Genomic DNA, 141,577 nt, shown 5'->3' with positions numbered 1-141,577 from the left:
GATTTATATGTCGATAGTATACCTACCTATGAACATAAAGCGAACAAAATTAAAGGTGTATTGTATGCGCAGGTGGTATTCAAATAGTCAAATACGTAGAAGACGGAACTCAAGTTCCCCGCCCCCATCCCAATGTTTATTTACAATTTTCACCTTTACCCCACCGTTAACACCCTATTTGTATTAACCGACCAAAATGTATAGAACGTATTTGTAATGCTATTCACGTATAAAGAAGAGCTGTCCACTTTAGCCAAGTATAAAATCAATGACATCAACACATTTTCAAATGGACATGTGTAGTCTGATTGAACAGATAATTCCAGATTTTGCTATTTCTCTATTTGTTTTTATAATAAATAACTATATAGGTACATTGAGGTTTCATGACCAAATAAATGTGATGTGTTGAAGGCTCAGTTGAAGGTTACGAAAATGGTGTATAATAAATTCTTTAAAGGGGTAAGTTTGTTAAATAAATGGTTATTTTTGCATTAAGAATAGGAACGTCTTATTGTTATAGTTAATAAATAAAAATACTCTTTTATTATTAATGATAATACCGTCTGCCTTGTTAGACGATGGGAATTAATTTTTCATTTTCATTATGCATGGACGAGATTGCAGTTGATTTTATAAAATATTTATTGTAACTATTAAATTATCTATTATATCCACTTCCACCACATATTATTATAATATTATGTACATTATATTTCACTTTATTTTCTATTTAGCTATTAAATCCTTGCAATTGATGCAAGTTTATCAAAAATGTTGTTTAGGTTTGTTGAGTTAGGAATCAACCATCTCCAAACATGAACAGGAATTTTCTACCAAGTTTTCAATGTTTCAATTTTATTTTGTAAAATAACATCTTAATTACATACCTACATCTTTACCTAATAAATCTACGGTTATCCGTACCTACCTTAAAATACTATACATAAGTACCTACCTTGAATATAAAGAACGTCTTACAATAAAAAAAAAAAATAAACTTTACCTTCCTACCTGTATTGATTTGCTTTTTATTAGGTGATAAAGATGGAACAATAGGCCAATGCAATTACTTTAACTGTTTTATCTGCCATTAAAGTACGATTAAAATGAGATTTATCTTTTTAATTTCCGTACTGGTACATATCGTAACAGTCGTTCATTTTAAATTTAAAGGATAATAATGTTAAAATGTGTGTGTTTTTTTTTGTTAGAGTTTTTGAAGTGAAAACTTCTTTAGCGGCGTTGAGCACTTTTTCTGTAATGGGTATAAAATCTTAAACTCGCGTCAGGACACGTGACCTGATCGAAAAAGACGGATGGATATATGTATATCAAACATGCTCAACGTTAATAATCACAGACTTTAATAATATATTACGTATACAATAATTAATAATCAAGTTTTCACTTCTGCCGGCACTCCCGGAGTGCAACCCGTCTTTTTTTTTTAATGGTGAAGTTGGCAAAGGACCTTGGTGGTTGACCTGCTGGTAGGCGACCAGAATGCCCATGAACATTTGCATAGGCTTAACGCCGGCCGCTGGAAATTTATTGAAAACTTTGTAGGATTTGTAAAGAAAGGACCAAAGAGGGGAATAAAAGAATGTTTATTTATAGAAAAGGATACGAACTACCGCGACCCTAATCATCGTTAGAATCACAGTAGCATTTATATTATTGTATATCTTTTCACGCCGTTCTTCCGTGGGAGTGAGGTCCTTCCCGAATACTGAACACAATTTATAGTTTTTTTTTCTATATAAAATGTTGAATATGGTAGCTGTATAGGTTTATCCATAATTTTAATTTCCTGACAAGAAACTACGGTAACTACTTTTTAGGGTTCCGTAGCCAAAATGGCAAAAACGGAACCCTTATAGTTTCGTCATGTCCGTCTGTCCGTCTGTCCGTCTGTCCGTCTGTCACAGCCGATTTACTCGGAAACTATAAGTACTACAGTGATGAAATTTGATGGGAATATGTGTTGTATGAACCGCTACAAAAATATGACACTAAATAGTAAAAAAAAGAATTGGGGGTGGAGCCCCCCATACATGTAACTGAGGGATGAAATTTTTTTTTTCGATGTACATACCCGTGTGGGGTATCAATGGAAAGGTCTTTTAAAATGATATAAAGTTTTCTAAAAAACATTTTTCTTAAAGTGAACGGTTTTTGAGATATCAGCTCTCAAAGTCGTAAAAAGTATGTCCCCCCCCCTCTATTTTTATAACTACGGGGTATAAAATTCTAAAAAAAATAGAGGTGATGCATGCTAATTAACTCTTTCAACGATTTTTGGTTTGATCAAAGTATCTCTTATAGTTTTTGAGATAGGTTGATTTAACTGTAATTTATTATATTTGCTGCTACGGAACCCTTTGTGCGCGAGCCCGACTCGCACTTGGCCGGTTTTTATATTATAGATTCATTATTCCTTGTGAAAAAACTAAAAAGCCATCCAATGGTCCGAACTGGACATAATTTAAATGGGATAAACAGGAGGGCACTAGTTTGTAAAGCTTTAGCAAAACAAAAAGAAAACAGTCGAGTACTTTTTGATTTTTTTGGAATTGAGTGAAAAAGTACAAAGATTGTATTAAATATTTATGAATACGCGTACACACACGTTTTATATGTTACACGTAACGGAAATGTCTTTAACGTAACTCATAAGAAATTTAAAATTGAATTATAAGATTTTACCAACTTAGATCACGCGACTAATTTTTTGATACAACCTAGACATAACACGTATTTACACGTACGCGTCTTTAAATATAATATACATAACGGTTTTGTAAACACTCACGTGCGGGCTTTTTTTTTAATTTAAACAAGTGTCAATTTTTTATATTTAGCATTTGGCAGTGTTTAAAATCAATATCTCTCACGCATCGAAATAAATCCTAGGGAACAATTTTTATCGCTGAACTATTCGGGCATTCTAAGGTCAGCGGAAAGCATAGAGCACACTTGAGTTTTCTTTATCGAGCAGTCAACTTGTGGACACAGCCTGCGCGCCACACGCGCCACTGTTTACGCGCCTTCCGTTTTTTTCTTACTGGCTGGTTTTGAATCGAATTCAGTTACGTTCTATTTTTAAATTCAGTTAACTCGTTATTGTTATGAATGGAAATGGAAATAAAAGTAGACGTGGTTAGTATAAACAAATATTATTAAATTGATTTGGTACATAAATGTTTAAAATAAGTGTTTATTGTTAGTGTTTATTTAACTAAGTGTCATGTTTAGTTAATCATTATTTCTATAGATTTCAATTTGTTTTGTGTACAGTAAAGAAGCTTCGAAGAAAAACAAATTGGTACGTTCACTACTTTACTCGTAATATTCAAAGTTACCTATCTATATAAAATCCGAGTTGAAAAGTTGAATAGATGTAAACAAATAAATTATCTACCGACTTCTAAATGAAGGAACATAATTGTTAATTAGATTTTAAGTAGTACAATTAGAAGCTTTTAACTTAAGAGCTTTTAGCTCAATGGCTCCGAAACACGCTAAGTAGGTACTTATGTATTTAAATAAAGCACAAACACAGATGTTACAGAATGTTACTTGGATCTTTCTTTTCTTAAAATTTCAAAGCCTTTAATAAATCACTTGAAAATAGACTTTTGATGTTGGATGATAATCAGTATATTATAAAAAGTTATTATAATAGTTTTCATAATTACCTACAGTTATAATAGGTATCTAGGTATATTTTAAACATAGACATAGTGCATTCGAAGAATTCCGGATGTCGGGTAATTCGGAAAATTGTGAATCTTCAGAGCATCGTTTTATTGTGAGTATCGTATGGTATCGTGAAGGCATCGTATGAAAATAAACGTGTTTGATAACAATATTATTCATATTTGTTAAATCAATCACTAGTTACGTATTAATTTAACGTTATTGCATTTACCCCGACATCTGGAATTACCTTAATAACTTACCTACTTAATTTTAATCAATTGTGTAAAAAAAGTTCTATTAGTTACCTTCTTATTTAGTTTATATTAAGTACTTATTAAAAATGTACCTATATTTAAAAAAAAATCATGCACCACGGATGAAAAAGCCTACCTATAGTAATTAAACTTAAACCCATGTTGTTCTATCTACTATTAGCTGATAAGTAAGTAATTGGGAACGCCCACCATGTGCTACAATTTGTTAGTTATGTTTGTTTAGCACCTGAGAAATTAATATGATGATATTGGTTATCATTTCATTCATTTTATTACGATTAATTTTTTGTTGACACACCTTAGTAGGTATCGGAAATACATAATGGGTTATTACTTGGAAATAATTAATAAATATTAAACATAATCTATATTAATATTATAAAGCTGAAGAGTTTGTTTGTTCAAACGTTTGTTTGAACGCGCTAATCTCAGGAACTACTGGTCCGATTTGAAAAATTATTTCCTAGTTTTCCGCCAACGTTTTCCCGCATAGTTTCCGTTCCCGTGGGATTTCCGGGTTAAAACCTATCCTATGTGTTAATCCAAGTTAATAACCTCTATATTAGCTATGTGTGTGTTACAAATTCCCCAATGATAATTAGGACGATGATTTGAAAATATAAAAATAATAAAACTTTAAATATTCCAGAATACTTTTGAATATTTAAATTCATCTCAATCAGAATATTATATTGAGTAATTCGAACAAGGCCTTCCCATTAGCCTCCATCGCGATGTGATTTGAATATCAAGAGTGCTCTCCTATTGAGGAATGAAAACAATCCCAACACCAGCTATGAATAATATTGTGGGGAAATTAAATTGATAATGGCTTTCTATATACGGATGTAATAGGTTTTGTAAACGCGCTATCGACATCACATATTTTTATATCAATCAATGTAGGTATTTGCAAAACACAAAATTAAACATTTAATGCAAATCATGCTATTTTTGTTTTTGTTCATTTTTACGTATCTAACCGACAATCTGAAATGAGTGAAAGTGAAAAGAAAACTATAAGCATTTACCATTTGCAATTCTAGCGAATCTCCACTTTGCTCTATATTCACGCAATGTCCTGAGTAGGAATAAGATTTACATTTTATTTTTTATCTATATTTTATTTTTTAGTAATATGATTTGATCTAGAATATATTGAATGTTATGGATATAGAACAAAAAATGTTAGACTATATTTCAAGACTCGCCATTAAACACAGCCCAATTTCGCAAGGCGGAACGACCAAGCGTGGTTTATGTTCATTTTTATAGAAGTCATAAACTGACAAACGATGTCCACTCCTTGAATTTTCACGGTTGATACTTGTATTTTGTTTATCGTGTATAGCTTTATAGCATTTCTAGTGGACAAACACAAAGCTATAAAATTATTGAAAAAAAAAATAAAGCTGCAGACCTGCGTGAAAACTTTGTAAGGCATATAACAAAAACCCCTAAACAGTGTGTTGTTGTTTCTATGTGTTAAAAATAAATTTGCGTATTTCATGTTTAAATTTCCTTTCAGCACACAGTGTACCCGTCGTCATCTAAAGCTGAAACTGTCAGTGCCCCTGTAGCCAAAGTTTCTCGAGGATCATGGGGAACTCCAGAGTGCACACCTATACGCACAATGTAACAATTTAATTTAATGCCTAATAATTTATTTGTTTTCCTGCTTTTTTAACCAACTTCAAAAAAAGGTTATCAATTCGGCCGGTATATTTTTAGTGAATAAACATGTTATGTATTATTCCGCCTCCTTGGTACAGTGGTTGACGCGTGAGCGTAGAACCGAGGGGTCCTGGGTTCGATTCCCGGTGGAGACGAAGAAAAAAAAATGTCTCGGTCTGGCAGGACACAGAAGGCTGATCACCTACTTGTCCCTAAAGAAAATCGATCAGTGAAACAGATGTATGAATAATGCATCTGCCCCTTACCCCACTACGGGGACACGGGACTTTACTTTATGTATTATTCCAGATTAACGAAGACACCTTCTAACATTGATCCAAATGCTATTGTCCGTGATGAAGAAGCCGTGAAGAATAAAGGGTAGGTGTATAAATAAAACCATTATAATATTCCACCGTTTCATTTATTAAAAAATAACATAACAACAAACCTTTTATTCCAGATCGATATTTGTTATAGAAAAACGTGTGCGGTTATTTGAAAGTCCTAAAAATAAGTCTAAGGATGAAGAGAATGAAACATCGACAGAACTGTCGCACTTCGAACGACGTAAAGTTTCGAAAAGGTAATAAAGTAATTTATAAATACTTCTAATGACGCCTACCTATTGCTATTTAAAATCTTAGGTCTTTGAAGGACTACTCTTTTTAAATCATCATTGTAGTTCTATAAATGTCGGGAATAAAATAATCTTTAGAATAATATATTTCACAAATCTCTTGTTGTAGACATTCAGAAGATAAGATAGAAGCTATTGAATCACCACAAAGTCCAGTTCCATCTATTACATGGAAAGATAAAAAATGCAGAAGCTTCAAATTGCCACCATCATTTGACCCGTACATGCCGATTGATCCTCAAGGTAATTCCATAATTTATTTAATTTCATTTATAAGTGAGAATTTTTTAAAGACGACAGAATCCACATATTGTGTATAAAATATGGATCATTTAAAGTTTTATTGGCTATCTAATAACGATCTCAGTTGGATATCAATTAGACTTCCCTGTGCAATTAATGCTCAATAAGCTTGATATGTGTAACTTATTGTAACTTGACTTCGTATAGTTCTTACAATAAATATTAAAAATATAAATATTCCGTTTGTTCGTTATCACACATAGATACAAAACCTGTGTTAGAATTATAACGAACTAGTGGTTTCTAGATCTTAAATATGTCATCTCATTGAAAAGATTAACCCCATATTGAAAAATACTTAAATCATTTGTGTATTTACTAATCACATTTAGTTACGAAAACACCCAAAAGTTCTAGGTATATTTTGCTATGAATTTTCTATTCCCAGGTCGAGTGTACATAACCTGGCTATTCCTAGTAACATTCTGCTATAGCTACAACGCTTGGGCAGTCGCCCTCCGCGCTACTTTCCCATACCAAACCCCAGAAAACCTCCCCTTTTGGATGACCGCTGATTATTTCTCCGATATTATCTATATCCTTGATGTTGTTTTCGTGAAACCGAGACTAATGTTCTTGAGTGAAGGTTTCTGGGTCACTGATCAGACGGAAACTAGAAAGAATTATAAGAGGAAAACCCAGTATAAGGTAAACAATTGTCGGAAGATTATTTCATTCTTGAATATTGTGAAAAAAAATGATTAATCAAAATAATTGTTTACAGTTTGATGTAATTTCCCTTCTGCCCTTGGATATTTTCTACTTTTACTTCGGAACAAGTATGGTGATACTGCGATTCCCGAGGGTACTAAAGTTACAGACTTTTTGGGAATTTCACCAGGCAATGGACCGAGTGCTCTCTTCTCCTTACGTGGTTAGTATTGTATAAATGTACCAGATTTTTTTTTAATCTTAAATGTTTCATTAAGGTGCTAATCATCTTTTTCTTATATTCATTGACCCAGACATAATTATTATAAAGAACTTCAAATTCACACAATCTTTAATTAAAACTATAATGTAATGATCAATGTCTATTGTACACGCTCATAAGAAAACTCTGCTCAATAAACGCGTTGGCAGAGTTTTGTTTCGGATAAGTTTTCGACAAAGAGTAGACTTTTGGTCTAGAATCAACTAGAGTTGATTATCGGTCGTCAATGCAAACAAAGGTAATTTTATTATTTTTTCCCAATTATTGCAGGTGCGTATTGGCAAGACCCTATTCTACATATTTTATTTGATCCACCTCAACGCCTGTGCATATTACGCTATGAGCGATTACATAGGCCTCGGCTCCAATAGCTGGGTGTATGACAATGTTGGAAACGCGTATATACGATGCTTCTACTTCGCTACCAAAACTGCCACGTCTATTGGTGAGTTATCCTTAACGATTTTGTAATTAACTAGCTGTTCGCTGCGGTTTCGTTTGACAAAAGAAATTAACAGTTAACATACATGTAACATTTTTTATATAGCGCGTTCTATCGGAATTTATAAATTTATTAATGATTCAAATGCGTATCATAATGGATTTTCCAATGGGAATGAGATGTTTACTGCGGTAAATAGTAACCTATGTTACTCTCTAGCCAAATAACCTTCTACACTAAAATCTTATCATAAAATTGGTCCGTTGTGCCAGAAAAGAAAAATAAACATAGACACTTTCACATTTACATACAAGAAGAAGAAGTAGTATACTATTATATTGTCTGTAATAGCAAGCATTTGTTAACTTTTTAACTTTAACTTTTGAATTCTAGGTAAAAATCCAAAACCGGGGAATACTTTTGAATACTTATACATGACGGCCGCTTGGCTCATGGGCGTCTTCGTGTTCGCTTTGCTCATTGGGCAAATACGAGATATCATTGCTACGGCTACTCGACAGAGAGTAAGTTAAATGGTTTTTTTTTAACCTTGTCATTTTCTACCTGAATGACCTTACCTTTACAGTGATTTCAAATTGTAAATCTCATACATAATTTGAAAATTTTTCGTCTCTTGTCCTGGGGGAAGATACCATGATGACTTAAAGTACTAATTGTAATTCCAGTATAGGAAAACGACAAAGATCATCTAGCTTTCTAAATTTCCCACACTGGAATTATTAATGCTTTTTCAAGATGTTACGTTTACCCCGCCTTAGCAACTCACAATATTTTTAATATGGATGATTTTTTTGCTATCTCATACTATCTGGTCAACTAACCAGATAGTATGAGATCATGCATGCATGAGATAGTAGGTGAATTCACCCAGTAAAAAAATTAAGTACTTATTTGTATAACAGTATTATTAATTTTTCGTTATATTCTATTTATTAAAACAGGCAGAATACCGCAAGAAAGTGGACGGCTGTATCCGATACTTACGTCGATTAAATATGCCCATTAACCTCCAAAGACGAGTTACGTGCTGGTTCAACTACACTTGGAGCCAGCAACGCTGTTTTGGTAAGAACGTGTGAAGAAATCGTATAGTCTGTGACATATTTCTCTGAATATTTAGCTCGCTTGTTGTTTCACATTTCTTTCTCCATAGCCTTTATAAAAAAATATTTTTAGCTAGTAAAACAATCGGTTAAGTGCGAGTCAAAAGAAATTCAGTTTGGCTTTTGCTTTTTCACTAATAATTCATGTTCTAATAAATATTGTCTTGAATATCTAAATATAGGCATTATAACTTTTAGTTTATGATGATGATGACGATTTTTTTCAGATGAAGCAAGAATTCTTAATTCTTTGCCATATAATATGAAGCGCGATGTGGCTTTGGAAGTTCATATGTCAACGTTAAGTAAGGTAAGAAATACATAATTTAAATGGTGTGTACAATTTTTGTATATATAAATGGAAATCCTTATACACGTCAGATTATTTACCCTGACGAGTTTTTTTTAATGCGTCTTTAGCCATGCCGGGGCGACGCCAAGCCATACACTTATATATCCCTCCAGAGCAATCGAACTTATTCCTCGCCCACGCCATCTATTGAGATGTTTAAAAAATCATTATTTGAATGATTATTTTATATTATGTGGAATTTCACATTTTTATTTTACAGATTTCAATTATTTTAAATCTCGTATCTTTTCGCCATACCGGTGGCTAAGATGCTAGGTATTGCCCTGGTATTGCAAAGATGCGAGTTCGAATCCCGCCTGGTGATCGATATTTTTTTATTCTTTAAAAATGTGTCATCTATAAAACATTTGATTGAAAATATTTTTATTTTATCCTTTTTTGTTATAAAAAAAAACATAACTAAGTACAATTGTTAATTATTCGTCGGTCAAAAAATGCCTTATGATAAATATCCATCGAAAAAGACAAAAGAATTTGAATGGATAAAATACCGATTTGATAGATATCCATCGAGCAATCGCGTTAATACAGAGAAAATAATTTGGAAAATCCAAAAGTGCACGCCTCATAATTTTTTTTTAATAAATATTTATTAATTATTATTTTTGTTTATTTAATAACAATTAAACCACATCGAATCAGACCCTGAAAAATGAAAGGGTTCTATGCCTGAGCATACTCAAGCGTAAGAGAAAAAAAAAGACTCGATTAGTAAAGTATTTCGGTCGCTATCGTGTTAACAAGAAAAAGGATCCGCACATACAGACACACGGACGTCCAAGACAGAACTTTTTTAAACTGTTTTTTAACTAGTTTAAATAACAAAAATGACATCAAAAATATCATGAACGTTAAAAATAGTGTTTTTTCTTAATATGTGTGTGTATGTATTATCTTACAACTGCAATGTATGATACATAAAGACATTTTAAGTTTGAAAAATCAGATGTTTTGCGCGAAGTGACAGTAGTACCCACCTCAACGCTTCGCTTATGAGGCGTGCAATACCATTTCCTCTTCAAGAAATAGCAAAACTTTCCACCTAGGTCCAACTATTCCGCGACTGTTCGACCTCCCTCCTCCGTGACCTGGTGCTCCAACTGCGACCGGTATCCGTGTTACCGGGGGATCTGGTCGTGCGCCGCGGGGACGTGGGCCACGAGATGTACATCGTGAAGACTGGCGAGTGTCTGGTGAGGGGTGGTTAATAGGTTTCACAGCTTCTGGATGTGTTCTGCTTAGCTTGTCAATCAGTAACAATTTCATTACACCTTGCTGCTCCGCGTGCTGTTTTTTACTTAAAAGAATAATTAAATGTTTTGGATTCTATGCTTAGCAAAATTTTATGGTAAAAACTAATAAAATAGGCTTTAGACAAAAGCGTATGTTCATAATAATAATGTGTTATTTCTATAGCAATCACGATCAAATTGCAATAATTTGATCTGTATTCACTGCCTCGCCATCTCAAATAATTGTCAACATTAAAATAATAAATTGTTTTTTCATTCTTCTTTCTTTATTTCTATAACTTTTTTTAATAAGAACTTAACTAGCTAACTGAAATAACTTTTTTTACTTTTTTTAAGAACATCATATAATACAACTTTCAAATCACTCGCAGGTAATGTCCCCTGACGAAAAAGAGGTTTTAGTAACTCTTGGCGAAGGTTCCGTCTTTGGTGAAATCAGCCTACTCGGTATAGATGGTCTAAGGAGACGCACTGCTACCGTACGGTAAGATTTGGTAAATTATCCAGTCATATTAGTTTTTTAATATTTAAAGTCCAGTATAAATCATACGATAAAGCCATTTTAAATCTCTTCTCTGGTATTCTTCAACAGCATCACTATCACCAACGTAAAGTTGTGTACCGACATGTATTTTGGTACCAAAATACATGTCTTACTGTGAATAATCAAATCCCTTGCCTGAATGGCGAATGAAATTAAACATGTGTTTTCAAAATCAAAACTACAACTATTTTATGACATTTTCTCCTCGTTCTGAACCAGATCTCGCGGTTACTCCACGCTCTTTGCTCTATCCCGTAATGACCTAGACACAGCATTAGATTACCATAAAGAAGCGGCTAAAATCCTCCGTCGTAGAGCCGACCAAATAATTCGGGAAAATGCAGCAAGACAGGCTAAACAGAAAATGTCTAAACATAGAGATGAAGGAGCTAGGAGGAGAAGGAGTGGCAGTAGTAATGATAGCTTGACTGTGGATAAAAGGAATAGATCGGCTAGTGCACAGTCTAAGAGGAAGTTGTCTATGGTGTCAGAAGATAAGGTAAGAGTAAACTATTTTTCAGATTTTCACTATCTTAACTTATGTCGAAGTTCAAGAAATTAGTATTTTTATTTTTTAATAATAATTATTTTCTTGATTAGATATTATAACGTATTATTCAGGAATATTGCATTCCAAATAAGAAAGAAGATAGACTTTTTAGACATTCATTATTCAAATATTTTACAAAAAAAAAACAAAATATTACAACTCTTCTTTTTTAAACAGCCAGCTGAAATGCACCAGAATCCATCGCCCGTACCGCGCGCCGAGCTACGGACACCGATACCAACCATCGTTCTTTCCAGTGAAATTAATTAATTACAAAAAAAAGAGCATGTGTACCGAGCACACGTGTCAGAAGTGAAACTTCTTTGGCAAGATTTAGTGATACCAAAATCGTCGCCTTACTCCATGACGTGGCGGTATTGCCATGACGCGACCTTGAAATTTTACCCTCAACGCGCCTAAAGAAGTTACACTTCAAAAATACTTTTAATAAATAAATTATATTTCTAATAAAAAAGAAATCTGAAAGGTAAACCGGGGCGATTTCGACTATGGGGACTTAAATATCTCTCACTATTTTCGTTCAAACATATTTCGATCCTCTTCTGATCAGCTAATGTTGAATTATTTCCCACTACGACGATCCTTAGTTAAGACTTCATTTAATTTGCTCCATCATTTAAATTGCTCCTTCTCCAGAATTACCTATTGTCCACTGAATGGGCTTATTGATGATATCAATACATTCTTTCTTGGAAGCCCAGGTGATAACATACCAAATTAATCGGAAGTCAAATAATAACCTTCCTTAGGTTTCAACTTAGTTACTGTCCATCTTCTTATTTATTTTTTAAATTAAGTGGGCATTTGTGTTTGTTTACTCTGTCCCCCTCAAAGTTCGAAGAACAGCTTTTTAAACGAAACCTGGATCTGAGAATTTAAACGTTAATAAAACATATCAATATTATAATATGCAGTTATAAATGTTATCCAACAATATTGAATTATCGTGAGTTTCAAAAATGCTGGAATCCGCTTCAATTCATTTAACTTTGATAAAATCTTTTTTCTATCGTCCATTCTGAGTTCTATTTCAGTTACAGTCTCCATTGGGCATTTGGGCCATTGACTTGAATCCCTCGGCCTCGTGTGAAATAAAGTTTTTCCTGAAACATTCAACTCACAATTTTCTCTACATAATATATTAGTATGTTTTGTCCATAAAGTTTTTTGATGATTATATCGCATTTGGGGATATTTTTCAAAATTTCTTCCATAGGATATTTTATTGCTGCCATTTGACATTTTTCACTATTTATTGTATTCAATATTTCAGACTCAGAAGTGTCCTTCTGCAATATATTTCCTTTACAAATTAATTGATTTATTTCAATACATTCTTCAGCTTCATACATTTCTTCTTCATTGTAAGCCAAAGTTACCGTTCGCATAATAGGATAAGAACAGGATAAGTTATATTGGATAAGAGGTACAATTTCTCTTGTCTAAAATACAACATTCTTAACTGACTGTACTATCTGCAGTAATAAACTTTTCTAAATCATTAACATTTTTCAACGTAACAATTTCTTTTGCAATATTATTAATTGTATCTTCTAACAATTGAGATTGAAATATATGTACTACAATGATACATTTTATGTTCAGTAAAAGTAATCGCTGTTGTCAACCTTTCACTAATATTATCTTGTAAAGTTTATATTAATAGCAACTTTTTCTAAAAATTACCACATAGGTAACTATATGCCTTTTTCGTATTTCGCGGTTTCATAAGGAGTACTTTCAAAGACTGCACGTCTGAGACGTTTAGCTGGGTAACTGTCAATGATCATTGTTGACAAGAGTTTATTGTATTACATATAACGATCTACTGTCTTCCACAAAAAACTTTAGACAGGTTTTATCTTTAAGCGCGGGTTCTCTTTAATCTGGTTTCGTATTTCACATAGACAATCCCTGGTTTAAAGTTAGACTGTGTTTAAATTGTTTTGTGATAATACCACTATTGTCTGAGCAACCAGAATTCGATTTACTATTTACCGATGCTTAAAATTCTCGATGCGTATGCTACCGGATGATTCTCCTGACCTAACCCTACACCTAGGGCTATGTCCATGCTATGTCCCATGCGTTGTTAATACAAACTATAAAATCGGGGAATGCTAAGATAGGAGCATTTCTTAATGACTCATGTACTTCTTTATATTTATAATCATAATAGCGTTCTTTTTTGTCGCGTCTGTTATAGGCTTAACAATTTTACTTAACCTTGTTGTAAAGATTATACTTGGAATATTATAGTTAGATGTTGATGTGATGATCACGTTACTATCAAGACTGCTCTCACTTTCAGAAAGAGAGTGATTCTCTCCAGTATCCCTATAGCTATATTATATAAAAGTCGGGGGTTTTATGTGGAAAGGAATGGTGTTAGGATTATGCTACTAGGTACTTACAAATATCCAATGATAGCTTTCTTTATTATTTCTTCCCTCGAACTTATATTTACACTTATTTATTCCTGGGTAATGCCCAACTTTCAATCTTAAAAGATTTCACGAAATTTTTTCGCAAATTACTATGATTTCCTTTTTTATTCACTTGTTAGGCCCCTGAGTTGGGCGCTAGTAAACATATTATACTGTCGCGATTTTCGTAAAAAAAAATATTTAAAGAAACAAATTATAATTTTAACTTAATCTACGACCTTAACTGTAGAGAGCTGGTGAAAGAATGTTCGATCCTGTTGATCAGCTTATATTGAAATATCAACCACTACGACGATCCGGTACAAGACTACCGTTACATTAATAGATAGTTCCTTTGTTTTCCTGAATTACCCATTGTCCATTGAACAGCTTTATTGTCACCAGAATACAGATATATGATTAACTATGTGAGGTTATTAGAATGTTAATTGTTAACTGGACAGCTATGGCAAAAGGTAAAGTTTAAATTTCAAAATTGATAGTCACAATCGCCTCGGTGCACCTTAACTGAAAAAAATCTTACGACAAAACAATTTAGTTTTATAGTTCTCTATATTTAAGCTTATGTTATTGTGATAAAAACGCTTGAGATTATTATCGATGAATAAGTACAAATGTAAGTAAGTTTAATATGTTGCTTAGTTTAATTCTAATTATTATCTAGATATTGATAAAATATTTTTTTTATCATTCGATGTATATATTTTTTTTTAATTAAGCGAAGTTAAGTTATGAACAAAAAAAAATATTTTTAAGCCTTTCTCCATATTTTAGTCGTAATTCAATTCGTATGTGACAGTCACATACCGAGCGCGCCAGCGTGCAACGATAGCACCAAACAACATACTGCTGAATGTCCCACAAAGGAGACAGGTTGTAGTTGAAGAAAGCACAAAAAAGAAAATATTTATGAGTTATAATTAATTTATTATATTATATTAAAAACATACCTATATAATAATATATTTTAGGCTTTAGCGTATATATAATATCCCTAAAAACCAAACAAAACAACTACCTACCTAAACACTTTGGAATCCATGGGACCGATCAATTGCATATAGGTAAACGTGTTTTTTCACAAATCTAAATTTTTATACGTATAATATATTATATAAGTACCTAGTACCTAGTTTATAAGACTGTATAATGTATATGTTACAAGAAAATATATATTTCGATGTCAAATTGTTTTTTATTTCACCCTTGTACCTACTACGAAAAATGTAGGCTGCCCTTTAATTTTACTTATATCTTCATTTTCTCTACAGTTAGACTATAATTATTAAACTTAGTACAGTTTTAATTTTTACTGATAGTGTACCCTATAAGGTAGTTAAATAAAAATTAAACAAATATTTGACAGTATTTGCTAACTAAGGTAATAAAATAAGAAGAAGAATAAATATAAAATAAGAAGCTATAAAATATCATTTTCTTTGTCATAAAATAATAAGGTTAGCTACGGGAGCCATTAAATATTCTCCCTAATGGGCCAATCCTTGCTAATACATTAATTTTTGTAATGGGTTTGTCAACATAGCGTGCAAAACATCGAATATTTAGGGCCAATACTTGTCATTGATTTACGAATGTAAACTTTATTTTCTCCTCAATAAATACCATTCTACAGAAATAATGCACTTCAGGAAATAATGTCGCATGATTATACGTTACAAATTAAACTGTTTGTAATAGAGCAGCGGTACACTATGTAAATTCCAATTTTAAAATCATTTTAGGTACTATTACAAATACAATAAGTAATAAAAGCATGTAGACTACTGGCCAATAAAAATAAATTACGACTTTGTGGACCACCATTTTTGTACGGCATCTGTGTCATACTATTTCTAATTTCTATACTGCTTTTAATCCATTATTCCGCAACGCCGTACAAAAATCATGGAGACAAGGGGAAAAAATCTCTACCTGTACCTTCAAATTCTCATCTGCACTCAGGTGGACAGCTTACAAGTGACGGCATAGTGCTGAATCTTATTATTTTATGCTCTTAGGTGGTTCAAATGACCCATAATTTTTTCAACATGAGCCTGTGGTCTAATGCATTAATTCATTCGAATATCAAAACAAATGTTTTCAAACAAAAACAAACGATAATGTGTAAAATTTCGACGAAGTAACATTGCGTGTCGTCAATAATTTTATCTACCTACATTAAAGGCGAAAAAAGAAAGGTTAAAGAAGGAAAGTAAATAAAACAGTAATTTGCAGTGACATTTTCTGTTGCCCTCCCTTTAAATTATTTAGGACAGATGTAAACATGGGACATGAAAGCCTATATTAAAACGGATCTTCCTAATCCCTTATTTTTCGCATTCCTCAATATGTAGCTCCAAGCAGTATCTAATTCCTAGCTAGGTAGTATTTACTGATTAATTGCGTAATAGGCTGTAAAAAATTTACAATCGAGTACTTTCGTTATTCGAATACATGAACTGACAAAGAGACATATTTTCTGATAAATAACGAAGGGGGAAACATGTCTAAAAAATTGTTTGAAACATAAACATAATATTATGTAAGTAGGTAGGTATATTGTAGACCAAAAGATAGAATATAGAATACCTACTAGAGGTCCGCCCCGGCTTCGCCCGTGGTACATATTTCGCAATAAAAGGTAGCCTGTGTCCTTTCTCGGGTATCAAAATATCTCCATACCAAATTACATGCAAATTGGTTCAGTAGTTTAGGCGTGATTGAGTAACAGAGAGACAGACAGAGTTACTTTCGCATTTATAATATTAGTATGGATTTACTAACAGTATAATATAAATTTTATTTTCGAAAAGCATAATTAAATTTTTTTAAATTATTAGCAAAATATTATATAGAGTAAGTGCGCCAATTATGGACCACCATAAGGTTTTTTTGTAATAAAACTCAGAATTATACAGATTAATCAGCCCTATATATTTTAAAAGGTTCGGTAGTTATTTAGGAACAAAATCAAATATTAGAATTCTTAAGGAACATTAAAATCTTAGAAATAATCAACATTTTCTAAAATATGTCATTTTTGTTCATTAGAAAAAAGTGTACAAAATATGGACCACATGGTTTTAAATATGGACCATAGTGAATTTGGTACAAAATTATTGAAAAAAAGATGTCAAGATGGCTTGGTAGTTTTTCTTCCTCTGTTGCTGACAGTTTTTCTTAAATGCGGTATAGGCTGAAACACTTTTTGCGAAAAATATGATTTAGATGATGTAGAGGGACTAAGGGCGCTTGTGCACTACAAGGAATTTTACTGTCCGGCATTCCGATTTTTTACGGTCCGGTGTGGCATGAAAAAACCGATGAATTGCTTGTGCACCTGTCCGTCTTTACTCGGATCAGTGCGGTACAGTTCAAGGAAGTATGGCGGTATAATGCTATCATAAATGATTGTTTTCGCATTTTACAAGAAACGAGTAATAATATAGAAGGTGAAATATTATATTACTTCGTTATAATAAAAAGTCAAGTTCCGTAAGAGATTTAAAATGCGTGTTTCACTTATTTATTTTAATCGGTGACGAGGAGCTAAAGCTATTCCCACTTGAACTTTAACTTACCAACACTTACTTAGATAATAATTATAGGTCAATGCTTGGTCAATGTATATAAAATAACAATACCGACTTCTCAAATCTCATTGCCAGCTAAAAGAAAGTAAAACAAGAGCTTGCTTTCAATTGGCATATGCAATAAAAAGAGTAAAATCCAAGCAAGTGGGCACTCGAAAACAATTATACCTACAGCGACTCGTAAACTCAAAAAAGACAAACTTAGGGCGTTTGTCCACTACAAGGAATTTTACGGTCCGGCATTCCGATTTTTTACGGTCCGGTATGGCACGCCATTAATCTATATACTAGCTTGTGCACTATACGTAATTTTACTGTCCGACATTTTACTTTTCCCTATTCCGGATGGTTTTTTGAGTTTACGAGTCGCTGTAGGTATAATTGTTTTCGAGTGCCCACTTGCTTGGATTTTACTCTTTTTATTGCATATGCCAATTGAAAGCAAGCTCTTGTTTTACTTTCTTTTAGCTGGCAATGAGATTTGAGAAGTCGGTATTGTTATTTTATATACATTGACCAAGCATTGACCTATAATTATTATCTAAGTAAGTGTTGGTAAGTTAAAGTTCAAGTGGGAATAGATTTAGCTCCTCGTCACCGATTAAAATAAATAAGTGAAACACGCATTTTAAATCTCTTACGGAACTTTACTTTTTATTATAACGAAGTAATATACCTAATATTCACCTTCTATATTTTTACTCGTTTCTTGTAAAATGCGAAAACAATCATTTATGATAGCATTATACCGCCATACTTCCTTGAACTGTACCGCACTGATCCGAGTAAAGACGGACAGGTGCACAAGCAATTCATCGGTTTTTTCATGCCACACCGGACCGTAAAAAATCGGAATGCCGGACAGTAAAATTCCTTGTAGTGCACAAGCGCCCTAACTATTGAATCATTCATAGTCAGTGTTGACACTCCTGGTTGTGCATTTGCTTCATGATGTCCATCAACGGGTCTGGGGTGATGGTTCAATTACAGATTAAGGTGTGGGAGATGCAACAGCCTTTGTCTCAGGTAAGCAGTTATCGGGTTCAGGTACAACAGCCCTTTGCTGAGGTATCGGGTTATCAACTGGTGTCGTTATATCGCGCGCTGGGTTATTAGAAGGCCCCTCTACTGCTGGAAGGTCTTCGTCAATAAAGCCATGATCTTCGAAGACGTAACGGGATATATCCCTGTGGCACGAAAACCGCATAATGCAAACGCGCGCTTGCTTGCTTTTAAACACGTGCTTTAATTTCATTAGCCATTGCCTCTTTATCCCATGTTTGTCTGTGTGTTTGTCTGTATTTGTAGATGTTATCCTTAAACAATCAAATTAAAATAAATTAAAATAAAACAATTTGACTTTTACTAATATGGACCACTAGTCCATATTTAAAACATGCCGGTGGTCCATATTATAATACACATACATTTTTACGGTAATATTGTTGCTAAGAAAAATATTTAAACTATTAAATATATCAACTTATTATGAATGATTGTAAAGCAACTCACCTTTCCCCTGGTATAATTCACTTTTCCAAACAGTAATAGTTTATGAAGTTATGAGCTTACGAAGTTAGGTAAAAAATTACATCGCGCGATGACAAAAACGAAAAATGGCTGCCGTTAATGCGTGCGCGCTCTCTGCCCAACGGCAAACGACTGGCGAGCCGCGAGGCTCTGGTGGGGTGGAATTCAGTTTTCGGAGACCGATACCTACCTACGACTGATGGTTTTCGAGAAATGAAGGTAGTCCATATTACGGAACCAGTCCATAATTGGCGCACTTACTACATATATATCATATATTATAATACTAGCGGCCCGCCCCGGCTTCGCACGGGTGCAATGCTGATACTAAATACACTACAGAAAAACTGTGAACGTTGTATATAAAAACATAGCGGCCCGCTCCGACTTCGTATAGATAGCCTGGCGGCCGGCCGGTACCGCCGCGCCGCAAACGCTACGTCCCGCAATTTTTAAATCTGTAATATCTTCGAAAATATTCACTTAAATCATACGGTGTAAAGGGCCATATAGATCTATATTAAACGAACAATGTATTCAAGGTATTTAATTGGTTAAGGATTAATGCTGTATTGGTTAAAATCGCATCGAAAATTAGCCATTATTTTTCGTAAAAAGTAAATGACAAAAAAATGTTATTGTGGGTTATCCATAAGAGATAGACATATACCATCGCGGACTTTTCTATAGACCTTTTCAATGTGTATAATACTTAGTACATTATTTTGATAAAACTCGTAGGGTTCAGCCTGCGTTTGCAATGTAAGCGGAAAAAATGTAATTTTTTACGACATCACTTTAGAAACCTCAAAAATAACAGTACTTCTCCACTATTTAATGGATGTTATTATACATATAAACCTTCCTCTTGAATCACTCTATCTATTAAAAAAAACCGCATCAAAATCCGTTGCGTAGTTTCAAAGATTTAAGCGTACAAAGGGACATAGGGACATAAGGACATAGGGACATAGGGACAGGGAAATCGACTTTGTTTTATACTATGTAGTGATATCAATTAATGTGAATAAAAAGTTTCTTCGTTGACAACCGCCCTTAGAAAAGTAACCGACAGGCAAACCAACCCCTTAAGACGGGGTAAGTCAAGTTCCAACTGGTTACTTAGTCGCTAATCAAACTTTGAGCGCATCGGGCCCATTTAAATCAATTTGTTTGTTGTACTTTTATTAATTTCACAATAATTTGGGAATGCAGTGACTTATAAAACTTCGGTGTCGGTGAGTATAGGAATTACAATAATTATTCTTTTTTGATTGAAACGAAAAAAACGATGAAAATTGAAACGTAACATTGTTTAAAGATGCAATTCGTTAATTTAATTGATAACTTTGAAATCATTTTTCATATTATTTTTTCTTACATTTGGTGATAAAATATCTTCACGATGCGAATATTACCTAATGATATTTTTGTAATTAATCCACTTAGTTCACTTAATTCCAAAAATTATTAACTCTATAAATTCAAATTAATTTCTCATTAAATTATGTTACAAATTGCGACTTAGTTACTTAATTAAAATTGAAATTCTCATTTTTTGATTTTATTTTTTGTAATCTTCCTTTTAATAGAGGCGTATTTCCAAACTATACATAGCCAGAACGCAGCCATAGGAAACTGCTCGTGTATACTTTGTAATGCTGTTTTTAAGTTTGTTATTACAATATATACACGAATTTTGCGTACTGATCGTGTATACTTTGTAACGCGGATGCTTGCTTCTTCGTTCCAAACTATACACGATCAGTACGCAAAATATGTATAACTAAATATAGCTAACACCACTTACGCTTGAGCGAAATAATAAATATAAAGGCAATCAAAGACTTGTACTATCTACTTTTATTCTTCTTGATTGATTCAGTAAAATATGGAATAAAAATATTATTAGGTAAGCTTAGAAAAATAAATAGGTAACAGATATATGGGTTACCTATGGGTTAGGTTAGGTTCGTGTTTTTTTTAACTACACAAAAATAGAGGCCCCGCGAAGCGGGGCTCCGTCGCCTCGCAACCGTCTTCTTCTGGACTTATTAGATTCTTACATTTTAGCACTATTGTCATAAGCATCCTCGATACAAAAAATATACGATCAGTACGCAACATTATATACACAATACACATGCATTTTAATAATAGATTTCAAAACAGCAATACAATAATATAAACGCGAGCAATGGAAAGACGCCGCGCTTACTCCGAAACATACACGATTAGTCCGCATGCGTACTGGCGCTGTATGTTTTGGAGCGCTATTCTTACTTACTTCACTACAAAGTATACGCGAGTATTTGCAAGTATTTGCATACTGCTGTTGTATAGATTGGAAGAACTTTGTAAAAAAGTTATTTCCAAACTATACGTGATTAGTTTCACACCGTTGCGTACTGGCCTTGTATAGTTTGGAAAGACGCTTAATAGAGATGTAAATTTAAATATATAAAACAACTACAATGCGTACACAGTTACGCATACGTAATCTTTAACTTTACCTATTTCTTCTGTATTTAAGTATCCTGTTTTTGTATTTACTTATAAAACTTATTTAGAAAAAAATAAACTCAATAATAAACATTTATAATAAACTACCTAACAATTAAATCCACAACAGGAACAAATACTTCTGAAGCTTTAAAGTATGTACATATATTTACTTATTGATTCACTCAAAACGCACACATCAATTATATCGACTACTAAGTAATTCAATGTCAATACAAGATCAAATCACGTAATAAATAACGAATTGATACCGAAGCAACAACAACTGGAAATACGAACGGATATCGTAAAAGCCTTTACCGCTGAAATATCTAATTTCATTATTTTTGTGGTCGTAAGTCACGAACCTCGCGTGATTTAAGCTAAGCGCAATTTATTGCTCTATGGCAATATTATGCACTGAAAAATGAAAGTAGAAAGTTTAGATAAATAGAGAAATGAATGCAATTAGCTTTTTTGTACAGCCATGCAGTTGATAAAAATTTAAGATACACGTCTCGTCTCAGTAGGTACCTAATTTAAAAAATGTGTATATTATAGGTATAATTTTACATAATTTAGAAAGACTGTCAACAAAAACACTCTACAGCAAGCGTGGTCACGGAATGATGTCACGAGAACACGCGTTTTAAATTTCTGTAATTTTTCTGAAAAGTCTGAAAACATTTTACTCTAAACAAATACCTGGGTATAGATTCATTAAAAAAAATTGTTGCTGCAAACATGCAGTAAGTTACACTTTTCGTATGATGTTGTCAGGTAGGTACCTATAACCTACCTACAACTACTTGAACGTGAGCGTACAATTTCAGTTTAAATCTATTTCCTTCCAATGTTACCGAAAGCCGAAAGCGACATGCATACTACACATTCATGAAATTCTATTCCGCGGTAAACGTTTGTTTCGACTAATCTACATTATTTTATCGATAAGAATCAGCTATATTGCTGAGAGTAGGTTAACCATTGGGAATCCAATTATTCAGAAAAATGTTGTTATATTAACGAATTGGAAAGTAATAAGTAAAAATATAATTTTAAATCAAAACGATTTTCCTAATAGGTATTGACTGTATATTTTATTTTTATAAGATAAAGATAGTTATGTATATTGCATACCGCTTAATATAATACAAAATATACTTACTAATATTAATTCGCTTTAAAATCTACGTATCATTTAAAAATACTTTTCTAAATGAATGTGAAAAAGGAAGCGAATCAATGCAGTATAATTTCTGCATTATGATGAAAAATTGCAGCGATTTTTCATAAGGCAAATCGCAGTATTGCATGAACAATTTGGACAGTTAGTTACTCGAAGCCAATACCAAAGTTATCTGCAATTATTCCGAAACTTGCAGTGAACTTCTTAGACGTTATTAACCTCAATGCCAGTTCGTTAGGTGGAATTGTATGTACATTGTAGAGTATCCATACTAATATTATAAATGCGAAAGTAACTCTGTCTGTCTGTCTGTTACTCAATCATGCCTTAACTACTGAACCAATTTGCATGAAATTTGGTATAGAGATATTTTGAAACCCGAGAAAGGACATAGGCTACTTTTTACCCCGGGAAATAGGATAGGTTATATCCCGGAAATCACACGGGAACGGGAACTATGCGGGTTTTTCTTTGACTGCGCGGGCGAAGCTGCGGGTGGAAAGCTAGTATACATATATTTTTTTTAATTATTAAGTATTACTCAGTAGTTAAACTACCTGTAAATAGTAAGTTTTGTTTTTTCGTAAATTAGCAGTTGATATTACCTACTTCTTATTACGGACAGACTCTAGGCTCTACCTTCATAAAATTTCAGCTCTATCAGTCTAAAAATAAACTTATTTTATTCCAGGTACCTTTTAAAATTCAGTTCGTTGGTATGTATAACAAATCGTATGGCTATAAATGGTGTCCAAGTAGATATCAGTTCATTTATTAGGGAAACTTTTTACCAATCCTTAGTCGAGTATTGCGAGTGAGTATTTAGAAACAGAATGCAACTGGGTGTGGGGTCAAAAGAAGGTTCAATTTTTGTGATCATTTCTAAACAGAATAAAAAATATAGGTTGTTGTTAAACCTCTATAATAACAAGATCATGTATCAAATTTAATGGCTGTTTGTAAGGACCGCTGACAAATATTTACCCAATATTTTTCATGAACTAAGTGAATTTATATCAAAACAACCAAGGGTGGGTACAGCAATCAATCAACATAATGTTTAGGGGATTGCGTATAGTCATAGCTACAAATAAGTTATAGCTAATAAGAGTAATAGAAAATTTAAGTGCTTATAATGTTAGTATCGAATATTTTGTTAGATAAAACTATTTTTATAAACGCTTGTCAAAGTTAACATGAAAAAAAAACAGAGTTTGAGTTTAAATATATATCTATTGTGTGGCAACTAGCACAGCCGCATGAATATTGCATGCATAATATTATTTTTTTTCAAAATTCTATACTTAACTAAGTAGTATATTTTAGTTTACAATATAAAATAGTGTGATCAAGCGAGGCCGTTGATTATCGCGTAGCGAAATTTGAAAAGCTCGATTTCAAATCCCAGCTCATGATAAAGATGCTCTTCCCATTTTTGATTATTTTTTTGTAAATTCCATGAAATGCCTTATATAATATTACTAGTGGTCCGCCCCGGCTTCGCCCGTGGTACCTACATGTTTAAACTATCCTATCCCTATCTCTCAAGTTGGATCGAGCTACACATGGTGTGCGAATTTTATTATAATCGGTTAAGTGGTTTAGGAGTCCATTGAGGACAAACGTTGTGACACGAGATTTATATAATACTAGCGGTCCGCCCCGGCTTCGCCCGTGGTACATATTTACGTTTTCTCTACTTAAAAACCATCCTCGTACTTCAAGGAATATAATAAAAAAAGAATTATCGAAATCGGTTCAGCCGTTCTCGAGTTATGCGCTTACCAACACATTTTGCGATTCATTTTTATATATAAGATATTAAGATAAAATTGTATGCTATATGCAATAGTTCTCTACAAGTATATAGATTTACAATAAAATAATTTAAACACGCATTTCAAAAGCAGGTTTAAAAAATGGGTCGTACCAAGGAGCCTGAGCAACCAACAAGCAACCCTGTAGAAGCAAAGAAGTACCGCGACGAATCCACCGGACACACCAAGAACGGGAATCATGAACGAGCTCTTGCTTCTCTTGATAAGGTAATTATTATCAGCATGGGTTTATAGTATTTAGTTATTCACAGGTGCTAGTGAGTAACTGAGTAGTGACAGGTATAAGGATCGACCCTCGCTCATGTATTCTATAAAATTTAAAGTTGATCGATTAAAATACTTACCTATCATTATTTAATTTGTAGGTCTATTGAAACATGTTCTCAAACATATTTTATTATATTCATTTAATTTTTCTGATAAATAGACGGTTGAATATAGATCTTAATGGATATCCTCTACTATATTTATTAGGTACGCTAATAAAATGTGACTGTTGGATAATGGCGTTGTGGCCCATGTGATTATTTTTTTGAGCAGAGATGTGTTTACAAATACAGGCCCCAGGCCAATTGACTCCAAGTACCTAATGTACGACCCCCACAGCCCACTACTCAGACTGTCCATATCTTAATATATAGTAGGTATACCTACCAACTAAACTATAATTGTTTATGTATATAAGAAAGAAGCATTAGTTTTATTATTAAAATTTAAAGCATCATGCAGCAAATTCGTCAACAGACCCAGACGTTTACACACCAGGAAATTTGCTACATAACTGTCGAGTGGGAAGGCTATAAGAGAGTGCGAAAACACATTCAGTCACCATGGCGACCACAGCTCGGGCGTCGAAATCGATGCCTCTTCACACACCTACATGTTACATAACCACACAAGGAATTCCTAACTTACGCTATCGTCTAAAACTATGGAAAGCGAAGATAACGCCAAAGCCCAAGTACGATCCATACTTGGACCAACTAAGGACGCTGAATTTCTACAAAGTTTTGTACGAATCGGCGTAGGGGATGACGATGAAGAGATTCCCATACCGAAAGCGTCAATCAGCAAAAGAGCTCCACCGTCTGCTGTTCCTGAGAAGATTGATTCATTTGGCGAAGATGATAAACAATCTGCAGATAGAAAGGAATCTCTTAAGCCCCAGAAGAAAAAGTTCCGTCGTAAGCCAAAGCGGGAAAGACGTATTCGCCAGGAGGAACTTTATACCGACAAGGATCGTGCTGCGGCGGTGGTTATGGGTTCTAAAGACATAAAGTTGTCTCTCAACATCAAAGACAAAGCGGAGAGGAGTAGTGCATTGCATATTCCAGCTGAGGCTGACGCCGGCACACTCTTAGCTCTTGCACGCGCCGAAATGATGAGAGAGAGATATCGTACGGCTTTAATGTTTGTTGATAAGGTATTAATTTCAGCATAACATGCAATACGACAGATAATGAAAAACATAATTCAATACACACATAAACGGCAATCTGTAACCACAGATAACACAGAAACATATATTTACACAGCAACTCAGTTATATTAGAATAACTAGCGGTCCGCCCCGGCTTCGCCCGTGGTACATGTTTACGTTTTCTCTACATAAGAACCATCCTCGTACTTCAAGGAATATAATAAAAAAAGAATTATCGAAATCGGTTCAGCCGTTCTCGAGTTATGGAGTGTCGCGCTTACAACACATTTTGCGATTCATTTTTATATATTAGAATAACTATTAATTTATTTTTTCAGGCAATAGAGTTAGCTCCTGAAGAAAAAGCTGCATACGTATCCCGAAGTAAATGCTACTTACTTCTTGGCGAACCTCGACGTGCACTGGAAGATGCAGAAACGGCACTAAAACTCGACCCAAAGCACGCAAAGGCATTGCTTCAGAAAGCTGAAGCTCTGTACTATTGCGGGGAGTTTGAAATGAGTTTGGTGCATTATCACAGGGGACTGCGGGCGCGCCCTGATTTAAGCGAATTCAGGCTTGGAGTGCAAAAAGCTCAGGTATTACCTCAGAATATAGCAATCAACAGTTTAAAAAGCCTTATCGATAGAAAATCTTTTGAAAAGTGCTCGTAAAAATGTTGTATAAACATATTAATTATAATCCGCGCATGATCAGAACTGTTTTGCCATATTATTATTATGCATTATGCAAATTTTATCCCTAACTACAACTTTTTAAGGAATTTAATATCAATGATGGACAAAATATCTGAAATAATTTTATATTTATTTTGGTTTCAGGAAGCCATTGAAAATACAATAGGATCAGTGAAGCAAGTGAAAAAAGGAGGGAAGCGCACCAGTTCAAAATCCCGTCCAGTTTTGGGGCAATTAATGTCTGACAAAATATACTTAGAAAACCTTCTTAAAAACCCAGATTTGGCTATAGCAGACAAGAAAAATCAGGTTGTTATGAAACAAGCCGAAGAAGCAATACGCTTTTTGGAAAATAGAGAAGAGTTTTGGCGCCAACAGCAAACAGCGAAAAGACACTAAAAATATTTTTTAATTAATTTTAAGATCATAAATATGTACATCTAGTTTTTAGTGTATTATTTAGTGCAATATTAATTTAGATTCACATTGAAATTAATGTTATTATGATTCGCAATTACCTACACTTTTTTATAAATAGATTGGGTCAGTTCAATTCAATCAGTTATAATAATAAGTTTTAAGCATAGAAGCTTGATAATGTTTAAGAAAATAAAGTATTTGTTATAAATAATTTTTTTTTCTGTTCTCACAGTGCCAAAATCCGTACCTAGATCTTAATTTGATTAACCATGGTTAAGCTATCCGCAAATGAAAAATTTATAACATAAAACATAAAATTATACCTCATACAAGATCCCAGTTCCATTGAATGATTTTGCCGACCGAAAGTATCAGTTTTTTCTATGAAGGTGATTTTAAATGAATGTACAGGGAGTAACTACGTATGATAATGGATGTACAACATATTATGTACATACAATAATTAGGTACCTAGTATTACAATAATTTTCTGTCATACCTTGCAGGCGCAGCCATAATTTTTTTTTATTACGTCTTCGAGACACTCGAAGGACTCGTTGATATTAATAGATAAATATAAGCATTTTTTTCATGCTCAAGTGCAAAACTTCTAATGTTATTTTTTAATATCTATTTGAGAGTAGGATAGGTAGGTAGGGGTTCACCTAACTACAAAAATAAAGTGGTTTACGAGATGAGAAAGTTTGAGAACTTCTGATGATTGAACCTAGATGAAAAGAGGTCTTAGTAAAAAAAATATACCTAGATCGTTTAACAAATTTTCACATTTCCATCGTTGAAATAACCAGAAATCGTTTAGTGTTAATTCTTATCTTCTGCAATCTGATTTCACATAAAAGTGGAAGGTCGCAACATAATCGTAATGTGTCAATGAATTATCTTCACCAGAAGGATTATCGTAATTATGCGGCAATCTCATCATGATTATTTCCTCTTTTGTTGGATTTTATATAAAATGTCCAATGTAAACAAAGCCTTTGAATAACTGTCCTGTGCTAACGCGAAAATGGTCCATTATCTCAATTTATTTTTTGTTCTGACATTTGCTTTTAACATTCATTTACAGGTAAGTAAGGCAACAACAAGTGATTTTTAATAGCATTTAAAAAACAAAAGCCTGCCTATATTTTATTTCCTAGTACTAAGTATAGTTAGTTAACTGTTAATTAATTGTTTTTTTTCTGATTTTTTAGGTGTTTGCAAGTGATGTAAAACATCTTGATGAACTACAACCATGCGTAGACTTATTTAGTGATGAGGTAAGTAGTAATTTCTCAATATTTTTCTAAAAAGTTGAACTTACGTAAGTATAGTTAAGTATCAAAAACAAATCACAATTTTATACCTACCTGGCTACCTATCTAGAATGAGAGTAAACTTGAAGGCGAATTGAAAACCTCTTTTATTTAAATCGGTTCACAAAATATGTAGGTAGGTAACTACCTAACTATGTTCTTAAATACTGTTATAGTGCGTTTGGATATTTTTTTATGATTTTGTTAATTCATTAATGCTATTTCAGAATGAAGACGATTGTTGTGAATCGTTCGAAGTATTCAAATCAATTGACGAAGCTTTAGAAGACTGTGTAAAAAAGGATTCTGTGGACCTTACTGTAAGGAATATCAAATTTTATTTATTCACCATTGACTAAACTACAAAAATATAATAATTATATGTACCTACCTGTGTTATTCCAATAATAAAAGAGGAATTAGACTAGAAATAAAAATAATGAACTGATTTATATTTTCGTTTTCAGTGCGACGATTACAGCTGCGTTTTAAACAGGATTGGCATCATGAAAGAAGGTATAATAGACGAGGATGCTAGCAAGAACTATTTGAAAAGTCTAGCTGATGAATACCCAGAGCAGATAAGGCTTATACATAGAGTGGGTTCGTTATGTTTGAATGGGAAATATAATGATTACGACAACAGCGAGGAGAGTTGCCCTGCGAGTAACTTCTACATTTGTATTTATACAAACACTGTTTTAGTGAGTTCTTTATTTAATACCAACTTAATAAACATATTTTCTAGATTCCATCTGTGTGAGACCTACTTTTAACTCTTTAATCAGGGCATAAGCTTAGGGCATAAGTCATCAAAGTACTAGATTTCTAATAAAACAATTCGACCGTATTATATTACGGAATTAAAGATAATTATTCGAATAAAACGTATTCAATATTCCTTGCGCTGTATTTAAAGTTTTGTGAATATCTTTTCAGTAGTTACGAGTCAAATATGAACAAATCTCAACTGATTTTCTAAATAATTTTTCTCTTGTTTATTTCAGGGATGCGAAAAATGGAAGCAGACAGATGAATGTAAAAAAATGTCTGAAAGCGCCAAAGCCTGTCAATCCATGCTCCAATCAAGTTCCAACAATCAGCCTAAATAAACCACCTTGTTTATACTGCACTTGTGTAAAATAAAACAAAGATTTATTAAAAGAAATAACTTTTTATTGTTCATACGGCTTTTCAGTTCCACATTACGCCGAGCATCGCCTAAACTTACAAGAAAAATAGTCACTTTATAAACAAACCGACAATCACATCTTTATATACAGTATTTACATGGCTCACTTAAATAGTACTATTTTATACAAAACTGCTCTTGAATAAGCGATCAGAATTCACATCAGAGCGACACAATACATACATTCCTTGATGACTTAAAAAGTAGGGTACAGTTCGATTCAAACTTAATGGCGGTTCGGAAGTTAGGTGCAGGTGCGAGTGCGGGTGCGCACAGGTCCCTTAACGTCCCGCTAATATCTGAAATTGTTTTCTGCGCATCGGATCGTAAGATGTTCCGAGCCGCCATTAAGTTTGAATTGTACTGTACTATGATGTACTTAAGTAGTAATAATTCCGATCTATACAGCTCTGCCATTTTTCCACACTGAAATAATCCTGCTTTAAGATATCATGGTAACCCAGGATATCGACATAATGATTGCAAGATATACCTAAAAACGAATTAAATAATACACCATAAAGTCGATGTGCTTTTTAAAATTCGAAATCTAGCGAATGTGTACTTCAATACAATAATATATACAATTGACTCTTGATTTTTTTACTAAAACCCAATTAATGTGTAAAAACTTTTTCAATGCTTTCGAACTCATGCCAGGCACAGACACATATCATAATTTTTCTTAAATATGCGATAAAGTTTTGTATTAACACATACATAGTATAATTACATTGGTTTTCTTCATTTTAAATAAAAAAAATCTGTAATAAATGTTTTCATATTATTATGTTTCAAAATGAGAACAAAAGGACCAATAAGCGATGCCCAAATTATTGGATCGCCGATTGGTCAATATATATGGAGGTATACATATTATTCTAGAGAAATACAATATTTTATAAAATATTTACGTAGGTAGTGAATATGTTTGTTGAATGAACGAGCATTAGATTTATCTAAGACACACAATGCACTATAGAATCCATAGAGAAATCTTTGGACAATCGTTTTCCTACATAATACTGTACTTAAAACTTATATTCATCTCATATTCGAGTTAAAATATTTCAAAATCCCAGTTGCGGAGATCAACATAAAATAAATAGTTTATTTTTATATCGCAATCTAGAATATTGCTCGATTCTCTCACAGCTTCCAAAAAAATTATAAAAAATGAGGCTTGTTTTAATAACTTAATTCATATATTTACAAAACCATTGTCTTAGCTGAAACTAAAATCTACTTATACTTAATCGATTGTCAAAATCGATACATAATATTTGAATAAATATATCGATTCATAAAATATTTTAATCAGATTACAATTTCAAATGTTGGTCAATCTTATCTTGCCAATATTATTGAAACCAAACAGTGTCCAAGTTACATAAAATTTTGAAATAATTAAGCTCATAGTTTAGTAGTCAAATAGACCAATTGATTTCCAAAAAAAGCATTTGTCGCATTAGTTCTGTACATAAACACCACTATTGAAATGAGGAATGCTGAATTCTACCATTTACAATTCTCAATTATTTATTCTAATATCTGGTATAAAATATTTTAAAACATATCTAGTATCTATACTTAAAGTTAAACAAGATTTCATCCCCAAAATACGCTGAACCATAATCTCATATACATCATGCTTTTTCACTTACCTTCACAATTCATAATTTTAACTTAAAATAACTTATACCGATGCTTAATCGAAAAAGGAACACATTTCTATGCTACCACTTCACAATATATTCTAAAACAGTTTTTTAGTCTATTTCGTATGTAATTAATTTTTACAAATCTTAAACACCGAATAACATCTTATTTTACCGTCATAGTTTTAAAAGTCAATATCACTACACTAATTATCGTCACTTTAAAAGTCTTCAATCCGGGGGCTCTTTATGAGGAAGTTTTTTGGCACCAGAGCTAAAGGTATGAGAGGACAGAAACATAAAAAAACAGCAACCAAATTGTAAATTTCCTTACGAAAAACTGCTAGCACTTTGATGTATCAGAAATAAACGTTATAAGCTCGATATGATTATTTTAAGTAGCGGAAAAAAAAATCAAAAATTTCGCGTTATTTTAGACTCGTATATTTACACATTGCTAACAAGCTTAAAGCCACGTCCGTCCTGTACCACAGCTCAGCGCAGAATGTGAATCACGTTCGAAAAAATTCGAAATATGATTTAAACATTCTTAGCAGCGCCACCTAGCGCCAACTTCCTCAGTTCGCCCCCGCACTGTCACTTCAGAATGTTAAGCCTGTGCTAGTCGGCCTCTTCGGGCGGCCTCTTGTAAACCGGCCCGAACTTGGCCATGTACTTCTTGACGAACATTTTCGCCTTGGAACGTACAGAGTCCGTTACTACAAGTTCTTCGACAGTGCGACAGTGCTTTAACTCTTTTAACATCACGAAGTGTGTAAGCTGTAAGGAAATAAATTATTTTTAATGAAAATAATTTCTGATTCATTTCTATGTCATGTAATTCGTTGACAAAAATATAAAAAAAATGTTAAAATATGAAAAAATCAAGTTTCATTTCAGTTCACAAAACTATCTCTCGGCGCAACTATGCTCACAACGAGAGTGCGTCACCTGTAACTCACTAACTTAGTTTTGTGGTATCTTGCGTTCACTCTGCGTTAAAATTTCGGTTGAGTACTGCGTTTATCTTGACGAACATAATATTATAGAACTATGCGTTCACTATAACTTTCGACATGCCGATTGCTGCGTGTACTGCGTTTTACTCATATTATTATCCTTGTTATTTATATAGCGTTTAAGAGTGCATTTTGATATTGCTTTTTTTTCTGTGGTGGTGGTAATTTGGTGTGCCTTATAAATTGATATTATTCTTATCACCTTGCGCGCGAGGTGCTTGAAGTCCGCGGTGCAGGTGATGCGGCCGGCGGGCGCGGCCGAGTGCCGGTACGGGTTGAGGTGCTGCACCATGACGCGCGCCATGCTGCTGCGGAACTGCTCCTGGATGTGGGGAGCTCACCTTGCGCGCGAGGTGCTTGAAGTCCGCGGTGCAGGTGATGCGGCCGGCGGGCGCGGCCGAGTGCCGGTACGGGTTGAGGTGCTGCACCATGACGCGCGCCATGCTGCTGCGGAACTGCTCCTGGATGTGGGGAGCTCACCTTGCGCGCGAGGTGCTTGAAGTCCGCGGTGCAGGTGATGCGGCCGGCGGGCGCGGCCGAGTGCCGGTACGGGTTGAGGTGCTGCACCATGACGCGCGCCATGCTGCTGCGGAACTGCTCCTGGATGTGGGGAGCTCACCTTGCGCGCGAGGTGCTTGAAGTCCGCGGTGCAGGTGATGCGGCCGGCGGGCGCGGCCGAGTGCCGGTACGGGTTGAGGTGCTGCACCATGACGCGCGCCATGCTGCTGCGGAACTGCTCCTGGATGTGGGGAGCTCACCTTGCGCGCGAGGTGCTTGAAGTCCGCGGTGCAGGTGATGCGGCCGGCGGGCGCGGCCGAGTGCCGGTACGGGTTGAGGTGCTGCACCATGACGCGCGCCATGCTGCTGCGGAACTGCTCCTGGATGTGGGGAGCTCACCTTGCGCGCGAGGTGCTTGAAGTCCGCGGTGCAGGTGATGCGGCCGGCGGGCGCGGCCGAGTGCCGGTACGGGTTGAGGTGCTGCACCATGACGCGCGCCATGCTGCTGCGGAACTGCTCCTGGATGTGGGGAGCTCACCTTGCGCGCGAGGTGCTTGAAGTCCGCGGTGCAGGTGATGCGGCCGGCGGGCGCGGCCGAGTGCCGGTACGGGTTGAGGTGCTGCACCATGACGCGCGCCATGCTGCTGCGGAACTGCTCCTGGATGTGGGGAGCTCACCTTGCGCGCGAGGTGCTTGAAGTCCGCGGTGCAGGTGATGCGGCCGGCGGGCGCGGCCGAGTGCCGGTACGGGTTGAGGTGCTGCACCATGACGCGCGCCATGCTGCTGCGGAACTGCTCCTTGATGCGGCGCGCGCTCTCCTCCGGGTCCGCGGCGGCCGGCGGGGATAGCCGCTTGTCCTCCGCGTCCGAGTCCTCCGTGTCCGTGTCCGTGTCTTCTAGCTCCACGAACTGCGTGCACAATACATGTTATATGAGTTTCGTGGGTTCAACAAGTTTATGGCATGTTAAAACTTTTGGAAATCACGAATGAAAGACTAGACTCGCAAGTCGCAATAGAGCTCAAAAATTAACCGAATCTAAACTCTGCCTACGCGTGAATCAGGCAGAGTTTTCTACTCAACGTAATAAAGTGTTAATTTCAATTAATATTTTAAACAAAACCACTCGAATTTTTTTGACGACTTTTTAATACGCGATTGACTTCAACAAACAAACAATTTTATTTCCACCTACCTTCAACTCCTTCAAATCCTTATGCGTGAGCTCCTTGCCTTTCCTCTGCTTAGCAGCAGCTAGTAGCCGAACTTTCTGTAATAGTTTCTCACGTCGACGCCGTAGTTTTTCCTTCGTCTGTTTATACCTCTTCACCTCCATACGACCGGCTAGCTTGTCTTCTTCGGTGCGCGGCTGATGGTAGAATTATTTTGTTATTATTTTAGTTAAAATATATTATGGAATTGCTATTTGCTATTAACGTGTAGTTGAAATATTTGAAGACGATGAAAGTGTTTTTTTTTAATAGAATTTTTTTTAGTGTCCATGATTACCACTAAATCTGATTCTGGTAATCAACTAAAGAAGGAATGTAATTAAATCTAACTATCCAGTCATTGTATGATGCCTTATTAAATAAGTAGTATACACAACATACAAAAAAATGTGACTTTAGCAGATTTTACCAATAATTAAAAGAAATACTTACACTAATCGGCCTTTCAGTAACGAGTCCCGGCCGCCGCTTTCTCGGTTTCACCGTCAGTAACGCATGGTCAGGTATCAAACCGTTTTGTGTATCCGCTTTTATAACTGCAAAAAAAAAACAAAAAGGTTAATTAACTTCAGAATGTTAATATAGAGCTTTTGACAACATTAATAATAGATCACTGCAAACTGAATACTCTTATAAGCGTGCAAATAATTACTTTTTACTTAGAGCGTGAGCATTTATTCTCGGGCCCTGACAGTAATTTATGATAGCTTGTCTCTAAAAAAAATTCAACATCTGCCAGCTTATAAAGATACTAATGTAATGTTAAAATGAATGAATGGCGACTTATTCATAAGGTAAACAAATTTATTCAATTTAGGGCCGATTTTTCAATGCTTGGATATAACTTATTCGTCGAATAATGTTTAAAACTACAAATTTAAAAACGTATTCTAATTGCCCGTATTTGACAGTTTACGTGGCATTTTAATATTATCGTGTAATACTTTATTGGACGGATAAGTTTTATCCAACCATTGAAAAGTCGGCCCTTATAGTTATTCTACATAAATATTTTATGAACATACCTTCATATATCCCATTAACACCTTCCACCAGCTTGCCCTTGACAGCCCCTCGTCTCACCACGGCCGTTTCTATCGCACTCATTGGCTCTACTTCGTCCTCTGATGAACTCTCGTCTGTGAAATTATTATAATTGATTTAAAATTAACAATATACACGCCGTTTTACACTATTTATCAGACAGCGGCTTCAGATATTATATATAACTAGCGGTCCGCCCCGGCTTCGCCCGTGGTATAGTCTCTTAAGTTGGATCGAACTGCACATGGTGTGCGAATTTTATTATAATCGGTTAAGTGGTTTAGGAGTCCATTGAGGACAAACATTGTGACACGAGATTTATATATATTAAGATTTATTTTATTTTATCAGTATACACATACGCTATACCTACATAGTTTTAAACAAGGTCATTTATATAGATAGAGTGGTACAAGACGTAGGTGTATAATTTGTTGTTTTAACAACCAGGGCGAAGCTGCGGGCAGAAAGCTAACTTTTTAGCAATAATATTCGGGTTTGAAGCTACTTACTTAAAATAAAGAACAAGACTAATGTGAAGGGCCACCTTTTACAATGTCGTATTTGAATAATCGATTGACCGCAATGACCAAATTTTTAAAATCTCAAGAAATATATTTTTTTTTGTTCATGTAAACTTTTTTTTTCTAACATTATATAGGATGATGCAATCATAAACTTACAAGAATATGCTAATACAAATACTCCGTAAGTAGAATATTTTTTTTCAACTACCACCAAACTTCTGACGAGCAATATAAAGAAGTTTTAGAATTAAGCAATATTGAATTAATATATTTACTTTAGTTGTATAAACCATCCTCATTTACTACATTTATCTTTATTTTTCTTGTAATGCTGTGTACATCTATAATAGGATCAAGCATTAGAATATTCTTACTTTATATTTATTATTAAGGAATGTTGTATGCGCGATCTGTAGATGTACCTAAATAAATAAAATAAAATAAAATAAGTTGTACTTAAACCAATCTCACCAGGCGTGGGTGGTGGTGGGGTCGGTGGTAACCACTGCGGTTGACGTAATTTCACATGGTAGTAGTATCTTCGTCCACGATTATCTAGGGCACTTCGCCACATTGATGGTAGTACTACTTCCGCGTCTGGGTCCGTTCGGGTCGGCTGTGGGAGTGTTTGAATATATTAATAAATAAAGGGTATCATTTGAGCTATCACCAATTTAATTAGTTTTGTGTTTCTTAAATAATAGGGTTTGTCCTCAAAATAGTAGATCTGTCACCAAAATGTAGTCACCAAACAATGCAAAATCAGTTTCACAATAAATCACCTAAAATCCTGAGATATAACGTCTAGTACCAAATAAATGTTTTTATATGTATTATAATAGGTGTGTCCTAATAAGTATTTAAGCAAACTAATTTAAAGAGATCACCAATAAATCATATTATTATGTTACTAGAAAATTGCATTAAGTTCAAATAAAAAATTAGGGTTGTCATCATCGTTTCAACCAAAAGATTCTGCTACTTAACTAGACTCCCAAGGCTCTAAATTTCCACTGGTAGTATAAATTATATTTAAATAAAAATTTTAGCATAGTAGTAAATAAAACAATTAAAGTCAAAATAATCAATATTTATTGTTTAAAATAATTACCACTGAACAATCGGTGCTGGTTTAAAAAAAGCTGGCTTATGGCTAGCAAAATAGTAGATAAAACACTTAATTAAAGTTAAAATAATCAATATTTATTCTTAAAAATAATAACCACTGAATAATCAGCTTGTCGCGCCAATTTGTCTCCGCCCCTTTGGTCATTTTTTCATTAAAATTATAAATTGATGTATTAAATTGGTAACGAATACTATTAATTTAATATTTGAACGAAATAAAATGTTACTACTGTATTGGTGACAAAATATCAAATAAAAAGGAGTCGCAGTCAGGGATCGATAATCGATTTATTTGGTGACAGATCTACCATTCTGAGCACAGAGCTATTATTTAAGTAACAAAACTGTTATTATAAGAACGAAGTTTATATTCATGTAATGCAATATAATTTTATTGGTTATCGATCTCTTATTTTACACATATATTAACACTAGATTTCCGCCCGCGGCTTCGCCCGCGTTTTCAAAGGAAAACCCGCATAGTTCCCGTTCCCGTGGGATTTCCGGGATAAAACCTATCCTATGTGTTAATCCAAGTTACCCACTATATGTGTGCTAAATTTCATTGTAATCGGTTCAGTGGTTTTTACGTGAAAGAGTAACAAACATCCATACATCCATACATCTATACATCTATACATCCTTACAAACTTTCGCCTTTAAAATAGTATTAAGATTAATTTGATAATTCATACCTGGGAACAATTTTTGTTTATCTGAGAACGAAAATATTTCGTGGTGATAGATCTATTTATTAGGTGATACAACTTGATGACAAATATAAATTTTGGTGATAGAAAATATAGTTCCCATAAATAAATAATAAATAAATATTATAGGACATTATTACACAAATCGACCTAGTCCCACAGTAAGCTCAATTAAGGCTTGTGTTGTGGGTACTAGGCGACGATAAATATAATATAATATTTAATAAATACATATATAGATAAACACCCAGACCCAAGAACAAATAATTGAGTTCATCACACAAATATTTGCCCTGACAGGGGATCGAACCCGGGACCGTCAGCTCAGTAGGCAAATACTTACCACTGCGCCAACCGCGTCGTTAATGCGGATTGGTTGTGAAGATGAAGATTGATGTACTAGACAGGTTCATGAATTTGCCTTTATATTTTTTATTTATAAGAATATTTTGTTGTCGGAGGCCAAGACCCACTTTGGGATCACTGCGCCAGATAGTAAGTAAGTAAGTAAGTATATGATTAGTTAAGTTTTAGACAAACTTACTTCACTAGCGGTGGGCAGTCTAGGGGGTGGTGGTCGTGTATGTGCAGTGGGCGGCGGGAACGCGCCCTGACCGAACACGAAGCCGGGTACACCGAAACCCGTCATACCCATCATACTGGAGACAAGAAATACGGTTAGAAAGACGAAAATAAACAAAGAAATTGCTTTAAATACATAAAATAATAAACACTAAATTTTATTTGACAACAAAAAAACACACATGATTACATACAACTCAAAAAAAAAATCGTAGGTACAATTAATTGCGATATTTTGAACAATGTCTCCTATGCTAGGAAATGACCTGTGTTATAGGAGACAAAAAAAAGCAATGATGTGGACAGCCGATAGAAATCAACACTATTTTGTAACCTTAAACTAATTCTTAAGAGTGGATGTGATGAGCGAAAAGAGAACATTAGAATGTTGAATTTAGTTGAATATTTACAATACTACTTTGGTTTCACAAAAACTACTTACTTACTTTTTGAAATAAATGTATTTTTTCTTTCTTTCTTCTTTCAAATAAAATGTAGTAAACGAAAAGTACAATAAAAAAAAGAACTTACTTAGGCTGCGGCATACAAAAAGGCTGTCCAGGGAACGTAGGGCAGAATCCAGGAGGTCCTTGAAACTCGCCATTAGGTCCAATCCACTCTGGCGGCACATCCGCTGGCATCATGCCGGGCATCATAGCCGGCATCATTAAATTTGGACCTCCCATCATGTTCTGTGGTCCACCCATCATGTTCTGTGGTCGTGGTAACATATTCGGCGGACCACCCATCATGTTTGGCATGTTTGGCGCGTTTGGCAACATGTTTGGACCGTTTGGCATCATGTTTGGACCGTTTGGCATCATGTTTGGACCGTTTGGCATCATGTTTGGACCGTTTGGCATCATATTCGGTCCGTTTGGTAGCATATTAGGTCCGTTGGGCATCATATTCCGCTGGCCAGGTAAAATTCCTTGCGGGAACATCTGCCAGAATGAATTGTTTTAAGCAAATATTATAAAGAGAAAATAGAAATGATTTTATGTGTTTGCAATTATTACAAAACATTGTAAAGGATAAACTCAAAACCTGCTACACAATTTGTTTTGCTGTATTCCTTGTAAAACAAATAAAATTAAAAAAGAGCGTTGGTGCCGAGAACACGTGTCAGTAGTGAAACTTCTCTGGTTGTCATAAGTGAAACTTCTCTGGTCTGGCCTGGTCTGGTCTGGTCATCATACCAAAATCGTCGCTTTACTCCATAACGTGACGGTAATGCCATGAAGCGACCTTGTAATTTTACTCTAAAGAAGTTTCACTGCAAAAGTTAAACATACCTGTGCAAAAGAGTCCTGCGGCCAGAACGGCACAAACTGCTGCGTCTCTCTTTGCCTTCGACTTTCATCAGCAGCGGCCGCTGCTTCGGCGAACGCACGACGCCTTTCTTCTTTGCTCATTGGCGGAACTGCGGCTAGTACGCGGTCTGATAGCCTGTGCGATTTGTATGAAAAACTATTTAATATTTTGGTATTATAATAGCTATAGGATAATTTAGTTAACAAGTTGAGATAGTGATGCATCAGTTGTTTTGGCAAATAGCAAAATTTCTTAAAAATAGAGGATAGAATACATACAGGATAGAATTCAGAGGATAGAATTACAACCAATATAAAATTACTTTATCTTAATAATATTTACAGCTAAAAAAATGCCACTATCTTACTTATTGGTTGTTTGCTAGTCACAATAGTTTATAACAACTTTTTTGAAAATTGTTTGAGCAACTAAAACTGCATAATACATGCCTTATACTCCGCCTGCCCTCCGGACTGCTCCTCCTTTTCCTCCTATCCCTGTCATCTCTATCTCTATCCCTGTCACGGTCACGATCCCGCTCTCTATATCTATCTCTTTCCCGCTCCTTATCGCGCTCGCGTTCCCGCTCTCTGTCCCTTTCTCTTTCACGGTCACGGTCACGATCTCTATCACGGTCGCGGTCACGGTCACGATCCCGTTCACGGTCGCGGTCACGGTCACGAGACCCGCTGGAGTCAGCGGCGCGTCTCTCGACATTCGCTTGACGCTCGTGCTCTTTCATTTGTTGTATACGCTCTTTCTTGGGAATTTTGAACACTTCCTATAAATGAAAAAATAAAAAGTTTATTACAGACAAATTCAGTTTAGAACCGCAAAAAAATTATACTTCAATAATTATAAGAATCATTCAATCCTGTGTTTATGAAATAAGTTTTAGAAATATAAGTAATAAGAAAACTGTAATCATATAAATAATAATTAACTAATAGATACAAATGACTCACTTTTAAACTGGACCATCGTTCTAGCAGCTGTGTTGACAGATCCTTGACTTTCTCGAGTATTGCTGCATTTTCCTTAATTTTATCAGGATCCGAGGCAGGCCTATTCGCTAATTCTACTGGTAACCCTATAAAAAATAAAACGTATAATACACAAGTTTCATAATATACGGATTTAAAATGATCATAACAAAGACCAAGTGGCAATCACTACATTCAAGTAACAACTTGTACACGAAAATACAATGCTATTTTATGGAACAAAATCAAGTATAATATGTAGACATACTAACAAAATCAATGCTTAATAATAAGAATCAAAATTCCACTTTAAAAACACGGCAATAAGATGTATATTTAAATAAATCATTTACTATACATACCCAAGAGAAGGAAAGAGAAAGAGAGGGAGACCCCAAAAAAGATGGGATGTCGACATCAGACAGGTAGCGGGTACAACTTGGGGTAGAGTGGCCATAGTGAGACCCGAATGTAAGAGATTGGAGGCCTTTGCCAACTGGCAAACGGACACGCAAAAATTGATCAAACCGAGCATATATATAATTACATACATGTGTAAAGTCTGAACAAAGGCTAATAATTATAATAATACATACCTGTAGCCTCATCAATGAACACAGGCGGTTCCGGCGGTTCCGGCGGCACTTCCGAGGAGCTAAGCCACCTTTCTATGATGGTGAAGAAACGCGTCTCTTGCACCATTGTTTTGTTCGGTATCGGTAGTCTGTCGACTGTTTGCAGCATTTCTAGCCTGTAAGAGAATTTTGTGTTATTGATTGTATACTTATTTTAAGATTTCAATTGACACATAAGATTGATATAAAAAAATTGGTTATTTGTAAAGTACATAGGTTTACGATCGAGATGTTTACGTGATAACGTCTTATTGGAGGCAGCGCTCGAGATGAGACGGGAGATCGGTCCGTCTCTCTCTCGTTATATCTGCGATCGCGCTCGTGAGGTTTTGGTGTGACACAAGTTTCTGAACATGTCACCCGACTAAAACGATTTTAAAAACGTTATCACGTCAAAATCATCTACTCAGTTGAGCAGTAACGCTGTCTACGCACGGCACCACCGTACGCGGGAGCCGCAGCATGGCCTATCCACAGACCAACAACAAATCGTTCACTCAAACAGCTCATCACTCACTTGAAGTCGAGCGGCGCGTCCGCGCACCAGGGCGCCAGCAGCCGCAGCCCGCGGTAGTCGAGGAACAGCCGGCGGCACGGCAGGTCCGCGTCGCGCAGCAGCCGCAGCAGCGCCGCCTGCGCGCGCCGCGTCTTCGCGCGCACCACCGTGCGGGACAGGCGGAGCGTGTGGCACTGGTTCTTGACGCCCGTGCGGCTGAGCGCCTCGAGGTCCTCTTCGATCTGTAGATTGTTATGATAATTAAAATTTTCATTCGTTCATTCATTCATTCGATCTGTTTTTATTGATATCAATTTGCAAATTGGTTAGATATGCTAAATCAACATTTTAAAAAACAGCATGCTGCATGCAGCTATAATATGCAGCATGCAGCTATAACTAACCAAATGAATAAACATAATGTGAGAATTTTAAAGATTGTAAATATAATAAATTATGTATTTTCTAATTTAAATATGCTGCAAATATTTTTATTATAAATATTTAAACAGGCATATTGATACTATCTTCAAATAATAAAACGATAAATTGTTCTTCAATGTATCAAGCAAATAACAATTGCTTTAAATTTCAAAACTCACATCAGCATCTTGCACCAAGTCGGGAGCTTTGGGCTTGTATTTCCTCTCTCTTCGGGGTCTCCGCACACGCGCCCGCGGTGTCTCCGCGTTAGATTCCGTCGCTTGGGACTCTTCAGATTCGGCCGTGCCTGATTTGGAAGTCGATACATCTTCCTCCTATGAATGTTAAATTTATAATTATTGTTTACTATAATGTCAAATAAGGTTTCTGATTTTTTTTAAGAATATTTTCTGCATCATTATCAGTTTATCATTAATTAAATAGCAATAAATAATTTACATAACAGTATTTTCTAAAGGCAATCTAACTCCTTTCTAAAGTAAATATAAAAACTAAACCACATAAAAGATATGTTCATTGTTTAAAAAGTAATATATTAATGTTAACTTATTACTAAGCGATTTAAAATATTGTCTTTTTTCAAATATTTTTGTTCATCAAATACTGCATAATCACCCTACCCACATTGAAAACACAATTGAAAGCAGAACTACATTAATGAGAAAAATAAACGAACCTCCTCATAATCCTCGTCCTCCGAGTCGGGCTCCGCCCCGATCCAGCCGCGACAGTTATCCGCGCCGCAGTAGCAACGCTGCGCCACCTTGCTGCATGTAAACAATTTTACGTTATAAATTACGCCGTGTACCGTGTATTCAATTAAAACGATTTAGTGGTAAATCAATTAGTTTTAAACTGCATTTTAATACTGGCTGTTCCCATGAGTACAGAAAAACATATTTTTTTTAAATGGTGATACATACTTTTATATGTCTCCGAATTAATTTTTAATTCAATAACTTTACATGTAAAGATGAACATTTCACCTATAGATCAACTTTTTTTTAACATGAACATTATAAAAAAATATCAAAATCTGTGTATAACAAAAATGTACCAAAATCCATTATTGTTTTAGTAATTATTTCCACATGTAATTTTGAGCACTAAACAGTAAATATCACAAACAAAAACGAATAAAATAATTTCCAATCAAATACAAAATGCTTACCCAAATCTCTGAAACTGATAATCAAACGTAATTTCCTCGCCCACTGCAATATCTCTTTTACTGAAGAAACCTATCCTCAATTCACCATTAACCGTCCACTTTTGAGTTTCGGCATTTGGATCGCAGGAATGGTTGATGAATCTCGATATATTGCCTTTTAACGTCGCGTCGATAACTGTGTCTCCTTTCAACGACATGAAGTAGTGGTGTAGATTGTTCTCATCTGAGTAAGTTTGGGCGCGTTTGTAGAACTGCTCATAGTCAAGCACTTCTCCAACATATTCCATAAGAAATTCACCCCTAAAAACATTGAAAAATTATAATTATAAACAGGTTATAATCCTATTTAATGAAGCTGTTCCTTTAAGGCTGCAGTCTAGCAAAATTGCGTTTTCAACAAGTTATTTGACAATTTTTTCCCGGCTAATGAAATGATAAACTGAATTTTTTTTTCTTGTTTATCAATTAGTGTTATATACGCAATGCGCGTGAATTTTTTCACATTTATAAAGTTACTTTATGTTACCTTAATCAGGCCTTCAAGATAAGTCTCTTTCCCCCAAAGACATTTCGAGCTAAGTTTGTGCACTCACTACGTTGCAACCGATTACAATTTACACAATCTGATCAGCGCATTATTATCCTTATATAGTCGTTATTAAAAACTGCTGAATTCAATTGCCGAAAAACTTATGATTTTCTTAATTAGAACGTTATAAATTCATTAAATTTCCCATTTTTTGCCTTACAAAATCTATTGATAAATACTGCTAGAAGTTATTTTTTCCATTAATTTATTCGAGTTGGTTGAAGACCAATGAGTATTAATCCTTTAAATTTTTTTTTTTTTTAATTTTGATAATTCTTTAAATATTAAAAAAATATTTAAAATAATTAGGAAAAATCCTAGCGAATTTCTTTAGTCGCGCTCCTTGGGCCGGAGCGTTCTGACGTGTGCTCTACGCTCGATTTTCCTTCATACCGAAGTGAAAGTTGCTCTACTTCATTAAATTTAATATTTTTGTTAATTGATTATTTTTATCTTAGTTTTGTGCAAATATTCGTATTTTTAAACATTTGATTTCGATATGGAAAATAAACGAAAAAAATACGCGTGTAACTACTAGAAAAAAATTATCTTCGAACATAAAGTTAATGAAACCAAATAGATTGCAAAGGTGATTGGCAACAATTTCTTTATTTTACGGGGTGTCAGTAAAGGGATGTATATTTCTTTAAAACTAAAGTAAGCTCATAAATTTTCTTATAATATAATTTTTTTGAAGTTCCAAAAATGTTTATTTTTCGTTTGAGAAATACGAAATATAATATAAACTTGTATTGAGAACTTGAACTTCCCAAGTTCATCCGGGGAAATCCCCATACGGGGAAAATGATTTGTTTACTCCAAAATTGATCCGAGGTGTTTTAATTTTTTCTTCTAGTCATTTTCAACGTAGCGGCATGTTGTTTGATTATTAATTTTGTAACTTAAATACAGGATGTTGGTTTTATATTCTGATCTTACAGACGCGCTGACAAATTTAGTCCGCCATTTCTAGTTTAGTCTACCAACTCTAAGTACCAATATTAAAACGAATGGATTATCATCACATCATCAAAACTCAGATGTAATGGAAGATCACAATAACATAGAAAATTCAGTGGGTGTTGAGAACTAAACAAACAGAAGTAACAGAGACGCGAAGAATAAAAAAAGAGGACGAAAACGATAATTCGTTGATGCTTTCCCTTTTCGACGTATTGTTAGGGTACATCACCAATCTGCAAAAAACAAAACTGATGATTCCCAATTGCTGATTAAAAATGAAAAACAAATAATCGACAACAGTGGTGAAAATTTGCTGATCACAATGAAACATCCTTCAGTGGTAGCAGATTTACTCATTTCAAATGTATCGGTGAACAGCGTAAAGGAGAGGAGGACAGGAAAACATTATGAATGAGGATGGTGGATTGTATACAGGGTGTAATCGATAAGTATGTGCAGGCGATTATGACGTTATTATTGCAGGTATCAAAAAACTTAAAACTGATATCGAAATTACTTTACCTAATGAGCAAAATGACGATAATAACTTTTTAAAAGTATAACGAGAAATATCTAAAAAATTTACTTTATACACTCCCATATATCAAAAAGGGAAAATGGGACTAGTAGAAGTTAAATGTCTAATTCCGGCAAAAGACATGAATGCGGAAGATGCGGTTAAAAAAAAATTTAATATTTGAAATACAATGCAAAAAATAACACTTTTGTCATAGATAAGAATCATGACTATTTTTTCTAAATTCAGGGACAACTAAACGTTGCAGAAGCAGAAGTCTGCTTATTTGCTGTTTGGACTGGAGTGAATAATTCGTTAAAAATAGAATATACAGGGTTACTTGTAAAACACCAGCAACCTCGCAGGACAAGATAGCTAACATCATGAGTAACAACATTTGTTCTACGACTTTTGGCATAACGCAATAAATTATTTTTAAATGATTTTTTAAACTTTTATTGTACTCTCCTAACATTTGTAAGTCTATGTTCTATTCATTATCGAATGGACGAAGCGACGGCCCCTTCCCCCTCTCGTTCGCTTTTTGTTTACGTAATTTTTGGGAGGCGTAGAGTTTATAATATTCAAACGGAAAATTTTAATGAATATTTATTTTTGTATGAAAATAAAATCTAACAAATTATCAAAAGTCGTAGAACAAATGTTGTTACTTATGATGTTAGCTATCTTGTTCTGCGAGGTTGCTATAAAAAAGTATGTAACGTTTAGGCAAAATAAAATGATGGACCATTATCAAGATTTTACATAAATTGCCTACTGTCAGAATTGATTGATTCGAGACTTCAGCATTCGATGCCCATCAAGGACCCATCCTATATCATTCAAGCGATTGAAAAAAAAAGAGATAAATCCAGTGCAACCGATAAAGTATCAGAATGCTAGCAAAAGATTTATTAGGTTTATCAATATAAATCTATATATTACACATAATATAATAAATCTGTAGAAGACGCGAAGACTGACATCCGCGCGGACGGAGTCGCGGGCGGAAGCTAGTCAGAAATAATTATCTTTTGTTTTCATTATTTTTCTATTTTATAATTTTTTAACACAAACATTACATTTTTTTTATTATATACAAAATTTGTTTATCCGTTTTATTAGTTAAACTGAACAACTTTCACTAAGAAACTTAGGTCGAAAAAAATGTATAGTGCATTTTGTATGGAAAGCTCATTTTTTTTTATATTTCGTCCAAATTTCTTTGTAAAAGTTGATCAGTTATATAAACATGAAGTTGAAGATATCAATAGAAAGTATTTGCAAATTTTGTGTACTGATAAAAAAAAAATCACCCGGTGTAATTTTCACGAAAATTGTTTCAAATTGTCATTTTTGGTACTTATTACGAATATTAAATTATGCATACGAATGATTAAATTTTTAAAAATTAAGTGGAGCAACTTTCCCTTAGTACATTTGTATTATTTACATATAGGATGACAGGATGCATTTGTTTGCACTACTAGACCAAGCCCTTAAAGACAAAGTATATTAGTCCGGGATACATCGCCCATTTTTGCAAGTGATTACTATCAAGCTAATTTTTCGTGAGTAGCTTTATTTTGATGAGATGACCAATAATTTCATGTACGAAACTCTCGATTGTGGTAGCTTACAGAGGTAACAAGGATAAAAATTTTTGATTTGACGGTTCTCAAATATTTATTACGCAATTTGTAGGACAATATGTCTGTTGAATTACAAAAGTATTAAATAAGTGAAAATAAAAAAATCTGCTGGTTAGTAATCATTTATGATGACTTCGTTATCGATACACATTGGAAAGGGGGACTCTTTGATCAAACCATAGATTTTGTAGGACAAATATTTTTTCGAATAATTTAGATAATTATCTTGAGATTGAACAAAAAAAAACATTCAGTTAGTAATTAATATTTGAGAACCATTAAATCAAAATATTTTATCCTTGTTTCCTCTGGTAGCTACCACAATCGAGAGTTTCGTACATGAAATTATTGCGCATCTCATCAAAATAAAGCTACTCACGAAAAATTAGCTTGATAGTAATCACTTGCAAAAATGGGCGATGTATCCCGGACTATATGTGTTTTATATTATTTCAACACAGATTTTGTCTATATTAACTATTGAGAAAAAATCTGCTTCAAAACATATTATAAGCTATCTCTAAAAGTGAATATAACAAATTTAATGTTAATACATGATGCTATGCAAAATATAGCTGTACTAAAATGCGATATTTATTTTATAATTTAAAATTAGCTAAAATAGTTGTGTTAATTGCCATAGGAATAAAGCTTATTATAAAAAAAATATGCTGTGTGCTGTTTGTGTTTCTTATTATCAAATTAATTGGTATATGAAATATTACATGAGCTGACTATTACTCATAGCAAAAAATCCTAAAGCCTGTTATATTTTGAAGTTTTCTATGAAGTTAATGAAGAAATTAATAAATAATAACTCATGTTATTATTATAAAATACTTTGAATTTAATGTTTAAACATTCGCAATGCCATATTTTATCAAATGCATGGGCTTAATGAGAGTAATATAAGATTGAACATAAGTAGCATTAATTTTTCTAACATGTTAGTTTGGCAATTGCATTAATAAGCATAAACTATATTAGTTAATTGAAATGTAATTTAACAAGAACTTACGATGGAATGTCTGCACTGGCCTCAACACCACAGCCCTTTTTATCTGCATAAAATACTTTAAGTGGTCCATTTTGCCTCTTTTGGAACCTTCTATTTGTACATCTATCTCCTACTGGACATCTTGAATTACTGCAAAACAAAATAATTGAGTAAATAATAAGACAATTAATATTTTATTAATAATTAGAACTAGATATTTCATATAAAAAGGATATACCATTCAATCATAAGTAGTCTATTCAAACAGTCTTCTCCACAAGCAAGTTCACCGCGCTCGAGCTCCTCTTTGGTCATAAAACAGTCACAAATCATTTTCTTTGTATCCCTACTTATCATTCGCTCACACAAATACTCATTTTCCTCTAAATGCTGATATTGATTCATTCTTTCTTCAATAATTTTATCATATGCCTCTTTACTAAGTGTTACTGTACATTTTTCATCATCTAGTGGCTTTTGATTTTCGTCTACAGGGGGTAAACGTGGTAAGCTTGGGCTGGCTAGTGGAGATATTGCAGGGGAATTTGCTCCCATTTCTAATTCGCTCGATCTCCGCCACCTAGACTTCACCTTTACAGGCATTTCAGATGGTACTGGAAAAGTTGAAGGATTACTTGAATTTGTCTGATTATTAACATCTGATGACTTGTCTTGGCTTTCTGAACCCATTTCCTCTAGTTTCAACTTGGTCTGTGTGATCAAAGCTTTTTTGAGAGGTGTTTTCACTAAACCATAGCCTTTTGTCTTTTGTTTCAGTGTACTAATTGTTTTAATTCTACTTGACCTTCGCACACCGGACGGAGATGACTCTGAAGAATCATAAGAATTGGCCTGAACTTGATCTGTGGCTCTTGATGAATTACTATCATCAGATATAGTTGAACTTGGCGTCAAACTAGCATCTGGTCTCGGTAATACTTCTGTATTCTCCTTGGGAAACTGTAAATCAGGTGTGCTGCAAGGTGGAGTTTGATTCTCAGTACTATCTGAACAATCCATTGGTGAGTAGGGCTCTGATAATGGTTGAGCAAGGTTTAGATTTTCAAAATCCTTCTGAAATTGGGTGTCCTCTTTTTCATTTTTCTCTTCAGTACTCTGATCTTTTGGGCTTTCAATATTAATGTTGTAATATGCTTCTTGATTATCATCTTCCACAATTTGAACTATGGTAATAACTTCCTCATCATCTCCATAAAGATGTTCATTTAACGATTGCATCTGCTCAAGACTTGGTTGATCATTTTGGATATATTCAGTTACATTTTGTTCTTGTTCCTGGATATCTAGATTTTCAGTAACATTTTCATTGGGATTTTCCGTGTTGTCAGCTTTTGGGTTTGCATCTTTAGGATTATTATCATTTTCTGGATATTCCTCAACTGGCAATGGTATATCCAAACTCTCAATAGATGGTAGAGGCGAGACATCTCGAGAATTTAAGCTGTGTAATGCTCTATCTGGAATATTTAAGGGACTAGGACATGCACCACTATTAGTATCAGATTGTGTATCCACTGCAGCATTCGAATCAGATTCTGAACTTACACTAGGATCTACAACTCTTATTTCAACGCTGCTGTTTGTTTCGCTATCACTACCTAGGTCATACTTCTTTGTAAATGTATCATCGTTGTTAAATAAACAACGATATTTGCCAAATTTCTTGTGTAAAACTATTGTAGGTACTGTTTCAGTGGATGGTTTCACTGTTTTTTCTGAGGAGGATTGTGTTTGTATTTCTGATTCTGCAGAATCTGTATTACTACCCGTAGGAGGGGGCGGTTCTTCGGTTGCTGGTGCTGTAGAGACAGTTTCAGCCGTCGAGGATGATTCGCCTTCGGTCAAAGTGTTCTGTGCGGCCTGTTTCCCGCGTCGGGCAGATCGACGTGAGGCAACGTTTGTAGCTGGTCTCCTTTTCTTAGCCATTTTTGGCAATCAACCTATAAAATTAACAGATATATGAAAAGCGTGAAAGAAACATGTACACCAGATCACGTTAACAGTGACCTCCTTATTTAGATTTTGACAATGGCATTTTGTTGTTGCTATCTTAACAAAACAAAAAAAACTATTTAAAAATAGTGTAATTTGTTTGTTTGATAATATGCTCAAACACACGCCCAATGTTTTATTTGTTACAGCTATTACAGCGTAACCACCGGTCTAAATCGCCAATCGAGTCCCTTGACAAAATTGTGCTAATAAAGCATTAATACATACCATAACTCTATGTACCACAAAAGTATTCTAGTCTTATTTGGAACCTAAAAACGTGGTAAAATGTATAAAATTCTGTCACAATTGTGATAAATTTAATAATATTTTAATAAATACTTCATTTTTACAATCCATAACTTTTTTTAGTATCCATCATTTAATGTTACCCGTTGCAATTTACCACAGAATAAGTACAATTTACATTTTACAAATTACATGAATTATATTACAATAATTACTAAAATTATTGTTGTTCCAAATATTTATTTTCATTTGATAGATTTACTAAGCTCATTGATTGATAAAAAGTAATAAATATTTGTTTTCCAAAATACTTTGTTCATACCATGGGTTCATACATACAGTGCGACACAAAAGAGATGAAAATAAATGAGGGCGCCACCGTCGCTCATATAGCAACACTGATACTGCGACGCAAGCGATCTTGATACTATAGAATAAAAATCCAAAAATGTATATAATATAATCTAAAATAAATACCGCGATTTAAACCGTTATAATTGTTTCAGTGTAGCAATAGTGTAATTTAAGACAAAAATACATTAGTATTTTAATTGACCTACCTAGGTCAAATTTTACTTAAATGTATTTGGAATTAGTTATTTTATAAAAATCGGTCAAGTGTTTAGACTGCAGAGGCGCACATAGAATCAAACATACAAACAAACAAGCATACATGCAGCTCAAACACATTACCCTCTTTCTGGGTCCGTCGGGTAGAAAAAAACAAGGCGATTTGAAAACCACATATTTTTATTTTTTTTGTAGATAAATTTTGTACATTAATATAATTCATCAAAATCTAAATATTCTACTCCTTCAAAGGACTGATCATCACTCTGTTTCGAAGTACTGGCAAGAGGGTACGGGGCATCTTCAGTATCTGTAAATATGATGTACAGTAAATATGATTTTTTTTCTTATGGTTTGATTGATTAATAGATAGATAGCTGTATGAAAACAGTTATCACTATACTATGTAGTAAAATCTAAACTAGGTACTTTATTTGAGGCTGGTTGGATTGGATATAACTTCTTGACTCAAATTGTGCTGGTCGCACTATAAAAACTAGTTTTTGTTTACATACAAATAACCTCAAATTAATTTGCGAAAACGTAATAATCGCCATACATACATACATTAAACACTCGTTACTAATGGAATATTCTATTTTACGTAGTACTGAGCAAAAATAAATGGAATCTCACCGGTATATTCTGCTGTACGTTTGTAAACGTTTTCCAAATCAGTCAATAAATTTCCAGCTTGAAATTCGGACAAACACCGAATAAAAACTTTATACACCACATCACGGACACCGCTACGTTTAACCTTTTTCATGATGTCTCCTTTTTTATTTAAATTTCTTGTTCTAAATAACAATTTTATCTCAATAATTCTCCACTTCACGAAAAAAACAACAAATTTTTATTCAACTTGACAGCTACATTGCCAATTCAGGGTTACCAGGTAATGAAAAACGAATTAGTTCCAAAATAATTAATTTCATCTCTTTTATGTCGTACTATACTTCACATGTTGACATGACTGATGACATTGAAATGAAAAACCGAAAAACCCTTGAAAAACCCAGGAAAAACCCTTTTTAATATATAAGCTGTGATATTATATAATATGTAGATTAACATTTTTTTGCGTTAAATTAAATGAAATTTTCAATATTTATTCACTTAATAAACACAAACGCGATACATTTATATTCGTATTTATACTGCTACAAGACTGCTACAAACTAAATTTCCTAGTTTAATTTTAATACTGATCTATGTATACCTATATAAACAAAATTAAAATGCTCTTAGACTTATTATTTATCTTAACATTTGTAATTAAATATTAAAATTACACAAAAAAGATATGTGGCACTCGGAGGCTGCCGCTGTGGCTGCCGCGGTAAAGTGCATGGCGTGATGGCATAGCAAGGGCATAGCATAGCATTGTGTATAACCACAGTATTACAATATTATTTCCTACAGTAAGGAAACGCCTTTGATGTCGCGCGATGCCGCCGTAACCTTGTGTATAACATAAAAAGTATCACCGCTTTGCCGGTCAGAGTGGTGGGTGTAAGGTTATTTTGTTACGGAATTTTTACATTCGGTCGCCGCGCTCAAGGCCTGCGATAAGAAACTATGCAAAAAACTAGCAAATACAATAGCAACATTTCCCAGCGCGCAAGCGTGTGACAAGAGGTGTGACTTAGAGTTTAAATAGTATATAGAGTGCGAACAACCAAGTGGGAACAGTAGGCACAGGTGGGAACAACACGACGTTCCCGCCGCGCGCGCTCGTAGTCGTGGTTGAGTGCTGACGAAGTGCGTTGCTCTGGAATTTTATTCATATTTACGAATAAACATGGTAAAATATGCAGTTCTCTCTTGCAAAAATGATACTACAAAATTGAAATCCATTATCACATTTCATCAGTAAGTCGATTGTTATACTTATTTTTATGAAAATAAATCTAGCATCGCGGGGGTGAAGAGGAGGTGGGAGGCGGACACGCGCAGGCTCGCTCGCGCGCCTCACTGCCGCCACGTGATCGTAGTGATGTGACCTGACCAACGCTGTACTCGATATAAAGTTTACTAGAAGAACTATATTTTAACAAATTATTTATTTAACTTTAAAATTAAAACTCTTTTAAAAATGTATTATAAATAAATTTGTGGTGTGTTTTGTATGATACACTTTCTAATATTATGAATGCGAATGTATTACTTATAGTGTAAATGTAAAGTATGTAATGTTACGATATATTTTCTGAACCGCTAAATTGATTTTGAAGATTTTGATTGTAGAGTGGATAAAATTAAATAAAAAAATTATTAATAAAGTGAAACTTTTATTACATCGTCTCAAACTTTTTGGTCTGTGTAGCACATGTCGCGTGTATCGCGGCTGCCGAGTAGGTATACCTACTCGGCAGCCGACCGTCACGCGACATGCGCTACACAAAGCAGTGTTCGGAACCGTTCGAACAGTTTCACTTTTACCGTGGTTTCATAAAACCACACAACATTTTTTTATTATATTATCATTTTAAATTATTAATTATTTCTTGTTTTTATTTAACATTTTTAAAACATTATTATTTTTTTTTGATTTATTATTAAAGATTTATTTTATAGCACTAAACCCGATCTTTTATTTTATTAACTTTATTATTTAAAAAGTACTCACGTTTTTCTGATATTCATAAACATATTTTTGTAAGTACTTAAAATTAATACAAGAAATATTCAAATGGAATAAACAAACTAATTTATTCAGTTGGTAAACAAATTTAAAATTACATATTTATACTTTATTCATATATTTTTCCTTTAATAACTTATTGAACATAAAATTTACTTATGATACATATTTATTTACATAACTTATCGATAGTTCAACACGCAATTGATACCTACCCATCCCTATTTGTCACACACACATCTATATAGTATCTATAGCTCATCTGCCTACGATGCGCACCTCAGAGGAATATGCGCACTGAGCAATTTGTGCAATACACTCGCTCTATACTACTGTTAATGCGGCGATTACACCTAACGAGTACAGTGGCGAGTCAGTGTCCTCGGCCGAGTGCTCGGTTGGTATAAACACTTCAACGAGTGCTCGGCCGAGTACTCGGCCGAGAAGAGCGGCGAGACAGTCACTAGAATCCCAATTTGTTTACTCGGCCGAGTACCCACTCGCTATCCCGCTCGGCAGGTATAAACACGCACTCGTCGCGTCACTCGGCCACTCGCCACTCGTTCGTTTCGTCATTGTATTTTTTCAAAGAATTTTTATTTTTATTTATTATTTCTAATAAATCCCACAATTCGTTGATAATATCTGGTAACAGCCGATTTAAAACCCGTTTAAATTCTTTTTTTTTTCGATCCATTGCAGACGTCCGCGCCGTGTTCAAAACTGAACTGACTCGCCACTAGTGAAATACGTGTAAACACCCACTCGGTTCGGCAACTGTCTCGGCCGAGAGCGTATTTACTGACTCGCCACTGTACTCGTTAGGTGTAATCAGCGCATTATATATACTCTAAGAGCGTTTTCACATTATCCGATCCGATATCGGATATCGGAAGCCGATAGCCGATATCCGATATCGGAGGGAAGTAAAATGTATGAAATATGTGCCTGTCTTTCACATTGTCCGGTCCGATATCGGATATCGGAGCCGACACCGATATTCCCAGTGGCTATCGGACGATAATGTTCAGTGTTGCCAACTCAATTTTCGAAAAGGCAGTATACCAACAGCAAAAAAGCACTAGTTTATGTATTTTCAGTCTTATAGGGCGCTCAATCTTTAAAAAAATTCTTTGCTTTTAACCTAAAACCCTTTCTATTAAAAGAAACCTTTTTTTATTAAGAAAACATACGGCAGGTATTTTTATTTGCCGTATTAAAATATACGACAATAGGCATGACGAAAGATTTTGAAATTCTCTTCCATAATGTGTGTATACGTTTACTATACAAGAAAAACCCTATATTTCGGTAATATACTTAAATTTAACGAAGATTAAAGCCATTTTTCAAAAAATATTTAATATCTGTGCCAAAACAGCTCGCAGGTGTCATGGCGTAGGCGTGACGTCAAACTTTGGTAAATACGTAATTATTTGTACGCATTGCGAAGAAAATTAAAAAAGTCTTTATTTAATATGTGTTGTAGAAACGAATTACAAAGTTTATAAGTGGTGTGCAGTATTGCAGTGTGAATCCACATAAAAATAATGCTCAAAAATGTGTTAGTAATTATTTCAAGCGAAAAAATAATAAGAAATTATTGTATAAAGTTGGCGCGGAGAATCCCGAACCATGTATTCGTGAATTCGCAATTATATTTCTGTTCTGAGTCGATAAAGCATACGTGAAACAATAGAAAATAAATAAAAATGCGTATTCTCAACATATTCATAACAACAAAATACATCTGACGTGAGTTGTTTACTTATGCGTGACGTCACGCGTGTTTTAGTCAAAATGGCGAACTTCAGAATTTCAATGTTTTATTTTATTGATAATCTCATTAATCTTAATGTTTTTAAGATTTCTAAGTCGCTATATTTAATTTATTTATTATACATTTTCCCTTAAAAACACTAATACGATCATTTATGGATACTGTCGTCATGCCTATTGGCTGAACTAAAGTAAACAAAAATATATTGCGTTCTTAAATTCAAATATCTATCTTCGAAAACATTAGTGTCTATCATCTTTATTTTATCTCATTCTGCCTCGCTCCTCCTCCTACTTGGATGTTGGTTGTGCTGTTTATTGTATTGTTGTCATTGAGTGCTTTGTTTTTAACCGACTTCAAAAAAGGAGGAGATTTCACACCGATTTTATTTTTATTTTGAATTTACAACAAAGAATACAAAGTTTGAAAACTCTTAATTCTAAAATAATTGCTTATGACAATAAAATAATTTATGTATCTTTACTTACAGGAAATTACAACAATCATATTACAAATATATTTGAACGAGTGACAATATTATTTTAGGATATTACAGTGTAATAAGAAAAAGAAAAGAAAATGTGAACAAAGATTGTATCACTTAATAAATTTATCATAGGCACTACATGAACTTTTATAAATGTATGTAGTGAAAAAATGACTAAATGACTAGGTACGTCTTGCTAAAAATACATTTAATATATTTTGAAATGTATTTACATACTAATATCACAGACTAATAATAATATACTAGCTAATATGTATTACTAAAACTATTAACTAATACTAGGTTGTAGTAAGTATTGATATAAATTTATTTAATTTATAATGTGTTAACATAAGTATATTATGTTATACAAATGACCGATATCAAAACTATTTAGTAAATAGCACATCTAAATAATATGCAGTAATTTGTGATATCAAATCTTTTTTTACATTTTACTTTTCTTTTTTGAAGTTTTTTTCTTTATCGTAGTTATTTTTAATGTACATGTACAACTATGATATAACATTTGATTTTTTTTAATTATACCTTTTTTTATCAACTGGCAATTTAGTTTAGTTTTCTCTAAAAATTTCTGGCAACACTCATGATGATATCGGAACGATTTTATCGGACAATGTGAAAGGGCAAATTGTATCCGATATCGGATATCGGCTATCGGCGTCCGATATCCGATATCGGATCGGATAATGTGAAAACGCTCTCAGAGGTGTGACATTTTAGCACAGATTATAGATACAACTGAAACCCAGCACCCTTGTATGTATATAATCTATGGACTGAAAATCAATAATTCCATTCCCACGTCAAATGACGTCAAATGCGAATTGTCATTTGTCAAATTAAAGCGTGAAACTGGAAAGCGGCTCAAAATTGAATATACATTCAAAATAATATACCGTAGTTTTATTAGCTTATAATAGTTAAAATATAAGATCACACAAATATTCTTCTAAACTAAGGAAAAATGGTTGAATCTACAGAGGTAATATTTATTTGAAATTCTCCCGTTTAGTATGTGTACAACACGGCATTATATTTATGGAGTATGTACACGTCACTGTTTCTGTACTTGAATTAAATTTTGGAGTATATTTAATAAAATGCAATTACATTTATAAGGCTATTAGTGTATATTTCATGCATTCGTAGAAATCTATTATATTTATTTTACTTCGTATTTATACATCGGCATGTATCGGTGATTGTTGTGCTTGTCTTTCAGCCAGTAAAAATAAACAAATGGGATGGAGCAGCAGCAAAGAATGCCATTGATGATGCGATAAGAGAGGTAATATGGTCAAAATGATCTTTTATTTATTAACAGTATCAAAAAAAATTTACCATCATAATATTAACTATAATGTGAGTAATGAAAAAGTTATAGGGTCAATCCGGGTAAGTGTGCAGGGGTGATTGAAAACAACTCCACTTGCACTTTTAATACCTACTCTAAATAACTCTTCTTTTACAACTGTAAATAGTATTTCATTTTATAGATTCGATTCTGGTTTTTCAGACATAATATGGAAATTCATCTGACTGATTATAGAGAAAAATATTTTGTTATTTGTTTATTATGATCCCTGTTTACCATTACCTACCCTGACTATACTGCTTATCTTTTTGATTCTACTGTTTTCGTTATTTAGATTTTGGAATATTTAAATGATTATAATGCTTTTAATATATCTGTATTCTGAATGAGTAACCTAAATTAATTCTAGGTTCTAACTGGAGATCTGAAATGCAAGGAGAGCTTCGCCCTAATTGATGGAAGGCTATTTCTTTGTGCACTGGCTGTGGGTGTAGCCCTGTATGCTTTGCTATGGGATTATTTGTATCCTTTCCCACAATCAAGGTAAGATCAATACAGTTACTTGAATTATAGAAATCAAATACTTAATAAAATGCATGTAATACTCACAAATAAAAACAGTTAATCAAAACTAGTAAATCTTTATTAATAGTTGGTTTATCGGAAATGTGAAAAACATAATATTTGTATTAAGAATTACATAGAAACAGTTGAATGATTACCAGTTTTGTTTGTACTTAAAATTTAAAATATTCACTGATCAAATTTTAAATTGCAACTCTGCCTGTATAATTTAATTTGCTCTATATTTTTCTATTATACCAATAATTTAAAAGCTTTCAGTAAAAAAAAAATATATCAAATTCAAATTGTATCAAATTTTAATACTATTATTCAGATTTTTTTACATTTCAGGCTAGTTCTTATCATCTGTGTCTCTTCATACTTCATCCTGATGAGCATTTTAACTCTGTACACTACATTTAAGGAAAAGGGAATATTTGTTGTTGCCAAGGAAAAGGTTGGCAACAATATCCGAGTTTGGGAAGCAAGTTCCTATGTGAAGAAGTAAGTATTCTTTGTGATTCATAAATGAATAAAAAATATAACTGTACTATTTTGTATGTATGATGATAGAAGATGCGGACCCCACAATAAAAGTGGATAAATGAATACTAGGTATACTAGGTACATATCTAGAATGTGCTCCTCTGGGTTTTTTTTACAGTTAACTACTATTTATTCAAAACATTGGGACATTGTGCCTGTTTTGGTTTATGAAAATGTTGTATATAAACCTAACTTGCTATTTTAACATGTGGTGTTCAATGTTTAAACCTATGTATCTATATAACAATATAATCTTTGTAAATATATAAAGTTACTAGCGGTCTGCCCCGGCTTCGCCCGTGGTACATATTTCGCAATAAAAGGTAGCCTATGTTCTTTCTCAGGGTCTAAAGATTATCTATATTTTTATTTTATTATCTACTCTTTCATATAAACAAGAGCTTTTTGTATAACTTATTGCTCTATACTTGTTAATTATTTTCCACTTATTTTTTCTTAAAAAAAAAATTTTATTTACTCCATAGCATAAGTATGAGATTAAGTACTTCTAAATATGGATATAAATCAAGTATTATTTACATTTCTTGATGTTCAAGATTCAAAAGCATGAGATTGCATTATGTTTATTATTGTTAAATAACTCATAATAGTGTTTTTCGGAAAATTAAATTGCGCTTATTAATTTGTAGAGATGGTAAGTTATTGGATTTTAATTGACATGAACTACATATTCAAATCAATTCCTATTTCAATTAAGATATTTGTTCTGATTTTATTACACTCTGAACAGCTGCTAATTCTAGTTCATAATTAAAAAAAAACATAAAATTTCAATGTATACTTCTTTATCATTACCCATACTCTTTCTTTGTCAACAGGCACGATGACAAATACAACTTGGTGATTCTAATGCGCGACTCTACCGGCAAGAGTCGTGAGGCGTCTATCAACAAATCCTTCGCCAATTTCATAGACACAAACGGCACAGTGGTACAGAGTGTTGTCGCGAATGAAATCACCAAACTTTACAACTCTCTCTCCTCAGAGAAAAAGGAAAAGTGATCTCATTGGCTCTCTTGCACGCATTTACTGTTCATTGTAATGTTTAGGGAAACTTTCCAGCAAACTTTTACTTGTAATGAGACAAATAAAGTATAAAACAATATAGAGCTTTTATTTTGTTCCCCTATTTTGTATGTACATAAAATTAGATAAGAGTTCAGTATTTTACTCAGACTTTTTATAAAGGAAATGGTTCTTAAAAATTATAAATTGATAATAGATAACATATACAACAAAATATTCCTTGCTAAAGAGCCTTAAAGATTTAAGAAAAAATCTACAACGAAAAATAATTATTTTAGAGAACTCTACAAAAAATGTAGAGACGACATTTTGTCGAAGTTTCCTTCACGTACAACTAGATGGCGTTGGTAGCGAAGGACCGCTTTGTTCATGAGTCACAGCGCTGCGAAAGATCGAACGCGTTACGCGACCATAGATAATCACTGTAGCTACAACCTCGCCGTAGGTGGGTCGGCTCAATGGCATTGTAATGCCTCGCCGCGATTCCACGATTAGCTAACATGTTACTATAGTTAGAAAATCATCAATAGTGTTGACATAAAGTAACTTCGTAATTAGAACTAGTGATGTGTTAATTTGATCTGTGTACACCGTCGACAGTTTGGATCTGAATTAAACTAGACCCTTAGTGTCCTTGTATAAATATATTTATTTGTATATTTTAATGTTCTGCTGATCAGCTGTTTGGAATATAAATTTTAAGGTAATTGCATAATGTATTATATGATGTTCATGCAGTATTGGTTTATCATAGCAAAGGAAATACACAATTACGATTAGTTTTATTGGCATATTTAAACAGAAAATCAAATATTTTTTATATATTTTTTTTATTTTTTTTCCGGATTCCAATAAGAATTTTTCATATAGCGACTTAACATTTGTTTATTTTTTTAAAGAGCTCATAAATCTATGGAATTTAATATTAAAAAATTTATAGATTTTTTTACAACCATTTTATAATTTCCAATTATATAACAACATTTAAACTGTAGAAATAATTATGCACCTGATAAAAATAATTAAAATGGTTCATATAATATCCCCTTGTCCCGATGTTATGACATCATACCTGCGCTCTACGGTACTTGAAGGTCAGACCTACAGTTATAATGACTCTCTTTAGAAACTCAAAACTGTTCTATAACAATTATTACGGCATATTATACTTTATATCAGCATTAATAATGCATTTAGAATCAAATTTCGCGGTATCAAAAAACTTTGGTTTAAATCAAAACAGAGGTTTAATTCCAAACAGTGGTTTAACATGTCCTTGGTAAAGTTCACATTAATAGTCGATTGTATTTTATACATTGGTGGTTGTGTATAAAACGGCTTAAACTTATAAAAATCTCACACTCACCGGGGTTCTTATTTTAATAACTGTAGTATAGGTCTACCAGAATCTGATGGCATATTTATATTTAAGAAATAAAAGATTTTCATGTGGCAACTTATTTGACAACTATCAAAATGGTTGTCAATTTATTTGTCTTTTTTGCAGTTGATAAATAATTTTTAGGATTTTGTCTAAAAAATCTTCGAAAATGTCGAAAAAGCCGCTGTGATCACAAACAAGAGGTGTTGTTTATAATGTGTATAGAAAAATATTTGATGAAGAAGGGTCAAACACATCACAATTGTCAATTTAGAAGATTTCATTGGTAAATTGGACTTACCCGCTTTGATACTTTCAATTAAAAAATATTATATATAGGTAACTATAATATTGTTTGTTGATTGGAATATAATTTTATGAAAACTTATTACAGGAGTTTCCAATACGGCTATTCGTCAAGTCCAAGCTGTCCAAGTCAATTTTATAATGTGTGTATCTGTTAATACTTACGAAAATAAACATAGTTTTATTTTATTTTTATTTTATTTTATAAAAAATTATAAGCAGTCTAGTTTTCTATCGATATAACATCGATATTTTCACATGGCATAATGATAATGAACATACAAATATAGGTAAGTATGTGTAAATAATAATATGTATTACCTGTATAAAAGTAATATGTATATTATACATGTAAGTATGTACCTACATAATATTAAGTGGATATCTCATTATTAAGTACAGTATTGTCCACTTATGTAATGTGACTAATGATATTGAGAACAAACTAAAAAATAAGCAGTATCAAGATCGTTCAGTCCATTTTCCCTAGGGTTGCACACTCAAAATTTTGATTTCCCTAATTGCCATCAGATTCTGGTTTACCTATACCTATGACAAGCATTATCTGGCAAGCTGATTCTATTTCAGTTTTGGCCCCGATATAACATAATGTAGTTATAATATACATGGTAACAAGCTCTTTAGAATAGAATAAAATCTTATTGGAAGCAATGCCCATGCGTATGTTCCATTGTTATTTCGTGTAGATAGATATTTAGTTATATTTCCTCATAGTATTCTTTAGTATGTGTTGTGCCAACCCTTGTGGTTTTATTACAACAACATTAAAATGTTAAAATAAAATAAATAGTTAAAATGGTTTCCTTGCTTTAGAGTTTAGTTTAAGTATATAGAGTACCTATGCACAATGCACATCTCTACAATTATCTTAACTAGGGAAAACACAGCATTCCGATGCTGAGATAAATTATAATAAATTGATAATTAGTAATGTATACTAGGTATATTAATGACTGTCGATAATAATAATTTTATATTCTTGTCGTACACACTACCGCTCACGTTTACCCCAAACCAAGTTTATCAATGGTTTTATTCATGACATCCATAAAATTTTGACCGCTATTAATTATATAACATCCGTGTTAGATACGCATCAGATATTTCTTACGAGTTTTTTTTTATTGTTAGAAAAAAAGCGGCAAAAGCAGGTCTATCAATATCCCGGACGAACGTCCTTGACTTTGCATATTTTCGTCACATGCACGGATCGTCTGGACGCATTTTCTTGCACGCGTGTAGAGTAACTGTTGCGCGGCTTACACGAGACATGTATGAACGCAAATATAATTGAATGTAGAGAAGCCACGCGGCGTCTGAATGATGGCTTTCTTGATATTGTAATTTGTATAATTTAATATCAAGTTCAAGTTCGTATTATTTTAAATGTAGTAGTTAAATTTTTAAAATATCTCTAGGTGTGAAATAAAATTTGTCTCAAAGATAAACTCGGAAGTGATATTTGGGCGATTTAATTATCACGTTATCTTATCTATCGATAATGTTACTACATCACTATTATCAGTTATCACCTGCTTATCAATATTTGCAGACATGTCTGCGTAGTAACCACGTTGGAATGATCGAGATAATTATGTACGTAAATGTAACGAAAAAGAACTTTGTAGAATTGAATTGTAATGATGATAGAAAGTATTTTATGTAGTCATGTTCAAAATATAATAAACCTCCGGAAATACCTTGTACCTACATCCATATAAAACTGTATATAATGTCTTATATGTATTATCAAAATTTCAGTGCAAATTCATACTGTTTGAATAAAAAATTTATTTCAACATAAAATGGTGGCTCTTTTAATGGCAGTTTAATTTAAACTGTTAATGTATTTTTTATGTATACGTTTGCAGGGTTTTTCACCCAAAAACTACTGGACCGATTTCAAAAAATATTTCACCAGCAGAAAGCGTCATTTTTCCTGAGTCACATAGGCTACATTTTATTTCGTTTTTATTATAGGACGAGCGGCTAGTTATCTATAAAAGTTAATCCAGTTAAAGATGTCGCGCCAGAGTCTACAAAATTTGCAATACAATTTCTTGATAACATCTTGCACAGTCAGATAACGGGACATTCAAAAAAAATATGATTCTGATTTTATTGAAAAAATTGTCTTTATCAAAGATTACTCACGTTACACGGAAATAGTTATAAATAATTTGGAAAATCCAAAAGTGCACGCCTCATATTTTTTTTTAATAAATATTTATTAATTATTATTTTTGTTTATTTAATAACAATTAAACCACATCGAATCAGACCCTGAAAAATGAAAGGGTTCTATTCCTGAGCATACTCAAGCGTAAGAGAAAAAAAAAGACTCGATTAGTAAAGTATTTCGGTCGCTATCGTGTTAACAAGAAAAAGGATCCGCACATACAGACACACGGACGTCCAAGACAGAACTTTTTTAAACTGTTTTTTAACTAGTTTAAATAACAAAAATGACATCAAAAATATCATGAACGTTAAAAATAGTGTTTTTTCTTAATATGTGTGTGTATGTATTATCTTACAAGTGCAATGTATGATACATAAAGACATTTTAAGTTTGAAAAATCAGATGTTTTGCGCGAAGTGACAGTAGTACCCACCTCAACGCTTCGCTTATGAGGCGTGCAATAGAGTAGGTATCTTGTAATGAATACGTATACAATTTAATTTTCAATGAGGCTAAAAATTTTGTATAGCAAGTTTTGTAAAATTAGATGAATTGTAAAAAACTCCAATTTGAGTAAAAATTTTTTTTTTAATGTAACTAAGTACAAGTTCATTCCAAGTTGTGATTTGTGAGGTACAAATCACAACGGCTGTGTTAAAACTTTAACCATTTAGGGTGACAAATCAACATCGAGCTATGCTGCGCTGTACTGCGCTGTGCTGTGTTTGGTCAACTCGCTCGTCTAATATTTTAATGAGGATACAAACAACCCATGCTGTGCTGCGCTGTGTGAGGCTACGCTCTGTTTAAAAACGCAGCAGTCTCGAGCGAGGCGCGCTACCCGCCGTGCTGAGCCGCGCTGTGCCGAACTGTGCTATGTTTTTATGGAGCTCTGCCATGCTGCGCTGTGTCTTAATTCAATTCTTCAATTAAATTCTCCGTATTTTTCACGTATGGTGTGAGGTAACAAGCTACCGTGACTGGACTCTTTTAACGACAAAATAACACATAAAATATCCATATCCGCTTCTTCTTCACTTTCATCTTCATCGGATTCAACTATGTCATAATGTTACGTTTTTTTGAAAATAGGGTCATATTTGACGAGATAAACGACTACACGAGCTGCTGATTACTTTTAGTCCATTGAAAAGTTACATTTGGGGTTGCATTTTTTAGAGGACGCAATTTTATTTTCTTGATGTGTAGGGGGGGTCAGTGTGAAACTATCAGCAAGTTTGTGGGGTCGCCAGTCGCCACCCCTGTCCCATGGCCGCCATTTTGAAAATTGCGGTTGAAATGGTTTTTACGATATATATCTTAAACTATTTCTCTGATAAAAAAAATTGTTAGCATTATTTGTTGCAAATTAAATTCTCTACAACTTTAGTCCTGTAACTTTTTATCGTAGAACTATAAATAAAAAAGTTATAAGTGAAAATGTTCAGAAATTAGAGCTATTTATATTATTCAATAAAACTTGTTTTTATCATTTTACGAAGAAATGATATCAGACCATTTTTGTAGATTGTTTTTCGAGGAACAACTTTTATTTACAACATTTTTTCATTACGTCAATAGCTAAGATTTTACAGCGCTCCGAAGAGAGTACTATTTTTCAGTACTCTTAACTATACATTATACATATTGTATTATGTGTGTACTAATAATAATTTGTCATCAGTAATTGTTTTTTTTTGTTATTATAATATTTTTAATAATTACTTTTGCAATATTATTAATAATAATTAATTTTTGAATCTTTTCCCCGCCACGGGGAGGTAGAGTCTGAAAGCGCGTTTTTTTACGTCGAAAAGCAAGGCTGAAATGTTCTGCAGTGTGCTTCCATTGTTCTAGAGTCTGGGAATAGAGCCAATAGCCAATTTAATATGTATAGTTAGTACTGAAAATAGTACTCACTTCGGAGCGCTGTAAAACCTTAGCCATTGACGTAATGAAAAAATGTTGTATATATAAGTTCTTCCTCGAAAAACAATTTACAAAAATGGTCTAATATAATTTCTTCGTAAACTGATAAAAAAAAGTTTTATTGAATAATATAAATAGCTCTAATTTTGAACATTTTTGCTTATAACTTTTTTATTTATAGTTCTACGACAAAAAGTTACTGGACCAAAGTTGTAGAGAATTTAATTTGAAACAAAAAATGTTAACAATTTTTTTTTATCAGATAATAGTTTAAGAAATATATTGTAAAAACCATTTCAACCGCTATTTTCAACATGGCGGCCGTGGGAAAAGAGTGGCGACCCCACAAACTTGGTGATAGCTTCACACTGACCCCCCCAACACATCAAAAAAATAAAATTGCGTTCTCTAAAAAACGCGAGGTTAGGCATAAAAAATTTAACATTTCAATGGATTATTTATACTGAGCTAGATTGTTAAAAAACGTAGCTCAAGAAACATAGCACAGCACAGCGCAGTACAGCGCAGCATCGTTTAATTGTTAAAAAAACGTAGCTTAAGAAACAAAGCACAGCACAGCGCAGTACAGCGCAGCATAGCTCGATGTTGATTTGTCACCCTTAGTCTAATATGACTGTTACAAATACGTAGCACATAAGTAGAAAGACGGACGTCTTTCTACTCATGTGTACGTAGGTCACACTCTCCATTTCTTATCTCTCATTCGGGGTAATGATTCAGTTGTTAGTCATTTTTCCACTCAAAGACCTTAAAATTGACCCTTTCGATTTAAAAATTAAAATTAAAAAAAATAGCCATGAGGTGGTGCCTGGTAAGTGGTCATTACGTGATAATCATTGCAATCATTTACGAGCGAGCGGTTTAAACACAATGGAATAAAGAGAGCTTAAAGAGATAATATTTTATTGTTACACGTATATTTATAAACGATATTATTTTTAATAATAGCGAATTAGTGTTATAGGTACTTTGAAATGAAAAAAATATATATTCGTAGGAGAAAATAGACTGCATATAAATCTGCATGGACTGCATTGCATTAACATTAATTAAATAATTAATATAAATACAAAGATTACAAACACACTCTGGAGATAATATAAATTATAACATTAATAGAGCTCTACAAATGAAAGCTGTAAAGTAAAATACTTACTCATAAAACATATATAAATTTTGTAGGTTTGACCAATTAAACCTTACATTGTATCGAAATATTAAATAGGTGCTAATTCGGTAGTACTATTAAGTATTCTACCTATTCTAACTGTGGTGCTAATAGCCAATATCTACTAAACCTTAACGTTATTACGACATTAATATAATCAACTGATCAATGTTATCAAATTAATAATCCGCTTCATAATTTATCGACAAATAAATCGGATAGAACAATAGATAGGAAGATTTGGACTCGTTAAGAGAATGGTTTCGACATTCAAAAGGTAGAAAGTGTTTGGTATTTGGCAGCTATCCAAGAGCAAACAATACATCGTAATACCTTCGTAGGTATATACTTAGTCAAGAACATATTGTAAATATAGGCCTGAATATTTTCTACCTGCGCTGTAAACTCGAGTATTTAAAGCAGCTTTTATGTATTTTGCACTCTGGTAGTTCAAATAATGACTAAGTATTTCATATTCAAAGTAGTTCAGAATACCTCTTCAGTATAGTATTATATTATCTGTGCCTCTACTAGCATTTTACTATCATAATATTGTGTAGGTAATTATTTTCTTACAGTGCCCCCCAGATTAATTAATATACATAGTAATTTTCTGTATGGAAGAATAAATGCTCTACATATGCATAAAGTACACTTTATGTTTACATGAAAAAATAAATGAATTCTTGACAAAAAAAGAAATTAAAGATTACGTAGTTAGTAGAAAGAGAGATTAAATTTTGAAACAAAAGCTTTCATTGCATTCGGGTCTTTGTACCGATGCAGATGTCTGGCATGTGTAACTAACACCTCCTCCGCAGATGTAGTCTTTTGTAGAGCATGTTTTGTTTGTTTTTTGTCGATAGAGCTAGGCCATTTATTATAGTAGCTAGTACTACTAAAGAATATTTAATGGAACTTACTTTGAAACAGACTTTAATAAATTATTTTATGAATATCAAGATTTTGCTCTACATTACAATCGTACCTATAGAGCAAAATCTCTCTAAAAATTCAACTTATTGAAATCGGAGACTTGTATGAAATTGATATTATATTTGGACAGATATGCAAAAACATACAATGAAACAACTTTCAAAAATTGGCAAATATTATTTAAACGAATTTTATATTGATATTTTTTAATGTAGAGCTTAAATTCTGAAACTAATAATTTCCTTGCATAGCCAACATTCTATGTAAGAAACATTATATTACATGAAACATGAGATTGCGTTGTATCTACACTGGTAAGTATCATATTCAGCATACTTCATATTATAATAGTCGATGAGAATTGCGTCTAAGTACCTACCTATTATGAAAAAGGCACAAACCGATTTCCGAAGAAAAGTCCACATTTTGACTCTTAAAATTATCTTCATACTAAGTATTTAAATACTGTTGAGTATAAAAGTATTACATTTTTAAGACTCATCATTATTAATAAGAAACTAACCGTTTCCAGACAATGTCACGAAGAAGATTACTAGTTGGATGCACGGCGGGAGTGACGGGTGCAGTTCTTGCATCATGGGCACTGTCAGCTGACGATTCGCCCGCGGTATGTTTGAATAGTGAATTTTTATGTGACGCAATCGTACATAAGATATCAGAAGATATTTCATAATATTTGGCTTGATTTCGGTTGAGTCATAGTCTCGGAGATATTTTATCTACAAATGTGCTTGTAAATAGTGAAGACTTAACTTAGATATACAATTATCATGAGCTTTTGTCTCGATATTAATAAGAATGACTTCTCTTTTAGCACTGGTACAAGCCAGCAACGGTATCAGCTAAAACAGAACGCAAGAAGCGCCCTCTGCCGTCGCGGACGGATCAAATCAAGAACCTTCAAGCGGGACACACTTATGATATTCTTATTATTGGAGGTGGAGCTACTGGGGCGGGATGTGCCTTGGATGCTACAACACGAGGTATACGGTATTTCATACAAAAATTTATTTCAAATGCAGTATGTATTTCGTAATTCACTATCGTTTGATATCCTTCCCTAATTACCGAATAGAATATCTCCAGAGTTACATCATCAACTGTCTTTTTTATAGTCATATAGTTAAGCACCCGTAGAGTTTGGAGACTTTATTTTGGATCCCAGATAATTCTAACAACGAAAATGAGTGTAGTCAAGAATAATCGTATTCTCATATTGTCCTTCCTTTTCAGGCCTCCGAACCGCATTAGTAGAATCAGACGACTTCGCCAGTGGAACATCCAGCAGAAGCACAAAGTTGATCCACGGCGGTGTACGATACTTACAGAAGGCTATCTTGCAGCTCGACTATGAGCAGTACAAAATGGTCAAAGAGGCGTTACACGAACGTGCTAATATGCTGGAAGTGGCCCCACATTTGACCAGACCCTTGCCTATCTTGCTACCAGTGTATAAGTAAGTTATTATTGCACAAAATGATTGTTTATCCGTCTTTATCTGTAAAGATATATTATAATTTAAAAATAACTTTTATCAGCTGATGTAATTTGAAATTGTGTTAGTAAATGTTATTGAAAGTGATGAGCTGATATAGTTGGCTACTGACTCATCTGATAAAATTATCAGATCCAACCTGGATGTCATAGATTTATTAAATCCATTACCATACTGACAATTGAATGGCAGGATTTTCCTGTTACAGGTTTATCCTGTTATTCCGCATAGCAGTTCATTTTTAGGCATCCCGTTGTTTTTGTTCCGTAACTATTTTGTAACGATGAATTTTTTGTAGGTGGTGGCAAGTACCCTATTACTGGTTCGGTATCAAAATGTACGATATCGTGGCGGGAGACAGAAACTTGAAGAGCTCATATTATTTATCCAAAAAGAACACTCTAGAACTGTTCCCTATGTTAAAGTCGGACAACTTGTGCGGAGGCATCGTATATTATGATGGTAATATTTTCTATAATTATTGTGTTATTAACAAAAATATTACTGAAAAAAAAAAAATATAGTGCAACTTTCCGATACACCAGAAAAAAAACGAGTTTCAATTTAACTGTAATTATGTTTTTAGGTCAGCAAGACGACGCTCGTATGAATTTAGCTATAGCATTGACTGCGGCGAGGCATGGCGCCACAATCGCGAATCATGTCCGCGTTCTGAAATTGCACAAAACCGCGGGAAAATTGAGCGGAGCTAGAGTTCGTGTGAGTAAATAAGATTTAGAAGCAAAAAATTTGCTTTTCTATGTGGTTATTAAAAAAAACTTTGTGATTGTATGATGACCGTATAAATTGTATTCTATAATTAGAAAATTTACAAAATATGTCATTCTTAGTTTTAATCGTGGCAGATTTATATAGTGTGTCAATAGTAATATAATAGATAATTTATTATTAATTAATTACATATAAGAGTATATACACTACTAGACTAGACTAGATTCTCGAGAAGCAAATCGTTATATAATTGCTACCATGATATCATATGAGTCATTATTTATTTATCAAAACAAGAAACACACAACATGAATATAAATAATTACTATTTGTACGTGTTAACATATATTTTTTCTCTTAGGATGAGCTTACAGGAAAAGAATGGGATGTAAAAGCAAAAAGCATCATCAATGCAACTGGACCATTCACGGATTCCATCAGAAAGATGGATGACCAAACTATCAAAGAGATTTGCTGTCCATCATCTGGCGTGCATATTGTCTTGCCTGGATATTATAGGTATAAATTTATGATCATTTATTATCTGTACTTAAGTTTTAAAAATGTTCAAAGAAGTCATTGGACTTTAATTCATAAATAGGATATTCTTGTAATAATAAATACAAACAAATTTATGCTGAATATCATGTTTTCACTAGTACGCAATCAGCAGTAGCAAAAAATATAAATTAAACGTCATAATTTATCTAAATCGAACCAATAACTAACTGCTAAGTTGTAATAATATATGTAACATGATGAAATAACATAGACCAACATGAAATCATACAAATTTTGTGACAATTTCTACGTCAAATATAAGTCTTCCTCATTCATGAATGGATGTAGTAAATATGATTGCGTAGTACTCTTATTGTTACTTCTATGGTCTGCGTATAACGACGAATAACGTATGTGCCGAGTACACGTGTCAGAAGTGAAACTTCTTTAGCAAGATTTGGCAAAATTGTGCTAATGCGCGACCTTGTAAAATAGATATGAGAGCGTTATTATAATTTATCATGAAATATTACAAAAAATACTAAATCGTGCATGAATTTAACAACATAATATGAATATACCTAAGATAATATATTCTATTTAATATTACCTCAATAAAGTTTCGCTATGCTATTACTAAAACAAAATTATCTCTTCAAGCCCTGAGCACATGGGTCTTCTAGATCCTTCCACGTCAGATGGTCGTGTGATCTTCTTCCTACCCTGGCTGAAGGGAACCATCGCTGGTACAACTGACCTGCCCTGTGAGGTCACACACAACCCCAAACCAACGGAAGACGAGATACAGTTCATCCTTACAGAAGTCAGGAATTATCTTAATCCTGATGTTGAAGGTAGTGTTACAATTGAATTTATATTTTTGGTTTTATGGCATTCAAATGCTTTATAAATATAAATCCGCCCGGAATGGCGCGAAAGGATGCGGGTTCGAGTCCCGCCTCGGGATCGAATTTTTTCTATTCTTTATAAATTTATAGTGTTACAATGTTTTTGTATTAATTATAAGTTTTATATGGCTATTTTCTCCTCGTATTTATAGCGTATGCTCTCTCAACATACTATCCAATAAGAATTAATAGAAACTATTATCTTTCTCATTTCGGATATCACACCAGCTACCCGCGTGGTCTGGTATTATAATTCGTTTTCGATTTGCCCTTTCCTTTATTTTGTTTTCATTTTTCACATAAATAGCACCTGCACCTTTGTGTATTTTTGTTGCATATTCAATTGCATTATTCATTTTAGATATATATCCAATTAAAAAAATATACTAATAATACAGTAGTCTCTCTTTATAGATAAACTAGCTTTCCGCCCGCGGCTTCGCCCGCGTCTTCAAAGAAAATCCGCATAGTTCCCGTTCCCGTGAGATTTCCGGGATAAAACCTATCCTATGTGTTAATCCAAGTTACCCCCTATATGTGTGCTAAATTTCATTGTAATCGGTTCAGTAGTATTTGCGTGAAAGAGTAACAAACATCCATACATCCATACTTACAAACTTTCGCCTTTATAATAGTAGTAGGATTAATTACATTAACATGTCTCATTATCTTCATCAGTTCGCCGTGGTGACGTACTATCCGCGTGGTCTGGTATCAGACCGCTAGTATCAGACCCGAACAAGCCAGACACACAATCACTGGCCCGTAACCACATCGTGCACGTGTCACAATCTGGTCTGGTCACTATTGCTGGTGGCAAGTGGACCACATACCGGGCTATGGCTGCTGAAACCGTGGACGCGGCTATTGAGAGTGAGTATATCCATAATTATTAAACTAACCCTACCGCCAAACTCAAACTCAAACATTTATTTATTCAGTTAGACTTCTTCTAGATTTTTTATTTTTTATTTTTTTTTCTAGAAGCACTTTTGAAACGTCATTACATATTTTTTACATTTACCACCGATTCGGAAAGCAGTATCTACGGAGAAGAACCGGCAAGAAACGCCAAGTCCGTGATGTAGTATCAGACCACTGATATTGTCAGATCCAACTAGCCAGACGGCTAAGATCTATTTTTTGCTGCTTAAGGTTTTTCATAAGAAACAATTTAAAAAATTAATATTCAAAGACGCTTGATGTAGACGTCCTATTATTATGAAAAAAGTACGCACTGTATGACAATTTTAATCTTAAGCATTTTTAATAGTTAGTCTTTCTTAATAAGCTTATCACTGTTATTTTTTAAAAAATACAAATACTATGTGAAATTTGTACAATACAAATAATTTGAACCCTAATCAAATTATAATAGAGTTCATTTTCATACAGGTGCTAACTTGAAGCCTCTCTTCCGTGAATGTCAGACCGATGGCTTCTTAATCGAAGGTGCTCACGGCTGGACTCCCACTATGTACATCCGACTTGTGCAAGATTTCGGTCTTGAAATGGAGGTGAGAACTATGTTTTAATTTTAATACTAAGTATTAATAAGTAAATTATATTCAATTTATACTCTATTATATTCACATACTAGGTCTAATACAAAAGCTCAATTTTATTGAACTAGCATTTCAAACGATTCAATTAAAATACAGTTAGCATAGAATAACCTTCGTCTTGTTTTAATGAATTAGCAACAAAAAAAATACCATTTTCACATCTTTCTAAATAAATTTACAATTATTATTATTTTAGGTCGCACATCACTTGGCTAAATCTTACGGAGATCGTGCGTTTGCTGTTGCAAAAATGGCGGCCATGACAGGCCAGAGGTGGCCAGTTATCGGCAAGAAAGTTCACCCCGAGTTCCCGTACATTGATGCTGAAATTAGGTAAGGATAAATAAATAGATTTGTTTTGAATGTGACACACTTGTCATTATCTACCTAGATGATATTGTTATGCATAAAACCTTGAAAAAATTGACTCGTCTGAATTACCGAACATTAACAACATTAATAATTTTCATTTTTGTATTTCCTTGATGTGTATACAATGAAGAATAAATAAATAAATAATAATACTCTTAACCCAATGACAACTGCGCAGGTGATTTATGGTTAACAAGTACGTGCGCAAAACAAATGCATTTAGCAACGGTTGATCAATGTTGATGAATGATTTTCAACATGCTGTATCAACTCTGTGACACGCACTTCTGTCAGCAACATGCTTACAGCACCTCTAAAACATGTGTCTCTGTTACTAAACAAACGTTAACCATAAATACGATAAATATTTTAATACTAGCTTCCGCCCACGACTTTGTACGTACATCCCCGTTTTTCCCCGTTCCCGCAAGAATTTCGGGAAATCCTTTCTTAGCGAATGCCTACCAACATCTACCTGCATGCCAAATTTCAGCCCGATACGTCCAGTGGTTTGGGCTGTGCGTTGATACCTTTGAGTTTTATATATTACTAGATTTCCGCCCGCGGCTTCGCCCGCGTTTTCAAAGGAAAACCCGCATAGTTCCCGTTCCCGTGGGATTTCCGGGATAAAACCTATCCTATATGTTAATCCAAGTTACCCTCTATATGTGTGCTAAATTTCATTGTAATCGGTTCAGTAGTTTTTACGTGAAAGAGTAACAAACATCCATACATCCATACTTACAAACTTTCGCCTTTATAATAGTATTATGATAGATTTATCTAAACTTAGGTACGGTGTCCGCGAATACGCCTGCACAGCGATCGACATGATCGCCCGTCGTCTCCGACTCGCGTTCCTCAATGTACAAGCGGCGGCCGAAGCTTTGCCCACTATTGTGGACATCATGGCGGAGGAACTCAAGTGGAATGAGGCTGAGAAACAGGTTGGGCTAAATGCGGGTAGTTTTATATAAAGTTTTTTTTTTATTTAAAGGGCTTTATCGCTTTGCGATAACATCGCCCTGTTGAGGCATACTACAATAACATATGTACACACACATAGCAATTCACAGTTTCCTTAAACCAACTTCCGCAATTTTGACCAGCATCCGGGCTTCTTCCGACAACGGGCAAGCCAGGATATAGGAATTTCTTTGTTTCGTTTATGAACCTAATACAACGCTTTAAATTGAAAATGCTAACAGAACTTGTCCAGAACTGTATTACTTTATGGGTTGTAATTTTGATCGCTCAATAGAAAAATTTAAGCTATTTAAATACCGATATTTAGGGTATAAATGCATTTATCAAGAGTACGTAACTACGTTTAGTACTCTATGTTTATTAGCGGTGTACAATTTCTTAATTTACTACCTTGCTAGTACTAAATTAAGAAATTGTACACCGTATCGTACCGTACACCTTCAAGCGTAGAGTGAACAGGTACCTTCTAGGGAAGCGCGTTCCATCTTAGACCACATCTCAGCTTAACATCAGGCGAGATTGTGGTCAAGCGCTTCCCTATCGACAATAAAAAAAAAAAACAATAGTAAAAAAAAAATTATATTTGAAATAACTATAAAAATAGAACTAATTAATGTATGTCATATTTCCAGCGACAAATCAAAATGGCGCAAGATTTCCTTGCCAATGAGATGGGACAGATGGTGAACAGGGCCAGCCGCGACAAGATCCCCATTAACCTGAGCAAGGACGAAATCCAGACTTACATCAAACGGTTCCAAATTATCGACAAGGATAGAAAGGGATACGTCTCTATTAACGATATTAGGAGGAGTCTTAAGGTAGACAATTGGGTGGTATTTTAAGGATATGAATATAGTTTTAAATGAAAAGTAAAAGTTGCCTTCGTGGTTTAAGATTTCAGTTGATTACGAGTTAGTTTGATTATTGAGTACGATTCTAACCTTTGGTAACTTTTAATGGAGTTACCTACCTAGATTTTAAAGAAAAAAAACGAACAGACGTTTCATCTTTTTTTAAATGGCGAACATGCCCATAAGCTGTTCATTGATAAATGATTAATGGTCAGTATTAAGAACAATGAACTATTATACAAAAAAATTTCAACATATAGGCTGTCAACAGATGCTGTTTAAGAGATGCAGTACTAATGTAAAACCATATATTTTATAGAATATACAAAAAAAAAATTATTTAACTTTTCTTACCAAAAATTCTAGAGTATGGGCGTGAAACCTTCAGATGAGGAAATAAGTGCAATTTTATCAGAAATTGACGTCACGTATCACGGTCAATTGGAAATACAAGATTATCTTCAGGTAGAAATATAGCACGATATCCGTCATCACGGAGGGATCGGGAATCATATGCCGTGTTTAGAAATAGATATGCTTGGGATGGGATACTATAGTATACTTCTTTTTTTGTTCTAGAAATGTGTAAAAAGGAATATAGGCTTTAAGCTTAAGCCTATATTACGTAATTAATATTATTGACTTATTTTTGATGATGACAATACTGTTACTATTCTTTTATCTATGGTCGAAAACGCGCGAAAACCTTCAATATACAAACCACAATTCTAGAACAAATCGAATCTAATGTCAGATTTGAATTCCATTCGAATCTGGCTTACATTGTGTTGTCCTTGCTTTGTATGAACGTCGGAGCTTATTCCACAGAACTACGGCGAGGAAGTAACCGGAGAGCAATTGCACGAAATATTGCGAGAAATCGACACTAACATGAACGGACAGGTCGAACTCGACGAATATCTGCAGGTTCATATCATATCGTTTAATGGCCTGCTCTTTATTTACTATTTACTAACCTGTTTTATTAATCATGAGATTACATACCTAGTATGAAAATGATTCTATAAATTTTAATATGAGATTAAATACATAATGATTTTTTACAATTACATTTTATAATTTTTTATGGCTGGTAACACGCATGTGGCTAAAATTACATTAATAATTTCAATTATTTTGAATTCAATTATGAATGTATCAGTTGCATTCCATACATTTCAGTACCTTATAACGAGATTTGTTTATAATTCAAGTAGGATTTTTTTTCTATAAAAACACATTGTGGATAACATTTAAAAGAAACACTATCCTGTTTGTGCACATATTATTTTGCTCTCTTATTTGCCTTGTATTTAACCTATGCTTAGATTTGCTTAATTACTAACAAGATATTTAGAATCTTAAGCTTTTATTTTTACCCACCATCAATTAAAAATATTAATCAGTTATATAACGTAATATTGATATCAATTTAGAATAGATTATAGGTATTGGAATTATAAATTAAATTTTTATTTATTAGTGTCTTTATCCTTATGTAATAATTTAGATGCTAATTTTATATATTATATTAAAAATAAAAATAAGACTTATGAGTATAAATATCAATAAACTTAAATATTACATTAAAATGTGTGTACATAAAAGAGAACCCTTAAAAAATACGCATATCCATAGTTCATTTGAATAAAAAAACTTCATGATACCAGATGATGTCGGCCATCAAATCTGGTCACGTGTCGTACTCCCGGTTCGCGAGGATGGCAGAAATGGAGGAGGAGCATCATGAGAAGGAAATGCTCAAGAAACAGATCAGCGTTGAGAGGAGTGGTGGTGGCTTGTAAGCTGAATGTTTGCAGGTAATTATTATTATATGTAAATGTCAAGAAGCTTATATCTAATACACTGGAGATTTCAGTATGAACATTAACTTGTAACAAGAAAATATGACCTTGAATGACGCCTGTATATTTTTTATCCCTTTCACACCTAACTTGGCAAGTGGGTGTGAAAGGGATATAAAAACATACAGGCGTCATTCAAGGTCATATTTTCTTGTTACAAGTTAATGTTCATACTGAAATCTCCAGTGTATTAGATATAAGCTTCTTGGTAAATGTAGATATTGACGGCTCAGGCATCACACAATAACAGACGGTTTATTGTCTGATGCCTGAGCAGTTAATAGAAGCGTAGATCAACGACAGCAAAATGTATCAATGGTTAACATTTGTTAAGTAAAAGTTTGAGCAACTTGTTGCGAAGTGGCTGTCATGTTGCGGAGTTGATAATGTATGTAGAAAAGTTTATGCAGATGAGTGACAATTTATTAATGTCTCCAGCAATATTTTTAACCCATTGAGCCCCGAACGGCCCGATCGGTCCACGACACAATAGATTTTCTATTGTGTCTGTGATTCCGGGGCCTGAGTTATTAAGCACTTAGTCTACATATTCGCTTATCAGCTGGCAAGGTCGTGATCAAACACTTACCTATTGACCAATAAAAAATAAATAAAAATCAACTGTTGCTCAACACATGTTTACCATGCATACGAAATTAATGTAGCTCATGTTTAGTACAGTCCAATATAGTGAGAGTACAGTTTTATTAGAATATCTTAATAGAGCACCTAAGAAAACAACTGATATTTAAAGCCTTCTCTTATAAAGGAATAAACTCAATGTTTTCATTCATATTTATTACTCAAATTTACATTGACTTGTTGCTTATTTACGTCAAAATTCAACTTTTTATCACAACTTGGATATTTTTATACTAGCGCCATCTATTGATTTTTCACATTATTACGATTGGATAATATTGTTTGAAAGAGAGCCATGATTGTGCTTATCACTGGAACTTTTCCACTAATTGTCAATAGAGGTCTCTGAAAATAAATAATTCAAAAATATTTTCTTATTTTCATCATTCATGTAGTAACTTTATTATTTTTGTATTGTTACAGATAGCGAAGTAAAACAACACTTCGATTAAGATTTAAAAATGAACAGAAGTTTCTCCAAAAGTATTAAAATAAATCAGAATTAGAATTCCTTTGAAATTCACACCATAAATTTTGCAATGTTTTTGTGTAGATATGTTAATAATTTTAAATCTTGTTTTAGTCATTTTTGTTAAATAGAGATTATTTATTAAACATAGCAATAGTAATTTATAATCCTTGTTAATTTTTGTATCAATGTATTTTTCAAATACCTAGAGGTAATTGATTAATACTATGGTTTTGATTTAATGATCTTTGATCATTAAATCAAAACCATAGTAATCAATATTTGGACATAAACCTCCCTATTTATATTTTTCCTATCATTATTATATCGATTTAACTTTAAATTGTTGTTATCATTATTACACCTAGGTACAAAGAACTGTAAGTTTACCTACATCGTTTGTTTTTTAAAGTTTTACACATATTTAATTTTAAAATATGATTTGTTAAAGACATTTTTCGAATACCTATTAAATGCAATAAAAGTATTATAAAACAAGATTTGTTTTATTAATTAAAAACCCAAACACACTATAAAACAGGAATCGTCGTTAAAAATTTAATTTGAAAATTGCAAGTTGTCACATTTCTACAAACCGGAAGTTGATCTGAATGAAAGAACTGTGAATGATATATGCATAAGGATGTGCTAGTGCAATAAATGAAAATTCTTCGCTGTTAATTTGATAAAATAAATCTCATTTGTTCATTTCATATTAAATCTATAGAAACTTTGCAAAGTATACAAAGGTAGAAAAGCGTACTTGGGTACTGAATATAATAGACGAAAATTTGGCGGGAAATGTTATTGTAACTGTCGTAATTCCGGATGTAGGGCGGTGGATACGCCCCCGTGGGCCGCTTTCGGGCGGTGGGTGGTCGCTCTACCGTGTGTTTATGAATTTTTCAAACGCGGGAAACGAGGGTGTCTGACTCCAAGTGTTCTTGACAGATGACTGAGGATTAAAGAGCGTAATTGGTTATTATGAATGGTGTGTCCTATTATTTTACGAACGAATAGGTTGGCAAATGATATTCTTTGTAATCAAAGTAACTTTATTTTGAAGTCATTTAACGTTTGTTTTACGGAGTATAATAAAAAGAAAATAAAAAATCGAAGTACAAAGACTTTTGGCTCTTTGGATATCTATATTTCATTGTTTCTTAAAATAATTTATGTTCTAAGTTGGAGTTTATTGGAACATAATCATTACCTATACAGTGTGCTCTTTATCTCATTTCATCGTCAATAACGTCATTAAAGGCGATTTTTTTAAGGAATGTGTATATGAAAATATAATTCGACAAAAATATTAATCTGCGGGTTAGTTGTGACTTGTGACATACCTTAGCTGATATTTGCTAGACTATCGGTTACTTCATTCTCACATGAAATAAGACTAGGCCCTCGTAAGCATAATCCATTCTCATTAATTCTTTTACTTCGCATTAACTTTTTTAATAAAACAAGGTACCCCGTATTATTGTCGCCTACAACAGTATTTTGAATAGATATGTTCACTATAACATTGTTGTATTGACATCCGATGTATCTACCTATTACAAAATTTCAAGTTCGTGTCCAGTTTAGAATAGAGGGATGGCTCGAAAAGGATCAAGTAATTGGTCCTGGCGATGGATATCTATTGTAAATACTTAGATACCTATGGGTCGTGGGCACAAGGTTCCGGGGAACAAATCTATGATTGACGTAAATAGCTAATGTGATAATTAGTGTGATGAAATGTCTCGAGAGCAAGGGCGTGTCGGGAGGGGGCGGGTGGCGCGGTCCGGCCCGCCCACGCACTCTTCCGCTTCCGATCGTCTCAGCTGTAACCAGCAGGTCAGGTTACCTTCCTGCTTCAAGCGAAACCTTATCCTATATTGCACTAAACCCCTAGAAGAGTAACTCTACTTAAACTCCAAATACAGTTGGGCAATCGTGTCCAAAAGAAGCATATGATGATATTTAGATGAAACCAAGCACAAAATTATATTAAAAGAGAAAGATCAAGAAAAAAGACTTCCTTTAAACTTAATTTTATATCGAGAAAGTCACTTTTCTATATCTCTTGGCAAAATTTTAAATATTTTCTTAATTAGGATTAGATGAAATTGATTTTTAAGGAAACGTTTTAAAATACTGATCGGAATAGGTATACCTAAAGACATGCAGTAGTAGCGTATAAAGCCAACTCCAATATACCCATTAAGTTTTACTTACAAATAAACAGTAGACTTCCAAAATGTGGAGGGTGGGCTAACTATGGTGAGGCTGAAGGACAGCACTGCCTAGGACAACCCTCCCCCCTCTTACTATGTTACGCCTATTTTAGTTTGTACCTTATTGTTGTATTATACGATACGCATCTTCACTGTATACAATAATGTATGTTTGAAGTTCATAGTGTAAAATTTGCATCAATTAATTGAAGTATTTCGACAAAATATACTTCACAGTGAAGAATCTTCCTATCTATATTTTTACTTTAGGGATGTAGGTACCTATCACGAATTTAAGTAGCTATTTTTTTTAAAGCTATCTGATATAAAAAAAAAATCTCTACCAACTATTGATTGGAATATAGGTATACCTACGGATGAAAATTTGAACGAAAGCATCAATTAGCCAGAAGGAAATGGAACCGGTTTCATTAAAGAGCCCGAATAACAACTTTATTATAGGTATCTAAGAAAGTAGGTATGTTTTATAAACTGAAACCAAAACATGCATGTCCATATTGACTGTTAAAAACTGGCAAACAGTTTTTTTAATTAGGAGGCTATAGATGAGCTCGGTATTTTCCTTATACCTAATTATCCTTTAATATTTTCTTCTAGTTGTCTGTCGCAGCAATCGAAAGGCCATTGCTATGCATTTATAATGATTACTTTCAAGTTTCAACACGTTATTTTGTTTTTAAATCTACATTCACTTTGCACACACGGCGTCTACGTAGAACTCGAACATGACCACCTTGGCGGGAAATGATTAATTTGATTACGACTTGTATTGAGGGTTATGTGATACACGTAGTGCATTATCATTAAATGTCATCGTAAGACTGAATCATTACTCGAATTGCATAAGGACTCTATAGGTACCTACCTATGTTTATGGAGAAAATCGTTTAAGAATTAAATTATTATTGAATGAGTAAATTTATAAAATAGGGCGTGGTTAAAAAAACTAAAAAAGACGTTGAAGTTTAATTTTATTAGTCGAAAATATGAGGAAGTATAGGTACCTACCTGAGATGGTACCTAGATGGCTAATTTTACCATTAGGTAGGTCCCTACGTACCTACTATATCTATAGAAATTATATGAATCCTCTATTGTATGGTGATGTGAGTAAATAAGAAATGGCATTATGATTCATGCGTTCTCCATTCATGTCAATCTAACCTATTACCAAAATATATTTTGCACAAACGATCAAAATGTAGAGCTTGGTTCAGAACATCGTTTGGGTGTGAACTGTGCAAAACAATGCGATGATTTCATCACTACTGTTCGTCTATTAATTAAGTATACGCAAACAGTATCACGTCACTCGACTACCGCATGCCACGCCAAGGTACACCCATAATAGAGTTAATCATTTGTCAATAACGGCGTAAAATCAACTCCAAGTGCATTCTAAAATAAACTGTGTATATTACCTCTAAGGTTCCTTTTTACATGCTGCGACGCATACATTTATTTTCCTCAGAAATACGTGATCCACTTTTTATGTAGATCAAATACTGAGCTTTATCTCTAAGACGTAGAGTTGAAATTCATTCAACGATATGTGTGATAATTAAGCCCGGGATACATGCTCTCACGGGGCGGCTGCTCATTCGTGCATAATGGACTTGGGGCTACAGCAACAGACGCTTGACAAAACGTGGAACGACTTTCACTTTCATTTTAAGGCTGCTTGAACTACTAAATATTACTGTCTAAAATGGTGAAATCCAATAATGATACCTACATTGGTTAGTAATTATTTTATAACATAGGAAAGAAAAATATACATTTCAATGATTTTTAATATTTTTGTAAGATATTTGGTCTTTTTATGTTTATTCAATTTAAAAATTAACTGAAATGGCTCTACATGTTAACTCTTTTTTGAATTTTTAAATAAAATCTATCATTTTAATCAGATCGATTACTTTATTAATTCCAAATAACATACAAAATTAATTGAATCAAAGAATTGTTTATAGTGTACTCTGCGATAAGTACAAGTGTTATTATCAGATTTATGACTGGAATTCTATTTGATTAAGGACAATGCCACGCTAAATAATGCAACCCGCGCACCAAAAACATGACATGTGTGCATTTTTTGCCCGCCCAAGGAGGCCGCGGGCGCGAGGTTATACACCCATTATTACGTCCTTCCTACTTTCAATTATTATTATCGGGCGGCGGCGGCACCGCACCCGCGACGGGGAGGAGAAGAGAGGCGCAGCTGCTGCCTACCAATAATCAAGACCTGTCTCTAATAGAACGAGATAGCGATAATGGCCTTTACACAGTTTTTAGTGATTCAAGCATTATTAAAAAAATGTGGAGTCTTTTCAAATAAATATAGAGTTACTATATAAAGTTTAAAGTCTAAATGCAGGTTTGTAACCACTTAACTCGGTTTCATAGTTGTATAAACAAAGTTAAAACTTGGAAATTATGAACGCGATAGGAGGCGGTTCTCCGAATACAACCGACGCCGATCGTTGTCGTTCGTCACTAGTTTGCTCGCCGCAGCTTGGCGGCCGGTCGTGAGAATGGTGCGTTTCATAAGTGAACAAAGAAATTTAAATGTTTTTAAGTTGAAAGTAGATAATGTCTTCTGAGCCTATTAAAGTGGAGGTAGAATACATTAGTGAGGATAAAATCATAAAGGTAAATATTTAAAAGTGAAAGGATTCAGTGTTATTGTGTAACACATTGGACGCTAGCGGGCAGCGGTCTCGTATGTCGTTCAGTGCAGGGGGAGGGCGGGGCGAGTGCAGCCCCGGCCGTGTGGGTCTCGCCAGGCCACACGCAGGAGGTTGTGACCGCTTTGTGTGCGACTCCCTTGCCGAAATACTGTCAGCATAGTCCTCGTGGTAACTTTGTCATTGTAATGTAAATTGCACCAATGATGACCAAACTTCCAAAGATACATATTATACCCCAAAATAGATATAAATTGTACATTGAAATTATATTATACAGAAGCATTTCAAGGTTCATGATTTCGATTAATTTAAATCCATAAAACCGTAGTCTAAATTTTAAATGCCATATTTTAATTATGATTCTCGTTTCTAACCTAGTTATAAGTGCGTAAAAATCAAAGTCACGCGATCTAAGGTGGGTGGATCAAAGGGCGGCGGCGGCCTTGAATGCGACGACTCCCGGCTCCCGGCACTTGTTAGGAAAAGGCGTGTCGACTGTAACTACATAGTTGTTACAAATACTTTCCTGACTGTTTACAGAAAGTTTGATGACATGTTTACTAGTGCCTCCTCGATACACTGTATGCAATATAATGTCCATCCAATATAATGCTGTCATACAAAACACAATTTTTACTGATTATGGCTAATTTAGCAAGTAATTAATAAATCACCTTTGTACAATGATGCACATATACATCAAATTGTTAATGTCTTTGTTATTCGATTGCAATTGAAATGAATAAATCGTAAAATTCGAAGCAACATTTCATTCGTTCAATTATGATCAGCTACACATCCCTAATTCCTACATTTTTATTTATGGAATGTCAGATTTGAGAATTCAATTTTTCAAAAATAACAGAATTGCTAAACCAAAAGTCAAAACATTTAATATTTATAAAATTTTTATTTTTAAGATAATCATTGTGTATTCCCATGTTCATATTCCCTTTTTGTTAAAAGTTAAAGTGAAGGACCATGTTAGCGTACAGTGTGGTAATGTCACATTTTATTAATACATACATATTTCAAGTTGTTATTCTTTGTTATAACTTACATTGTCCTCCTGTATAGTACTCCAAGTTACGTTTATACGTGCACAAGCAGCTGTAATTGTGGTATTTTATGTACACACATACCTACTTTCTTTAAAAAATGTGCAAAAAAGGAAACTACATTTTAAAGGTACATATTACTTATCTATGAAGTTACGTATTTTCGCGCCCTTTCTGATTCTGATCCAAGAACAAAAAAAATTAAATTAAGCTCTTAAGTTCCCAATAATTTAGCACTAATAGATGTATTGAAATTAATTTCTAACCAATACTTTCTATTTTTTTTTATATAATGTTCGGGAGAAAGGTTTGAGAAGAGAGAATTTTCAAAAAAAAAATCACAACATTCTATATTCTTTTATGTCTAAATAGGTACAAAAATATCTATATTTCAATCTAACAGTTGTAAATTCTATTAAACTTGATACTAACTACTAAGATAAGACAAATGCTACCAGCATGACAAAGAGATCACATTATTTTATCAATGCTGCAGATGATTGAATTCTATAATATTTGTTTGAGTGAGTTTAGTTTAGTCCAACATCTCAATTCCTTTTTATTATAATGCTATCAATAATCTTTCATAGACAATCTGATATCAATTATAAACAATCTTCAAAAACACAATGAATCTTAAGTCCGCTAAGAACAGTTCATACTACAATAGTATTGTTTATATCACATTCACTTGTTATCATTGATGTCTTAATAATTATACCTATTTGATAAAATATTTCATCCTTATTATAGTATTTATTGATACCAAAATTTTCAAATGTTTTGGAAATGCTTGTCAATTTGATTTGGTTAAGTTTTAACTTGTTTTGTAGATCGGTGGACCATAACAAATTTCCAAGTACTTAAATAGATATGTCTTTGTAGACGAACACAAAAATCCTTATTGTGAATATAGGCTTCTAAGTTGTTTGCACATTCTGAAATTGAGAAACATTAGTTTTAATCAACTGGATTTTTATTTGCAAGTCGGAGATCATACTTACACATCTCCAGGTCTTTTCATCACTACTTTATCATTATATTATATGACCAATTTTGGAAAAATATTAATTTTGTCGAGTGAGTTATTTTTTGTTTAACTACCGGTTAGTATGGTAAAAGTTCTATAGAATCAAGGCCAGTTGTTAACAGATTGTATTTGTATTTGTACCCGAGTAAGTCTACTTTAATTATTTGATGTGAGTCGTCTATTTAAAAGTAAATGATATTTATAGGAAAGTAACGGCGGCCAATCGCCTCTAGCGCTCCTCGCGGCGACGTGCAGCCGGCTCGGCCCCGCCAACATGGGGCCCGACCAGCAGGATAAGGAACAGCAACACTATAGTCAGTATTTTTGTATTATATTTGGTATTGCTCAGTGCTCACTTATTTATGTAATTCTATGTTATGCTATAAAAGTTAATTTTTAATTGCTCAAATTGTTGCACTTTGCTTTTGTGTTAGACACCTATGTTTTTACATCCTTAGTTTTGTCATATTAGTAGGATACATAATACATAGCTAAAGCTATTAGAAAATATAACTTTTAATTAGTGAGAAAGTATCACTAAAATGCTGTACATTAATTTCACTCTTCATAACATTAAATATTCATTTCAAAATTACAGGCCCACAGCAGCAGCAACAAGCGCAGCAACAACAACAACAACAGCAGCAGCAACAACAGCAACAACAACAGCAGCAACAACAGCAACAGCAGCAGCAGCAAGTGCAGCAACAACAACAGGTCCAAGCACAGCTCGTACAACAACAAGTGCAAGGCGAAACTGTCACGCTCGCTGCGATGCAGCAACACTATCTGCAGCAACAGCAACAACAGCCGCAACTGAGAGTCATCAGCACGGCTGTTGTGCAACAGCTCAGAGCGCAAGGGCTGTCGGTGAGTTAGGCAGGGCAATAGATAGACATCATTATGGAACATGATTATCTTCATGGCATGAATTATTCATGACTGAGTTGGCATTATACATTTAATTTATTTTTCATTTTGTTTTGTTAGTCCATTGTACTTGTACTATATGATTCTGGTTAAGGATTTAAATTGCAATTGCTTTATATTATTCAGGTATTCAAATAGAAGGTCAGTTTTAACAGGGTACTGTAGAAAAGACTTCTCAAATGCTTTGCGAACTATTTCATTACTTAGAAAAACAGACAGGACAGTAGACAATATAGTCCCATAAGTAGTAATCATAATCTTTAAATCTTTCCTGCCATGAAGATAACAATGTTTAGTATAACATCACACGCATAATCCGCAATTAACTAATATTTAGCTCTTGCACTCTGAGCTGTGCTCGAGTTGCCATGGGCTTTTAACAAACTAGTATGCAGGTAAGTACAGCATGCATTCGTTTTGCATGTTTTGATGTTTGGACACCCAGGACTTTGGTAAGTATGAAGTGCTTGCACATGGACAAATACTTCTAGCATTTGTATATAAATTGTGACTTTTATAAATGTATTTTTCAGGATTCGGTATAAAAAATTGTATATAGTTCGGTGAAATAACTATACACTAATGTTGGTAGCTTTACGGTTGGGAGGGTAATAGTTTTCATCGTTTTTAGCCTTTAGGAGATCCGTGTCATTGTTGGTTTGCCACAATGTGACAATAGTGTCTGTAATTAACAAAAAACTGCACATTTCAGGGCAACGAACTGTCGGCAGCCATAGTGAATGCAGCAAGCACAGTGCCTAATGGCATCCAGGTTCAACAACCTCAGGTTTGTTTCAGTGTTTTTTTGGATTTTGACATTTTATGCCGTATTTTAAAATTCCAGGAAAACATGAAAGGAAATGGCACTTTTTGTTGGTAGTTTTTTGACTTGAGTATATAGAAAATGTTGACAATTTTTTGCTGTGTATATTGTGTTGATCAATTATTCGAAATTGAAGATTGGAATAGGATATTAATTAGCAATCTGTCTTATATGTGCTTTATAGATACCTTAGATGTAGAATGTCACTGTAATCTTCACAGAAATCATGGGTTTGATATCTAGATTCTAGATGTTAATAGCGGTTTTTAAGTGCATAACTAAATCAATAAAACATCTACTGATGATCCTAAAGAAAGTATAAGATTCGTCAAACACAATTTAATAATATGTACCAAAAAGGAACGCCAGAAACCCAGCATCTATTAAAATAAAAATGTATAATTTTCAGGTGATATCCATGCAACAGTTACAATCATTACTGGGCGGTGGAGTCGTCACGAGTTCCGATGGAACAACTTACCAAAATACATCGCAACCGCTGTTACAAATACATCCACAATTACTGCAGGTATGGATGTTTTGAATTTTAAATTAAAATGTATTCTAAAATGTGATTAAAGTTGTAAACAGGCTGTGATTCATTAGGTAATAAATTAGTTTATATTCAAGAAGAGTTGTTATTCTTTATTATAATATTAACATTGAATTGAGCATATGGCATGATTATATTTTTATTTTTTTTATATAATCTAGTAATTTAAAACAGAAATTATTTTTGGCATAGTTGTGCTGTATTTTGCGCTAGCACAGTCAAATAATAAGAAGTTCTACTACAGAACAAAGCAGTATAAATCACTATCAAGCCTCCTATCTCCGGACACAATTATAACACCAAGAAATGTTTACTGGGTGAACCGATTTTATTATTCTTTTTTTATTTTAGACCTAGTGACTTCCGGTTGATCTCATTTAAATTTTTGTCCATTTGAAGGCGGTTTCGTTTTTATCCAACAAAATAATGATTACTCTAATTTTTAATATATCACAAGTATACATATTTTTAATACAGCAACAAGGCAGCGTGTACGGGGGCTGCCTAGTGGGGGGCGTGGGTGGGGTGGGGGGCGTGGCTCCCATGCAAGCCGTCACTGTGGACGGGCAAGAGGCGCTGTTCATACCGGCACAGCATGCGCAGGTATAATAATTTATTGTTTATATAACAACTATCGCTTTGCGGTTTCACCCGCTTGGCTCCGCTCCTGTTGGTCTTAGCGTGATGATATATAGAAGATCTTCGATGAATGGGCTATGTAACACCGAAGGAATTTTTCAAATCGGACTAGTAGTTCCTGAGATTAGCGCGTTCAAACAAACAAACTCTTCAGCTTTATAATATTAGTATAGATGAAACAATTGTGTCGTCGTTTTAGCCATGGGATGTCCACTGCTGAACAAATACCTCTAGGATTTCCACCACGACCTGTCACCGGTGGCCTGCATCTAGCGGCTCCCTGCCACTAGGGCCAATTCATCTTTCCACCTTGTGGGAAGTCGTCCCACAATTAAGTGTGTGAATACCTTAAAAATTGGCAAGAGTTACAAAATACTTTTCTAATATTGACAAAATTGCTACCAACATTCTGAAGTCTGCATCTAAACAATTGAAATAAACTTTTCATATTGTACATTATGCATTAAAATGTACAATTATATGTTTCAGAACTTTCAATCCATGGGCCAAGTGAGCCTTGTGAACGGGCAGCTAGTCAGAACGCCGGTATTGCCAGCTGGCTTCCTACAAAATGTCATGCATTTGCCCACAGGTAAGTTATAGGCAATAACCGCTCTATTCTTGCGCTTGTAACACTGATCTGTCATCTTTTTAACGCTTCGTTTATTTGCTTTGCTATCGTAATCCGTAACATACCTTCATGTATAACGAGTATCATAAAAACTGACGATTTTAAATTACCTTAAAATTAACGAAAAAAAGGGACACCTGAGATTTTCTTTCCTACCTGGATGAATGATAGAGATAGCTGTATTGCAAACCATCTTTTGCGCAATTATTGTAATGAAATTTTGTCATAAAAATTGTATAGATTTATTTGTTTCTTCTTTTGTACAACAAATCATTATATGTTTAACATATATATATATAAAATCGTCAGTTTCGATGAGTTTCACCGCTACCCCATTTAACCAGCACAAGCAGGTCTATCTCACTAATGAATGTTTCGGCAGAGCAACAGGCAACCATCACTATACCCGGTACTAACATTACCATACCCTTGAGCGGTATAAACCAGGGTAATACCATGGTGATACCGGGCACGAATATCGCGATACCGTCGGTACAGATGGTACAAGACAAGAGTAAGGAGCCAAAGTCGCCGGGCGAGCAAGGTACTGATTCAATAATTGGTTCGGAGTTCGCAAATTTTATTGGATAGATTAATTAAATTTGTTCTGCATTAATGCGCAAATTTTACTCAAAATAATTATTTAATGATTGTTTTAGGTATTCATTGATTGATTGAGTTTTTGATAAAATACGCAAATGTTACTCAAATAATTGAAAAAAGGTATTAACGATTGGTTCAGGAATTTATTTGAACGGTAATACGATTCATTTGTTATTTTGTTCTGATGTTTAAAGGATGGGACTTGTCTGTAATTGGAATAACATAAATAAGTCGTCCCAAAAACATAATTTACTTGCGTAATATGCATTTTTCTTTAGGCCATATTGTTAGTCTTTATGAAATGTTATGTATAATCACAATGTGACAAATAAAATAAATAATTACATGGAAAACTTATATTCTGGATATTTAGCAGTGTGAAGAACTGCTAATATAATATTAAAATAAAAACCTAATATCCTTAAACTCTGCGGGTCTGAGGTGATTGAAATATAAATAAATAACAAAAGAATTACAACAATAGAATTAAATCGGTTTCATTTGATCAATTACATTCTTAATTTCTACATTTAAAATATTCAAGTACCTCAAACCCAAATATAACAAGAATCCTCCAGCTTACTCCTGTGGTCAATGTTTCTTTGCTTGGTGTTTTCATTTCATTTCGGGCACTCATCGTCGTACATGCACTGTCGTAATCGATGTTTTTATTTCTATCCATATTTCATGTTCATTAAAATTACATTTTATTTCCTATAAACGCTTTTGCTGTTTCTCATTGTATTATGTTACTTTCAGTTTTCATTCTATTTTTAGCCTTGTTGATGAAAATGTTTTGATGAGAACTAATTTCTTACCGGAATTTTAAAGTTTTTGGAGGTGGTCCTATATAATTGAATAAATTAATTGATCTTAAAATAATTTAAAGTATCTCCGGTGCTTTTAAACTCATAATTAATATAATATGTTTTAGTTCCATGTTTAACGATTTAAATTCAATTTTTTTGTCCTTTTTTACATTAATTTCTCATCACAAAACTAATAAATGTCCACCAGGCGGCGGTGTAGCCGTGCGCGGCGGTATCGGCGGCGGCGTGGGCGGCATGGTGCCGGTGCAGGTGCCCGTGCAGGTGCCCGTGAGCATGGCCAACGGGCACACCGTGTACCAGACCGTGCACGTGCCCGTGCACGCGCCGCACCTGCAGATCATCCCGCAGCTGCAGCAGGTGCGTGTCTGCCGAGCACACGTGTCACAAGTGAAACTTCTTTGGCAACATTCAAAGATAACAAAATCGTCGCCCTACTTCATGACGGTATTGCCATGACGCGACCTTGAAATTTTAGTCTCAACGCGCGTAAAGAAGTTTCACTTCAAAAGTCTACGGGCGAAGGAGTTTCTAAGAATAAAGCAAAGCGATTTACTAACATAAGAATTATAACTAGCTTTAAAAAATTGTTTTACTGTCATAACTTATAGGGTACATTTTCTGTAGTACATAATAATAAAATTACTTCTGCTATGTGGAAGTAAATGTTAGTTTTTTGATCTTAAATGCTTCCTTACTAAGCAACTTATAATTATATAAATGAGTATCAATTGAATTAGTCGGTGGTTCAGTATTCAATGCATGTTTGTAAAAACCAAGTAAAAACTGTTTCAGTAAATAGTTCTTCATTTTAGTAGCTTGTAGGGTAGATAATTTGATAATATAATAATTTATGGAACTTGAATAAACAAATGAATCAGATGGATTTCAGGGAAGTAAATTTTTGTGTAGTTTCAAAGTGACAAAATTAGCTTCTCTATATCATTCTAGTAAAACGTATCTAGAGCGATTTAGTCTTCAATTCTTGAAATTTATACTTTTCTCGAAATTTCCAGATGCAAGCTCAACCGCAAGTCGCAAACGTGTTGACACCAAATGGGCAAATTCAGCAGATACAGATCTCTTCCCTTGGGAACGTACAGGTAAATATTCCATTGATTTTTCTATTGTATTTGAAATAGTATATTATATTGATGTAAATATTGCCAGTATATATAATAGTAGGGAATTTCTTGCACTATTTTCAATGTATTTATTTTTCTCTATACATTTGAAACTGCTATTGGGGTTATTTTTGGAAAAAAAGCTAGTTTTATTTCAAATACAGACAAAAGAATTAAAGATCTATTTAAACCACTTCTGTATAATGATAATTTTTTCATTGAGTAGTTAAATTTATATATAAAGCATTATTTATTAAATCATAAAATCTCTATTATACGAGAATAAGTATTCTCAGAAAATCTATGTACTCTATTCTTGATTCTTTTATCTATCTGTTCCTTGCATCCACTTTAAACAAAGAAAAAAGATTTCTATTATATTTATCTCTTGGGTTATCTCTGGTTAGTTTAAATTTGGTAACCGCTTGGTTTTGTATACATTGAGCTTGGTTTGGTGCAGCAAAATGGAGGGGCACAAAACGCAGTCAGCGCTTCACAAACGCCGGGCACTATAACTCTACAGGTAATCTATTTGGTATTGTGCTTTATGGGTATAAGGCCACAGATTAATTCTGTGCCTCCAGTGAATAAGGGAATAACTCAAAAACAGCACTTTTCAGGAGAGACAAAAAACTGTATATCAATACTAAATCTTTAGTAATTCAAAATTTTAAGCTTGTATGTGTAAGATATGATGTTAGACTATATTTTTACATATGAACACATATTGTAACAACCCCATAAATATACTTTTTTCGTGTTTTTTTGTAGTTGTGGCCTTATGAACGAGTACTTCATGGAATAACTCAATGTATTCACATAATTTTTTTTTTACTCTTTGCAATATAACGACTTATGCCCTTATGCACTATGTTCATAATCGCACAACACGACTTATATTATTGCCAGTTTTGGTTTTATAGAAATGATGTGACTTATTATGCTTGAAATTTGTGTACTTTATGACTCAATTGAGGCATTTTAGTGGAAAAACTATGCACGTAGCTTGAAAAACGAATGAAATCAACGGGTTTTTTTTCGTTATTAGATAATAAAAACAAAGCAACATTTAGGTATTTATTCATTTAACCCTAGAAGTCCAATCTACGTAAATTTGACGTATGAACTCTTCTACATTTACCATCGAATCGCTGCAAAATCCAGAACCAACTTATTAGCCGTCGAGACCTAGCAGTACATAGTTGGCTCATCCAGGTAAATTCCGCCATTTGGTTGTAAAGAGGATGTTGTGCGTCATTTTGACGTATAATTGGGCTTTTCGTAACTTTTAAGATTGTTTCAAATTTTTATTTTGTGATTTATTTGAATAATTTTTTTCCAAGTCACGTTTCACATGATATCTATAGTATTATACTATAGATTGTGTATAAAATGGGATCCAGACAACTTTTATACTAGGACGAAAAACCTTCAATTTTAGTAAATGACGATTATTGTCCTCCGCTGGATTTGGACTTCAAGCAAGGGGATTGGGTGGCTGAAGATGTTGTCCGGAGTAAAACCGAATATGTTATGGGGTTTCGTTACCCATGTATAATGAAAGTCGTAGATTGTAAAATAAACGTTTAATCGATCTTTCAATAATACAGTACTATGTTGTTAATGCTATACAATGTTTCACCAGTCACCACAATGAGCCTAGTCTGTACAGGTTAGCAGGAGACAATCATTGAGTATTGGTATTAAATACGTATCAACTGCGTATTGCGTTTTGCGTATTAACTATTGTCCTAGTGAAAATTAATCGTCGAATCAATTTAAAATTAGATCAAGTGCGTTCCGTTTCGTAAAATATAGATAATAAAAGTGGCAACGCCACAATGTCATGGTGGTATACATTGAGGATACAAGCACTATAAAGAGATAAGAGAAGACCGAAAACCATATTCCTGTATGTTCAGTTAATACAGGAAAAGTTATAGGTGGTCAGTGGCGATTTTTTACGGCATGATATAGAATTTTAACAATGTCTATATCATATAATATCAATATAATGTAGATAAATAAAGAAAATACAATGAGCCGCAAAGATTTTATGCAAAATTAAGCACAGATTTGACTGCTTTGCCTTCGATGCAAATACGACTTGTGGCACGCACTTTGAAGAGACTCTACGTGACAATAGCCCAATTTTTTCAAAATATGTGGTACCAGAGTATCCATAAAATGTTTACGAAAATGCAGGACCAAAGAAGTATCGATATTGCGGATTTTTTTCCTATAAAAAAGGCAAATTACCAAAGCACAGTGGCTAAAACGCTATATGCGGAGAAAACAATATTCATAATTATTGTCAAGCCTGGTTATAAATACTTTTTTTTATGCGACTATAATATTATTGTCTTGATTATTGTAGTTAGATAATTTAAAAAAAAAATTAAAAGCGAGTTTTTTTTTAAAACTTACCCAATTATTTAAGAAGAAAATATAAGTTTAACATTTTTGTTGGCTTTTTTTAGATGATTCAATTATCGTTCTGTATTTATATAAACAAAGAGATATCATTAAATGCACTTAATGTGTTAACTGTATTTTTAATATCTATTGCAAAAAATAGTTAATTTCCATAGAAATATATTAGTATCCCAAGTTAACTGATAAATACCTTTTTTAAAAAATATAAAGATTTGTTGTTGGAGATTTATTGAAAAAAACGATTTAATAATAATAAGGAATAGGTATGGTGTGTTGTTTCCGTGCAGTATTCAATTAATAGACCAATAGCAACACGGCATTAATGCCAAACTGTCTCATGTCGTCACTTGAACCAATGACACTAAAAGAGTTGTTCCTTTATGCTCATGTTAGAAAAATGACACAAATGCGTTTATACTAAAATAGTGTTAGGACTGATGGAACAAAATGAATTAAGTCTTTATTCAAAAAGTATAACTACACATACGTCTTTGTGTTCGTGGGTACTTTTGACTCGAGACGAATAGTTCCTTTGCGATTGCCTAAAATGATGGATAAGGTAACTTATACCGTTAATCACACCCTACTTATACCGTTTGGGTCATTCGAAAAAATGGGTTAGGACGCAGCTAGAGATATGACCTTTTGATATGTTGTGTATTTTGACGAGCTGAATCCAATGGTGCAATAAAAACCAAAGGGAATAACTCGTCTTACTCCCTTATTCACTGGAGGCACAGAATTATTTGTCACATTATTTTATGTATATAGAATATACTATAAGCTATTTTATTATAGTAAAATGTATTTTTCCGGGGTTAGGGAAAGGTTTGGGTAGAAAAAAGTGACGTATATATTTATACCCTAAATAGCATTTTCACTTTTACTATTTCACTATATTCTTATAAGCTTATTATATCATCTAATATTAAACACTTGCTATATATTATTGTATAAAATCTAACACAAACTGCCCCTTAACGCTGCTCGGATGAAGGCGGTTGCGAACCAAATGCAAGCTGACTCGAGCGGTATACAACAACAACCGACTCAAACAATAATCACAACTACGCCAAATGGACAGCAAGTGACCGTGATACCCGCGTGCAATAATGTGAGGAGTAACGTCGTACAGGTATTGTGGGAGATCTAGGTGAATCTAGATCTACTTAGGGAAGTAGATCTAGGAGAATAGATCCAGGTGTGATCTACTTAAGTGGGTCGTTTTAAAGATTCACAGTCTTGTGTGGGTTTTTCTAGAGTTGAAGTACGTTTTACTCTTGTAGGGTTGAGCAGTGCTAATTGTCTTCTAGATACACATTAATTATTATTGGTGCTCGAAAATTGGACTTCATTCATTGTTTTGAACTCACTCTTTAATCGTATGGATTTAAAAATATACACGCACATTGTATTTTATGGTTTAATATTTATTTCTCCTAAATACTTCATTTTATCCTCCAATATATTTTTTTCCATGTCTTCTACAAAATACACGGCGCAAGCTGTAAACGTTTGTTTAAAATATAGAGCTGATAGTAATTGGCTAAAAATATAAATGAACAAACAAGAAATTCATACAGACGTATATAGAGCCTCCTACTATACGTATATAGGTTAAAAAATCAAAATTTCCTCGATACAGATGCTAAATAGAACATCCCCCTTTTTGGATGTCGGTTAAATAAAAAAAATTGGTTGTTTGTAAAGTGGGTTTACGATCGAGAAGTTTACGTGATAACGTCTGGTGGCAGCGCTCGAGATGAGACGGGCGATCGGTCCGTCTCTCTCTCGTTATATCTGCGATCGCGCTCGTGAGCACAGACATGTATCAAGATAGACTAAGCGAGAGTATGTACTTCCCGTGTCCAAACTAAGATTATGAAACTTACTTGACGCTGGCCTACACTCAGTCCGCGCTTGCAGTTCGCCAAGGAAAGACGTGAAGCTGAATAAAGTAAAATGCCGAATTACGCCGTTATAAACTGTAGAAACTCCACAGCTGTGAGTGGCCGAGTTAGCAGAGATGTTTCCTTCCACCGGTAAGTAATTTTCTAATCAGAATATGCACTATTTATTTTAAAATCAAATAAAGAATATCTGTGGAAAACGATCGTGACAAACACGGATACCAAATCATACGAAATGATTCGGAATACATTGCGGCTTTTACTTGGCACGGTAAAGATCGAGTCGTATGATAACAAGCAATGAATAGCGTCTTCTCATTTTTCTGTTCTCATTTTTCTGTCCAATTTTGTGGTTAGTGATGTTCATTTGATGCAACAGTTCTCGATTCTAATCGATTTTATAATCGAACAGAAAAATGATAATTTGAAGGAGCAATTTTTCAGAAAAAAAGGCATAGATTTTTTTTGTCAAAACTCCTTATTGCTTAGACTATGTTTGTTTTTTCAGTTTTCCAAGTAACTCGAACATAAAAGAAAAATGGATTGATGCAACGGGACATAAAGATTGATTGATTGACAGTTTCATTACTTTCTTTCGATGGCCTCTCTAGTACGTAGTACACGGTAACTCAATGGGCATATGTAAGAAAAAGCTAAAACACATTAGTTTACTTGTTAGAATATTAAAAGGTTTATAAATTTATTTTATCATTCCTTTGTCTATGGTAATTGTCATTTTTCTGTCTTGAATCGATTTAGTAATCGATTACGATTCATTTATTTAATTACCTCTTAGACATAGATCTAGTTTGATCTGATTTCTTTCGATTTACTTCGATGGGATAGGACGATACTAGAATCGCCGCGCGAGTGGCGTCCTAATCGATTTAGCGTAAAATGAAATTACCATCACTAAAAAGCGCTCGTGACGTCATAACGCGTCAAGGTCAGTACAAAAAATATGACACGCTTGGTTTTCATACAGATCGCGGTACTTGCGTAGTCTATCTATGTCTGTGCTCGTGAGGTTTTGGTGTGACACAAGTTTCTGAACATGTCACCCGACTAAAACGATTTTAAAAACGTTATCACGTAAAAATGTCCGATGCAGATGCCAACGCTGGGCGTGGGCGGTCTGGGCGGCGCGGTGCAGCTGGTGCCGGCGGTGGGGCTGCCCGGCGCCGTGCAGCTCGCGCAGATACCGCAGCAGCAGCCGCAGCAGCAGCAGCAGCAGGTCACCATTGGTGAGAGTTGTTGTTCTCAAATAATTCATAGACCGAGCCCTTCAAATCACTACATTGTATAAAACAAAGTCGGTTTCTCTGTCTTGTCCCTTTGTATGCTTAAATCTTTAAATCTACGCAACGGATTTTGATGCCGTTTTCTTAATAGATAGAGTGATTTAAGAGGAAGGTTTTAGTATATAATTTATTAGGTTTTAGACCAAGCGGGCGTAGCCGCGGGCGGTAAGCTAGTATGGTAAAAAATGAAGAAAATAAAGGCAAAAGTTGTAGATCTTTTTATTACCTACTATTTTGCTATTAAACTTTATTCCATAGGACTTTCTAGTTTTACTGGAAATCGAGATAAACCATTTTTTATACTTATGGTTTCAAAAATTTTCGAACATGGTCTAAAAGAAATAACAAGGAATCATCCTTCATCGTCTATCTCCTAAAATTGTATCTATAAAATTCTATATGACACCAATAATCTTAAACTAATTATTTTCCTGGATGCCTATTGATGTATATTCAAGTACTAAAGCTAACCCATGATACAGGCAGAAAAAGTGTTCATATAAATTAGATAAAAACGTCTGTTGGGCACACTTTTTCTTATCCTTTATCATTCAGTCAATATAGGTTTTAACCAACGTACTGAATTTTGTCAGACAAAATCAGTCAATAAGGATATTAACCGACGCCCTTAGTCAATAACCTTAATAACCGTCAATAAGGATATTGACTGGTTCAGAGTTTTGACTGTAGCATATATAATTATCATTTCCAGGCCAACAAATTCAACAAGACCCGAACGAGCCGGGCAAGTGGCAAGTCGTAACAGTGAGTTCCGGGAACAACGGGGGCCAAGGGACGACCCCCAGTGAATGTGAAGCGAGCAAGCAGCGGGCCATGAGCCCGAATGGGGGCAAGCGGTTGGTCAAACGAGTGGCCTGTACGTGCCCCAACTGTGATCAAGGGGAGAAGTGAGTATGATTAAAGTAATTAAATATAAATAAATATCGTTTATTTGGAAACAATACATAAATATAAAACAATTTAGACAAGATGATCGTCTCTTGCACACACGTACACAATTGCTAACGTACGCTTTGCGAGGTTTCGTTCCCTTTCCCGCAGTAAAAGGACGAGAAACTTGTTACTACTAACATCATACACTTTTAATTCGTATAGAAAAAGGCATTCTATCAGGCTTAGCTCAGATGAACGCGGGGAAATGCGCACTTTTGCGTGGGAAAGCTCAATTCTCTGTTAAAACGACAGCTTGCGCACGGCAGTCTTTCATGAACATTCAATGATTCATTCATCATTCGCCTCAAATCGCGGAGTTCAACTCAAATGTTCGTTTTTGAAAAAAAAGTTGTGTATGCATACATTTTTTAACAGTTTTCAATACTGCATACATAAGATATTAATAAATGACATCAATTCCAGCCGGCTAGTGGACCGCAAGAAGCAGCACGTGTGCCACATCCCGGGCTGCAACAAGGTGTACGGCAAGACCTCCCACCTGCGGGCTCACCTCCGCTGGCACTCCGGGGAGAGGCCCTTCCTCTGCAACTGGCTGTTCTGCGGCAAGCGGTAAGCATGAAATATATTACTGACATAGACTCCCACCTGCGGGCTCACCTCCGCTGGCACTCCGGGGAGAGGCCCTTCCTCTGCAACTGGCTGTTCTGCGGCAAGCGGTAAGCATGAAATATATTACTGACATAGACTCCCACCTGCGGGCTCACCTCCGCTGGCACTCCGGGGAGAGGCCCTTCCTCTGCAACTGGCTGTTCTGCGGCAAGCGGTAAGCATGAAATATATTACTGACATAGACTCCCACCTGCGGGCTCACCTCCGCTGGCACTCCGGGGAGAGGCCCTTCCTCTGCAACTGGCTGTTCTGCGGCAAGCGGTAAGCATGAAATATATTACTGACATAGACTCCCACCTGCGGGCTCACCTCCGCTGGCACTCCGGGGAGAGGCCCTTCCTCTGCAACTGGCTGTTCTGCGGCAAGCGGTAAGCATGAAATATATTACTGACATAGACTCCCACCTGCGGGCTCACCTCCGCTGGCACTCCGGGGAGAGGCCCTTCCTCTGCAACTGGCTGTTCTGCGGCAAGCGGTAAGCATGAAATATATTACTGACATAGACTCCCACCTGCGGGCTCACCTCCGCTGGCACTCCGGGGAGAGGCCCTTCCTCTGCAACTGGCTGTTCTGCGGCAAGCGGTAAGCATGAAATATATTACTGACATAGACTCCCACCTGCGGGCTCACCTCCGCTGGCACTCCGGGGAGAGGCCCTTCCTCTGCAACTGGCTGTTCTGCGGCAAGCGGTAAGCATGAAATATATTACTGACATAGACTCCCACCTGCGGGCTCACCTCCGCTGGCACTCCGGGGAGAGGCCCTTCCTCTGCAACTGGCTGTTCTGCGGCAAGCGGTAAGCATGAAATATATTACTGACATAGACTCCCACCTGCGGGCTCACCTCCGCTGGCACTCCGGGGAGAGGCCCTTCCTCTGCAACTGGCTGTTCTGCGGCAAGCGGTAAGCATGAAATATATTACTGACATAGACTCCCACCTGCGGGCTCACCTCCGCTGGCACTCCGGGGAGAGGCCCTTCCTCTGCAACTGGCTGTTCTGCGGCAAGCGGTAAGCATGAAATATATTACTGACATAGACTCCCACCTGCGGGCTCACCTCCGCTGGCACTCCGGGGAGAGGCCCTTCCTCTGCAACTGGCTGTTCTGCGGCAAGCGGTAAGCATGAAATATATTACTGACATAGACTCCCACCTGCGGGCTCACCTCCGCTGGCACTCCGGGGAGAGGCCCTTCCTCTGCAACTGGCTGTTCTGCGGCAAGCGGTAAGCATGAAATATATTACTGACATAGACTCCCACCTGCGGGCTCACCTCCGCTGGCACTCCGGGGAGAGGCCCTTCCTCTGCAACTGGCTGTTCTGCGGCAAGCGGTAAGCATGAAATATATTACTGACATAGACTCCCACCTGCGGGCTCACCTCCGCTGGCACTCCGGGGAGAGGCCCTTCCTCTGCAACTGGCTGTTCTGCGGCAAGCGGTAAGCATGAAATATATTACTGACATAGACTCCCACCTGCGGGCTCACCTCCGCTGGCACTCCGGGGAGAGGCCCTTCCTCTGCAACTGGCTGTTCTGCGGCAAGCGGTAAGCATGAAATATATTACTGACATAGACTCCCACCTGCGGGCTCACCTCCGCTGGCACTCCGGGGAGAGGCCCTTCCTCTGCAACTGGCTGTTCTGCGGCAAGCGGTAAGCATGAAATATATTACTGACATAGACTCCCACCTGCGGGCTCACCTCCGCTGGCACTCCGGGGAGAGGCCCTTCCTCTGCAACTGGCTGTTCTGCGGCAAGCGGTAAGCATGAAATATATTACTGACATAGACTCCCACCTGCGGGCTCACCTCCGCTGGCACTCCGGGGAGAGGCCCTTCCTCTGCAACTGGCTGTTCTGCGGCAAGCGGTAAGCATGAAATATATTACTGACATAGACTCCCACCTGCGGGCTCACCTCCGCTGGCACTCCGGGGAGAGGCCCTTCCTCTGCAACTGGCTGTTCTGCGGCAAGCAGTGAGTCCTCTTTGATTTATACAGAATGTACAGGAGAACCTTTAATCAAAGAAGCTTTTATTTGACGGTGGAACCTATTATTATTAGCTCAGTTTCATCATTGCCTATTTACGGTCAACACAAGCAAATATCATCAGCAACAGCAACTATAACTATAACGTAATCCTTATAAAAGCTTCCGAACAAAATATATGGCAGTTGAAACTACAAATCTCATCAACATGCATTTAGTAATAATTTTGTATAACAAACATCCATCTTTCCTTACCTTTTTTTGCATTTCCAAAGTTAGTAAAACGTTACAGACTAGATTTAAATTTACACCATTAAAAAAAATTAAGAATAGAAAAATTTTATTATTTTCGGCGACATGAAAACCCGAATAAATTACAGATTTTTTTGAAATTACACTTGCTATGGAACTATAAACAACTATTAATATTATTTCAGATTCACCCGTTCCGACGAGTTACAGCGACATAGACGCACGCACACAGGCGAGAAACGGTTCGAATGTCCCGAGTGCAGTAAGCGGTTCATGCGTTCAGACCATCTTGCTAAACATGTGCGGATACACACTAAGAACAGGATTACGGTAAGTTGATTATAGATATTTTGATTTCTAAAGTAGCCAATTAATTTTTAACCGACTTAAAAAAAGGAGTATCAATTCGGTCGGTATATTTTTTGTGTTTATTTTTTTTTATACGACAACCAGCAAAGGAGAGGGCGGTGCACTTGTGCATCTATCTAGTATTCATTCATCTATAGTATTGATCTAGATCAATTATCTAGATAGTTATTTCAATGCCTGTATTTCTTAGGGACTTAATAATTTGCAGTGTTTTGCAATTTCAAATCTTTGTATTTCTGAATTCTGAGTAATATTGGATGCCATCGCTGCTGAATTTCTAGTGTTAATGATGAGGTAGGCCTCATCTTGACAAATTTATGTGTCCAGATTATTAATTATTTAAAAATGAATACTTAGGTACTTCTTTATGTTGAAATTAACTTTCACAATATGTTAATATGATTTGACCCGTAGTAGTATCTCCCAATTCTGTAGTCATATATTGTTGATCGCACATAGGATCTGTAGCTAACTACTCTATGCAGAAAACACGCATTGTTATCTTTTAACTTTAAGCTTAAATCATTGGTCAAGTTATTTTTTTCAAAGATCCATGAACTTAGTTTAATTTTACTACATATTCCTACTTCAATTTTAACTATTTTTCTTGAACGACTGACTGAAATTCTGTTCTACAAATTCCAGGAGGTAGCGACATCAACACAATCAGTCTATTCAGACTCCGGTGATGACAGCTGTGATGAGAAAATGATGCTCACAATAGAGACCATACATTCAGGCAATGATGATGAGAAGCTGGTGATGATCCGACCCGGGCCAAAGATGGAGCCCGATCATGTGGATAGTTAGGACTCGCCTGACTCCCAGTAGGGAGTTTATGACAGTGAAAAAAGTGCAAGTGATTGCGAATATTAAAAAGTGCATCAAGTGACTGCGACAGTGAATAAAAAGTGCACTAAGCATTGAGATAATATTACTACGTATGGAGGAGACAGCACAAACAAAATCTGTGCGCCATTTTTTTGCTCTAACTAAGTTTTAAAAATTATTATCTGGTTAGGTACTTACCGATGAAAGTTATTCCTTTGCACTTTTTCGTATTATTTGTGCAATATCGTAACACACACGAAGGCATATTTGATGCGTTTCACTTTAAAACAAATAAAAAATGAGGGTGCAGTTACGCCATATGGCGTATGTTGAGCGGAACATAAGTGATGTAGGCAGTGTCGTCTCTATATGTATATCTCAATGGCACTAAGTGACAGTTTTAGTGATGAATGTAATGGGCCCACACAATCGAGTGTTGGCCCAACAAATGATGGTTGTTTGCCTCATTACGGCGATTATGAAACATCTACAATAAAAGCCGATCATAGACATTTAGGCTACACTATCGTGATTGCCTCTACTCGCCCAACGCTGCCCATTGTGAAGAGGGCATATAATAGTTATCTAGAAAAAATAAGTGGAATTTATGGCAGCTATGTTTTGTGTTTGTGTGTTTGCGCCTAGATATTATCGACGCACATTTCTGTGTGCTGCAAGGCGCGTGATTATAGGTTGTGTGTCCTGATTCTTCATAAGGGATAAATCATGGTATATTGAGGTAAAAGGTTACAACTTGAACTTCAATGCTTCAGTTAGTCAATTGAAAATTATTATCACATATTTCAGGAAGAAAATAATCACTAAGAATATGATTGTTTGTCTTCATGCAATTTTAAATAGAAATAACAGCTTGTTAAGACCAGTAGAAATCAATTCACATTAAATTTATGCACATAAAGTCAAAATATAGAATACAGATTGGGAAATAAAAATACCATATTGACAAATTAGTCAATATGGTGTTTTTTTTATTATATCTCAAGTTCATAAAGAGTAATATATTATATGATTTTATTTCATAGCAGATCTATAGTGCTATTTATCAGACTATTAAGCAGTTAATTGCAGATTTTAATAGCTATTACACGACTCAACAAAAAAATTTTCGTTCTTTGTCCTAAAGTTTATACTATTATTTTCCAGTTAGTTATGCACAAAAACGAAAAGAAAATACCTTTTTTCGGTATAAAGTTTGCTTTTGTGATAGTTATAATAATAATACTAATTTTTCAATTTTTTCATAAATTTTAATTGATTTTAATATTTTTAAAAAGACCGCGCGGTGAGAGTGGGATATTAACGTTTACACTGTGCCGCTAGATGGCACCCGAGTGGTAAACAACCATCAGGTATTATTTACAAGCCCATAATAACTTAAAATGTCGTCACGAAAGTGCAAATACGATGCTGATGCATTTTGTTTTATATGTGGTCAATTTATTAAAGTTCGAGACGTGAAATATGAACTAAAGACATCTCACGTTCTCTGTGAAGCCTATGAAGCATATTTTGACTGTCCTGTACGGAATCAAGATAAGCCATGGGCTCCACATGTTGCTTGTAGATATTGTAAAAGGTGTTTGGAAGGAAAGGCAAATTCCAATTACAAATTTTAAGGCCATGGGCTGCAGGATGTCATTAAAAGTACATATGCTGCATGCTCATTTGGATAAATTTAAAAACAATATGGGAGCCTATTCCGAAGAGCAAAGAGAACGTTTCCATCAGGACATCATGAATTTTGTACAACGCTATCAAGGCCAATACAATGAAAACATGATGGGCGACTATATTTGGGGTTTATAGAGAGAAAGTAGCTATGAACATAAAAGAAAAAGTAAAAGTGTGCACTTTTAAGTTATTTTCCACTTCTCTGTAAGCTAATTTGATAGTAAAACTTAATAAAAATAATAAACATTTTTATTTCAATAGTTTTATTTTCAATAAAAAATTAAAATCCGAGATTTTTAAAAATTTCCTTCAATCAGTCTTCTAAGCACAAAAGCAAAGTTTTTCATGCCATATATTTTTTTTCCGTCTAATTACGACCTAAACTACGAAATTTAATGCTTTGCAATCAAAGTCAAATTTCATGGTGACCCGTTGTTATTGTAAGATTTTGTTACTAAATAGCATAGTTTTAAAGTCCACATTTCTTGTGCCTTAATAGGCTGAATGCACACTTCAATATGAGATATTTCAAGTTAAAAAGCAATAGAAAGTAATTTAAAATAAGTAGACACAGACCAATAATTATTGTTACACCTATAATAATAAACCACATAGTAATTTCATTGCATACTTAGTAATATTTGTTTGAAATTATGTAATGCATAGAATTGTGTTTTAATTTTTGTACACGAGTTATGATGTCAATTGTACTAAAATGAAAATATGTCTGAAAATGAATAAATGATATAATTAAATTCTTCATATAGCCTCACTGTGGATTTTTTAAAATTAGATTTCAATATAATTAGTTAATGTGGTGAGGAAATTTTATAAAGTAATAATATAACTAAGTAATTATACAACGAAACCGCCTTTATAATAAGTTTGTGTTTGTAAAAGTTAAAATAATTTCAGTAAATATAAAAATGTAGTGTTAATGTTGTATTGTCCATTTATAAAATTGTGTTTTTTTTAAAATCCGCACAAGTTTTCAGCTTATTTTAAATATTATGTTAGAGTTATTAACATTTTTTATTTCAATTGCTTTAATATTTATGGCATTTGTTTTTGTAAGTTTCAATGTATATTTTAAAGAAAATTCGAGTCTTTTATTTAATAGACTAATAATATTTTTTCTATATTTTTAATGTAGATCATGCAATTACTATACTAGGGAATTATTTATTTCATTTCAGCCTTAGGTTTTTATTTTATTTTGATATTCTTTTAATATTGTTTATCATTTTCATGAATAATTCGTAAGTTCGTGTTGTAAATTGTGATAAAGTTGTGCAAAATTTGTACTTATTTGTAAGTATATTAAATTAATCGGGCGAAAATGTTTGATCTGTGATCAGAATTGTAAAAATGTAATATATTTTCTAAAAGTCAAAAATGATGTTGTGTGGTAAAAAGTTGATTTTAAATTCAAGCTTATCAAAATATTTATTTGTGAATTTTTTTTTTCATATGTAGTTAAAAATAATGTGTTTTTGAACTATGCAAGAAAATACTATGTAAGTACTGAAATATTTAGAACCAGCATTCCTAGATAATTTTTATTTATTATGTTATATGCAAGCACCAATAAATAAAACGAAAAAGGATATTATAACATGTTTTAAAACATTTTGCACATATATTTGTATTATACACATTTCATTTGCTATGTCTTGAACACAGTGCAGATTTTATTATGATAATATGTACAAATGGAAATAGATTATATGGGTCCAAGTAGACTCTTGTAAATAAGATATAAATACTGTACATTGTATAAACATAAGGTGTATATAATTTTATTGTTGACAGTTAAATAAAATATTTTAATACATTGGGTGTTTTTATTTCAAATTCCCAATTCCTTTGTCCTTCTACGCATGTGGTGATGTGGATATGTCGCCGTCAGCTAGTTGAGACTGCTATTTGATTGAATGACTAGGCCGAACGTTGATTAGCACGCGTCACTCAACGTTCAAGTAGTTAGTGGATTGTAATTTGTAACAAAGCCCTTGACATAGGCCCTTGACATAGAAAGCCCTTTGATATAATAATAGTTAGTATAGCCTTCAGTCCGCGGCTTGACCCGCTTGGTCGAAGACTTAACAAATTATATACTACACACTGCTCCGCGGTTTCACCCGCATTGCTCCGCTCCTGTTGGTCTTAGCGTGATGATATATTATATAGCCTATAGCATTCCTCGATAAATGGGCTATCTAACACCGAAAGAATTTTTCAAATCGGACCAGTACATAGTTCTTGAGATTAGCGCGTTCAATCAAACAAAGAAAACTCTTCAGCTTTATAATATTAGGTAGTATAGATATTAAATATAGCCTCTGTTCATCAGGGATAATGTAGGATTCTAACACTCGGTCCAGTAGTTTCGGAGCCTATTTTATTCAAACAAACAATAAAATCTTTCCTCTTTATAATATTAATGTGGATAGATCACGGTCAAAATTCATGAGAAACATCAGTATTATCGTGTCCATTGATTTAGCGTTATATAATCTACAGAGCAAGTAATATTTAGAATCAATGTAATGCGGGTTGATGCCCTTCATTTTCAAGTTCCAGTCTCGGCTATTACAGCGCCGTGAAATCGTGAAGTGACCACAAAATATTTCGAACTTTATTTTTTATTGCCTCTATTGTGATAAGATGGATTCACACGATGTATTTTATGACAAAGGTTTAATGGGAACGGGTAATTATACATGTTATGTTTGTATCTCGAATTTAATGAATATGGGTACCTATAAAAATGTTTTAAATAGTCATGCAGCTTTTTTTCAGACAACTTATTTTTCTAATAAATTCTTTGAAGTTTTTATGATGTAGATTGTATGCAACGGTTCACAATCATAAGCGCTCTGTTAAAGTAATCCGTCCCTCATTACTGTTTAATAGAACAGTATAGTTCAGAGCCCATGATAACGATCAAATAAAGCAAGGCTCGCATCGCTGCTCGCTACGGAGCATAGTCTTTAAGACCGAATCTAATTGTTGTCGGTTCTGGTGTGATTTTCATTACAATGGTTAATACATAACGTAATACGTAAGAGCTACATAATTCTTACTCTATGCAAAAACAGCAATGTATCATAAACATCATCGTTAAACCGCTAACCTGACGATTGAGGCTTTAATGAAAGATAGACGATAAATTTTAATTACATCCAACAACTTGACTAATTACGTAGCTGTTAGGATATGCTACGTTTCTTTAAGCTTGTTATGGTCAATTTCATCGATTTTTCCATAGGCACATGCTTGTGGGCACATATTTGCATAGATAATAACATGTAAAGCGGAACGGTTATGTGGAAAAATTATACAGCTGATGTTTTCTTTGCGTTTTGTTTATATTTGAATTTCAATTACTATTTATGGAATTTTATAATTTTCAAATTATCGTCTAAAAACTAAAAGCAAATGCCAAAGTGATTACGCACACGATAAGCTTTAATAAATAGGTATTACATAATTATCGCTGAAAATATTATCGATATTTCTTTGAGAAATGCCTATTCATGAAAATTCCACAGATGAACTCTTCTATAAATATTACAGTTTTCCTGTAGTACCTACTTGGAGGATTGATCGCATTTAAATTACAAATAATGTCAAGAAAATATACGTAGCTACTAGTTTTAAGGAAATTAACCCAAAACATAAGGAATACTAAAAAACAGTAAAAAACAGTAAAAAATTTATAATTTTTATAGATAGATACTAAATTCTATAAACGGGGCTTTTATCTGATGTAAGCGCTATTACTCATTCATGAACGGTAACCTATTAAAAACTCGAATTTCTATTACCCGAATCTTAAAACCCCGAAAACGGTTGTTAGAACTTTTAAAAGACAGATGTAATGAATGACAAATTTTTAAAATTCCTTTTTTAATTTCCCATATGAATCAATTTCCAGATGCACCAAAACCAGATTTTTAAAAAGTATTTTTTTGTTTCCCGTATTCTCATAATACAGATCTTATTATACCAGATTCTCAGAATACTTTTTTTTGTTTCCCATCGTACCATTTTCCAAATAAACTATTGCCAAATTTTCATAATCTTTTTATTTGGTTCCCATATAATCGTATAACAGATAAACTATTGCCAGATTTTCATAATCTTTTTATTTGATTTCCATACAATCGTGATTATACCTTTACTATCGACTAAAAATAAACATTGTCAGTAAGTAAATTTATTGTTTTACGACGGTGAGTGCCAGAACCGACTCGCTATTGTTTTACTTGCCCATTACAGAAAGGTTTAAGTGTCAAATTCGACTCAGTAGGTTAGGTTAGGTTTGAACTGTGAGCCCCTACGCACGAGCCGAGCGAGCGAAGCGAGCGTGCCGCGGTAGCGGCCGGCGAGTGCCAGAACCGACTCGCTATTGTTTTACTTGCCCATTACAGAAAGGTTTAAGTGTCAAATTCGACTCAGTAGGTTAGGTTAGGTTTGAACTGTGAGTCCCTACGCACGAGCCGAGCGAGCGAAGCGAGCGTGCCGCGGCAGCGGCCGGCGAGTGCCAGAAGCGACTCGCTATTGTTTTACTTGCCCATTACAGAAAGGTTTAAGTGTCAAATTCGACTCAGTCGGTTAGGTTAGGTTTGAACTGTGAGCCCCTATGCACGAGCCGAGCGAGCGAAGCGAGCGTGCCGCGGCAGCGGCCGGCGAGTGCCAGAACCGACTCGATATTGTTTTATTTGCCCATTACAGAAAGGTTATAGTGTTAAAATCTATTCAGAAGGTTAGGTTAGGTTCGTGCTGCGTCCCCCTGGAAGGATTATGTTTTGCTGGATATCGTTTATTTGAATTTCAAAAATCTGGACATTGTTTGTCTGGATATAAATTAACTGTATTTCAAAAATCTGGACATTGTTTGTCTAGATATCAATTAACTGTATTTCAAAAATTTGTGTTTTAAAAATCTGGCTTTCGTGCATATGGATTACGGTCATCTGGATTTTGTGCATCTAGATTTCGTATGTCTGGAACTCATTCGTCTGGATTGTAAAACGTCGTACAAATAAAGAAATGGGCAAATGAAATTCGGAGTTGCGATTATATGGCAAACAAAACTTCGAAATTTTAAAATTCGGGGTTATGAAAAAATGTCCAAACGTTTTCTGGATTATGATATTCGGAATATTAAAATTCGAGATTAAGATAGGTAACCTTCATGAACTCTATAGTAGCTAAAAAAATCAAATTATTGAAACAAACCTTACTTTGACCTTAAAAACATGCCGTTTCGGTGCCATAGACACACAAGAAGTGGTTAGCGTTTCTGAATGCCATCAACACACGTTTTTGCCAAAGGTTTAGGAGAGAGTGACACAATCGATCGAAACTAACGAGCAATAAATAAATGACATAATCCATCGTTTATACGGAAAGGTTAGCGGTCTGCAGGTGGCCCGTCACCTGCAAACGAGTCATGCACCTCGTTTTCCACGGGCGGTGCGCGCGCGGCGACGCGTGGCACGGCAGGTCGACGGCTTCTTCACGCGCTGCCTGATTATCACAAGATGCACGCCTGGTGGAATGCTGGGGATCAATTATCTTGATAGCTGAGGCATTTTAACGAAATCTACGCATGTAGAGCAATTTGCAGACTATACGCCGAAAACGTAAATGATCATAACATTCGTATCCTAAAGAGGATAAAACATAGTAACTACAGAATAGAAAAACTATTATTATACTATTATGATTGCGTGCACAGACTCAAATCTAGCAAACGTAAATTATCCTTAATAACTCTGCCTAAATTTGTTATGGTAGAGATGGCTTCTGTCTATAAGGCCGCCACTTGAGCACGAATTTCAGTTGTTTTTCAATTTAACTGTTTTGTATTCGCTTTCCAATCTGAATAAAACGATCACAATAGGAAAACTACTAAATATCAACCTATTATAATTTAGTTGCGTGCACTCATATCAACAATAAACATCTTTATTAGCAGTATTATAACGGTATTTTCTGGTGTTTAAAGAATAACATTGTATTTTATATTTTATGTAAGAATATTTCTTTTTATTATGTATTGTTTTAAAATATCTTCAACTGTAGTATTCAAGAAAGTTGTAATCTGGTACATTCAGCATCGATCAAGACATCGTTATAACTTATAATTGATTTTGAACATGCTTTCGCCATTAATTTTCATAAATATTTACCGTCTGGGAAAGTTACACGAATTGTTTACTATAGATGTGCACCTGCAAGTATAAAAAGTTATTGCATTTGACGTTAAATGGCAATAGCCTGCAGGGAATAAGGATAGAAGATAGAAACAGTATTTTAATCGTCTGCCGTCACGGTATACCTCTTCATTATGCACCCTTCTTTGATTCCAAATAACCTTAATGAAATCTGTAAGAAAAAGGATAATAATTATAACTGAATAAGCATAACCTGTTCGTAGTTGCTCTTGTAAAGGAAACGATAACTAATCTAAAGCGAGGGCTTTTGAACAACAATTTCTTTTGCCCATTCTAAGCTACTTTTTTAAATTTGAACTTTACCATAAGACGTATTGGCCTTTTTAACGTTTACTTACCTTATATAAGTAGGTATTTAGTACTTTATACACATAAAAGTTTGACCATAGACAACAGGAGAGCACTAAGATAATATTTTTTTAACTAAAACACAAGTTTTTTACAGCTTCTTTTTAATTTTCAGTACAATTTTACGCTACAATAATCTAAAAAAATGATCGATCACTGTCGTTCATTATAGCTCCTTGTTGCGTTTGCGCTGCACGGATGCTTCGGGAAATTATCTTGTAAAATTCTTGCAATTGATATTTATTCCATTTTATTATTAGAGATAGGTATTTCTTAAAGTTTTAATATAAGCTTTCATTTAAGATGTCATTGGTATTTTCATAATAATCAATAATTTCATTTTATTTTTTATGTAGAGTAAATCCTATTATTGTTGCTCTACATAGTTGATAAATAGATAATTTTCTATTAAATGAAACACGTAGCAAATATTATATTTGCTACAAAAATTTTAATATTGCAAATCTTTGGAGATACATATTATGTAGGTACATCGATAAGTACAACCTTAAAATTGTCTTCATACTGAACAAATTATTTTAACGAATTGAAAAATTGTCAAATAATTAAAATCCTACACATACCCATCACGTAACATCAAAGCAACGAGGTCTGAAAAATATTTTATCGGTTCGGAAAGAATTTTTACTGGACGAAAATTATTAACGTTTAAACTTCACAGTATGAAGATTTGATTTGGACTTTGGTGGCTGTCGGTCATCAACCGGCGTCGTCATGCGCCAGTGAGCTGCCTTACCTACTGCTTCTTGGAAACTTTATAGTTTATTTTTTGTGGACGATGCTTAGAAATGCTACTGACCAATGCACGTTGCGGATTAGTTACATTATCTACATTTTCGTGGACAATGGACAGGTGTCAAACTTATATAACTATTGGAAAATTTTGAAACGGACTAGTTTCCAAAAAAATGTAGTCTGTCTACTTAGGAATATAGGTTTTGATTGTTTCAGGTTTCCAAATAAATCACGTTTTGTGCGAACTATTTCAAATACCTAAGTATTTAAGTATATAATAAAGAAAAGAGAATACCTACATTAAAACGTTCTTTACATACTTACTGAAAGTAGTATCAAACTTGTAAAAGCAAGTAGAAAATTAAGCATAATAAATTTTTAGAAGATAAACGTTTTGCGCGGGAAATCACGACCAAATAAAAGAAATGTCATTTGTAGCTCGGTAATAACATCGTGACGACAAAAAAATATACAAAAGGAGAAAGTTAAGTATCAACTTTCTAAATAATTATTGTCAAAATTGTCGCGGCTTTGGATTCCGCTACTGTGTTAGTTGTGGTTACGTAGTTTAGATGTAGGTACAGTTAAATTTCCATAATTTAAGATCATAGAACTAATGGTAATACCCAGAAAAATTGCGTCATTTGTAATTTAACAGGATGTATAATATATATCGATTTAATTTTCAATTGGTGTCTATAACGTAATTTTTAACACGAAATTTCGTGTTTCATAAGACGTTTTTGTTGCCCTAAAAAGAGGTGAACGAAGAATAGTTTAGCAAAATAACGGTTGAAAGTAAGACAAAAACTGCAATTGTAAACGATTTTTCTTGTCAGTATCAATAACAGTTTTTTGCTGAATTGTTGCTTGCATGATATAATGAAACTTTTAGCTGTAATGCTGTGAACGAGACTGGGTATCGTTTTCAGAAGATTCAAGAGTTAGCAAGCTTTAATTTTTAAATGTTTTAATTTCGTAGGTATGTAGAGTTATTATGCTTTAAATATTAAGAAGAATAAGAAAGAAAAAAATTAACAATGTATGTAAAGATACCACAAATAGTTTTGGGGTTTACCAAATGAGATAATTTAAAAATCACAAATTCTTAAAGAAATATATTTTATTTTGTACTATCTTTTGTGCTTCCTGGATATTACATTTTGATATAGTGTATATGAATGCATTTAATTTTTTTGCTTACAGCTTCTTCGCATGACTTATTTGCCACAAAAAAATACACTGAAAAATCCCTTTTAACATAGCGTGATTAGGTATGTATAGTTGTTACCACTGGGTAGTCCGAGAAATCACCGGTGTTGTAATTTAGATAGCATCTCTATCTTCTAAGATGGTCCGTCACGCTCCACACTCTGTAGTCACTTTTTACTCAAATTGCATATGAATTGTTACGAACATATATGATAAATACATGACCGACATGATAAATAACTATAATTATGGCAGAATGCAAGTACAGGCCTTGTTTAAAGACTTTTTGCTAAGAAAATATGTTGATTTATTTATATAGTTAGATACTAGTTCTTTAAAATCTTCGAATTGAGCTGTGCATCAGCTAATATAATAAAGCTGCGGACAGTATAACAAAAATATTTATAAAACATGATGTAATAACGAAAATGTCTTATTATTAGGATGAGACCAAATACAAACTCTATTTCTTAGCTCTCGATAAAGAAAAAATATGTCTCAAGTTGCAATCATCTTTTTTACAATATTATAAACGGTTTCTTGGCCGTTTAAGTGTCAATATTCATAAGACCTGCAGCTAGACTGAAAATAGTTAGGTTTTGTGCCCGAGTATAATCGGGTTGAATGAACCTTTGTAGCGCATCGACTTCGCAACGAATCGATTGATAGGTACGCTAGTCGAGTCGATTCGAAGCGAATTGGGATAATCTCGAAAATTCTTGAATTAAAAGTTAATAGAGGAATGTGACTAGTCAACTGGATGACTCGATTTTAATCGATTTGAGAAAATGATAATTAATTTTATTTTTCATGAGAGCAGACATTGAAGTTAATTCTCGGCAGAAAAAAGTGCATGTTGGAATAATTTCAGAGTTACATTATATTATTATGACGACATTTCCTAGAAAGTCCGATATTCTATTAAGCTCTTAAAAATGGTTTCCAGTAATAATTACATTTTCATGAAATACTTAATATAAATAAATATGACTCTACTCTTTAATAAATACAAACTCAAAGATAAAGCAACTCACATACATTGACACTAGTTTATATATTTTCATATATTATCATAAAAATAATAATGAACCTACAGAGCTTTACATCTAATAAAATTACCTCTTATACTAGGTTGAAATTAAATGTAAATAAAAGAAAAATTTGTATTTCCGACTTATTCTATGACGTCATTGCCAATAGAGTTATCTTTCAATATAAACTGTGTGTTTTGGTGTTTTTTTTATTTACTTTTATAAAAATAATATAACACTACAACAAGGTATGAAGGCATTTCGTAATATACATTATAATCGGTGGCATCACTTGCTAACACTTGTCGGTCGACGGTGACGGCATCATCCATCTAACTGATGTATTGACTTCATACCGTTGTAGCGGGGCCATAAAGCTATTGATTCGTCAAGATTTTTCCTAGAAAATGTCTTCAGTGTGTATGTGTATGTACTTGACTGATTGGTGAAATTTGGCACGCGATTAAGACAGAAGGTCATAAGGAACATAACTTGATTTGAACGAATTAATTATAAAATGTATATGTATAATCAATTTTAAGTTGCCCTTTAAGTTTGAACTGTATAAATGGGGTGTGTATCGGTAAAAGCGCCTGAAGCATTTCGAGATACTGTTACTTTTTACCTAAAATATATCAGCCGATTACGCTCTTGCATCGTAAAAGATTGATCAACTTGCAAATTGCAATTTTAATATCTGTAAAAAAGTATAATAAATAGTAAAAAAAAACAAAACGCTTTCTCTGTCCCTATATCCCCATGTACATATTCTGCTTAAATCTTTAAAACTACGCAACGGATTTTGATGCGGTTTTTTTTAAACAAATAGAGTGATTTTCTAGGAAGGTTTTAGTATATAAGTTATTAGATCTTAAAAAAGCGGGCGAAGCCGCGGTGGTAAAGGTGGTATCAGATAAACATTAAATACATCAGCAAAAATCATGTTTAATAGCCACGCGGTAGTGTCGCATGGCATGCGCGGGCGCATGTTGTGATCTATGAGCCAATGACACTGAATATGAGTACTTGGCGGAAGCTTGGATCATTATGATTTGATTTGAACTGCACTTTTTTGTGCAGTTATAAAGTTCCAACTAGAAGAGTATGTTCATTTTATGTATGTTGAATTTTTCTGGTCTTGATATCGATTATTATTAATCCTGTTATTCAATTGCTTAATTAACTTTCAGGATAGTTACAACTTACTAAAAGGAAAATTCTACGTTACTATAAACGTTTCTTGGTTTTCTAGCAGGGTAGTTTGAAAGAAAGAAAGAAAGATAAGTTTATTTAACAGTAAACAACAACAAGTAAGTAGTAACAGTTTGCGCTTCAATTTCAATGGAAATTCCGAGTTCGATTTTGTGGTAAAACAGTTAAAACTTATGTGAATTAAACTGCTTGATTAATTTCTGAGTAGACGAGACAAAGGTATTTATTTTACTTGCGATATTTTTTGTGAAATCTTTATTGAATACGTCAAAAAGTATGCATTCACAAGCAATCACATACTCACAACACAGACTAAAGTCTAAACCACACATTTCGCCGGACAAAAATAGTCTACCGACTACCAATGAAGATTTCACGGCTTTCGTATGAAAGTAAATTGCAGTCCCACGAGCTCACGTAAAATAATCTTCAAAACCCATTTGTGAGTGGACACCACATTTAGTGACCGTTTTCACACGAGGTTTGATATCGGTGTGAGGTGTATAGTGGAGTTCACATCGTGTGCAAATTAGATCATGTACTGGGAAGTGGGAACTACCGGCTTTTTTAGTATTTTATGTGATCTTTATTTTTAATCATCAATACTGAGTGTCTGTTATAAACTTACCTACCTGTGAAGAATTTGACTATCGAGGCCAGGCTGCCGGCTAAAGTTTTGGGAATACATATAAAATTATGTCCGTTTTTGATTCTTATTTTGTGTCGAATTGTTGTGAAATTATTTGAAATGATAATCTGAATAGAATTTAATAAACTTGATTAATTTGAAACTGATTGTGATAAAAGTTTATTTTTCTTTACTTATAATATGATATTATTTTAATAATCAAATTCAAAAGAAGACATGCTTATTTACGATAATGAACTCACATAGCACGCCAAAGATGTAGGTACCAATAACTAGTTAATCATTACAAGTAGCCATAATAAAAGACACGAGCTACAACATTGTACAAAAAGATAGTACTTAACTCAAGAGCATGATCTGAGTAGCCGAGCTATTGGCATTAAAATGTGTTTATCAGATGAAGGAATCTCTTCATCTCGACGAAAGCCTCGACAGATTCCAGCGGTGATTGGTTAAGCCAATATTTATTGTAGGGCTGCCTGATTTTTGAAATATTGTAAGCGTACTGCGTATTGAAGAGTTTATGAAACATAATTTTTAAAACATTTTATAACATTTTGATACACGGTTTAAAAAGCTTCTGCTAAAACAGGTTAAATAGCTGTCGGTCGCGCAAAAAGGACCAAGTCCTAGACCAAGACCAAGTCCTTTTGTATTTATATTGGTATTGCTTAATATTTATTATCAATACAACATTAAATTGGAAACGAGGCAATCTTTTCGAGAAGAATAATTAGTGTACGTATCAATGTATTTTGATCGACAGAGGTTATGTACAGGAAAATTTTAATATAGTTTTAAATTAATTCATATCTTATATGCACTCAGAATTAATATCTATTAAGAGCATAATGTAATTACGACTATTTTAGAATTTAAGAATATTTATGTACTAAAATAATCAGTCGACAACCCTAACTCCAAACGATTGTTCACACTGGGATCTAGTAAATGACATTCTTGGTTTTTTGGTCGCACCGAGTGGAACGGATCCGCGGTATTCCAGACCTAATGAAGTATGGAGGAATTTACTTGAATGGAGACAGGAGAGCCCCTCTTCCGGTGTTGCGGCATTTTAATCGATCAAACGTTGACCTAGATGAAATATTTTCAGTAATGTTTGTGCTCTTGGGTATACAGAATCTTTTGTACCTATTTATGTCATTGAAGGTAAAATATGATTAGGAGAGCTATTTGTTACCTAATGTCTATTTTTAAACGTGTAATAGGTCCCCATGAAATAAGCGTGATAGAAATAAAACTAGAAAGTAGAAAGGTTCGGGATTGAGATAAAATTATAATTATAATAAATTCTCCACTATTATTGTGGAAAAACTAAACATTTTCATCCTTAAAAATGTATTGATAAGACGATATAAAATAAACAAGACAGCCTGATTTTGGTTTTCATATAGGTAGGTACGTAACAATATTATTTATCAGACCTTTATTGACCCTGACCTGAGTACACCAGAATACATTATTCTCTAAGGTGATCATATTTCCAATTAGAAGAAGTGTTCGATTCATTAACTCGATGTTCGCTAATATAGGGAAGGCAAGAAAGGTTTCATAGGTCATTATGAACAAATCTCCGGCCGATGCGCTAGAAAGCCAACTATTTGCATGCTAAAGGATATCCGCCAGAAATAAACGGCATTCGAGAATATTGCCCAGAAAAACAAGTTTTATATCCAGGATGAGGTGATGTTTTACAATAATTAGAAGGTTTGAAGTGTTATAACAATTGTTATTCTGTATCTGAAGTACCTGTGGAATATAAGTTATATAATAATTATTGATAGTAGGTACACAGTTAAAATTATCTACGGACAAAATATTTATCTAGGTTAAAAAAAGTGAAAAAGCTGTGTAAAAATAACTAGAAAAAGTAGAGTTTTTGAAACAATGGCAAATAGTTTTCAAAACAAAATCACATCCAAATAACTGTTTAATTAGAAATATAACTATAATACGGTCGGATCTCTCAAACGCCTTCAATGAAAACATTTCAAGTTGTTTCATGATTATGTTCAGACGAAGCTATTCTGTTAACTGCCGTGGGAAACTCACGGTGGAGTAATTAATGAAGGCCAACCAAAAGACAGGATTATTGTTGACATTAAGAAATTTGTGTGACCTTCCTTTGAACTTGTTACTTGGAAGTGCCTCGTGTTTTGTGAGCCCTGGCATGATTGAGGTTAAAAATATACTTATGTTGGCGCGTAAAGTTATATTATTGGGTAATCTTGCTCTCCAAAATGACTGTACCAATTTCATCATAGAACATCTCTTGGGTTTTCATTAAAATAATGATTGTTATTATTTTTTTAACTCCTAGAAAACAACCAACAAATAACTAATATTCAATTATTTTCCTGATCGAGCGTACACAATCTGTCAAATAATAACAACAAAGCATATTTTTAATTAAATATAAATAAGAAAGAAAAAATAATTCATCATCTAAGTGCATTGACCGTTCAGACAATCTTTTACGCTACATTTTATAGTGACTGCGTTTCGGCACGAAATGCAAGATTGATACGTTTTTGAACGATTCGTGACGCCATTTTGTGAGCAATGCCGTGTCTGTGTTTCATTTTGAATGGTGAAAACAATTATCGTTTCACTAAAGAGTTTATATAAAACCAGTTTAATATAAAATGATTACAAATGTACAAGGTTGGATGTTTTATTCATTCAAAGTGTCCGCTTTAATAAGGCATTGAGGGGTTGTTTAGGAAACTGATGGAGCTTTGGTATCTAAGTGTTGGTCTATGATGAAGCGAACATGATATTCACTAGGTCCTGTTTAGTATGCCTGAGGAATTTCATTATGTAGTTGCTGTTGTTTTTGTTCCAACAAAAATATAAATATAAGTTATTTTAGCCATCATTAAAGAGTAAACTATAAATGAGCTACAATTATGCGAAGGTGTGGTTATGTTCCCGTTGCGAGCACGAAACATTTTGCACCGAAGCTTCAACTGCCACTGTTAAATTACCTATTACTATGCCTTCGACTCCGTTGTGCGCAAAATCCTGGAAATAAACTGTTTAAACTGGAATCTTCTTCACACAGTATTATAAATGTTACAAGAATGTTTAGGAGCTCGATCGTTATACAGTAATTGTCTAAAACTGCATAACTTTATAAGAACCAGCACGAATAAAATTACGTAGAAGTGTGACAACCTCATTTTAAATTCAAGTATTTTGGTAATGAGTTCTTGTTATGGAACACTTGGCATAAAGGTCTGGTGATGTTAGTTAAGGCTATCTAGGATTCAAGTTATGTGAAGATACTTATTATTTGAATGACGTTTAAAAAATGTAATTATTTTGCCAGTCAATTTGAGGAAAGAGAAACGTTATAATGTAAGATACATCTGCATACCTACTTGCCTGATGAATTTAGAATAGATTTTCATGTTTCAAAAATAGCCCGACAAAGAGTCTTCTCTACATTTTATGTATCTACGAAAATACAGTGAATTACTAGGTAGTAGGTACTACTATTTAATATTGGAAAACTATTTCTAATATAATGAATGCAGAATAAATATTTTGTAATTTGTTAAACTATCCATACCACAAGGTATCAAAAATCATCATCAACGTGTGTTTAGTGTTAAGAATTTAGTCGATTTTTATTAACTAGATGTTAAAATATACATTCTAACTAGAAATAATAATAACTATTTACTGTAAAAATTTCTCATTTTAGTCTCATTTTATTGTAGAGCCATTTTAATAGGCAACATTTGATGACAGTTCAACAAAATTCAACAACGTAACCTAGTAACCACGACATAGAATAACATGATATTTCGTTTTGTTAGAACTGCACATTTTTTTAACTTTTTTCAATTACGATTACATATTTATAATAATAATGACCGATAGAAGTAATTTTAGGACTTGATTTTACTGATAAACCATTCTAAACATAATGAACAATTTCTGATTTAAAGAACTGACGTCGCTACAATTTTGTGTCAATAAACCTTTTTTCTTTTTAAACACCAGAGACGTTACTCTAAAAATCGAAATCTGACATCTAGAATCGAATGCATTGATTACTTGGGAATAAAAATTATCATAAATTATTGACATGTGTTTCAAGTTCGATTGACAAATGTTTCAAGTCCGTATCGATTAATTCACTTTAATCGATGTTTTTAAGCAGGTTACCACCCTATGAAGATAAAATTGATAGACGTCAAATGTTGCCTATTAAATTGGCTCTATAGTGCCACAAACTTATCTGACCCGGTGACGGTGTCACTGATGTCGCTTTCTTTTTATATAAACAAAATATTTCGTATGAAAAGTCTGTGAAAATGTGACATTTCAAAATGGCGGCACGTAGTTCCAGTTCTTGCCACCGGGTCAGATAAGTTTGTGGCACTGTACTATAGTTGTCATGTACCTAATTAAACGATGTAAACACATATATATCCATGAATTTAACCAGGCTATAAAATTTTATTACATACAGAAAAAAAGTATGTAAATTTGAAATGTATGGTAAATGCAATTAAACACTTCCGACAGATCTAAAGCAGGGCTCAGAGGATTTATAAGGATATCTGTAATTACATCCTCTCCAAATGTCTTACTGATTTTATTATGAAATATACTTTTTGTCGAGTTCACTACGATCTAGTTCTTAAATCTGGTTTGATGTTGAATGCGATCTATACAGATAACAATTATATAAGAAAGACGTATTATTATGATATTTTAATTTAATTATTAATCGGAAGGAAGGATTAAAGGTGTGGAATAATAACTGCATTCTACAATAATATTTTTATTATTATCCAATAATGTAAATTGTAATGTACAAACGTACATGGATGCATGCATACAAATGTACATGATAAGCGGTAGAGTTAAGATTATAACTTTAAAAATTTGTTTACCTCTCCAAAAATGTCAATAGCAGCTTGTATTTTATAAAATGCAAGTGTATATGCAATATGATTGTCCCTTTTTAAAAGTGTGATGCTTCTAAGAATAAAAACCAGTACAATTTAAAGTCACTTATGGTTGTGTATAAATGTATCCTCTAACACTTTTTTATAAAACAACGAAGATTTCCATTGAAAACCCTTGATCACTTCCTCTGTAGTCTGTAGCTGTAGCGGTAAAGTTGCTCCATAGTCTATGGAAATTGATGAATTCATTACTTTTCTAATACAAAGTCATCTGATGATGTGGCAAAGGCTTTTGTTAGAGGTAGAGCCCTATCGTTTTGGTGTGAAAATTCGTAAGTTAGAGGTAATGTTGTGAATTTCTATCATGCTTGCAATAGGTGATTTGTGGGACCTTATTATGTGTCTGAAAGTTTTATTTAGTAATCATTCAAATACTTTTTTTTTCGATATAATTTAACTCTATAACCATATTCCTATTTAGCACACATAAAGTGAGATCAAAACAAAATATTCTATCCTTACATGCATTCAATAATACAAAATCAACTACTTAATAAAATAATATTTTCTAAATTGAACTTTGGTTGATTATTATTTATTTATTTTTATTGAACTTTGATTGTCCAAAATTACACTGATTGCATCACAATCAGGCCAATACGGGCATTGTGTGAAATTCGCTAACGATGCACTGACTCAGCCAACGTGCTTCTTATTTGACAATATTTGTGTGTCATCGACATGGCGAAATTGTATACGAGTTGTAAAATGTATCATCTCAAAGAAAACGATTAAAATACATTTTTCTATATCCGTTTTTCTGTTGTTAGGACTCTATCTGATTTCATCTTGATATTATATATATTATTAAATATTGTAAAAAGTAACCACTGCACTCAACCCTTAGCATACCTAAACGCAAAATTAATACAATCCCGAGTTTATTTTAAAGCATTTACAATTAATGTATTGTAAGAATCGAGCAGCAAATATGATATAGAAATCATAATAAGTACCTATTATAACCTCAGGGATATAAAGCCCAGTTAATGATCGTACTTACAAACAAATCATGTTCAAAAACGAGATAAAAGATCTCGCCGTAGGACAAACAGACAAATTACTTAATTCGTGTCCATTGAATATGCAATTACTATCGAACTTGAAGCAGCTCGCTAATTAGCAGATTCATTAAGGAGCACTGTTTCGTAGGCAATCTTACACTCGTAGATAGCGTACCAAACATTATTCAAGGCGGTCTCCATACGTTTTGATTATTCAAGACTTTTATAAACATATAAAGTTTAGTTCGAGGCTTTATTTCAATAGCAAATTGCTAAAAAGCCTCAGTCTCATCTCGAAATATCTCAATCCTTTATCATGTTTTAGTAAAATAGATAACACTTGGCAGAAGTTATCTCTTGTTAGCTTTAAAAAGTTTATCTAGTAAGCTTAACACTTTTCGTCTTGAAACTATAGAAAAAAGAATTGTCAACTATATTTAAAGCTTTTTAAACTACATTACTTTAAATTAATGATATAGCACAATAATCTCCATATAAAACGCCACCCTGTTTACTTAAGAACACCTGAGTGTTCAGTCAGGAATATTATTATTCACTGCATATTGCACGTAGTTCATTGTATATCTTTTAACGTACATAATATTATTGTACATTTTGTAACATCTTTCTTTTTCTGTGCTTCATAACTAATCGTTTTGATTTACATCATATACACAGACCATGCTTTAAATGATACACTCTATATCTAAACCAAGCAAGATTATCTCAAAGATAAATAACAATGTATGGTCACCATACAAACTAAGGTTCCATAGCGTACTGGTATGTATTTACTTGTGTAATTAAACTTGTTCAGTGCCCGTGAAAATCTCAGGTCATTCACCGCATACAAGAAATTGCCTCAAATTATGTGCGGCAAGCAAAGCCGGTTAATTAATAACTCTATATATTAATATTTCATTTAATTTTCATTTTAATTAATGAATGGTGTTTTTTTGTTGTGTATTTCATTGTTATTTTAGGATCGGTATGCGCACAATGATCTCATGGAAATTGATTGTTAATGTCGTAATTATAGTCGGCCGACAAATATGTTTTATTCTATGATTTTTAAAGTGCTTTTTCTTGGCACACATAATAAAGTATCTAGTTTTGTCCGATTTGATGACACTGGAGACTTGGAATTTCATTTCAATCCTAACTTTGTTTAATTTAGAACGAATTTCTGAAACCAATCACGATTCCCGACGGAGAAATTTCACGCGCACTTTCCTATCTAGGTATAAGTTCTATAACTCCGATGAGATGGAAGATTGATCAGGACTTGAGAGATTCTGAATTTTAATTCCATTCATAATTTTTTCGAACATCTCGATCTGTATAATACCTTATACTTTTCCTAGGCATTCTATCATTCATGTGTTGTTTAAATATAAAAAGTATAACGATATTTAATTGAACTAAAATATTATGATCTTTAGACGGGGTTCGCGAATACAATTTTATGGTGTCTATTAGACATAAAACAATGTAGACGAACATACATTGACTTTAATGTTTATTAAAGGTAATATAGTGGAAAATGGTATAACGGTCAACTATGAAACATTTTCTGAAATCATAAGACTCTTCATCCATGACCCTTTAGATTCGTCATTAAAACAGATAGTAAACCCAAATTTCTGCTCTTAAAAGTACAGCATACAAAGTATGTTTAAACAAATTACTTGATACAAAAATAGAGCGCTGCGAAGGCTCTATATTGTGGGTCAAGATGTCCAAAGAGCCTACCTACTTCTATAGTCCAATGTCAGGCAGTTTGAGACTTTAACTGCTATTCGAATGTAATAAATAAACTTTACTTGGAAAATTATTTTTTTTATAAAATTGTACATTTATGGAATATACGCTAAGTCGGTATTTTTTTAAATTATGTAATCGTAATCGGAATTATATTCGTAGTATGAATACATAATTATAAAACTAATGTGGATTGTTACAATTCGCAAATTAGCACTAACTTCTGTAGTAAATTTTCTAGATATACCATAATTGCACGCCTCATAAGCGAAGCGTTGAGGTGGGTACTACTGTCACTTCGCGCAAAACATCTGATTTTTCAAACTTAAAATGTCTTTATGTATCATACATTGCACTTGTAAGATAATACATACACACACATATTAAGAAAAAACACTATTTTTAACGTTCATGATATTTTTGATGTCATTTTTGTTATTTAAACTAGTTAAAAAACAGTTTAAAAAAGTTCTGTCTTGGACGTCCGTGTGTCTGTATGTGCGGATCCTTTTTCTTGTTAACACGATAGCGACCGAAATACTTTACTAATCGAGTCTTTTTTTTTCTCTTACGCTTGAGTATGCTCAGGAATAGAACCCTTTCATTTTTCAGGGTCTGATTCGATGTGGTTTAATTGTTATTAAATAAACAAAAATAATAATTAATAAAAATTTATTAAAAAAAAAAATTATGAGGCGTGCTCTTTTGGATTTTCCAAATTATTTTTTTTAAATTACTTTAAATGAACACAAACCATACCACGCTGCGACGTGTGTATCAAATAACAATATAATTATTAATTAAACTCCTAAAAAGCAACAAATAAAAATACACAATCTATCGCGGAATCATATAAACCACGCAACGTACGTACATGCTTTCCATATGTGGATGCAATCTCATGTAACAGAAATATAATTAGCTAGATGAGTTAATTAATGCAGCCACTGAGTAATACTATATGTGGCATGTTCATTATACTTGATTACTGAAGATATGTTATTTTGGCAGCAGCTCGTGCGTTTAATATGAGGCTTTACATTGTAACTGCTAGTACGTATATACGTAGTGTTATATTATCTTTGATTGTAACTGATTCTATTACAGTTGCAATATGGTACAGGTTGCTTACAGTTAATAGTTGGATGTTATATAGTATTTGAGTCAAATAACCTTCAGTTTAAGGGTATTTATCTAATTCATATTTGATGATACGCAGGTAGAGCATTAATCAAATAAAAGCCGAAGCTTTCTGAACAGTATAAGTTAAATAAATTAATGATAGTATACTAAATTGATTTTTATACATTAGAAGAAATAATTTTTCATCTGCTTTTTTAATTTCATCCAAACCTATACCCCCAAGAAATAGAATAAAGATACTTTTTATGAAGAAGACAAATAGCGCTCTACGCTTCCTTCTGGTTAATTTTAAAATTATTTAGAATTTCTGTCGTATAAATTTTGAATAATAAGTACGTTAAGGAACGACATTATTTTAATTAAGGCTATTTAAACGGAATCAACTATTTTTAGGTTAATTTTGACGTAAATCATATCGAGAAAGTCCATAAATGTAAGCAGAAGATAAAATTGAAGCAATTTCTGCCTCTACGTTTAGATGCAACATATAATGAATGGGGTACTTAAAATTATTTACGGTCAACTAATGTTTGTAACTATTCCATTGAAAAGTTACATTTGGGGTTGCATTTTTTAGAGGACGCAATTTTATTTTTTTGATGTGTAGGGCGGTTCAGTGTGAAGCTATCACCAAGTTTGTGGGGTCGCCACCCTTGTCCCACGGCCGCCATCTTGAAAATTTCGGTTGATATGGTTTTTACGATATATCTCTTTAACTATTTATTTGATAAAAAAAATTAATAACATTGTTTGTTGCAAATTAAATTCTCTACAACTTTGGACCAGTAACTTTTTGTCGTAGAACTATAAATAAAAAAGTTATAAGCGAAAATGTTCAGAAATTAGAGGTATATTATTATAGGTAGGAGTACTGAAAAATAGTACTCACTTCAGAGCGCTGTAAAACCTTAGCTATTGACGTAATGAAAAAATGTTGTATATAAAAGTTGTTCCTCGAAAAACAATCTACAAAAATGGTCTGATATCATTTCTTCGTAAAATGATAAAAAAAAAGTTTTATTGAAAAATATAAAAAGCTCTAATTTCTGAACGTTTTCGCTTATAACTTTTTTATTTATAGTTCTACGACAAAAAGTTACTGGACAAAAGTTGTAGAAAATTTAATTTGCAACAAATAATGCTAACAATTTTTTTTATCAGATAAATAGTTTAAGAGATATATCGTCAAAACCATTTCAACCGCTATTTTCAAGATGCCGGCCGTGGGACAAGGGTGGCAACCCCACAAACTTGGTTTTAGCTACTCACTGATCCCCCCTACATATCAAAAACATAAAATTGCGTCCTCTAAAAAATGCAAGGTTAGGCCTAAAAAATGTAACATTTCAATGGATTAAACATATATTTTATCGTATGTTACATATTACTATCAACAAAGATGTAAAAGCATTGTTTTAATGACAGACTGACATTCGCTTGTTATTCACCGTAATCCTAACAGTACAATCAATTAGTTATAAGTAAATTAGTTAAGTATAATGTGAGTTTGAAAATTAATAAGCACAGTCAGCTGTTAAAGCAAAAGGGCAAAAATGAAATAGAAATTCAAGATGTATCCGCAAAGATGCGTTCCACAGCTGCACTGGGATCACCTGCCGCGGCACGCGCTACCACACCTCAATAATAACTTCACTCTAGCTGTTTGTGTAATGCCACAGATAATCCTATTATTATTATAAATGCGACTAAAGGCTTTTGACCGCCTCCTTGGTACAGTGGTTGACTTGTGAGCGTACAACCGAGGTGTCCTGTCCTGGATTCGATTCCCGGTGGAGACGCAGAAAAATTAAATGTCTCGGTCAGGCAGGACACAGAAGGCTGATCACCTACTTGTCTCTAAAGAAAATTGATCAGTGGAACAGATGTATGCATATTGCTTCTGCCCCTTACCCCACTAGGGGGCACGGGACTTTGTGAGTACGGATGTATGGATGTTTGTTATTATTTAACGCAAATACTACTGAATCGGTTAGAATAAGACATAGGCTCCTTTTTATTCCGGAAATTCCACAGGAATGGCAACTTATATAACCGCTTCGCCCGCGTTTTCAGAGAAAAATCTTTGAAAACACGGGCGAAGCCGCAGGCTGAAATCTAGTAGTTTATGGTTTCTTAAAATGTAGTAGCTTCTAGGGATATTTGAGGTTGGGAAGATAGGATTGACGTTAATATTCAGTATATTTTGGAAAAGCGAAAAACAACAGCTAAATTGATTTTTTTTCAACTTTTTCAAATACCCATTACTCAACCTATTCAATATGAAAGTTTGAATATCAATATGACGTTAAAAAAGAGTAATTATTCCGAGTACAACCAGGTATCAAAACAAATAAATTATCTATAGACAAAAAAAGGAAATTGATAATTAAAGCTTCCCCAACACGCATTTATGGCAAAAAGCAAGGATAGAATAACAGAGTTTATTACCATAAGTATTTTCTACGCGGTCATATGTTTTATATGGTAAACAATGGTCTTCACGCGTGAAAATGTAAATTTAATACTTATAACGCATTCTTATTTAAATAGATTCGTTATATTCTAAAAAACTGATATATAGGAATACACATACAGGTCCATATAAGGGGTATAAGCATTCTATATTAAGGTTTAATTTTACAATAAATATTAGATTTTCTATTGCATTTTATTCGGATTAGAATCAGTATATTTTTTTAAATACAGCGAGGGATGTGTATAAAAATCACACTCTGCACAAAGCATAAAATAATATAGGAATAGATAGCTTAAATAAATTTGAAAAAGAAGGTAAGGGAAGACTCGAGAATATTTTCTACTTATACATTTATATCTTTCTAATAAGATAGAAAATCTTAATTTCCAAGACAAATAGTCTATCAATGAACGGTTATTCATTGCAAAACAGAGAATTATTTAGTCAATAACTTTGAATGCTAAAACTAATTATTATCATTACGTACGTGTTCATTTAATTTACTCATAAGTACGTTTGAACGGTATGTAATATACACATTTGTACGAAACCAGTACATCTAATATGGCAATTGGCTTTTATGGCTAATAGATAGGCAGATGCTCAGCTGCTGAGTACGGTGACCTCATTAGCCTCATCCCCTCGCAAGGTGTTTCGTACTTTTTGTTACAGTTCGACACATTCCAAATTGAGGAATAGATATTGAGGCACGTTAAATGATTAAGGTCATTATACTGCTTTAAGGGCACGATTAAATAACACTCGAAGTAAATTTTTGGACGAAAAAACGAGACATTATTTAATTGACATTTGACACGTTTGTTTTTTTTAAGCGCAAAAGAATACAAAATGTCATTCGATTTTGTATCTGTCGCTCAATCTGTAATCAATTGGCTTGGTCTAGTCCTAGTCACACGATTAATTAACATTTTTCGCTTTTCTTACAAAAATAATACTCCTGTTGATATTCCAACCGAGATTTAGCCCGTCTGATTAGGTAAATTGAGGCAAGGCATATTTATTTAATTAGCGGACTTCACAAACACCTGCGGTGTGGAGATTTATGTAATTAAAGTTGACTTTCACACTGCGAAAGTTTCAATTAAAATGATTTAGATACAATTAATTCGATTTGAGTTCCTTAATAATATGTAGATGGTGTTTTGGTTTGCGTGAATTTTAATTTTACAAGCTCTAGTTTGCTTTTCACACATGTAAAATTGAGTTGCAGCCAAAGTGTTAATGTAGGACACAATATTATAAAAACATGCGCTTTATAAAACAAAAATAAAACCTCAGTTTCGCATGAAGAAGCAAGGAACACAAACTTTCGGATGTTATGAATTATGTCTGGTCTCTGGAAGAGGATTAACATATGAATATTTAACTAACGTTTACCTGTGTGTATAAAATTCAAATTCACATCAAGATCGTGATTAGATAAAGTGGAAATTAAATACAATTCAAACATTAACAGAAATAAACTTCTTTTATACCGTGTCATGTTCCGTTGGTTTTCCATATGATAATTTAAAAAAATCCTTTCAAATCCTTCATTAACTTCAGCAGAGCGAAACCCGATATAAAAATGCTGCATTTGATATTTAAAACTTTATTTTAAACTTTTTCGTTTACCGTAATTTTACAATACGGTTCAGCAATCCATCTCATGTCCCGTTGTTTGAAAAATCGCGTCAGCTTTTGTCGTCGAGATGATTTATAAAGATAATAATCATTTTGCTCTGAGATACAGTTTTCTCATGTCTCTTGACGTTTATTGCTCTGTATTTTCATACAATAGTTGGTTTTGTAATGCCGAGTGTAGACGCCTGCGATGCTGTTTTAATTTTCCATTGAATTTTTAAGTTATTTAAGTACTTTCAGTATTTATAAGTTTAGATTAAGGGTATTTGATAGCTCTTGATATTTAAAGTCAACAATAAATAGTTTACGCTTTTCTAAAAATTTACTTATGGATACGTTTTTTTTCTTCTATAGGTACATGGGTGAATAATATGATTATACATATTTCTATTTACTATTATCTCTTTAAATATTGCTTCTGTAAATATATCAATAGAGACTAAAGTTAATATTACGACTAATTATGACTAAAGTAATATAAAGTTAAGTCCAGTGTGAACGCACCTTAATCGGATGTAGAGCAATAATGTAATTTTAGGTATTTCTCGAAAACAGAACGGTATAGGTGATATAAAATCCGTTATGTACGAGCGAGATGGAATGCACACTGAATTATTGGCAAATTTCTGTGACGCGTGATCGATAACACATCGATAAGTTTATTATGTTGTATTCGTTTTTTAATACATTGTAGTGACATATTATGAACGGCAATTTATGTAATTCACGAAAGTTTTTAGTTCCATAGTTGTTTTTAAGAACACATATTGAAAATTTATTACGACTCTACATTTTTTTATCTATGTATGACCATGACTTTTTTATGAAAAGGTTTTAAAAGCATTTTAATGAGTTTTTGACTCAAAAATGTTTATATTAGTCACAATTACAATAATTTTGCATTAATTAAACATTATTAAGTAAAAGATAGAGTTTTTTTGTATGAAGTAATATTTTTTATCAATGTCCAAAAAACAAGGCTCTAGTACTTATTGTTCTTGAAATATAGGCACTTTTGTAAGTAAACCAATGATAACAATTTATCAAAATTAATATCAACATAGAAGGGAAAAAATCAATCAAAATCAGTAGATATTATTCATCACAGCGCATTAATTTGCCCCAATTTTTCTCAATTTCCGAGATATAAAAACTATAAAAACATATACTGGCTTGTAATTGACTATAACAGTTTCGTGATAAGTGCAAAACTACAGTAAAGCCTTATCGAATTGTATGACGTGGGATATCGTCCACATTACCTCTGCCATTTATCGCATTCCCTGCCAATAAACGCAAGAGCGTATATTTATGACTGTTAACGCCCAGTATTGCTACTTTCTTGTTTTTAAGTTTTGAGAATTAAATTAGGTTAAAAGATTTTATAATTAATCTGAAAAGTACTGCAAAAATTGGTCAGTATGCAAGATTGTGTATTTTTAGTCTCTAAAGGTTCCGCACTGGCCATACGAGTTGATGATCCAGCAATAGACATCTCGTCATAAAATTTGCACCTAAAACAATAAAACGTAATATCGTAAACAAGCTAAATACGGGCAAATATATCATGTGTGTCATATATGTGTCATTTCTATTCGCTCAATATAGTGTTACAAAGGTTAAATACAACAATAAAATACTTCAATATTGCTCTCATAAACTCATTCATACCTGACAAAGTTGTGAGAGATTAAATAGCATTCATTGCTATCGTTTATAATACTGATAATGATAAAATTATTTAACGTCAACACTGATTCATTTAATTATTGATTACGTTCCACAAAAAATAAATCGGTGATATGGAAATCGATTTCAAAACCTATTTCGGTCCATTGTTTAATTGTTTGTATACAAGTACTCGGTGGACAATCAAATTGAGCAATCATTCTGATTCAACATTTTCAGCATTTCCAACGTTAGTCGTATCGACGATTGTTTTAACATTACGTGTTGCAGCTCGGGCATTTTCCTACCCATCGTCTACAGCCGCGAGCCGATTTTTCAACACAGAAACAATGAAGGCATTGACTGTTACAGCATCGGGCAGTAAATCATCGGGCGTTTAGTTTTCGGCGCGTGAGTCAGGTGTTGTGTAATCGGAAAGCGTCCCCGCTCAAACAGCCCCCGGCGACCCTTCTGTGGATGCAATCGGTGGCGCGAACATTCGTGGCACGTCCTTTGTTGACCGTTTTGTTTTGGAGTGCCATCCGGTTCCTGATGGTGGGGGGAGGGGACAGGTGAGCGCAGGTATCGTGCCGCTCGGCGTTCAGTCCACCTCAACAAGCCGGCCTGCGCGCGCGCTTGTTCCGCACATAAATACTGTTAAATATGGAAATGGCAAGTCAGTCCGCGACAGGTGCGCGGCCGCGGCATTCGTGCACGTGTGCTAGTGAGTGCGCCAGCGCTGTTGCTTTCTCCACGGGCCTCATCACCGGTAAGTTAACTTTTATAGTCATGACTTGGCTCTAGCATAGTCGGTTAGCATCTGCCGTTTCCGATGCAGCTGCTGTATCTTGAATAGACTCGCTATATTCTAAAGTTTCTTACGGTGTTATGTTCAGTTGAATGAGCTCGCCCTTCGACGTAACTAAGTAAGGGATCTAACACAATTAGACTGTAGCTGTGTAAGTGTAGAGCTGGTTCTCACGGCTGACGCATTTCGCGTGTTTCTGTTATTCGGGTAAACATCGGTCGGTTCGATAAGGTTTGTGAATGCGTGCGTGTACACTGTTATCAATTCCACACAATATGTGTATCGATGATGCTTATCTTTGGCGGATCTGGGTCATTGTTCTATTGTATTTCACACTTTACTTCGATCCATTTCTGAAGAAATGTATTTTCTTCGAAAAAATTTTATAACGAGGTGATTATCGAGTTATTTTTATCTGTTATTTAACGTAAAGCGTTACGTTTTATAAAACAGTACGCACTTGGACAAAATTATGAGAATAAATAAGCAAAAAATAGTGTTATCGGCAAAAAACCATCGCATGACGCAGGCCGGTTGCAAAGTAAGCCAGTTACTAGCTACCTAATTCTCGTTAGTCTGCAATTACACAAAATAATTGCAACTTTTATGGCAGCGATAGAAATATTTCATTATATTTGCACTTTTTCATCTATATCAAGGTATTTTTTTAGTATAAACCTTTAATTGTGTCGTTAGAGCAAACTTTCAAATTTAAATTAAATTTGTAGTTACCTATATGATAATATAAATAATAAGAGATATATGTAAAAATCTAATAAATATAATCTTAGATATTAAATTTTGATAAACGTGACTCAGGTAAATTAATTTAGTTCTATGAAAATATAAAACAGGACGTTGGTAGAGTCATTATTACATACATTGTACATATATGATAATATAATTATATAATTGCATAAATCATCTCTTGCGCAGGTATTATAAATGATAATATGGGTATGTAATAGGGCATGCAGAACCGAGTCCGGTTCCAAGTTTTTGAAACCCGGTTCCAAATCGAGCTCAGAACCGGGTAGAACCGGGTTACCCGGTTCTTTTATAATACCTCGGAAAAAAATATGAAATTAAACAAAAGTAACTGTAAAAGTACCTGATGGGCCTTTTATTTTACGCGGCTTGTGTCTATTTTATTAAATTAATAAAGAAACAATTTTTCTAGCAATTTTTCCTTTATCTGTGTTATAGCATTTACGGCTGTATCTTTTGATGCGTTGGCTTGTGAGTTTGACTTTTTCACATCATCAAGGGAACGAAGACTTGAGAACTTACTTACTTACTCCTCTGGCGCTGAAACCCCAAAGTGGGTCTTGGCCTTTGAAACGAGAACTCTCCATCTTCCTCTGTCCTGAGCGGTCTCTTGCCAATTATTATTGGATCGTAGCACGCGCAAGTCCACCTCTACTCGATCGCGCCAGCGATACTTAGGTCGTCCAACCGGCGGTCGGCCCAGGGGTCGCCCCAAGTATGCCCTCTTCAGTCCTCGTTCCTCACCAATTCGTTCTACATTACTGAGCCAACAGAGCCGTTGTGCTTTTATTTATCCAAGTATATTTGGCTCGGCCATTAGTTTTTCTAGTTCGGCATTTGTTCGGACTCTCCAGCTTCCATCCTCTCGTCTGGTGGGACCAAAAATCTTGCGAAGAAGCCTTCTTTCGGTGACTAAAAGCTTGCGTTCTTCATTCTGGGTCAGGGTCCAGGCTTCACACCCATACATAAGTATTGGTCTTATGACCGTTTTGTATATACGCAATTTGGTGTTTTTGCTCAGAAGCCTGGACGCGAGCACCTCATGCAAGGCTGTACCACATTTCAGGGTATTTTGGATACGGATATTAATTTCTTCCTCCCTGAAATGTGAGTTAGTATCGTGCAACCCAGATATCTAAAACTAGCAACTCCTTTGTACGTCGTATCTCCAGCCTGTAGGTCTTGGCGTTGAGCTCGTGTATCTCTATACCGCTTCATGTGGGGATATTCCGTTTTGTTGGCATTGATTTTTAGTCCAACCTTTTCTGCTTCTTCTTTCAAGATACTCGCGGCTTCGCTCACTTCATCGCGGGTTTGACCTAACATGTCATTAGCATACCCAATCACCTTATGACTTGACTTGAGTATTCGATATAAATTTCAGCTTGATACCAAAAACAAAAACATGACTGGATCATTATATAAAACAGTAATCAACAGCTTTACAAATTCACGACAAATCTAATAAAAATATTTCCGTAGCCTAATTTTTGTCATTTTCGAAACCTAATTATTTTTTGGTAGTACACCCGTAGGAAACATTTAGTATCTAAGGTTAAACAACCAATCAGAGCCACGCTTGAGGCGTGGCACGAAAATTCGCGATGCACGTGAGTCTGACGTTGCCAGATAGAATAAATTTGTTATAATAATGCAGCAAAATATAAATAATACTTTATATTTTAATATTTTGGTCGGAACCGGGAGAACCGGGTTTCACACTATTCAGACCCGGTTCTCAAGATCATCAAAAAACCCGGGTTTACCCGGGTTTTTCGGAACCGGGTAAACCCGGGTGCATGCCCTAGTATGTAATAGTTAGGTCTACTCACTTTTTGGTTGGAAACAACAAATATTATTGAATCTTTAAAATATAGTTGGTAGAGCACTTTTCAATTTTCCTGAAAAGAAAAGGTAAAGATAAAAAAAAACATGTTATCTACCTCATAATACATATAATGATTTTATCTTCTAATACTACAATGGTAATATTATATTTGTACCCAAAAGTAGTTCCGTCATTAATTGGAAAATTGTTATAATTCTACATAACTCTATCAATGACGTGCTAAGAAAAACTACTTCTTTCAAGTGTAGTTTTTCCATATCTATACTAATATTATAAAGCTGAAGAGTTTGTTTGTTTGTTTGTTTGATTGTTTGTTTGAACGCGCTAATCTCGGGAACTACTGGTCCGATTTAAAAAATTCTTTCGGTGTTAGAAAGCTCATTTATAGAGGAAGGTTATAGGCTATATATCATCACGCTACGACCAATAGGAGCGGAGTCACGCGGGCGAAGCCGCGGGCGGAAAGCTAGTATATTATAAACGATTTAGAAAATACATTAAATTCTAAAAAGGACCCTTTAACAAAATATATGATGCAATTTAATAAATGAGATTGCAAGAAAACTTGTATAAATAGTTAACAAAACAAGGAAAAGTGTATAATCATGTGCCTGTGCATGGTGCTTACTCCATTTTCCTAGACTTAGGTACTTCAAGTGCCAAGTTGAACAGAAATGAATTAAAGGTATACGTATAATATTATTTAAATACAAACATACATATTATAAATCATAATAATTGGAATATTTATTTCTCTTCTCCAACTCTATCTGAGTTGGAGAAGAGAAATAAGTATAATAAATAAATATTATCGCAAAGGAACTGCTTAGGTACGAGTTATATTAAGGAATTCCGAAATTTGCTAAGATTGCTAACCATAAAAAATCCATGTTATTGTGGTCTCTGAACATGTACGTACGTCGTACATATAGAATATTTAGTATATAGTTTTCCTGAAGTATGGTTATGTTACTTAATTGTGGTAAAATAGTACAAAATAGAATATTCACGTCACTGAAATGCTAAATAATTATCATAATATAAGTTAAGAAAATAGAGCTCTACGTCATATCAGTCAATATTTCATAATGTGGTTCAATCATTTTATAACCGTTTACATGCGTTCGTACATTGTTTTTATAAAATATTCTATAGTACATTTTAGTGCATGTACCTATTGTTTTTATTATATTTTTTGTTGATATTCCTGATGCTACACTACTTTTTTTGAGCTCTATCTATTTACTGCAATATCAAATTGTGAAAGAAATATTTTTCCATAAACATCGTAAATGACATACATATTTTTTATATGATTATATAATAATGTAATAATGTAATAATAATAATGTAATAATAATTAATAGTAGTTAATAACAAATAACATAAACTATGTAGGTATTTTGGATATGTTTAGTCTTAGAAACCAAAATTTAAGAGTTTATTTGCATATTAGATTCTTGTTTTAATAATATCATACTCATTTAACAAATTTTGCTTAATCAATAATTTCATATTCACGAACAGTGTACGAAATAAAACACATGAAGCACGATGCACGTGCAAATTTTAAATGCAATGCAATTGCGATAAAATATAAATCTATTTATAGTTTTCTTTTATATTGCTTTTGTTGTTCTGAGTCACATTCACGATGACATTGACAAAGATGAATCTCTGTTTGGACTTTTGAACTCTGGATTTCCATAAACAAGGCCGTTTGCTTCGCGTGCCGTTAAACTCATTAACATTATTTAAAACTATCAAATAGCTACTATATTTTATTATCATCCAAACTAGTTCTATTAAACAATAACACAATTTCACTTAGGATGTAATAGCCCACCACTATTTTAGTGGATTAAACGAAAAAATAACTGATATGTAGCTTTGAAAACCAAACAATGGCTGAAAAGTATAAAATAACCGTCAATCGTTTTTCAAATTGCTGGCACACAGATTACATCTGCGAAACATTGAATAAAAAAAAGAATAAAAAATATGATTTAAAATTGGAACAGTGGAATGGGCATCCATCGCTGAATAGAGACCGCCAATCGACAGCACGTCGCATTGCGGCATCCGACAGATTTCTAATCGACGGCGTCACGCGCCGCGTCCTCTGGCCGGAACGAATCGCGGAGATAAGCATCGACTGGCTATATGGACAGTGGGGTTTGACGCACTTGGTGCACTTCTCAACTTGTACACCATGCTCAAATGGTGAACTTAGCAACTTGTACACTTCTCAAATGGTACACTTCGCGACTGGTACACGTCTTAAATGGTGCACTTCGCAAATGGTGCACTTTTTAAGATTAGTTGAGATTTGGAAAAATTGTGTAAAAATGAAAGAATTTTTAGTTTTGGATGTTTAATTTTTATAATTATGTCAACACAATAATAATAATTAAACTATACAGAATCACCTTAAACACTATAACATTTTGGGTCATTTTTATTTTTTCAAAAATAAAAATGTGACTCGGATATAATAAAAATAATATAATTATGTCAAAAAAAGTAGATTTACAGTAAAAAAATATCATAATAAAGATATGATATAATATCATATTATATCAATATCCTTTGTAATATTATTATTTAACTTTTAACTAGTTATTACGAATTAAATAAAAGCTTTAAATTAAATCATAACCTGTTTCTTAAAAACAAATTATATAAATATAACTTTTACTTATTATTACTTTTACTAATTTGTTTTTAAGAAACAGGTTATGATTTAATTTAAAGCTTTTATTTAATTAGTAATAGTTAAAAGTTAAATAATAATATTACAAAGGTTATTGATATAATATGATATTACCTATATCATATCTTTATTATGATATTTTTTTACTGTAAATCTACTTTTTTTTGACATAATTATATTATTTTTATTATATCCGAGTCACATTTTTATTTTTGAAAAAATAAAAATGACCCAAAATGTTATAGTGTTTAAGGTGATTCTGTATAGTTTAATTATTATTATTGTGTTGTATTTTTACATAATTATAAAAATTAAACATCCAAAACTAAAAATTCTTTCATTTTTACACAATTTTTCCAAATCTCAACTAATCTTAAAAAGTGCACCATTTGCGAAGTGCACCATTTGAGACGTGTACCAGTCGCGAAGTGTACCATTTGAGAAGTGTACAAGTTGCTAAGTTCACCATTTGAGCATGGTGTACAAGTTGAGAAGTGCACCAAGTGCGTCAAACCCGGACAGTGGGCAGCACTGGTTTTTTAGGGTTGAACATAGATTTCCGTCAAAAACTTGAAATGGTGAAATCTATGCGCCCATAAACACAGCGTACATTTTGCGCAAACATAGTCAAAGGAAACAAATTGTTTCGACACTGTAGGTACTAAGAAAACAGAAGACGACGAAAGAATTTATTCTCATTACTGTCAGCCCTAACATAAAAACATGGATTAAATAAAAAAGCAACGCGGTCCGCGACAAATCGGAGCTGCAATGCGATGACTCGGCAAGCGCATTGTTCTCAGCGCCACGGGAGCACTCCGGTCCTTCATTAATGTTGTTTACTATCTTCATCTCAATATGTTTCAGATATTAAATTAACTTTCGTGTCTATTTTTCTGTAATATAGATCGTTCAATAATAATTCAAAGATGGGTCTAAAATGAAGATTATAATATTATTTTACTTTCATTAACGATAGTAATAACAATTAACATTTTAGAATGTTGTCGTGATATACTTATGTTTGGGCGTTGTAATGAGCTTATTTTTACGATGCATCATCAGATAATAAAGGTGGGAACAGACGATGTAGGCGTGGCAATCCAAATTCTCATACGAGTACACCGGCCTCATAACCTTTATCGTGACAAACTCAGCACAATGTTATTATTCGACGAATTATTAATAAAGGCCAATTAGAATTATCCATGTTAAACATTTTGTAATTAAAATATAATTCGGCATAGCAGATTGAGTTCAATTTTCTAATTTCTAATTCGTTAGTTTCGTGTGTTCGCGTTATTGTTGGAATATGACGAATCTAGATCGTTCTCTAAAGTTGAAGCATGAAATTGTGTGCACGAGGCGTATCGGCAATTTGCGTCAGTTTTTTATCACAGTCACGACAGCCTGGATTCCTCATTGCACGGCCAATCGCTGCCTAGAGACGGTGTAATTGGGAGAAACTACGGCCACCACAAATGCTTGAGATTTAACGTGCGACCGTTTTCGGAGGAGCTCTTATGAGACGTCTCGTGCTCCGATATTCCTAATAAAATTTTAAACGTGGAGCTCTCGTTAAATTTGCCGGTAGATAATGACACGGTCGGTCGGTATTGAGAGGCCTAACTGTTTCGGCCCTTTTGTCCGAGTGATGATTGTTTGAGCGATGGGTTATCATTTCCTACTATATTGTTGGGCCACTTTCGCAGGTAACAATACACACTTTTAGTGCACCGGTTAATGTACCTGTTGTTTTTTTAGCAAAGATTCGTCTTGAAACAGGCGGGTAAATTTACGCGTGTATCAGTAATTGTTTGATACAAAAGAGAAAGGCAGTAGAAATAGGAATATATTTATGAGTTAGCGCCTTTAGAAATAAGAATTAAACTGTTATTTAACGAGCATGAACACGAAGGCAATTAATTTGAACAATTCGCGCTATAAAGCTCTTTAATCACGAGAACAATAAAATGGCGTCCGCGGAGCAAAACAACAGAAGCAACAAGCTGGAACAGATAACGTAGCAATTGCGGAAAAATAGAACGTTGTCCCGTAATGTAACATTGCCAATACGGTACTAAATATGCTTATTATTTTCTACGACTTCGTTTGAATATGAATAATTGATTAATTATTATTCGTGCCAATTTCTTCTATTCTGAATAAAACGAGATCGAATAAAAGTGTTTAACAGCGAAATGAGAGCAACTCAAAAGCTTTACCTGTGAGCTAAAGACGGCTCAATAAACCCAATGAACTTTAACATTTGTTACACACAAACAGAACTTTTAGTACCATTTAGAACAAAGTAAAAATAAATGGCCGTGCGTTGATGCATTTGACATTCACCGATGACAACCATTAAAGGGTCAAGCCTCGATCTGAAGGCAGTGATTTAAAGCCTTCAAGTTATTACGCTTTTATTACCCCCGTCGCTACAGAAGAGCCTGCTAATGTACCTACTTTAAATATTTTATTCACTCAGCACTCTGCGATGGTCTGCGCGTGGCTATAGAATTTATTGTATCGACTGTATCTATTGAGTCTTCCATTTTTTTTAATGTGTTAACAATAGAAACATTGATGTAGTTCAATTTCATATTTCGGTGCTTTGATTTGATTTAATTTATTGAATTATTATGCTTTACAATCGAAACAAGTAAACGCTTAATTAATTCTACGTTTAACTAAATACTAAATTATCCAGTTGGAGTTCAGACACTGATAAATAAATTGCTTAAATTTCCAATTGAATTCGCATAAATATTTACATACATAGTCTTGTATTACTCAAATGCATAAGTAAAATAAAGGGGATTGTGCCGTAAATCACTGGATTGCTATAAATTCTTGTAAACTGTCCGTAAATATATTGTGACAAGTTCGTAATTTGTGACTTATAATAATTTATAGTATCGCATTTTATACGTCTCGCCGCTATTTTGTGGGTTGTTGATATTGAGATTGTTGACAACAAAAAGTTGTTGTAAATGGACAAAATTAGGCTATCATTGAATCATAGTTCTCAATTATTGGTGATGAACTGATGATATATTGTTTTCGGCTGTCACCAAAATATATGCTACTGCTACTCAGGGTCACTAACAAACAAAATACATTTTGAAACTTATGTAAGATTAAATTACAAAATATGTTGTAAAATTTTATATGTAACCCAACAGACCTTGGTAGTCGGTACCGAATTCAAGTTTTAGCCGCGGCGGTAACGTGCATGTAATTTTAGTATGCAATAATAAACCAACTATACAGAGTTAGCTCCCCTATAAAAATTTTAACGTGTATTAGGTAAAACGAAACCTGTTTGGAGTCAACTGAAGTATTGTATAACATCGTGAGAGCCGACAGTTTCCGTCCGGCCATAGTCAAGGCTGACCACAATCCTGCCGATGTAGATACACCTTCATTATATGCAGCCTTAGCCATCCGTGATACCAACATAATTTAGTCATGTAATGCTGATTCATTATTTCGAAAAACTCCAGTGATTTCAAATTATCTAGTAGGTATGACTGCGGCTTGTAATTTAGATATTGTCTGATGGAAGTCCCTCTTTTAAATCGTAGGTGTAAGCGAGACGGATGTTCGAATTAAATTTTAATGAGTAATTGTAAATACGCTCCCACGCGATATTTTTACCAAGGTACATATACTTTTACGTTTTTTATTTTTTATTGAGTCTGAAGTCTTGGTCTGCATATTTGAATATCAAGAATAAGTTATGCGAAATAGAGATAAAGGGGATAATTGACATGATCTAATTGTTAAATTCGTTTAGATCCGTTTTTTTAAGTTAAATAAAACGGTCATTGTATAACGAAATTTACATAAAACAATCTTTCGTAATTAAACCGTGCGACATTTGTATGAACTTGATGCATATTATTATCTAAGAAGCATCCAAAATAATATGATTTTTTATTAGTAGCGATACACTTAGGCAATAAGTTATTTTATTACCATTTTAAACTCAAACTTTCGAGAAAATGTAATAATATTTTTAATTTTTATTCCCATTTGATTTAATAAAATCAATAATTGATTTAAATGACATTCAACTCGATTAGCGAAAAATTTAAGCAATAGTAAAGGCAACAGAGGAGAACACAGAATTCTATTTAGGTACCAATCGACTGGCAAAATAACTGCTTGTTAACATGGTCACTAACAATAGCCATTGGCTCAAACATTAACCAAATACAGTACAGACCATATCATTTAATATGTACGTAGTGTCAAGGAAGTGCCTGAAACCCATTGAACATTACCATAATCCCTTTAGGAGTATTGCCAGTGCTTAAAAGCAATATGGTACAGCTTGGGACTAAGGGAATGTGAGTAATTAAAAGAAGGGATGTTATTTGATTTTTATAAAAGTTTTATTAATAGTTTTAAATGGTTCTTTATTGTAGTTTGTTAAATTTTGAGTGTAATATATGAACTAGTTTATGTTTTCAATTTTATAGGAAATCACTTGCATTTTCCTTAGGCTTAGCTATTAGTAGATATATACATAATATTATGATGTTTAACATAAAAATGGTAATTAAAAAAAATAGAATATCGATATATTGATTGTATAACCAATTAAAATATTAAATTAAAAATGTCTGATTGTCATCTCTGTGACTTTTTTGCAAGCTTATAAACTTATAAATATAATTTTAACCTGAGATTTATGCAAAAAATAATACTTTATCTATGAATAGTGTCGTCTCTAGTACGGTCTTATAAAAGGAAATTACATCGCCGTATATTTAAAGGTGGCCTCAATTATAATGGAATCATGCAGCATCATGCTATCCATTCGGATACCGTTACAGCAATGACAGCCTGAGATTACTGCTTTTTCAAACATAGAGAAAATTTAAAGTGTCTAACATTAGGGAATGAAATGTGTTACAATACGTCAAAAGCGTGTATCTATTTATATGAGCATTTATTTGAAGTTTAATTAAAATTACTTATTAGAGTGTGAGCAATCAGCAATTAACAAATTGCTTTGAAGGTTTTTGATAAAATTTAATATTGTTTAAATAGAGTAAGAATGTTTTCAGTAAAAAGGTGTAATAATATTTTAATATATAAAAATGAATGGATATTTCTCTTGGTCACAGAATCACGCGTGAACGGGCGGACCGATTTCGATAATTCTTTTTTATAATATTCCTTGAAGTATGAGGATGGTTCTTATGGAGAGAAAACGTAAACATATACCACGGGTGAGGCCGGGACGGACCGCTAGTAATTTATAAAAGCAGCTTGACTAAGAGACTAACTTTATACATCATAATATAATTTTTAAGAAGTCCCGTCTCAAACCTACTCCATTAAAATGAGATGAGAACTGAGAGCGTTGACTTCTTAGAATGAACGTCGCCTAAACCACAATAACGACTTCAATTATGTCCAAAACTAGATGAATAGTTTTGAAGTAACCAGAATATTTCCACGCAATTAAATATTCATTACCATAACGCCGAGAGGCGAGCATTTTCTATCATTAGGGACACGGCTTTTGGACGTTATGATTCGTGTCTAAGCGATTGTCCCTGGTTTGTCCAGAGTTTAGTTATAATATACTTTTTACCCGACTACGGCAAAGCAAAAGGAGGGTTATGATTTTGACAGGCTATGTATGTATGTATGTATGTATGTATGTATGTATGTATGTATGTATGTTCATCTGTTCCCTCGTAACTTCTAAACTACTTATCAGAATTCGACAAATGACATATCATTAGAAGCGTCTTAATTGTCCGCTGGTTATAGGCTATATGGGGTTTCACAAAATCTAATGTGGCGCCCTCTAGCGGACAAAACATACAGAGTAAAAAAATAAAGTTAAGATAAATATGCCGTGTTTGGTATCATTTGAAAGCTTTTTACTTGCACATTTTGAATATATATATATTACTAGCATTTGCTTGTGACTTTACCTGTATTCATGGGCTGATTGCATATAATTCACATCTTTTCGTTCCTAGCTTCTTTATTAGTTCATCAATTTA

General features: G+C 33.9%; 7 protein-coding genes across 14 annotated transcripts; 6 read left to right on the top strand and 1 right to left on the bottom strand.

The window, feature by feature from the left end:
• The first annotated feature begins 3,019 nt into the window (after window positions 1-3,019).
• On the top strand, window positions 3,020-12,331 carry LOC149910157 (cyclic nucleotide-gated channel beta-3-like). Its single transcript, XM_090107427.1, has 15 exons — window positions 3,020-3,162; window positions 5,509-5,615; window positions 5,964-6,035; window positions 6,118-6,240; window positions 6,404-6,537; window positions 6,986-7,245; window positions 7,322-7,471; window positions 7,802-7,976; window positions 8,367-8,497; window positions 8,936-9,059; window positions 9,325-9,407; window positions 10,517-10,663; window positions 11,095-11,207; window positions 11,487-11,766; window positions 11,995-12,331. Exons 1-15 carry the CDS (start codon window positions 3,136-3,138, stop codon window positions 12,085-12,087), a joined length of 2,019 nt encoding a protein of 672 aa, XP_089963553.1. The 5' UTR covers window positions 3,020-3,135; the 3' UTR covers window positions 12,088-12,331.
• Window positions 12,332-25,868: 13,537 nt separating this feature from the next.
• LOC149910156 (outer dynein arm-docking complex subunit 4-like) lies at window positions 25,869-27,563 on the top strand. The gene is made up of 3 exons (XM_090107416.1): window positions 25,869-26,360; window positions 26,696-26,956; window positions 27,200-27,563. The coding sequence occupies exons 1-3, from the start codon at window positions 25,869-25,871 to the stop codon at window positions 27,452-27,454; spliced, it is 1,008 nt and encodes a 335-aa protein (XP_089963542.1). The 3' UTR covers window positions 27,455-27,563.
• A 935-nt stretch (window positions 27,564-28,498) lies between these two features.
• LOC149910155 (uncharacterized) lies at window positions 28,499-29,918 on the top strand. The gene is made up of 5 exons (XM_090107406.1): window positions 28,499-28,562; window positions 28,690-28,755; window positions 29,019-29,111; window positions 29,259-29,495; window positions 29,799-29,918. The coding sequence occupies exons 1-5, from the start codon at window positions 28,503-28,505 to the stop codon at window positions 29,901-29,903; spliced, it is 561 nt and encodes a 186-aa protein (XP_089963532.1). The 5' UTR covers window positions 28,499-28,502; the 3' UTR covers window positions 29,904-29,918.
• Window positions 29,919-32,182: 2,264 nt separating this feature from the next.
• Window positions 32,183-50,541, bottom strand: Set2 (SET domain containing 2). 2 transcript variants are annotated; one of them, XM_090110837.1, is made up of 19 exons: window positions 50,382-50,541; window positions 48,379-50,101; window positions 48,162-48,290; window positions 43,423-43,722; window positions 42,928-43,018; window positions 42,410-42,565; window positions 41,829-42,049; window positions 41,273-41,427; window positions 40,659-40,783; window positions 40,143-40,474; window positions 39,675-39,828; window positions 38,911-39,323; window positions 38,342-38,456; window positions 36,431-36,575; window positions 35,414-35,527; window positions 34,821-34,924; window positions 34,352-34,525; window positions 33,836-34,066; window positions 32,183-32,421 (listed from the first exon to the last, which is right to left on the bottom strand). In XM_090110837.1, exons 2-19 carry the CDS (start codon window positions 50,085-50,087, stop codon window positions 32,263-32,265), a joined length of 4,827 nt encoding a protein of 1,608 aa, XP_089966963.1. In that variant the 5' UTR covers window positions 50,088-50,101; window positions 50,382-50,541; the 3' UTR covers window positions 32,183-32,262. The 2 variants fall into 2 exon arrangements, with proteins under 2 accessions (XP_089966963.1, XP_089966955.1); XM_090110829.1 differs by lacking the exon at window positions 32,183-32,421 and having other exon boundaries at window positions 33,472-34,066.
• Window positions 50,542-56,742: 6,201 nt separating this feature from the next.
• On the top strand, window positions 56,743-59,461 carry Spase25 (Signal peptidase complex subunit Spase25). Its single transcript, XM_090107396.1, has 5 exons — window positions 56,743-56,892; window positions 57,133-57,198; window positions 57,635-57,768; window positions 58,141-58,293; window positions 59,175-59,461. The coding sequence occupies exons 1-5, from the start codon at window positions 56,875-56,877 to the stop codon at window positions 59,356-59,358; spliced, it is 555 nt and encodes a 184-aa protein (XP_089963522.1). The 5' UTR covers window positions 56,743-56,874; the 3' UTR covers window positions 59,359-59,461.
• A 332-nt stretch (window positions 59,462-59,793) lies between these two features.
• Window positions 59,794-77,809, top strand: Gpo1 (glycerophosphate oxidase 1). Of its 2 annotated transcripts, none has more exons than XM_090110817.1 (16): window positions 59,794-60,085; window positions 67,859-67,954; window positions 68,162-68,330; window positions 68,581-68,803; window positions 69,141-69,304; window positions 69,429-69,562; window positions 69,936-70,093; window positions 70,736-70,929; window positions 71,662-71,856; window positions 72,379-72,500; window positions 72,745-72,881; window positions 73,714-73,867; window positions 74,540-74,728; window positions 75,128-75,226; window positions 76,432-76,581; window positions 77,692-77,809. In XM_090110817.1, the coding sequence occupies exons 2-15, from the start codon at window positions 67,862-67,864 to the stop codon at window positions 76,564-76,566; spliced, it is 2,166 nt and encodes a 721-aa protein (XP_089966943.1). In that variant the 5' UTR covers window positions 59,794-60,085; window positions 67,859-67,861; the 3' UTR covers window positions 76,567-76,581; window positions 77,692-77,809. The 2 variants fall into 2 exon arrangements, with proteins under 2 accessions (XP_089966943.1, XP_089966934.1); XM_090110808.1 differs by lacking the exon at window positions 75,128-75,226 and adding an exon at window positions 75,590-75,688 and having other exon boundaries at window positions 59,795-60,085.
• A 4,675-nt stretch (window positions 77,810-82,484) lies between these two features.
• LOC149910151 (uncharacterized) lies at window positions 82,485-102,654 on the top strand. Of its 6 annotated transcripts, XM_090110798.1 has the most exons (17): window positions 82,485-82,632; window positions 84,964-85,072; window positions 85,357-85,628; window positions 86,401-86,475; window positions 86,921-87,040; window positions 87,542-87,667; window positions 88,193-88,295; window positions 88,717-88,878; window positions 89,955-90,124; window positions 90,781-90,867; window positions 91,349-91,411; window positions 94,322-94,459; window positions 96,346-96,478; window positions 97,248-97,443; window positions 97,913-98,059; window positions 100,543-100,687; window positions 101,372-102,652. In XM_090110798.1, exons 1-17 carry the CDS (start codon window positions 82,573-82,575, stop codon window positions 101,534-101,536), a joined length of 2,271 nt encoding a protein of 756 aa, XP_089966924.1. In that variant the 5' UTR covers window positions 82,485-82,572; the 3' UTR covers window positions 101,537-102,652. The 6 variants fall into 6 exon arrangements, with proteins under 6 accessions (XP_089966924.1, XP_089966907.1, XP_089966883.1 ...); XM_090110781.1 differs by lacking the exon at window positions 94,322-94,459 and having other exon boundaries at window positions 85,357-85,475; window positions 101,372-102,651; XM_090110757.1 differs by lacking the exon at window positions 94,322-94,459 and having other exon boundaries at window positions 101,372-102,651.
• The last annotated feature ends 38,923 nt before the right edge of the window (window positions 102,655-141,577 follow it).

Source organism: Colias eurytheme, chromosome 2 (assembly GCF_061535395.1).
Source record: "Colias eurytheme isolate Ceu_HAF_F1 chromosome 2, ilColEury1 Martin Lab GWU primary, whole genome shotgun sequence".
Taxonomy (NCBI): domain Eukaryota; kingdom Metazoa; phylum Arthropoda; class Insecta; order Lepidoptera; family Pieridae; genus Colias; species Colias eurytheme.
Note: the sequence above shows the minus strand (reverse complement) of the source record. Positions and strands in the feature narration are given on the sequence as shown.

Coding starts and splice junctions, on each gene's coding strand:
- LOC149910157 (XM_090107427.1), top strand. CDS start 3,136: ATGGAAATGGAAATAAAAGTAGACGTG. Junction 7,246..7,321: donor AGAGGAAAACCCAGTATAAG/GTAAACAATTGT, acceptor AATTGTTTACAG/TTTGATGTAATTTCCCTTCT. Junction 7,977..8,366: donor CAAAACTGCCACGTCTATTG/GTGAGTTATCCT, acceptor TTTGAATTCTAG/GTAAAAATCCAAAACCGGGG.
- LOC149910156 (XM_090107416.1), top strand. CDS start 25,869: ATGGAAAGCGAAGATAACGCCAAAGCCCAAGTACGATCCATACTTGGA. Junction 26,361..26,695: donor CTTTAATGTTTGTTGATAAG/GTATTAATTTCA, acceptor TTATTTTTTCAG/GCAATAGAGTTAGCTCCTGA. Junction 26,957..27,199: donor TTGGAGTGCAAAAAGCTCAG/GTATTACCTCAG, acceptor TTTTGGTTTCAG/GAAGCCATTGAAAATACAAT.
- LOC149910155 (XM_090107406.1), top strand. CDS start 28,503: ATGGTCCATTATCTCAATTTATTTTTTGTTCTGACATTTGCTTTTAAC. Junction 29,112..29,258: donor AGGATTCTGTGGACCTTACT/GTAAGGAATATC, acceptor TTTCGTTTTCAG/TGCGACGATTACAGCTGCGT. Junction 29,496..29,798: donor TTTATACAAACACTGTTTTA/GTGAGTTCTTTA, acceptor TGTTTATTTCAG/GGATGCGAAAAATGGAAGCA.
- Set2 (XM_090110829.1), bottom strand. CDS start 50,087: ATGGCTAAGAAAAGGAGACCAGCTACAAACGTTGCCTCACGTCGATCT. Junction 35,528..36,430: donor CCCACCACCACCCACGCCTG/GTGAGATTGGTT, acceptor ATAATTTCACAG/ACGAGAGTTCATCAGAGGAC. Junction 34,526..34,820: donor TTACTGAAAGGCCGATTAGT/GTAAGTATTTCT, acceptor TTCTACCATCAG/CCGCGCACCGAAGAAGACAA.
- Spase25 (XM_090107396.1), top strand. Junction 57,769..58,140: donor TATCCTTTCCCACAATCAAG/GTAAGATCAATA, acceptor TTTACATTTCAG/GCTAGTTCTTATCATCTGTG. Junction 58,294..59,174: donor GCAAGTTCCTATGTGAAGAA/GTAAGTATTCTT, acceptor CTTTGTCAACAG/GCACGATGACAAATACAACT.
- Gpo1 (XM_090110817.1), top strand. CDS start 67,862: ATGTCACGAAGAAGATTACTAGTTGGATGCACGGCGGGAGTGACGGGT. Junction 69,563..69,935: donor TGAGCGGAGCTAGAGTTCGT/GTGAGTAAATAA, acceptor TTTTTCTCTTAG/GATGAGCTTACAGGAAAAGA. Junction 73,868..74,539: donor GGAATGAGGCTGAGAAACAG/GTTGGGCTAAAT, acceptor TCATATTTCCAG/CGACAAATCAAAATGGCGCA.
- LOC149910151 (XM_090110798.1), top strand. CDS start 82,573: ATGTCTTCTGAGCCTATTAAAGTGGAGGTAGAATACATTAGTGAGGAT. Junction 85,629..86,400: donor TCAGAGCGCAAGGGCTGTCG/GTGAGTTAGGCA, acceptor TGCACATTTCAG/GGCAACGAACTGTCGGCAGC. Junction 90,868..91,348: donor CTTCCCTTGGGAACGTACAG/GTAAATATTCCA, acceptor GGTTTGGTGCAG/CAAAATGGAGGGGCACAAAA.